The sequence below is a fragment of the Lactuca saligna genome, chromosome 6, assembly GCF_052625555.1.
Source record: "Lactuca saligna cultivar CGN05327 chromosome 6, ASM5262555v1, whole genome shotgun sequence".
NCBI lineage: Eukaryota > Viridiplantae > Streptophyta > Magnoliopsida > Asterales > Asteraceae > Lactuca > Lactuca saligna.
This window is the reverse complement of record NC_136422.1, coordinates 12,866,173-13,010,351: the sequence shown is the minus strand read 5'-3', so window position 1 is coordinate 13,010,351 and position 144,179 is coordinate 12,866,173. Positions and strand designations below refer to the sequence as shown.

The window sequence follows — 144,179 nt, the reverse complement described above, 5'->3', positions numbered from 1 at the left end:
ATGGTTCCAACTTCATGGATTGGATTAGGAACATCAGGATGGTTACTCGTTACGAGGACAAGGAATATGTCCTCGATAAGGAGTTAAAAGAACTTGATGAGTCTACTGCTACTCCTGAGGAGATCGCTGAATTCAGGACTCATGAGAGAGATGCTACTAAGGTGGCATGTATCATGATGGCCACGATGACAGCCGAGCTCCAAAAGTCGTATGAAGATTTCTACCCTTTTGAGATGCACCAAGACCTGATGGAAAGGTACCATCAGAGTGCTCGTCAGGAGCGGTATGAAATAATCTCCTCCATAATAACTACCCGCATGAAGGATGGTGAATCCGTCACGGGCCACATGCAAAAGATGCAAAGGTATGTGGACCGTTTGCTGAAGCTGAATGTTAACATCCCTGAGGAGTTGGCAATTGACATCATTTTGCACTCCTTGCCTTCTTGTTATGATCATTTTCGAATGACATATCATATGAACAAGGAGGAAGTTACCCTCAGCAAGCTTCGGCAAGTCTTGGCGCCAACTCGCCGAGTTCCTTCACAAACTCCAAAAAATATTTAAATGAACAAGAATATACTTGGGAATCCGGATGTTACATCTGATATCACCTTTTTCTCCCGAATCCTACATTGTCAGTATGCCAACTTTCCTTTCACTTATCTCAGGTTACCATTGGGGGCGAATATGTCTCTTATAAAACATTGGAAGCCAATGGTTGACACAGATTCCAATCCTGTTTCTCATCATGGAAAGCCAAACCCTTATCTTTTGGAGGTCGAATCATCCTCATAAAATCGGTGCTTAGAAGTCTTCTAGTATTTATTTTTCCCTATTTAAAGCCCCTCTCAAGATCATTGAAGAATTAGAAGAAGGTTTTTATGGGGTGTTGGTTCCCCAAACTCGAAAATTTATTGGATTAATATATCCATTCTTGGCAAATGTCTTTGAAGATTAAAAGAAGATCCAACATCACTATGGGCTAAGTTAATTCTGGCACTACATAAATCTAAGTGGTTTTGGAAATTCTTCCCGGTTCGATTGGAATTCACTGGTGTCTGGAAAAACATTGTAAGTATTACGAAAGACTTTGTTGTGTGTAACATTCACTTCCATGAGTTTCTCAAAAAAGAATTGGGTCGGGGCATCATGACGTCTTTCTGGTTCGAGGATTGTCAGGGAGTGGCTTCTTTAAATATATCTTTCCAGATTTGTTCAAACTGGAATCAAGAAAGCATTGTACAATTCCTGATAGATATAGAAAATTTGGTGACACAATTGAATGGATGTGGGATTGGAAGAGATCACCAACATCGGATATGGAGAAAATTGAACCATCATGTTGCACGTTTAATTCTGATAACTCAGGTTTACTTCTGATAACTCCTTGAGTGATAAGTGGATTTGGTTGACTGATAACTCAGGTTTATTCTCGATCTACTCCTTTCGGCAGGCCTGGGAATCATATACATGTGCGGACTTACCATACAAGCATTTCTAGAACAACTTGGTCCCTATAAAAATTAAATTTTGGGTTGGTGTGTGGCGCTTTATCGCTTAACTTACAAGGTTGAGATAGCTAAATGTAGGATTGTTGTACCTTCCATACTTTGTGCTCTCTTTGATAGTGCGGAGGAAACAGGTACCCATTTATTTTTGTAATGTTGTTGGGTAAAAGAAATTTGAGCTTTATTGGAGATTTGGTGTGAATTAAGGGTCTCTGAGAGTAACTCTCTGGATCAACTTTTATTTATATCACATGCTTATTTACAATCTTCGTTACAAAAGAAAATCACTATTGACATAAATATGACCACTTTACGGTTCATCTGGAAGGCAAGAAATGGAATAATCTTCAAATCGATGATATCATCACCGATTCAGGTTGTAGCTGAAATAAAAGCAAATGCTTTTCTTTGGATAAAAAATAGAGGGAGATGATTCTCTCTAATCTGGAAAAATGGTGTTTTTTCTTATTCATGATTCACTAATTGGTTGGGTGGGTAGGGGTTGGGAAGCTTGGCATCATTTGGCATTATGTTTACTGCAAGTGTGGGTTTGGGGTGTGTATAATTCATTAGGTAGATATAATATAGGTTTTTCCTGCAGTTTAATCATTTCTTTGTGGTGCGTTCTTTCATGTTCATTGGGTTTGGGTGGGATGGGTTTACACTTGATATTGGCGTGTGTTTTCTTTGCTCAATGGATACCTTTACTTGATCACATTGGAATATTTTGCTTTGATTGTATGGATACCGTTCTGGTGGTTTATTTTTTTTTCAAATAGCTAAATTTTATAAGAAAGAAAGAGAACCATTAACAAAACATTACATCAGAATTGACAAAATAGGATTTAATATCCAAGAAACACGACTGATACTAATTTTTCTATTACGAAAAACAAACCAATTGTAGGAATAATCAACCAAAATATCGATTAACAAATTCCATCTCGCACTTTGATCGCCAAAAATAACACCATTCCTGAAGTTCCATAGAAGCCACCACATAGTCATGACAATAGCTTCCAATCCGCTTCTCTTAATCAAGGAAAGGTTAAGAGAATCAATCCAAATGATAGTGTCTTCAATCTAAATAAACGACGGCCAAGAAATGTCGCGTCATTTGTCAAGAAACTTCCAAAGATCAACTGCCACGTTACAATGTATAAACAAGTGGTTGTTGTCTTCCATATCAGCACTGCATATGGAACAAATCATTAAGGGGACATCTAACCCTTTCACGACCAAATTTACACGAGTTAGAAGTCTATTTAACCGACATCGCCAATAGAAGATGTTAAATTTACGAGGGATATACTTATTCCACCTTGTACTACATACTCCATCAGGGAGAGTAGAATCATCAATAACTCTACGTGCTTCGACAACTATGAAAACCTCAATGCCACCCGAGTCCCAAATCCACCTATCGCTTAAACCCGAGAAAGAGTACTCAAGAATAGTAGAGTGTAATTGTTGCAAGTGAGCGAAAGTCGTACCCCCTTCAATAGGCATGATCCAATTCCAAATCCAATTTTGCCCATTCCACCTCTCCAAAATGTTGCAATCTTTATTCGACTCCAACAAAAATAGTCTAGGAAACCGGATCATCAATAGACATTGACCAATCCAATGATCCTTCCAAAACAAAGTAAAAGCTCCCTCCCCAACTCTCCTTTTAAAAGAATTCCTCTGAATTACTCCCGAGTCATGCAACTGATTTATAGTGCCCACTATTTTATGCCAAACCCCTCTTTGTAAACCCGAAACATTACTCCAACCGAGACCACCATCTATACCATGAATCGATTTCAACACATTAACCCATAGAGCTCCATTATAAGTCAAAAACCTCCACTTCCACTTAAGAATTAGGGCTTTATTAAACACATCTAAAGAACCAATATCTAAACCTCTTTTTTGTTTACTAGCCAAGATCGTGTCCCACTTTACCCAATGTAACTTTCAGTCTCCTTTCTCAACACCCCAAAATAACCCGCTCTAACTTTCTCCAGAAAATTATTCACGACTCTAGTCATGCGAAACAAGGACACTTAAAAAATACCCAAGGATCCTAAAACTGACTTCAAAAGCAAAGAATGACCACCAATATAAAGTAAACGAAGTTGCCATGAAGCAAGTTTCTTTTTGAACTTGTCAATGACAACCTTCCAACTCGAAAATCTAGACATAATGTCACCAACCGGAAGACCTAGATAAGTGAAAGGAAACTTTGCACTCTTACATCCTGTAATCGCAACAAATTGATCGACCTCCAAATGAGAAACACTAACTCCAAACAAGTTAGATTTATGGAGATTAATGTGAAGCCCAGAAACCATATAAAAGCAATGAAGGATAGCCACCAAATTAATAATATTATATCTAAACCACTCTCCAAAGAAAATCGCATCATCGGCATAGAACAAATGTGACATAAGAATTCTCGCTTCACCAACTTGAATACCGTGAAAGAAACCTTCATCTACATGTACCAATACTACATTCCGTGTCCTCATCAACACTACATTATGTGTACCAATAATAAAAAATCACTATTGTTAACAGTAATTGTGGCTTTCTCCTTAATCTCAGTAAAAGTATTTGTACGGATTCAAACTCTTCCTGTACCAATACTACATTTTGTGTCCTCATCAACAAATAAAACCCAACCCCAAGAACTTGCTACTTTCTGGAACGCTTTATGGGACCAAGCCACAAGTGGTAAACCTTGAATTTCAATCCATACCAATCGATCATGAATGACAAAGGAATCATCAACTTGTTTGAAAGCTTTGAAAATCCTCTTGAAAGGTTTATGTTCTTGAAACTTTTGGCATCTTTTCCTTGAAGGGAATTCAATACAAACCCAGAACCCACTAATATAATTAATTTCAATCCCTTGATGAACTTCCTCCTTACAAATTACATGAGATTCGCAATGGATACAACCTCTCTAACTTCTGCTAAGACCACACAACTTGAATCTGGAATCTTAACCAGCTCCTCATCAGATAACATAATGCATTTTTTCACACCATTATAGACATCCCGTTTTGATTTAAGATGTTTACCAGACACAATATTTGCATAAGACAATCTAGGGATGAGAAATTGGGCCGAAAACCCGAACCGAACCGAGAACCGAACCGAATTAGACCCGAATAAGCAATTCGATTCGGTTTTCGGGTATCTATATAAGGCTTATTCGGTTTTCTGGTTATTCGGTCCGGGTTACCCGAATAAGGGGTTATTCGGTCCAAAAAACCGAACCGAATATGAAGAGTCTTTTTTTCCCTTGCGGCCTTGCGTGATTCGATTTAGTGTTTAATTTGTTTCTTTAAAAAGTTTGTTATGAAATCATAAGCTACAAAAGTCATAAAAAATACAATATTTATTCGGGTTATTCCGGTTATTCGACTCCTTAATCATCTTGTACATGTTATTTGGGTTATATACTTATAGATAGATTTTTGGGTGTTTTGGATGTTTAATATTTAGTGTTTAATTTGTTTCTTTAAAAGATTTGTTATGAAATCATAAGCTACAAAAATAATGCAAAATATTCGGGTTATTCGACTACAAAATCATTTTGTACATATTATTCGGGTTATTTAGGTTATATACTTATGAAATCATAAGCTTCAAAAGTAATACAAAATATTCGGGTTATTCGGGTTATTCGACTACAAGTGTTATTTGGGTTATTCGACTACAAAATATCCGGGTTATTCGGGTTATTCGACTCTTTAATCATCTTGCACATGTTATTTGGGTTATTCGGGCCGGAACCGAACCGAACCGAATAATACCCGAACCGAACCGAACCCGTATTGCTTATTTGGTTCGGTTTTCGGTTCATACAATTTGCTTTATTTGGTTTTCGGTTTATTCGGTTCGGTTCGGTTCGGTCCGGTTCCGACCCGAATAACATCCCTAAGACAATCCCTCCTTTGACTTGCTACCCCATGTATCCATCTTATTCATAGGAATTGAATTTGGTTTACTTACCTGCACAGGTTTCCCGAATTCTTTCTTTCCAAAACATGCTATAGAAGCAAAGATGTGATAATTCCCCAAACAGACCTCACACAAGTGATTTGCCAATTCCTGAACATCTGAAACTTTCAAGAAACGAACAAATCCAAACCGGCGCCCCAATTTTGATAATTCCGAGCAATGTAGATATTAGCAACAACCCCAAATTCAGCACACAACTTACGTAAATCCTGAATTTCCATAGAAGGAGGGAAATTGGTAATGTAATAGGACACATCAATGTGATCAACTGAATTTCGAGCAAGGCGTCGTTTGTTTTCCTCGATTTTGATCAAGATTAACTTATTTCCCAAATCTCCAGTCCCATTTAGCTTCAACCATTGCAAACGACGACAAAATATATTGCGAGAACGTTAAAGTATAAATAAAAAAATAGCTGCGATGTCGGTGTGTGATCCTGCCGAAAGAACTCCGAAATCGCCGGACGTAAGAACGTAGGGTTTTTACAAACAATGTAAATGGCTGGTCGATTATGCCCCTTATTGGAATCATGGAAGCTGATGGTGTGGTTCGTTGAATGTTTCTAATTGCTCAACCCAAATATTTTTGGATCTCTGATATTTGTGTCGGAGATTGCATAGTGAAGAACTAATGTTTGATGCTATATCTTTCCTCGTTTCTCTCTATGGATCATGCATTTGCTGCAGTAATGAGGTGGAATGTAATTACCCTTCATGGCTAACCGATGTTGATGATTGAGTCTTTGAAGTATTGGACTATCGAATTTTGCTGGTTTTCCCTCGCCTTTCGTTTACATTTGCTCTTATGTTATGTAAAACACATCTTCTCCATTCTTGCTTTAGTTTAGTTTCTGCAATTTTGTTTGTGTTTTTTTTCTGTTCCTTTTGTTTCTGTTTTCCTGTACTATTTGGTTGTCAGCTCCCTGCTGGTCACTCTGTAATAAATTTCGTTGTTCAAAAAAAAATTATTATGGCTATATAATTTCAAATACTTTGGATTGATACACTCCTAAATCATTTGATAAAGATTATATTATTCTTGAGATTTATATACTATTGAATCCTCTTCCAATCCCGATAGGTAAATTTTTATGTTTATATCTCAAAATATTGCTTTCAAGAGAGTAAACTATACGATTTGTCCCTCGCGCAAGTGTCAAATTGCACGTTGAGTCCTTATCTTCAAAATTTTGCTCTGAAAGTCCCTTGTTTGTTTAAATTTTGCACGCTTCATCCCTAATATCGTTGTCCAGACATACAAAGATGATTTTGCCATTATCTTTATCTTTTTTATTTATTTATTTTTATTTACTAGTTATATTTAATTAATTAAATATTTATTTGTGTATTTAAAGTAATGGACTAGTATCATAAACCCTCTTTATCTCTTTCTCTCTCTCTCTCTCTCTCTCTCTCTCTCTTCATCTAAACACCAATCAATTAGAAACCGAAGTTGTCCTCTTAGTCGCCGGAGACGGTGAATCTCGTTTTTCCGACTTAATGAGAAAAGGGAGATCAGTGAGGAAGGAGCATCATGAATCTCATTTTTCTAGCTTAGGGGTTGCAATTTCGGACAATTGATACAGTAGAGGAAGAGATGCATTTGGAGACCTCCACTCTCCAGCTAGCCAGTGAAGGAGGAGATGCATCTGGAGACCAGCACACCACTGACCACCATCTTCAACCACCTACCACCACCTCCAACCGTGGAATTCCTGAATTCAGGTCAAAGACTATGAACGGTCAAGTTCACAGTAAATCTCTTTGTAATATGATTCATTGAGTTTTAGTGCATCTTATGAACAGATGAGCTCATTTTAACTATTATAAGATACCAGATGACATCTTACTTCCAAATGTGTAAGCTGACAAACGAATCAAACAACTCAAACTGCAACCATAGTTAATGTGTTTGAAAAACTAAAATTTCATATTAAGCAGTTGTGATAAATACAAACACTCTAGTATCGTAGTACGTGTTTCCCTAATTCCAAAAATATGAAGAATATCCAAAACAGAGTTCGTATGCAACAGATACGACCGTTTTAAGAATCCAAAATCAGTATAATACTGATTTGCTTAAAACCACTAAAATTGTTTCTATCTGTTGAGGGACTTGCACACCTCAAATGGAATATTCGAAAGCATTTTTGGACTCAGGTCATAGTCTATTATTTAATTTCGTACAAGAAATATTTTTGACAGAAATATTTGAAAAAGTCGAAAAAACGGACGTTTTGGATCCAATTAAACGCGAACATTTAAACACGATTTCACGGAGTTCTACAACTCGAAAAATTAATCCGTCTGAATTTTTGGAATCCTTGTAGCCAATACTAGTATTCTTCATTTTTCAGAAAAAATATTCGATATCAAGATCAATGGCACACAAATCGAGATAATTAGAAAATAATTATAAATGTACGAAATAATTAGTTCTTAAATGGTTGGAGACCTATACATATGTTTGTATACATAAGCTATTCATGAAATAGGGATGAGCAAAAGGACTGAACCGGATAGAACCGGACCCGACCCGGGAACCAGCTTCGGCCAAAACAAGAACCAATCCGGCCTGACGGTTCTACCAGTTCACGGTTCTACCGGTTCTTGTCGTGTTTTTAAATGTTGGAACCGGTCCTCAAAAAATAGCATCATACGGTTCCGGTTTTTGCCGGCTCTACCAGTTCCGGTTATATCAGTTCCGGTTCCTACCGGTCCCCGATTCCAAAAATCCACAAATATAACGTCGCGGTCCCGGCCTGGCCGGTTCCATCGGGTTCCGGTTTCGGTGCCGATTCCGGTTCCAGTTCTGGTCAGTTCCCCAGTCAATATACTCATCCCTACATGAATTCCAAAGAATAATAGCAATCATATATAATAAATCTTGGAGTCAAAATTATTTATAAACACACATATTTTTATATATACATCAAAGTTATATAAATTAAAAACATCAATGAATAGGTATATAAAATGTGACTCTTAAGGTTATTAATACATATGCACATGTGTGAAATGTTTAAATATGTATCTAAATACAAGAATGGTCAACTCCTACACTATATAATATCATCTATACATGAACTAGTGCAATATACTAATACATACACAAATACATGTATAATATACATCTTATTATCCAAATATGTATACTTGTATGTATAACTAGTATAATACCTCCACACACACCTAAATGCACAAATAATTGGGATATTACATTGTTTCTAAATCCAAACAAATACATAAATAATTAAACCAATGCGTCAGACAAATACATGAATCATGAATGATAAAATCAATACATTGTTTGCAAAGTTAAAATCAAATACACCTCCTACATTGACATTGACAGCCAAAACAAAATAAAACTTATACACTTTACCAATCAATTGTACGACTTTGGAGTGTTCATCTAACTAAAAGAAAGCCTACAAGTTTTCCTAAACACTGTTCAATTATCCTACTGCATCGTACCAACACCAAATATGGGTTTGCTTGCTGCCATTCCCTTCCATTGATCGTTCAAGCAAAAGGAGAACAACACTCCAACACCTTTTGATCACCATCATTTCCAGCTGAAGCCAAACACCCCCCCTGAAGATTTGTTGCTATAGTTCATTCTTTTTTTATTTTCAGTCAAGAACACACCACTGAAGTGGGTGTTGTTCTTGTGCGAACACAAGAGACCAGCAACTCCTTTCACTTCTACCTTTTTCTTCGTTCCGTGTCTAGAACCACCGGAAGTGATGGCAGCTTCCGGCAAGACCACAAGGCAGCAGCCTTTCGTGGTTGCCTCTCTACCTGTGAAACATCAAACTCAAACAACCCTATCGATCACTGTCAAACATTTAAAAAAAAAAAAAAAGATGAAGCAAGAATGTTACTGGAGACCTTTTCCCTTATTCCCGTCGAGCAAAACCCACTGAAGCTCCCACCTGATTTCCTTGTTCTAACCGAACCCTATCCTGGCCTCCTTCCCATCGCAACCTCTTAGCCACACCGAATCCCATGCCTTCGCACCTCACAACCAGACAGAAGCACCACCGATCGATAATCCCTGACTCCCTTTCGGTCCTCCTCCCCTCGCTTTCTTTCTCTACTGTTCCCATCGACCACAGACCTCCGAAGGTCTCGTCTTCGATGCTACTGCTGCTTTCGACGCCCAGACTTCGCACCTCGCAGCCGAACGAGAGGAAGCACGAGCTCGCTGCTTCGTTCCTTCGTCGCTTCGGTCTAATCGACCCCGAAGACGCAACCTCAGCCTGCAATCGATCGGAATCCATCGGGCCTCGCAGCCTCCATCGTGTTCCTTCGTGACTACCTTGACCGTTCATATTCCCTTTCAAATGGCCGATTAGATCAAAGACGGGAGCATTAAAGCCTTAATTTCTTTTAAATTATTTTAAAAATGATAACATTAACCCCCATTTAACCAAAACATTAGAAATCAGTCCCAAAGCCCCCAAATATTAAACCCATTTGTTCAAATCAGCCCCTGAATATCTCGTTGATAGAATATCAATGATGAAAAGACATACAAAAACGGACGTCGGATGACAAAATTATGAATTTTGACGAACTTTTCCTGTCCCGACATGTTAAAAATATAACTTTAAAAATAAAGTCAAAATTAGTCGACGGAGTCTAAACGAAAGCTTTAGAGTACGTCTCCACCTACACATGGATATAAAGAATGTCAAAAACGGACCTCGTATGCAAAATTTATGGATTTTAGAAGTCGGAAGGGAGCTGGTGCGAAATGGGTGACATGTTCGAATCTTAGCCCTTGCTTACTCCCTATGGTCCTTGCCTCGGATGCTGATAGATGGCCTTCTTACGCCAAGCGTAACACTTTGGACGCCCTGCGTACCGAGTACGACCAATCTACACTAAAGGTACGCCCAGCGGTCTCCCAATGTGCGGTTCCGAAGCAGCCACGACCCCCCGTCTGAAGTATGACATGTGCCCCCTTACGCGCAGCGTACCACCGAGGGTACATCCAGCGTAACCGCATCTTCTGTAACGCCCGTAGATCCGGGCTAATCAATTTAGAGGCAATAGGGTTCGAAAAACGACTTTTCGACAAAAGATTATTTAGAATAAATAATCTTAACCATGTTGTAGAATATGTCTCAAGGTTTTCGTACATATAAAGAACGCCGAAATCCGAGTTATAACGAAGAAGTTAGGACCTGTTGAAGTTCCGCGACGGAACCGGCACGATACCGGGAAGCGTAAATAGTGAATTTACGATAGAGCGAGATTTAACCTTAGCGATCTAAATGAAAGTCGTAGAATATGTTAAACTAAGAACATCGATAAAAAGAACACCCAAATCTGACGTCGTGTGAAGAAGTTATGATTTTTCGAAGTTTCGGATTAGCAGTGTATAGTTCGAAATTTGAATATTAGATCGAACGGTTTTTAGCCGACACAACCTAAACGAGAATCAAAGATCTCGTTAATAGTAGCGTAACGAGAAAAAGATGGGCAAAAACGGATGTTGGATGAAGAAGTTATGAGGATTTAACTGACGAATCCTGTCCCGGCCTGTTAATAATATAAAATTTAAAATCGAGTCAAAAGTAGCCGACGGAGTCTACACGAAAGTTGTAGAGTACGTTCCCACCTTCGCGTGGATATAAAGAACGTCGAAAACGGAGCTCATACGCGAAAGTTACAAATTTTTAAAGTTGAAGCATGAAATTGCGAGATTTGATGAAGAATCAATGACGTGGCACAATCTAGACCCTCCATCGCTGGCTCGGTACCCGCTTCGGATGAGTGATACGCCACCCTCGCTATTACGCCCCACGTACGAAGAAGTTACGCCCCGCGTAACTTCGGTCTGATCCATCCGACGATGCGAGACATCTGGCTTCAGCTGGCAACCTTATCCAAGGTGTACGCCCAACGTAACCTCGGTACGCCTAGCTTAACCGAGGCTGCTGGCGCCTATAAAAGGGGTCCGAACTCCTCCGAATTTCACACACCATTTCCTTTCTCTCTCTAGGGTTTCTAAACCCACTAAGCCCTAGTTAAACCCCTTAGCCCCCGAGGGAAGCCCCGAGGCTCCCGGAGTCCCGAGAAAAAGTGTCTTTCAGTTTCGAAACGCTGCTCCAAATAAAGTTCCGGTTTTCGATAAAATTCGTTGTAAGTGAGCTACGCTTACACAATTTTTAATATAGCTTTCGAATACTTATAGGAATGTTATTAGGTCCTTAAAATAATTATTTGGGCTATTATTATGAGTTATATTTAGTGTTATTTAACGCTTATATAATAATAATAATAATAATAATAATAATAATAATAATAATAATCAGACTATTAATTTGCCGCACTTATCGTTAGACTAAACCCTAGTGGTATTGATACTTGGTTTTATCAAAGAAAAATTGTTTTGAGAGTATCGAAGCGCTGTTCGAGTACTAAGTCACCACCTTTCTAGTGAATGCATAGTCCTTTTCATCTTACACATAGATATAAAGTATTTTAAGATAGATTACGTGCTGTGTGTGCATATTGTCTGAATACTTGCTGTCTATGTTGGGTGAAAGATTTTTATACATGTTTTAAATTATTTAAACCTTATATGTATTTTATATCTACAAAATGTGTTGGGTAAAACATGGGTAGATGAAATAGTTGTTTTGTGATAACACGATGGGAGACATCAATGTTATCAGTGATCCAGTCATCTAGTGGAGTATAGATGTTGACCATGGGCGATACCAGACGGTCCGGTGGAACGCTAGTAAGCTTGTAACCCCTAGGTGTTTTTGAACTAGGTGCTCATTAGGTATTTTGAACTGCGTGTGTTCACTACCTATCTTTGAATTGAGTGTGTTCACTAGGTATTTTGAACTAAGTGTGTTCACTAGTTACTTTTGAACTAAGTGTTTACCAAATGTTTTGGACTACGTGTTCACCAGTTGTAATCTATAAGCTTTGGTAACGATGGACTTCGTGTCGATCCCTTAAGATAATCCTTAGTAATGAACGAACGAGAAATAGTTGATTCTTAGGGTAGATCCTTAAGAGTAAAGAAGATAATGGGGATGGGTAATTAGGTTTAATTGCTTGATTGTTTAAACATAATAATTATATTATTGTGGGTTGAAAACACTATGTACTCACCAGGTTTCCCAACCTGACCCACTCAGTTTAATTATATCACAGGTGTTGATATGAAGTCACATTACACTGAGAGATTAAAGAGATGTAGATCACTAGTGTAAATAAATGTAAGTTCTGTTTATGCTTATGTTTATGTATTAACAATGACATCCCAAATGTTTTAAAATGAATAAAATACATTTCTTCGAAAACGTTTTAATAACGTATTTATCGTGTTTTTCTGGGAATAAATTTCGTAACATTTTTATGAAAAGAAGTACTCTGACTTTTATAAAGCATAAACAAAATCGGTCTTTTCTGGCCGTGAAAATGGGGATGTCACAGTTGGTATCAGAGCATTAGTTTAAGCGAACTAGGAATATGGATTTATTTCTAGACTTAAACTTAGAATGCTAAGCGATGATGGTGAGGTGTGAGCACTAGCTTATTTTAGGAATTATTCCTAAATTGCTTTTATGTGGTAAATGATTTGTCATGCTATAGTTTGATCGGATCTATGGTCTGTTGCTGACCGGATCTAGAAACCTTATGTGTTAAGGAATCTAAACGTACGAATACGATATTAGAACTAGCATATAAACGTTTCAGAGTGATAAGGATGACTTAAACGTCAATCCTAAATAAAGATCTAGATTCACCTTATTCGGTGTATAGATCAAGATGGCAAGGACCCATAACGGAAACGTGAATGCAAATGAGAATAGGAACCAACCCCCAGTGGTTCAGCAAATACCTATTGTAGAAGAAGTTGCACCTGAGCCAGTCACCATGGCTGGAGTTCAAGCCATGATTCGGGCTATGTTAGCTGAACAAAGGGAAGAAATGAGGCAGATGTTGAATAGGGATTAACCTACTATGCCCATTGAGCAACCCGAACTGATTCCTGAACAATCAGAGGAAGGGAACTACAGTCGCCAAGTGAATCAAGTGGAGACTCAAGGTGAACGAAGGGATGGCCCGGAGAGGAGAAACAACAAGGATGGGCGATTGTACAAGAATTTCTTGGGTGCGAAACCACCAAGTCTCTCAGGAAGCCCAAAGCCTGTTGAGATTATGGATTGGATCTCTGAGATGGAAATGGTGTTTGAGAGCTGCGACTGTAGCGAGAAACAGAAGACCGTCTTCGCTGTAAGACAACTGAAAACTGGAGTCTTGAGCTGGTGGAAGCTATTGGCAGATACGATGCCAAGAGGAGAAGCCTTAAGGATGCCATGGGAAGAGTTCTTGGAACAGTTGAAAATGCACTACTGCTCGGAGACAGATCTGATAGACCTAAACAACGAGTTTCAGAACCTGAAGAAAGGGAAGATGAGTGTCGATGAGTACGTCACCGCATTCACCGAGAGGATGAAGCTATTTCCATACTTGGTTCCTACTGAACTCTCCAAGATTGATAGGCTTGCTAACGGATTACGCACTGACTTTGGCCCAATGGTCAAAATTGCAACTACCTTGAAAACAGCTGTTAGGGCAGCTAAGAATGTAGAGGCCCAGATAAGAGAAAAGGATCTAGAAAAAGATAAGGCAGGAGAGAAGTGGAAGTTTGAAGGATCTTCAAGGTCTAACAAGGAGAGAAAATTCTCAAAGCCTGGAGGAGGAGGTGAAGCAAGATGGTGTGATAAATGCAAGAAGAAACACTTTGGAAAATGCGGTGAAGAGGTGACATGTTTCAAGTGTGGAAAGTCTGGGCATTACACCAATGAGTGTACATCCAACAAGAGGTTGTGTTATGAATGTAAAGAAGGGGGGGCATCTTTCAAAGAATTGCCCAAAGAAGAATGAAGCAGCAAGGCCAAACACGCCACCAAGGCCAAGGGCATTCCACATGATCCTCAACGAAGCAGAAAACCATGCGAGGAAACAAGGATGAGGACTTCATATCTGAAGATCAAGTTATGTAGTACCCATAGTATCTTATGATGTAGCCTATTAGAGACATAGTCTAGGGTGAACTGGAACACATATGTAATAGTTTCAAGAAATAATAAAAACCTTCATTTTGCTATCTGATGTGTTAAACTATTATGTGATTTTCTTGTATGATGACTTGGAAAACTGCGAGACAATACTTGGGATGAGTATGAGTAGGTGTGAAAGGTAGTAGATGAATATACTACCGAAAGCACAGGACTCACGCTTGGATCAGGGAAAGTCACAAGGTTACCAAGAAGCTTGTAATTGATTTTGTTTTATTCAAGTATGTTGTTACCATTGTTTCGGTAATGACTAAGAAATTTGTTGTTATCCCGACCCTAGTGGTCACATCACATTGAGTCCAACTACGATGAGTAGGTTACGTGGTTCAGAGAACCAAGTTTGATGTAGCGTCCGACTTAAACCAAACGATTAAAATCAAAGCGATCAACAGAAGTATCGCGCTCGTTATTAAAAAAAAGTTGGTAGCTAGAAATGCTACATGTTAAAATGTGATTATATCACATTAGACCATGAAGGAAGGCATATTCCATTCCAGAATTTGACTCTAAGAGACCTGAGTCTAAGCATTGTTACATACGATAATAGGTCATTAGGATATGACACATCATTCCATTGTAGTAATAAAGAGAACTTATCTTAAGTTTGTATCAACTGAGGATTGACGTTGTGACTTGAAGGTCATAATTTGGAGTCTAATGTGAGATAGAGGGCGGATGCAGGATCGAGCACCGCATGTAGTCAAGGAGTCTAAGAGTTATATACACGTTCTAAGAAACATCGAAGTTATGACTTAGGATGAATAGATAACGAATGGAGTCATGATGTGAGCACTGTTTCGTTGATGATTCCGGGACGTAATCATCCTAAGGGGGAGATAATTGTAACGCTCGTAGATCCGGGCTAATCAATTTAGAGGTAATAGGGGTCGAAAATGACTTTTTGACAAAAGATTATTTAAAAATAAATAATCTTAACTAAGTTGTAGAATATGTCTCAAGGTTTCCGTACATATAAAGAACGCCGAAATCCAAGTTATAACGAAGAAGTTATGACCTGTTGAAGTTCCGCGACGAAACCGACACGATACCGGGAAGCGTAAATAGTGAATTTACGATAGAGCGAGATTTAGCCTTAGAGATCAAAACAAAAGTCGTAGAATATGTTACAATAAGAACATCGATAAAAAGAACGCACAAATCTGACTTAGTATGAAGACGTTATGATTTTTCGAAATTTCGGATTAGCAGTGTACAGTCCGAAATTCGAATGTTAGATCGAGCTGTTTTTAGCCGACACAACCTAAACTAGAATCAAATATCTCGTTAATAGTAGCGTAAAGAGAAAAAGATGGGCAAAAACGGGCGTCGGATGAAGATGTTATGAGGATTTAACGGACCAATCCTGTCCCGGCCTGTTAATAATATAAAATTTAAAATCGAGTCAAAATTAGCCAACGGAATCTAAACAAAAGGTGTAGAGTACGTTCCCGCCTTTGTGTGGATATAAAGAACATCGAAAATAGAGCTCGTACGCGAAAGTTACAAATTTTTAAAGGTGAAGCATGAAATTGCGAGACCTGATGAAGAATCGATGACGTGGCACAATCTAGACCCTCCATCACTGGCTCGGTACCCGCTTCGGATAAGTGACATGCCACCCTTGCTATTATGCCCCGCATACGAAGAAGTTACGCCCTGCGTAACTTTGGTCTGATCCATCCGACGATGCGAGACAGCTGGCTTCGACTGGCAACCTTATCCAAGGTGTACGCCCAGCATAACCTCGGTACGCCCCGCATAACCGAGGCTGCAGGCACCTATAAAAGGGGTCCGAACTCCTCCGAATTTCACACACCATTTCCTTTCTCTCTCTAGATTTCTTTCTCTCTCTAGGGTTCCTAAACCCCCCCTAAGCCATACTTAAACCACTTAGCTCCCGATGGAAGCCCCGAGGCTCCTGGAGTCCCGAGAAAAAGTGTCTTTCGGTTTCGAAATGCTGCTCCAAATAAAGTTCCGGTTTTCAATACAATTCGTTGTAAGTGAGCTACGCTTACGCAATTTTTAATATAGCTTTCGAATACTTATAGGAATGTTATTAGGTCCTTAAAATAATTATTTGGGCTATTATTATGAGTTATATTTAGTGTTATTTAACGCTTATATAATAATAATAATAATAGTCTGACTATTAATTTGTCGCAGTTATCGTTAGATTAAACCCTAGTGGTATTGATACTAGGTTTTATCAAAGGAAATTGTTTTGAGAGTATCGAAGCGTTGTTCGAGTACTAAGTCACCACCTTTCAAGTGAGTGCATAGTCCTTTTCATCTTATACATATATATGAAGTATTTTAATATAGATTACGTGTTGTGTGTGCATATTGTCTGAATACTTGTTATCTATGCTGGGTGAAAGATTTTTATACATGTTTTAAAAATTATTTAAACTGTATATGTATTTTATATCTACAAAATGTTTTGGGTAAAACATGGGTAGATGAAATAGCTGTTTTGTGATAACACGATGGGAGACATCAATGTTGTCAGTGATCCAGTCATCTAGTGGAGTATATATGATGACCATGGGCGATACTAGACGGTCCGGTGGAACGCTAGTAAACTCGTAACCCATAGGTGTTTTTGAACTAGATGCTCATTAGGTATTTTGAACTGAGTGTGTTCACTACCTATCTTTGAACTGAGTGTGTTCACTAGGTATTTTGAACTAAGTGTGTTCACTAGTTACTTTTGAACTAAGTGTTTACCAGATGTTTTGGACTACGTGTTCACCAGTTGTAATCTATAAGCTTTGGTAACGATGGACTTCGTGTCGATCCCTTAAGATAATCCTTAGGAATGAATGAACGATAAATAGTTGATTCTTAGGGTAGATCCTTAAGAGTAAAGAAGATAATGGGGATGGGTAATTGGGTTTAATTGCTTGATTGTTTAAACATAATAATTATATTATTGTGGATTGAAAACCCTATGTACTCACCAGGTTTCCCAAACTGACCCACTCAGTTTATTTATATCACAGGTATTGATATAAAGCATAAACAAAATCGGTCTTTTCTGGCTGTGAAATGGGGATGTCACAACTTCAAGCCTATAAATACCTCGCGCTATAAGAAAGCCCCTCTCTTCTCTCTCTAACCCTCCCAAAACACCCCAAAGCCCTAGGAAACTTCCCTAGCGTTATAAGAAAGCCCATGAGCTAGAAGGCTCCAAGAAAAAGAGCTTTTCGGCTCGGAATGTTCTGCCCTCGCAGAGCCTGGTTTCTAGCGAACCTCCCGGTAAGTGAGATATGCTTATCCTACTTTAAGTATAGCTTATGTTTTAGTTCAATATCATTATTATGAACTTATAAACAATATATATATATATATATATATATATATATATAATATAATATAATATAATATAATATAATATAATATAATATAATATAATATAATATAATATAAAGTGTTATTATAATATTTTTTAACCGCTGAAAGACACTCACTTTCGTATTTCTGAAAGACCCAAACTTTCATACTTGACAATATAGTTACTCCAAAACATGCTACTTGCATATTCATAAAAACAATATTTTACATTGATAAAGTGCTTACAAACGACTAGATACAAACCGACTATTACAATGTGAAATATATTACACAACTACCCAAAATACTATACTTTTATACATACATGATCCTAAATACAAAATTAATATTACAACTATTCTAAACCTTCCAACAGTATATGACTATACTGGTTACTTATCTCCTACGAATTTGTTAAACATTGAGAGGGTAAGTGGTGATGCTTAGTGAGTTCAATAATAGATACTATATAACGTTATGCCATATATATACTTTAATATGGCAGAAGCAAAGAGGAACAAGGCACACCAAAGACATACATGAATCATGTGACAAGCTTTCGATATCAATCAATGATTTGATTCAAAGATATACAATCAATGAGACATAACAATTTCCATACTTGATATACATCAATAAAGCTTTAGCCCAAATGGCACAGAAGACATACAATTTCTAATTAACATTTTGGTAGATTTCAGGCTTATAGCCCTGTCAAACCTTCTGCCAATACCATAGAATAGAAGTCATTCTCTTACGGAGACATGTTCTACATGGTCAGAGGCTACATACCAATACCATCATGAATCTAAGTCCCTTTACTGATCACATGGTCAAAGGTATAACTTAGCTATCATAAATAGCGGAAATAATAACACTGAAAAGCACATAGCACATATAATATATAACATACAATTGTTCATATATATTGAAACTCACCTTGAAATAACCGGGGTTAAAATAGTAATTTGTGCAGCACTTCGTTGCTACAAATAGCTTTCTTCAATAAAAACCGGGAGATATATTGAAAATCGGGATTTGCGAAGGTTGACCTTCAAACCGAAAAGATAAATTTCTCAGGCTTCTCGGTCACTTCAGAGCGTATTTTGGGTGTTGAAAATAATACTGGGGCTTCGGGGGAAGTCAAAATAGTGAAAATATGAAATTAGGGGTGAAAATGGCAAAATCCCAAAATTACCCGAGTAATCTCGCAACCCTCCCTTTTATTGGGTGCGAGCTTCGGATCCGAGGGCTGAGAAGCGAACACGTGGCAGCAGATGTGAAGGGAAAGTGGCTTGTGCGAGGCTTGGACACGACGCTGAACACGCGTCGCAATCTCACTGGACCGTGCTTCGGACGGAAGGAGCAGGCAACACGCATCGCTCCTCGGATGTGCCATGACTTGGATGATGCAGCTGCTTCGGATACGCGGCCAGCTCGGAATGAGGGTGACGTGGGTGGTCCGGATGAAGCTTATCCATGCAAATTTCTAGGAAATTGTGCCAAAATCTTCCGAAATCCATAACTTCCGTATACGCGTAGGAAAAATTATGCTCTACAACTTTCGTTTAGACTTCGTCGGCTAATTTTGACTTTAAATTTAATATTATTATTTTTAACAAACCGGGATAGGAAAATCCGTTAAAAATTCATAAATTTTTCATCCGACGTCTGTTTTTGTCAGAATTTTTACCGTTGTACTACCATTGACGAGACCTTCAATTCTCGTTTAGGTTGTGTCAGCTAAATATCGTTCGATCTTTATTTCAAGTTTTTAGCTGTCTACTGCTATTCCGAAATTTAAAAAAATCATAACTTCCTCATACGAAGTCAGATTTAAAAGTTTTTTATATGAAAGCTTATTATTTAGTTCTACAAATTTTATTTAGATCTATAAGGCTAAAAAGCAGTTTATCAAAAACTCACTTTTTACGCGACATAGTGTTTACCGGTTTTATCGCAGATCTTCGATTGGTCATAACTTCTTCGTTATAACTCGGATTTCGACGAGGTTTTCGCGTAAATGTTTCTAATGAGATTCTTTACAACATTAAATAATAAAATTTTACTTATTTCAAATTTTATATTTTTGCTAAATTTCACTATTTGGCTTTTAATTGGAATTTTATAAGACTTCCAATATTTTATGAGTGATTCTAAACATAGTTTTACTTCATTTCTAGTAAAAACTATCTGTTAGAACTCAACGCTCAATATCATATAATATTTCATAATATTATTCACTTTTAATAATTACATAACACGATTTCAAAACGTGTGTGTTACAATCGTTGGTGGTACGGGGAATCTGGTTTACAATCGTTGGTGGTACGGGGAATCTGGTTTAAAGGGTTGCATAGGGTTGTTGGATATCAGAAGTGCTATAATGTCAAAATAGTCATGTCCTACGATGTTTTATGTCTGGCCCCTATCTGTACATTGTGGTTGAAATATATTGTTTAACACTTAATAACGCTTGGTTCGTCGAAGGAAAAGACGATTATTAGAAGTAAAGCGTTGTTTGAATTTCGATTCGTCACTTTAACATGTGAGTACATAGTTACTTTCATCTTACACATAGATATGAAGTGTTTAATACATAATACGTGCTATGTCTGCATATTTGTGTTCCCGATATCTATGTTGGATGAACGATTTATACATGTTTTAAATGATTTAAACTGTATATGTATTTTATATCTACGAATATGTTGGGTAGATAAATAATGAGGAATGAAAAATTTTATAGATGAATATTGGCAGCTGCGCTGTCACACCCCAAAACCAAGAACGGCGGAAATGTTCCGGGGGTGGAGGACGTCATGTACAGTATCACGACAGTGTAAAGTAGTAAATTAGAAACAACATCATCCATTACATTATAAGTAAAGTTTTAATACATGTGTGTTCTTTCATTGTAATAAGATACCAAAAATATACAATCAAAATAAAAGACGAGACATGTCTGTGCTCCGTCTTCTTAAAACCTGGTCATCGTACTTGTCTACTGGTGATCTGAGAATACAAGTTATTTTGAAAGAGAGTATCAGCTTTAAAGCTGGTGAATTCATAAGTATTTAAGTGTCATTGTCTTGCTTTGAAAAATTGTTATGAATGTCATGTAAAACCTTTAAGTAAGACAGTTGATATAAGTATGAAAAACCCTAAGAAATCCATTATTTCCTACTAGTATGAAATGTAGTCTTCTACCAAGACCTGAATGTTTTGTTATGACAATGTTGTCTTCTACCAAAACCCAAATGTTTTGTTATGACAATGTAGTCTTCTACCAAGACCCGAATGTTTTGTTATGACAATGTAGTCTTCTACCAAGACCCGAATGTTTTGTTATGATAATGTAGTCTTCTACCAAGACCCGAATGTTTTGTTATGATAATGTAGTCTTCTACCAAGACCCGAATGTTTTGTAAGTAATGTGATAGTTTTTCCTTCTTTTTGACTACTACAAACAGTAATTGGTCTAACTCATCGTTTATGTGAATATATCACAAAATAAAGTAAATAGGAAAAATATAACCATGTAAGTGTTATCCCTGGATACCAGGACTAACACGCCATCACAGTAAGCGATATGTATAACCTAATGAACATCCGAAGATTGTCCAATTGTCCTCTGTAGCAGCAGTAGGTTGGAGGAAGGGTTAGTCCCGTAGCCGACTCTTAATATAAGTGGTAGCCTAATGATCATCCGAAGATTTTCATCTCATCCTCTGTTGCAACATCAGGATGGAGGAATGGTTAGTTCCGATATCAATCTATCTATTATAAGTGATAACCTTAGACATCCGTGGATGTTCATCACCCAGTGGTGCTAACAGCTAGGTTCCGGAATGGTTAGTCCCGTCTAGACATCCCGTCGAACAGGGATAGGCAGGAAAATTTACACAGAAGGTACGAATAAATCTTCCTCATAACTCTAGATACAAGTATCTAGGTAAGTGAATACAGGATAATGTATCTATGTAACAATACTCATGTATGGTATTCATGTAAGCGTATTCAGATAAATGTATCTATGAAAATGTACTTATGTATCATGTAATCCTAGATAAATGTACTCATGTATCATGTAATCCTAGATAAATGTACTCATGTATCATATAATCCTAGATAAATGTACTCATATATTATGTAATGTACTGGTATAGACTCATGAATGAACTGATTCTTGTGTGATTCCTTGTAATAGGAATATTGTTTTGTATCTTCTAACTATCCCTATGATAATTAACTGAAAGGCAATTGTTTGTTCAAGAAGGTAAACGTAATGGTTTTTCAAGGTATCTAAGAGTTTTGAATAATAATTAAGAGTGACTTGATGTCATGTTAATAAACATTTCAAAACTAATACTTTTGTTATCAAGGTATTTTAAGATGGAAAACCATTTCATGCATCACATTTTGTACTATGTGAAATCTGCTGGATGAGAACACAATTATAAAATACATATGAGTGATTTAATAACATGTTGTTTTCTACTTGTGTTCCCCCCCCCCCCCCCCACCCCCATTAAAGCATTTAAAAACATTTAAAATATTCATTTAGGGGTATGAACTCACCTGTCGATGGTGGTTTGGATGAACTGGACGGTGTAGGATTGTTAGGTGTCAAGTGAGGACTTGTACACACACTACGATCCTAATGAACATATAATCACACATATATGCACTCAATTAGTCTTAAATTACTAATTGATAGTGTTAAGACATCTTAGAACATAATAAACACTTTATATAAGTGTTATAAGCCCTAAGGATTGCATCTAAGCTATTGTGGGACAAGGCACTTGGGTTTAGGGTTCCAAAGGACCCTATACTTGAGTTTACTCTCCAAATAACCTCACACATGGAGTTTACGGTTGTAAACTCTTGAGTTTACAGCCGTAAACTCCAAGGCTTAATGTCTTTGGTTGTTTTAAGGTGTTAAATAATCCCTAGAAGCATTCCAACTTTGTGGGTTAATTCTTGGAAGGGGTTAGGACACTAACAACCTCCTTTGAGGAGTTTACGGCCCAAAGGCCAAATCCTTTTGAGTTTCCTGCCGTAAACTCTTATGGAAGGGTGTTTTTGATGCTTTCAAGTCTCATACACATGTTGCATAGCTTCTATACTTTTACCTAAAGCAAATGAAGGCCTTAGGCACACTTTGGTGCCCTAGTTTGATGTTCACAGCCCAAGCACAATCTTAGGGCCATAAACTCTCAAAAGAGGGTTTTTGGATGTGTTAAGGTCCCTAATTTATGTAGGAGTAAACCTAGGTAATTGTCTAAATCTTTAGGAGTGTTAAAAACACTCTTTGGTCCATGTTTTTGGAGTTCACGGTCCAAGATATTCTTGGGCCGTGAACACCTAAACTTTGGTGTTTCTTTGATGTTTTCTTGTCTTAATTAAACCTCTACACAAGCCTAAGTTCGTTACACATCACGGGGGAAAGGCTAGGCATCGTTTCGGGAGTTTACCGCCCAAGAACACCTTGGGGAGTAAACTCCTAAATCTAGTTGTTTAGCTATGTAATCTATGTTATGAACACATTATAAGCTATATAACACACTAGAGAGAGGTACTCATGATTTGGGATGAAAACCCGAAGATCTGTGAGAGAGAAAATGGCTTTTCTCTAGTTGTAAAATTGAATAATGAATGAAATTGGTGCAGAATTCTATTTATAGTCCTGAGATTTTTGGCAGAAAATATTTTATTCCCGAAATGATCTCTAACATAATAGAGTGTTGGAATAACAGTGTTGCACAAAACCCTAGTGCATCCACTCTCCTGATATTTCCTGAAGTGTAAACCCTGAATTACTCAAACTTATACGGAAAAGTCTGAAAGTTTACTGTGACTGATATAACTTCTATTGAAGTGATATTGTTTGTACATAATGGAAATTTCAGGTTGTCACATGCGCCACAACCTGTAGATGTTTTTGAACTACGATCCTCGCAGCTGGGCCTAAAGGGTAATATTGGCAGCTGCGCCTAATTGAGAACATCATAATTCTGGTAGTTATGCCTAAATGATAATATCAACAACTGTGCCTGTGACACCCAATTTTTTTTTTTTTTTTTTTTTGCAAAAATTTTAAACTTTTAAAACCCCTCTTAAATTAAATTAAAACAACTGAAAGAGTCATAACATAATCCATCAACTTAATAATCATATAAAATAAGTGCGGAAGTAATAATAATAATAAGGTCCCAACAAAATAACTAGTAGCGATGTCCCGATGCTCCATGTTAAGCCTTAGCCTCTTTAATCTTAACACCTGAAAAGTTATAAGGAAAAACGTAAGCACGAAGCTTAGTGAATTCAAACACAGACATTGTACTAACATTCATATTTACTAGCCCTAATCCATTTTCCAGTTATAATTATATGATAAAGGCAAAGAACAAATCAATGTCTATATTACGAGAAGGACTTGTAGGTTTGAACCGCACCGGGAAGATCCCGTATCATTTGGCCCTAATCACCGCACCTCACGAAGAGTATTACGTTGGTGATCTTACCTACCCACCGCACCGGTAAATCCGTATCCTTTGGTGGTGTCCCCATATCCATAATTAGTTACATACAGTGCACATGTACGAATTAAAACAATACTTATATAGCATGCTTTTATAATAAATTCAAATAATCACACACGAGCTAACTAGCAAACACAATCATCAATACAACGGTGTGAGAGAACTCACCTTGAGTGAGTATTAAGGATGGATAACAATCAAATAATGCTACCAAGCTTGAGCAAACTTCAAAACCTCACCTAAGAAGGACTAAAGGTCAGAAAGGAGAAGTAATGAAGCTATGAGTTGAGAAAAGAGTGATCACAGCAAGGTCTCTAAAACAGACCTGCTGTTCAAAACGGATTTACTCCAAAATCTAAAACAGAAACATAGCTTTAACTAAATTTTATAGGAAACTATGATTGCTTAGGATTCCACAAATATAAAGAACTCATTCTAACTCCAAAAGATGAATTAAATATGAGTTTTACAAAATGGTGTATCACTTCTGTCTCCAACAATACAGTCAAGTGATGTTGGCCAATTCTACCCAACTTGTGAGTAGAATTCGTCCAAAACAAAATTAAGAGAATTAAAGGACATACAAGTGAAAGTCTCAGAGTTGGAATTGAATGAAAATCATCTCTCAAACTCCAGATATAAAATTCACATTGTGGACAATCACAGCACTAGCAAAAGCTGGTGACTGCCCACTGACCTGGAGTGTGGATCCATTCTAACCAATTTATAATTGTAAATAACACCCCATATTATCTAGATCTTAAATTCATAATATAAGGAACATATAGAAACTTGGAATCACTCTGGATCCTTTTCCAAGCCTTAGAAATGATGAAAACAAAATGACATATCAGAACAGACCCGGATCAGACCTAACAGCAAAGATGCTATTATTCCACATAGATAAAGCCCTTATCAGTGAGGTTGTCCTGCTTAAGAAAGTTAGCCAACTCAATTTGTGAACTTTTGGAACTGGTTTGGGGTCCGTTTGAGTTCTAGAGCTTCAGATGTGATTTTTACAAAATGACTACAGATCTGATGGAAAACAGAATCGTAGCCACCCGCGATTCCTTTTTGGCTTATCCATCCTTCTCCTTTTGAAACACATTTTAAGATGTGTTCATCATCCCAATTCAGTCCCCATGATAATGGTGGTACTAAAAAGGGTTAGGGATCATTAGGATTTCATTTAGCCACAAGGATGTAATAATAATCAACATGAAAATAAACATAAGCACATAAAATCATCATTCTCCCTTTTAGGGTTTCCATGATCTTTTGCCACATGTAATCCCCTAGATCCATCATCCACCATATATGGGGTGAAGATAGGATATTGAGATGATGTATAACACACAATTACAAATCAAATAAGAAGGAGAAGAAGTGAAGATGAAATCATAAAACTAGAACAAGGTTATGAATCAAGTTGTAAGAAAGGATAAGGAGGTTCATACCAATACGAATCAAGGCTGGAAATGAACAAGAATTAAGCTCCAAACAGCCCCTTGGCTGCTCTTGATCCCAAAGAGAGAGAGGTACGATTTTTGAGAGAGAGGGAGGGTTTAGAGTGTTTTCCTTGTGTGTGTTCCAAATGATTCAATTTACATATTAAGTACTATTTACTAGATGGACTTTACAAATAGGCCCATAGTCCATGGACTTCAATAAAAGGAGTTTACAAGATGATAAAAAAAGTCCAATAACATAAACATTAGGCATTGGTTAAATAAATTAACCCAAGGTTACAAGGATAATTAAATTAAAATAACCAAATGTACCGAGAAAAACCGGGGCGTTACAGTGCCTGATAGAGAACATCATAATTCTGGTAACTGCGCCTAGATGATAATTCTGACGTGAGACGCAAACCCATAGAATTTAAAGTAGGAGATTGTTTTCTACTAGAGGTCACATTATGGAAAGGTGTTACTTGATTTGGAAGATGGGGTAATCTAAACCCCCATTACATTGGACCTTGTGTAATCCCAGAAAGGATTGGCCTCATGGCTTACAAACTCAATTTACCTTACGAACTCAACAAAGTTCACAATACCTTCCACTAGTTTTAAGAAGTGTCTCTCTAATGAGAACCTTGTGTTTCATCTCGATAAGATCCAGGTCAACACTAAACGTTACTTCATGAATGAAGTGAAGAAGATCACGGATCGAGAAATCAAAAGCCTCAAACAAAGCCGCATACCTATAGTAAATCCCGATGGAATTCTTGTATAGAACCGAAGTTTACTTGGGAACATGAGGACCAAATTAAACAAAAGTATCCGGAACTATTCAACAGTGCTCCCTCTACTAGTAGAACAAAATGATAGTGGAACAAAATAATGTAGAACTAAATAATTCCGGGACGAAATTCTCTTAACGGAGAGGTAATGTGACATCCCAATTCCGTCTGATTTTTTGGAATCCTTGTAACGAATTCCATTATTCTTCATTTTTCAGAAAAAATATTTGATATCAAGATCAATGTCACACAAATCGAGAAAGTTAGAAAATAATTATAAAAATATGAAAGAATTAGTTCTTAAATGGTTGGAGACATATACATATGTTTGTATACATAAGCAATTCATGAATTCCAAAAAATAATAGCAATCATATATAATAAATCTTGGAGTCAAAATTATTTCCAAACACACATATCTTCTACTATAATAATTGAAGGTTTTTTTGCCACATATCCTCTTCTCCTTCATTTGGACACTTGGCATTTTCTAAAATTTTAAATTTTCTATTTTCTACTTGTCGTTTTATTTTATTTTTTATTTTATTAAATTAAAATTCCACATTTAATGTGTAAGGTAATATATATGTAAAGTATTTATTAGAAAGAGTTTATATATATATATATATATATATATATATATATATATAATGTATTTAAAACATTAAACTTTAAATAATTTTAATAATTCAATTTTTTTCATTTTTCTTATAAATTCAAACTTTTCAAATTGTTAAAGTTTCATATATATATTTTTAATTAAACTCATGTAATACATAGATCTCACACCTAATTTTATATATATACATCAAAGTTATATAAATTAAAAACATTACTGAATAGGTATATCAATTATATAAAAGGTTATTAATAGATATACACATGTCTTAAATGTTTAAATATATATCTAAATACAAGAATGGTCAGCTCCTACACTTTATATAATACCATCTATACATAAACTAGTGCAATATATTAATACATACAAAAAAATATATTAATACATACAAAAATACATGTATAATATGCACCTTATTATCCAAATATGTATACTTGTGTGTATAACTAGTATAATACATCCACACACACCAATGCACAAATAATTGGGGTATTACATTGTTTCTAAATCCAAACAAATACATAAATAATTAAACCAATGCGTTTGCAAAGTTAAAATCAAATACACCTCCTAAATTGACAGCCAAAACAAAATGAAACTCATTCACTTTACCAATCAATTGTACAACGTTGGAGTGTTCATCTAACTAAAGCCTACAAGTTTTCCCGTTCAATTATCCTACTGCATCGTACCAACACCAAATATGGGTTTGCTTGCTGCCATTCCCTTCCATTGATCATTCAAGCAAAAGGAGAACAACACTCAAACACCTTTTGATCACCATCATTTCCAGCTGAAGCCAAACACCCCGTGCAGATTTTGTTGCTATTCTTCATTCTTTTTTTTTATTTTCAGTCAAGAACACACCACTGAAGTGGGTGTTTTTCGTGGTTGCCTCTCTCCCTGTGAAACATCAAACCCAAACAACCCTATCGATCACTGTCAAACATTAAGAAAAAGAGAGAGAGAGAGAGAGAGAGAGAGAGAGAGAGAGAGAGAGAGAGCAAGAAAGTTATCGGAGACCTTTCGCCTTATTCCCGTCGAGAAAAACCCACCTAAGTTCCCCCCTGATTTCCTTGTTCGAACCGAACCCTATCCTGGCCTCCTGCCCATCGCAACTTCTTAGCCACACCGAATCCCATGCCTTCGCACCTCACAGCCGGACCGAAACACCACCGATCGACAATCCCTGACTCCCTTTCGGACCTCCTCCCCTCGCTTTCTTTCTCTACTGTTCCCATCGACCACAGACCTCCGAAGGCCTCGTCTTCGATGCTACTGCTGCTTGCGACGACCGGACTTTGCACCTCGCAGCCGAACGAGAGGGAGCACGAGCTCGCTGCTTCGTTCCTTCGTCGTTTCGGTCTCATCGACACCGGAAACGCAACCTCAGCCTGCAATCGATCGGAATCCATCGGACCTCACAGCCTCCATCGTGTTCCTGCCTGACTACCTTGACTCCTTGACCGTTCATATTCCCTTTCAAATGGCCCGATTAGATCAAAGACGGGGACATAAAAGCCCTAATCCCTTTTAAGTTCTTTTAGAAATGACAACATTAACCCCCATTTGACCAAAACATTAGAAATCAGTCCCAAACCCCCCAAATTTTAAACCCATTTGTTCAAATCAGCCCCTCATTGTGATAATAATAATAATAATAATAATAATAAAAACAACCATTGTTGTATTATTTTGACCAAATCAGCCCTTCGATAGTTTGGTTTATTTAAACATCCCCTTTCGTTAAAAAAAATACTACAAAATGGTCCCATTGGTTATTTTAACTCAATAAATGTTGTTTTGCGGTTTCTCACATCAAGTTTCTCAAAAGAAATCAAATTTGAACAACTCGAACTCACGCTCCAAGGGTGAGTCATTACGGCCACTTTTTAATATTTCTAATTATTTCGAGTGGGGATACATGTGTCTATATACTTTGTTTATACAAACTACTTATCCTTTTATGTGAAATACAATAATCATAGTTTATAAAAATGTTATTTAACAAGGAAACATTTCATTACAAATAAAATGGTATAAACTTTTCGTATACAAATTATGATTATTTTATCGTGAAATAACAAACAACAAATGCTACATAATACAAAAGTATATGATTTTTATGTGACATTGTATATTATAACAAGCACGTTATAAAACTTGGTAGTATTTCAACGATTCAAGCTATTACTATTCATGTATATTTATATGTTTAAATACATAAAGTCTATACATATACACATGTGTCATTACTGTGAAACATACATATTTATAAAAGCGAGTACATTACACTTTTACATACATACCAAGCATACTCGGATTTTATAATACAATGAAATTCTTTATGCCTAGTGACTTAATCACAATTAGGTTAGGTTTAGAGCCATTCACATGCTTTGGTTAAGTGATTTTTAGTGAGACTATATTCATTAGTTGGGTATAAACATTTAGCATACACACACTATTATAATTGTTAATCTTGGGAGCGAGATATATATGTATAAATCTATATGGAGTTGACATCCTCACCTACAATTGCTAGCTAAAACCTCGACGGATCAATTAAAACGGGTGATAAGTGTCTACAATCATTACTACAACGTCCAATGAAGCGTTGTAGGGGGTACATTCAGTTACATAGCTCGGTTATAAGACTCACTATAAACATTACATTAACTAGAATCTCTCTCTCTCTCTCTCTCTCTCACTCACTCACTGCAAACCATAGGCGTGGTTGCTTTCAAAACTATTTTAAGTATAGAATTACTAATGAAACAGTGTAGTTTTGTTTTCAAGGACATTCAAAGATTCTTTACAAACATAATTGTAAAGTACAGATTTACGTATACAAAGATACATTCTGGATTTCAAAGACTCTTTGCAAACATAGTTTTTAACTATTGTTATACATACAAAGAAAATATTTTTTAGACTTTTAAAAGTATTATTGTTGTTAGTAAAAAACCTGTAAATCTACTATAATAAATTATAAATGAAAGTTTTTTTGCCACATGCATCTTCTCCTTCATTTGGACACATAGCATTTTCTAAAATTTTTAAATTTTCTATTTTTTACTTGTGATTTTATTGTATTTTTTATTTTATTAAATTAAAATTCCACATTTAATGTGTAAGGTAATATATATATATATATATATATATATATATATATATATATATGTGTAAAGTATTTATTAGAAAGAGTTTATATATGTAATGTATTTAAAACATTAAAGTTTAAATAATTTTAATAATTCTTTTTTTTTTCATCTCTACTCCTAATAAAAACCTCTCCTACAATCAACTTGGCATTCTTTTAGACTAACAATCCGCCACGTGGAATTATGTGAATCAATTAACACAAAACTTTCCCGCCCATTCACTGAATCCATAAAACCAGCAACTGTTATACATCAATCCCAATTTGTAAGATACTTTATATACATTAATTAATCATTCGAATCCCATAAAATCAGGAACAATCGTCGCTCCTTACTCCATATATTGTCTTTCTTCGTTTTTATATCTCTACTTCATCTTCTACACTCTCTCTTTCACCAGACAAACCCTAGATGACCACTGCCACCATTAAGTCGTCGCTTGCCATCACCTTCGTCACTCCATCAAGTGCTTCCAGAACCCTCGAAACCGTCTGATCTATCAGCTACTTCTAGAATTCCGCTCAAACCAAAAACATATATTAATTCACATTTTTCATATCTTCCATAACCAAAAGTCTATGGCCAAATTTAAAACCCAAGTCCCTCAAATTCTCGCCAAACTTCAAAACTAAATCCTCTAGATCTTGATTAAACTGCCACACACTCTTTTAAACCCTTACAATTTGGAAAACCCAACTGCCTCCCGTTAAGTTTTTGAAGCTAAAGCATTCCAGAATCACCATAAGCATCGATTTTGAAGGTACATCGACTTTGAAGGTAAAATTCTGGATATGCATATTAATAGCTCCGACAGTTTCATTACTTTTATCTTCTTTTAGTGATCCGATTTAAGTTTAAACATTACCAAATTTCGATTGCACAACACAATTAATTCTTTCTGTTCTGTCTACTCTTGAATTAACCGTTCTTATCATTGTTCAGATCGAAACAACTATGCTTCTATTTCAGATTGATCGCATCAATCTGATACCAGTTGTTATAGATTACAATTTTACTCTGCATATTTAACATGATAGTGGATTGAAGTTAAATTGAATGTCCTTTGTTTTGTTTTTCTATTATGTTTTAGTATCCAAAATTAAACTAATATGCTTTTAAATTTTGCAGCTTTCATATTTTGGCCAGGATGAAATGGATGCATCATCCTCTGGTACTTGAAGATGGTTTTATTGGTGACAGCATCCTTTGTTACTTGAAGTTTACTAGAAATATACCTTATTTTTTTGTGATTTATGTCTCTTATGATTAAATCTCAATTAACATGAAAAATGTTCGATGCCATCATATTACTTTGAATATTATTTTTCTAGGATTCATGTTTCATTTACTCTTGAATACAAATCTTTTTTGTTTATTAGTTTGAATATCTTGATGGCCTTTTATAGGAGAGAAATATAGAGTTGAATCAAGCTCTCATGAAAATAGAACATGGTGGCATGTTTGATTGTTTCCTTCAAGTAAGCTCAACTACCCTCTCTTCACTCTAGGTGTAAGACTTTAATGAAGGTAACAAAAAACTGATGAGAATTTTTTCAATTAATTGAAACTATTTTGTTACATCTCTTGAAAATATCAAGTTCAAGATTCGTCTACTATTTGTTTGTTGAAATGCTTGAGAGAAAAAAATCAGTATGCTTTTAGATTGTATTATGGATGTTTCTTTTGGGGTGTTTTAAAATTCATTAAATAAGATAGTTAAAGAGTTTTTTTTTTGGAGGTTTCGTTGGTTAGTTGAAATTTAATAATCTTTTTAGATGAATCTTTATTGAATTCAAATTCCATTGTTGGTTGCCTTAGATATATTGTGATCCTTCAAGTTCAAGTAGAAAAGATGAGTAGGGTAATATGACATGGATATATGTTAGATAACATGGCATGGTTATTCAATGGATTTTTTTGATTAGTACTAAATTGGTAATATGGCATTAAATTTAATTTCAAAATTTAGATTCTTTTTTTTATTTTATTTTTGATGACATACAGTGAGGAAATCAGTGGGTCTGACAAGAGGACAAATCTTGGATTTCATGTTTTGCAGACTACATGGGAATTGATTTTTCTGTGAAGTTGATGATTTCAACCTCTGTTGTTTGAGTAGCCAAGTTCCTTATCATTATAATGATCCTAAATGTTGAATCCTCTCATGGTAAACCTTTTATTTTTTTGATAGGTTCATTCAAAATATTCACCAATTTAGTCTTTAAAATAAGTGAAAAGGTTTAAATTTTCTTGGTGTCCTTAATATATACATTCTTAAATTTTATTGTTGAAAGTTTGAAATTGTATTAATTTAGTATGGAACAGAAGTGATATGGAGTTATCTTATCCTACTGGACATCAAGAAAAAAGATTAGGTTGTTGGTGGTTAGTACTATTATTTTGATATCATATTTTCATCAATTCTAGCTTTGGTTTGCCAATTGTTTTGTAATTTTATTTGTTTCAACCTTATTTACATTTTATCCAATTTGTTGCTCTATACCCATTTGTTGCCCCTATATCAATAGCAAAATAAACTTACCAGTATCTTTGAAAATTAATAATTTTTTTTTTTTTGCAAATATTTGATTATTCGCCTATTTAAGTAGAATGTTATACGACTGTAAAATTTCACATGTACACATACTTAGATTCCGGGTAATGCAAGTAGACTGCTATAAAATACGATGCAAGTGGTGACACTTATATATATATATATATATATATATATATATATATATATATATATATATATATAGCGTTTTTAGTGGTTTTTTTTTCATGTTATGGTCAATTAAATTGAAAAAAAAATAGTGATATGAAACTCTTGAAATAGAATGTATGGTTTTTTAAGATTTTTTTAGTCAAAATGACCATTTTGACCTTTTTGTTCAATTTGGTCATTTTACCATTTTTTTCTTTTTCATAATTTGGCCAACTTTAACTTGAAAAAAGCAATACTCTGATATGAAACTCTTAAAACAGGAAGTTTAATTTTTTTTTTCTCAAAATTGTCATTTTGAACATTTTGGTCAATTTGGTGATTTGACCATTTTTTTCCTTTTTCGAAATTTCAACCGCATATTTGGTTTAATTTGGTCAATTAGGTCTTTTTGAAGAATTATGCATGTTTTGAAGCACAAACCGTTTATGATAATTTCATTAAACAAGGACCAGTTATGCATTATATTTTATACAAGGACCATTGTTGTACATTTATTTAATTAGGGACCATTCGTACAACTATTTTGTTTAGCACAGGGACCATTCCTATAATTTTTAAACAGGGACTATTAACTTTTATTTAACAATGTACTTTTTATAATAAAAAGTATAATGTTATATTAGACATAAAAATGAAAGTATGTTGCTATTTAGTACATTTAGCCCAAGGTTCAGCTAAATGCACTAAATAGTAGTTTACTTTCATTTTTATGTCCAATTTAGCATCATATTTATTATTATATAAAGTACACTGCTAATTACAAATTCTAATGTTTTGGTCATTTGTAGCACTTATAACGAAACACAAAAGAACTTTGAAATTATATGAAAAATTGGTAACAAAAAGTAGAAGTTTTTTGGTGAAAATGATCATTTTTTGTGTTTTTGGTCCATTTGGGTTTTTCACCATTTTTATTCCTTTTTATCATTTCTCGATGAATTAAAATTGAATAAAGAACATGTCATAATGATATGAAACTCTTAAAGCATAAAGTATACTTTTTTAGAAATGATAATTTTGACCTTTTTGGTCAATTTGTTCATTTTGTTCTTTTTGGTTATTTGGACCACTTAAAACTGAATTAAAATAAACCTTACACGGTTATGAAACACTTAAAGCAGAAAATTATAAATTTTTAGTCATAATGATATTTTTGGTCAATTTGGTCATTCTTACTATTTTTTTTCTTAATTATACCCACTTAAAATGAAAAATAAAATAATATACTATGTATTTGGATTACCTTACATTTTGGATTGTTAGTAAAACATTAGGTTATTTTCCTGTACGATTGTGGCTATTGTCATGTGTCTACCAAAATTTTATGGTTATAACTTGGTTCCATCATAAAATGCCGATTTACAAACTATTTTTTTCTTTCATTTTTTTCTTATATACATTTTCTTTGTCTATTCTTTTATAGCAAATCGTTTATTATTATTATTTATGTTAGTTTAAGTTGTCAACCCATATAACTATAATAAATAGCAATCTACTTTGTCTTGGACTAATGCTAGATACAAGTAATCATTTTAATCAATTCTTATTTATTTTTTTACATAATATGAATAAATTTATAACATTGACTATCTTTACAATTAAAACCAATGACCATTTTTGGCAATTGTATAAACGTGGACCATTTTTGTAATTTATTTATAGTTAAAACTTGGTATTGTTTCTATAATTCCAGTATAATTATAACCATTGACTATTTATGTAATACATATAAATATAGACCATTTTATATATGTTTCTTCACATCAACTTATTTTCAATCTATTGGATTTTATATTTCATTGTATAACATTGTGATTTTTAATTGATATTTTGAAAACCATTTTACATGTTATTTAAAAAGAAAGATGATACATTTCAGACAAAACATGAAACTATATATAAAAATAATAGTTTTCCAAATGTATGATTAATGATTACGATTTTAAATCTTTATATTGCTTTACCTAGTTAACCGTGTAGCACACGGGTTATAACCTAGTTTCTTATAAATTCAAACTTTTCAAATTGTTAAAATTTCATATATTTTTTTTTATTAAACTCACGTAATACATAGATCTCACACCTAGTTTTATATATACATCAAAGTTATATAAATTAAAAACATTATTGAATAGGTATATCAATTATATAAAAGGTTATTAATAGATATACACATGTCTTAAATGTTTAAATATATATATCTAAATACAAGAATGGCCAGCTCCTACACTTTATATAATACCATCTATACATAAACTAGTGCAATATATTAATACATACAAATATACATGTATAATATGCACCTTATTAATTATCCAAATATGTATACTTGTGTGTATAACTAGTATAATACATCCACACACACCAATGCACAAATAATTGGGGTATTACATTGTTTCTAAATCCAAACAAATACATAAATAATTAAACCAATGCGTCACCCAAATACATGAATCATCAATGATAAAATCAATACATTGTTTGCAAAGTTAAAATCAAATACACCTCCTAAATTGACAGCCAAAACAAAATGAAACTCATTCACTTTACCAATCAATTGTACAACGTTGGAGTGTTCATCTAACTAAAGCCTACAAGTTTTCTTGTTCAATTATCCTACTGCATCGTACCAACACCAAATATGGGTTTGCTTGCTGCCATTCCCTTCCATTGATCGTTCAAGCAAAAGGAGAACAACACTCCAACACCTTTTGATCACCATCATTTCCAGCTGAAGCCAAACACCCCGTGCAGATTTTGTTGCTATTCTTCATTCTTTTTTTATTTTCAGTCAAGAACACACCACTGAAGTGGGTGTTTTTCGAGGTTGCCTCTCTCCCTGTGAAACATCAAACCCAAACAACCCTATCGATCACTGTCAAACATTAAGAAAGAGAGAGAGAGAGAGAGAGAGAGAGAGAGCAAGAAAGTTACCGGAGACCTTTCGCCTTATTCCCGTCGAGAAAAACCCACCTAAGTTCCCCCCTGATTTCCTTGTTCGAACTGAACCCTATCCTGGCCTCCTGCCCATCGCAACTTCTTAGCCACACCGAATCCCATGCCTTCGCACCTCACAGCCGGACCGAAACACCACCGATCGACAATCCCTGACTCTTTTTCGGACCTCCTCCCCTCGCTTTCTTTCTCTACTGTTCCCATCGACCACAGACCTCCGAAGGCCTCGTCTTCGATGCTACTGCTGCTTGCGACGACCGGACTTTGCACCTCGTAGCCGAACGAGAGGGAGCACGAGCTCGCTGCTTCGTTCCTTCGCCGTTTCGGTCTCATCGACACCGGAAACACAACCTCAGTCTGCAATCGATCGGAATCCATCGGACCTCACACCCTCCATCGTGTTCCTGCCTGACTACCGTGACTCCTTGACCGTTCATATTCCCTTTAAAATGGCCCGATTAGATCAAAGACGGGGGCATAAAAGCCCTAGGAGTGTTTGACTTGTCTTTTCCAGAGGAAAAGAACTTTTTGGAAAAGTTACAAAAAATCAGATTTTTCTAACTTTTTCAAAAAGTCATTTTTCCTTCTATCTAAAATCCAAAAGTCACTTTTAAAATATATTTACCAAACATCTTTTGTCATTTATCTTTTTCAAAAAGGACTTTTGCCCTTTCAAAAGACAAGCCAAACACCCCCCTAATCCCTTTTAAGTTCTTTTAGAAATGACAACATTAACCCCCATTTGACCAAAACATTAGAAATCAGTCCCAAACCCCCCAAATATTAAACCCATTTGTTCAAATCAGCCCCTCATTGTGATAATAATAATAATAATAATAATAATAATAATAATAATAATAAAAACAACCATTGTTGTATTATTTTGACCAAATCAGCCCTTCGATAGTTTGGTTTATTTAAAACATCCCCTTTGGTTAAAAAAAAATACTACAAAATGGTCCCATTGGTTATTTTAACTCAATAAATGTTGTTTTGCGGTTTCTCACATCAAGCTTCTCAAAAGAAATCGAATTTGAACAACTCGAACTCACGCTCCAAGGGTGAGTGATTACGGCCACTTTTTAATATTTCTAATTATTTCGAGGGGAGATACATGTGTCTATATACTTTGTTTGTACAAACTACTTATCCTTTCATGTGAAATACAATAATCATAGTTTATAAAAATGTTATTTAACAAGGAAACATTTCATTAGAAATAAAATGGCATAAACTTTTCGTATACAAATTATGATTATTTTATCGTGAAATAACAAACAACAAATGCTACATAATACAAAAGTATATGATTTTTATGTGACATTGTATATTATAACAAGTACGTTATAAAACTTGGTGGTATTTCAACGATTCAAGCTATTACTATTCATGTATATTTATATGTTTAAATACATAAAGTTTATACATATACACATGTTCATTACTGTGAAACATACATATTTATAAAAGCGAGTACATTACACTTTTACATACATACCAAGCATACTCGGATTTTATAATACAATGAAATTCTTTATGCCTAGTAACTTAATCACAATTAAGTTAGGTTTAGAGCCATTCACATGCTTTGGTTAAGGGATTTTTAGTGAGACTATATTCATTAGTTGGCTATAAACATTTAGCATACACACACTATTATAATTGTTAATCTTGGGAGCGAGATATATATGTATAAATCTATATGGGGTTGACATCCTCACCTACAATTGCTAGCTAAAACCTCGACGGATCAATTAAAACGGGTGATAAGTGTCTACAATCATTACTACAACGTCTAATGAAGCGTTGTATGGGGTACATTTAGTTACATAGCTCGGTTATAAGACTCACTATAAACATTACGTTAACTAGAATCTCTCTCTCTCTCTCTCTCTCTCTCACTCACTCACTGCAAACCATAGGCGTGGTTGCTTTCAAAACTATTTTAAGTATAGAATTACTAATGAAACAGTATAATTTTGTTTTCAAGGACATTCAAAGATTCTTTACAAACATAATTGTAAAGTACAGATTTACGTATACAAAGATACATTCTGGATTTCAAAGACTCTTTGCAAACATAGTTTTTAACTATTGTTATACATACAAAGAAAATATTTTTTAGACTTTTAAAAGTATTATTGTTGTTAGTAGAAAACCTGTAAATCTACTATAATAAATGAAGGTTTTTTTGTCACATGTCATCTTCTCCTTCATTTGGACACTTAGCATTTTCTAAAAATTTTAAATTTTCTATTTTTACTTGTCATTTTATTGTATTTTTTATTTTATTAAATTAAAATTCCACATTTAATTTGTAAGGTAATATATATGTAAAGTATTTATTAGAAAGAGTTTATATATGTAATGTATTTAAAACATTAAAGTTTAAATAATTTTAATAATTCATTTTTTTTCATTTTTCTTATAAATTCAAACTTTTCAAATTGTTAAAATTTCATATTTTCTTTTATTAAACTCATTTAATACATAGATCTCACACCGAGTTTTTATATATACATCAAAATTGTATAAATTAAAAGCATTATTGAATAGGTATATCAATTATATAAAAGGTTATTAATAGATATACACATGTCTTAAATGTTTAAATATATATCTAAATACAAGAATGGTCAGCTCCTACACTTTATATAATACCATCTATACATAAACCAGTGCAATATATTAATACATACAAAAATACATGTATAATATGCACCTTATTATCCAAATATGTATACTTGTGTGTATAACTAGTATAATACATCCACACACACACCAATGCACAAATAATTGGGGTGTTACATTGTTTCTAAATCCAAGCAAATACATAAATAATTAAACCAATGCGTCACCCAAATACATGAATCATGAATGATAAAATCAATACATTGTTTGCAAAGTTAAAATCAAATACACCTCCTAAATTGACAGCCAAAACAAAATGAAACTCATTCACTTTACCAATCAATTGTACAACGTTGGAGTGTTCATCTAACTAAAGCCTACAAGTTTTCCTGTTCAATTATCATTCTGCATCGTACCAACACCAAATATGGGTTTGCTTGCTGCCTGTAACAGCTGGATTTCCAGGTATCCTTTATGTTTATGATTTTGGTGTTCTTAGAGGGGACTCGGCGAGTTGGAGCTCAGACTTGCCGAGTAGGGTCGCGGATCTGGGCGCGGGATCGCGCCTGGACTCGGCGAGTCCGTGCTGTGTAATGAAACCCTAATTTCTCAGGTTTGGGACCTATTTAAAGGGCCTTATGGCCGTCATTTGTGCTCACCAGTCCCTTGAGTGAAACCCTAATCGAGTGTGAGCGTTTGGAGCAAAGTAGGAGGCCATTATTGATCTTGGAGGTGTCATTTTGGCAAGGAAAGAGAGAACTAGCTAAGGGAAAGCAAGTGGAGCCACTTCTGAGAGTTTGGAGTCCAGAGCATCACTATTGTGGTAATAATTTCGAGTTATCTTCTTCCTTGTTGATGTTATTTTGATTTAGGGTTTGTTGAACCCTCTTGTGGCAAGATCTAGTGCCCCCTTAGTCCCTTATGTGGTTTAAACCACAGATCTGGACCCTTGGAGGTCCAGAGTGTCCCTTTGCCCAAGCTTTTTGGGAATCAATGGAGGTTTTGGATTGGAATCCTTATGCCTTAGGTCAAAATTCTATTTATGAGCCATGGGGTGTGTTATGGACACCAAGCTGGGAGCTTTACGTGATGAATCAGTCTAGGGAGGCCATATCTATAGATTGTGGAAGCAGATCTGACCTTAGAAGCAAGTTGGAGTGGTTGCATGGCATGGACTCGCCGAGTCCCATGAACAGACTCGGCGACTAGTTTGAATATTGCCTTGGGTTCGCCCAGTGAGTGGTCCAATCTAGTCATAGGTTGACTCAGTGAGTCAGGGTGAGTTAGAGAGGGACGACAGGTGGACTGAGTCGAACTGGGACTCGCCGAGTTGTTCTTGAGACTCGGTGAGTTGAGTCGGGGTGGCCCCACGATTCTTCCAGATGGAACTCGTCGAGTCAGGGGGAGTACTCGACGTGTAGAACTGGAATTCTAGAGAGTTGGTGAAAACGTCTAGACTCGCCGAGTCGCCATAGCGCACTCACCGAGTCCTGTCAAAGTTGACCATTGACCATTGACTGTTGACTCGAGTTGACCTGTGTTGACTTCTTAGGGATAGTCAACCGTAGAAATATAAAGTGTTAATCAGAGGCATGTGATGATATAGGAGGATTAGAGCTAGGGGGATCGAGCACGATGGATTTCCAGGATTCGTGAGATACCGAGATACGCGAGGTGAGTCTTCTCACTATACCTTACCTTGAGTAGCTAACCAGGGTTATGTGATAGAGTATTTGTATGCTATGTATGTTATGTGTTGTACTGCATTATTTCTATGTGATTTATGTGGTGCATGTTTATCAGAGTTAGAACCTGAGGGTTCACAGAGTTTGGGTGCACGGACCCACAGAGTTATAGCCTCGAGTGGCTAATATGTGTTATATGTGGTATTTTGGGGAACTCACTAAGCTTTGTGCTTACAGTGTTTGATGTCATTGTTTCATGTACTAGTGACGACCGCGGGAAGGCGCCGGCTTGATCCGTACACACACACATGGAGTTTATACATATGTGATATTGGGATGTTGTATTGACTTGAGTTGGATAATTAATATGGTTGTTTTATGAATATTAAATGAATTATGTTTTACGCAAAATTTGAAAATTTTGTTTTGAAATTCATGGTGTTACAATTTGGTATCAGAGCCTTGGTTTGAGGGATTCGAGTACACCTTCAGGAGTATTTGAACTCAAACTGAGGATTTGGAAAAATAATTTCAAAAGAAAACTTAACTTTTCTAAGAGTAAAAGATTTTCTTGAAAAAGAAACTAATTCAAGGAATAAACGTGTGTACGATCAGTCAGCGCCCGAACGGTGATTTCCCAAAATACCTTTATATTATGTAATATTGATATTGTTATGATGTATCTGCATGCTAGAGTAGGCTAGGTATTACTATTAGGACTAGAGTGGCCTAATATGTGATGCCTTAGTCTAGGGAGAGGTGAGCTGCTATGAGATGCTTGAGAGTGAGTAGGTAGCAGCGAAGGGCTTATGAGAGATCTATTAGAGAGTGGTCTACGCATGATAGAGTACTTGGGATTTGGGATCCGAAGAGGAAGATTTGGGGTGTGTACTGAGACGGTGTTGACAGTAGTATTGGGCCCGTACTACTGAAATCACCGGGGCGGTGCACGGTCCAAATAAGAATCTTTGGAATACCAAGAATCAAGGAGGGATGGATTGTCGAGTGTGAGTATGCTCGAGTGAATTCTAATTTATCATATGTTGTATTTCAGAGGGTGATCATGGTGAGGACACGTCATATGCCGGAGGGTATCGGAGCTAGTGATGAGGAGATTCGACAGATCATTCATGAGGAGGTGGCTGCGGTCATCAGAGCTGAGATACCAGAGATGTTCGGGTCTATTAAGACCGCACTGATTGAGACATTTGATGAGCGTTTTGCTGCTCTTTCTGTTGCAGCGGCTACCGCAGCGATCGCTGCAGCGAGACCCTAGGGAGGTGATGCGTCGCTGTTTCGGGAGTTCAGCAACACCAAACCACTAGAGTTTGATGGGACACAGGATCCGGTGGCAGCTATGAGGTGGATATCTGATATGGAGGGGTGCTTCTTCACTTGCTCATCTCCTGAGCATCTGAAGGTTCGGTTCGCGCTGAACCAGCTTCGCTTGGGAGCGAAGGACTGGTGGAAGTTTGTGACGGCGCATTTTACGCCTGCTGAGCTTTCGGCGATGACCTGGGAGAGGTTCACTACCATGTTCCGGGATGAGTACGTTCCCCAGGTGGAGAGGGAGCGTTTGGCACAGGAGTTTCTGACCCTCAAGCAAGGTACTGAGTCAGTTACAGTGATCACGAGGATGTTCCATGAAAGGGCGATGTTCTGCCCTGAGCACGTGTCCACTGAGCAGGCACGTATGAGCCGCTACTTGAGCATTTTGAGACGGGATATTCGGGAGTTCGCTGCAAACTCCTCGTATCGGACATTTGCTGAGCTTCAGGCAAATGCCCGGAAGAGGGAGATTGAGCTTGAGACACAGGCCAGGGAGGAGGCGGAGTCTCAGGGGAGGGATCGGCGGCCGGCACAGTCTCAGCCAGCAGCCAAGCGGGCCAAGCCTGCTGATCGCAAACCCGGGAGCCAGAAGGGCCGCACTTGCGGGAAGTGCGGCAAGGGTCATGACGGAGTATGTCGAGCGGGATCTTGCTACAAATGTGGCAAGGAGGGGCATATGGCCAAGGACTACCCCAAGGGGTTTGCAGTGTGTTTTCACTGCAACCAGACCGGACACCGGAAGGCGGAGTGTCCGCTGTTGCGCGGAGCATCTCAGGGATCTGCTCCTGCCGCCATCAGAGCTACAGAGAGTCGGCCCGTGAAGGCCGAGGCGCCGAGAGCTCGAGGGAGAGCCTTTCAGATGACTGCGGAGGAGGTCCGCGCTGCACCCGATGTTGTGGCTGGTACGTTTCCTTATATGTGTTTATTTTGATGTTGAGATATTATGCTTATATTATGTTATGCGTAGGTACCTTCCTTGTGAACTCTGTGCCTGCTTTAGTGTTATTTGACTCGGGTGCAAGTCGTTCTTTTGTATCTTTGGCCTTTAGTCAGCATATCAGTGTTAGTCGTGAGGCATTGAGTCGGCCTCTGAGGGTTTCCATAGCTGCTGATAGAGTGATTTGTGCCACGGAGGTCCTCCGGGGATGTGTGTTAGAGATTTTTGGGGTTGAGTTTCCGATTGATTTGGTTCGTATTGTGATGGGTGATGTCTGTGTCATTGTGGGCATGGACTGGTTGAGCCGATTCGACGCGGTTATCGACTGTGAGCGTCAGTTGGTGACCATACGAGATCCTAGTGGGGGAGTTCTTTCAGTGTACGGCGAGGGTACACGTTCTGGATCAGCCTTTTGTTCGGCCACTAGGGCGAGGCAGTGTTTACAACAGGGCTGTAAGGGTTTTGTGGCATATGTGATGGATACGCGGGTGATCTCCGGGGGACCGAGTTCAGTGGAGGAGGTTCCGGTGGTGCGTGAGTTTCCAGATGTTTTTCCCGAGGAGTTACCGGGTGTGCCTCCCGTGAGGCAAGTAGAGTTCAGTATTGATTTGGTTCCGGGGGCCGCGCCTATCGCTAAGGTGCCTTATCGTCTTGCACCTCCAGAGATGTAAGATTTATCCTCGCAGCTTCAGGAGCTGCTGGGGAAGGGGTTTATTCGGCCGAGTAGCTCGCTGTGGGGAGCGCCCATTCTGTTTGTGAAGAAGAAGGACGGCTCACATCGAATGTGTATTGATTACCGAGAATTGAACAAGTTGACGGTTAAGAACCGTTACCCGTTGTTGAGGATCGACGATTTATTCGATCAGTTACAGGGAGCATCTTGGTTCTCCAAGATTGATTTGAGGTCGGGCTATCATCAGGTGAGAGTGCGGGATGAGGACGTCCAGAAGACAGCGTTCAGGACGCGATATGGGCATTATGAGTTTGTGGTGATGCCTTTTGGGCTCACCAATGCCACGGCTGTGTTCATGGATCTCATGAACAGGGTATGCAGGCCGATGTTGGATCGGTCAGTGATTGTATTCATCAATGATATTCTGGTATATTCGAGATCTAGAGAGCAACATGAGGAGCATTTGAGGGAAGTCCTTGGGGTTTTGAGATCGGAGAAACTTTATGCAAAGTTTTCCAAGTGCAATTTCTGGTTGCGGGAGGTCCAGTTTCTGGGACATCTTGTTAATCAGGAAGGGATATTGGTCGATCTGGCCAAGGTTGAGGCGGTGATGAGTTGGGAGGTGCCGAAGTCACCCTCTGAGATCAGGAGCTTCCTTGGGTTGGCAGGGTACTATCGGAGATTTGTCAAGGATTTCTCCAAGATCGCGGTGCCACTCACCAGATTGACCCGTAAGGGTGTTGCATTTTCATGGGGTCCCGAGCAGCAGACCTCCTTTGAGAAGCTTCGCCAAAGGTTGTGCGAAGCCCCGATATTAGCTCTTCCGGAAAGGATGGAAGATTTTGTAGTATTTTGTGATGCATCGATTTTAGGGATGGGAGCGGTAGTGATGCAGAAAGGACATGTGATAGCATATGCATCGAGTAGTTGAAGCCTCATGAGATGAGATATCCCACACATGATCTAGAATTGGGGGCAGTGGTGTTCGCCCTCAAGATTTGGCGTCACTACTTGTATGGGGTTCATTGTACGATATACACGGACCATAAGAGTTTGAAGTACTTGATGGATCAGCCTAACCTAAATATGCGGCAGAGGAGGTGGTTGGATGTGGTCAAGGATTATGATTGTGAGATCCTGTACCACCCGGGCAAGGCTAATGTGGTAGCTGATGCGTTGAGCCGCAGGGCAGAGAGTACTCCACTGAGAAATGTATGTTTGAGATTGACCGTGATAGCTCCAGTTCTGGATGCCATTCGTGGGGCACAGGCCGAGGCTGTGCAACCGGAGATACAGAAGAGGGAACGGGTCGTTGGTTTGGTTTCAGAGTTCGTTTCAGATAGTCGAGGGCTTATGACTTTTCAGGGCCGGATTTGGGTACCGTTTGTGGGCGGTACTGATGGGTTTTATCCATAAGAACTTTCCTATGTGCGCATGCAAAACCCTAATGCTTGGATCTAGGCTTTCTAATTAAACATGCTTTGAATCCAAGACTTCTAATGGCTAATTAGGTTAAATAACAACATTGAAACAGATCTAGAATCATACCTTTGAGTTCCTTGTTGATCTTGTTGTCTTGGAGCTTCTAGAGTCACAAATGTCACTCCTCTAATGGCTTACAAACACCAATAGCAAGCAAGATGATTTAGGAGAGAGGAGAGGGGAGGAACTCGGCCAGAGTATCTCTACTTTAGATGGTGTGTTGAATTCCCTCACCCCTAGGGTCTATTTATACTTGTAGACTCCTTAAGGGTTACAACCTAAACCCTAATTGGATAATCTTCTCTTAAGGCTATCCAAATCCATTCCATAGATAATCCTTTGGACGATTTTAGCTATTCTATATCTCATAGAATTCGTCCAAAGCATATCCCAATGGATTTATAGTCTAAAGTTTAACTATCAAACAATTGACAGTTTATACCCTCTTATTTAATTAATCTCTTTAAGTCACCAAATTAATTTCAATTAATCTATGACTTATATTAATCAAATAGCCATATATTATTCCTTATAATATTTACTCTCTTTTAACAAATCATCCATCAAGTTGCTATGGTGAAGGCAACCCAAAAGGACCATGCACAACCGGATCAAATACTTGCCTAATATAGTTGCAGCCTTAGACACTATTCCAACAGTCTCCCACTTGGATAAGTCTAGTAACTATACAAGTACAATTCAGTTTGCAATCGTAGCTCTCAAAGACGCTGTCAACTCTGATCTAATCAATCTTGTCCTTTAGATAAGGGATCGTACAGTCCTCTGTTAGATATCATGCTGACAATCCTATGGAATGGTTAGTCTAGCATTTAGATTTCTCGATCTTCGATTTATTTGACATAGAACTTAATCGAACACATCAATTCAATTCTGACCGGGCTTGGCACATAAGTCAAATCAAATCATCGAGTGGCCAAGATATCTCTTCTATCCTCTTAGGATAAAATTTACAGATAAACTTCGACTTATATGCATTTACTTATTCATTAACCAACTATACACAACAATGCGTTTTATAACATCAAGTTACTGATGCGTTTTCGCATTATCAATACACAATCAATTAACAAATAATAAACCATATATCTAGGTTTTAAGACCATATGATATTATCGTCTTGCGATCACCTTTTATATCGTATTCCATAAGGTGATTCCAGCAAGCGCGGGTTTATTCCAATGCTCAAAACCAGTTCATAAGCACTCATGAACGTTGCAGCAACCCTTGCCATGTCTAACACCATTTAGACATTCTACACACCAATTCATGACAATCTTCATTCATATCTACTCCCAACATATGAACGATTGTGGACCATTTGAATAATTCGATTATTCCTAATAAACTCAATTATTCTGGAAGTCAAAACATGCAAAGTGAAACAATAGTTAAACAATTAACATGTGACAGTAACTTTACTCATAAATAAAACTCCTTTATTTAATCATCAAATGTTAATTACATTTATCTATTATACGTTTCTAACACTATCTAATCTATACTAATATCATCCTTCAGCCCAATACTCCTAGCATGCTGCAAGTGCTTAACCCTACTCAGTCCCTTCATAAGCGGATCTGTTGGGTTATCTTCTGATGGTATCCTCTTCACTACGAGTTGTCCTTCTTCTACACGATGTCTAATGAAGTGATATTTTCTGTCGATATGTCGAGATTTACCATGATCCCTCGGTTCCTTGGTCAAGGCAACCGCACCTTCGTTATCACAGAAAATCTCCATGGGCTCCTTTATGGCCGGCACAACTCCAAGATCACCAATGAAGTTCTTTAGCCATATTGCCTCCTTCGACGCTTCGCTCGCTGCAATGTACTCTGATTCGCACGTTGAATCAGCTACGGTTTCCTGCTTGGAACTTTTCCATGTTACTGCTCCTCCATGTAGGGTAAAGACCCAGCCCGACTGCGAACGGTAGTTGTCCCTGTCGGTCTGAAAGCTGGCGTCACTATACCCTCGCACCTTCAAGTCATCACTCCCTCCAAGGACTAAGAACCATTCTTTCGTCCTCCGAAGGTACTTAAGGATGTTCTTCACCGCAATCCAATGTGCTTTGCCAGGGTTCCCTTGATATCTGCTAACCATGCTCAAAGCGAAGGCTACATCAAGGCGAGTACAAGTCATAGCGTACATGATTGAGCCAACTGCGGAAGCGTATGGTACTCGGCTCATTTCTGCTATCTCAGCTTCGGTACTCGGACTTTGAGTCTTACTCAACTTGGCATTTCCTTGTATCGGTAATTCTCCCTTCTTTGAGTTTTCCATACTAAAACGTTTTACTACCTTTTCTAAGTAAGTATTCTGACTAAGTCCAATTAGTCTCTTACTTCTTTCTCTTACTATCCTTATTCCCAAAATGTAAGAAGCCTCTCCGAGGTCCTTCATAGCGAAACACTTCCCGAGCCAGGACTTAACTTCCTGCAGAGTCGGGATGTCATTCCCTATGAGTAATATGTCATCGACATATAGAACGAGAAAGCTTACTATACTCCCACTGGCTTTGACATATATACAAGATTCGTCTTCGCCTCGTACAAATCCAAACTCTTTGACTTTCTCATCGAAGCAAAGATTCCATCTACGAGACGCTTGCTTAAGTCCATAAATGGACTTCTCAAGCTTACACACTCTATTCGGATGCTTCGGATCCACAAACCCCTCTGGCTGAGCCATGTAAACATCCTCAGCCAACTTTCCGTTAAGGAAAGCGGTCTTGACATCCATTTTCCAAATCTCATAATCATCAAAAGCGGCAATTGCTAGCATCACTCTAATAGATTTAATCTTCGCAACTGGTGAGAAGGTCTCATCATAGTCAACTCCGGGAGTTTGAGTAAAGCCCTTCGCGACCAATCGCGCCTTATATATGTGTACGTTCCCATCCACGTCGGTCTTCTTTTTGAAGATCCATTTGCACCCAACGGTCTTACGTTCGGGCACATAATCAACCAAATTCCAAACTTGGTTATCGTGCATGGATTGGATCTCGCTATCCATTGCCTCTTTCCATTTCGCAGACTCCGGGCCTGCCATGGCTTCCTTATAGCTATTAGGTTCATCAAGATTTACTAGTGTACCATCACTAATATACGTGTACCCTTCGGTAGTAATATGAAAACCATAAAACTAGGGTTGAACTCTAACTCTATCGGAACATCTGAGAGGTAAGGATTCGTCAATCGGTTCAACCGAAGTTTCCTCCTCGGGTTGAATGCCAGCGGTAGAGGTTCCTTCATCTATCGACTCTTGAATCTCTTCAAGTTCGATTTGCCTCCCACTGTCTCCTTGGCTTATGAGTTCTCGCTCTCGGAAAACTCCTCTCCTCGCAACAAAGAAAACATTGTCTTTCGGTCTATAGAAGAGATATCCAAAGGATGTTTGCGGGTAGCCGATGAAAATACATCGCTCACTTCGAGGTTCAAGCTTGTCGTGAGTATCTCGTCTTACGAAAACCTCGCAACCCCAAACCTTTATATGTGCCAACGAGGGAGCTTTCCCTGTCCACATCTCGTGAGGTGTTTTGGCAACCTTCTTAGTAGGGACTCGGTTAAGGATATGGGCGGCAGTCTCTAAGGCATACCCCCAAAAGAAGATAGGTAGTGAAGCACGACTCATCATAGAGCGAACCATATCCAATAAGGTTCGATTACGCCTTTCTGCCACACCATTCAACTGCGGTGTCCTAGGAGGCGTCAATTGCGAAACTATTCCACACTCCTTGAGATAATCGTGGAATTCAAGACTTAGGTACTCTCCTCCTCGATCGGATCGAAGCATCTTGATTTTCCTGCCCAATTGATTCTCCACTTCATTCTTGAACTCTTTGAACTTTTCAAAGGTGTCTGACTTTTGCTTGATTAAATAGATATACCCATATCTACTATAGTCATCGGTAAAAGTCACATAGAAGCGGTTCCCATCCTTCGTGGTTGATCTAAAGGGTCCACATACATCGGTATGTATTAGGTCCAATATCCCCTCACCCCTTTCACAAGTACTCGTGAAGGGTGACTTAGTCATCTTTCCAAGTAAACAAGACTCACATGTGTCTTTTAGCTATTCTATATCTCATAGAATTCGTCCAAAGCCTAATTGGATAATCTTCTCTTAAGGCTATCCAAATCCATTCCATAGATAAGCCTTTGGACGATTTTAGCTATTCTATATCTCATAGAATTCGTCCAAAGCATATCCCAATGGATTTATAGTCTAAAGTTTAACTATCAAACAATTGACAGTTTATACCCTCTTATTTAATTAATCTCTTTAAGTCACCAAATTAATTTCAATTAATCTATGACTTATATTAATCAAATAGCCATATATTATTCCTTATAATATTTACTCTCTTTTAATAAATCATCCATCAAGTTGCTATGGTGAAGGCAACCCAAAAGGACCATGCACAACCGGATCAAATACTTGCCTAATATAGTTGTAGCCTTAGACACTATTCCAACAGGTACGCGTACTACTTTGATGGAGGAAGCACATAGATCAAAATTTTTTATCCATCCCGGGGTTATGAAAATGTATTTGGATTTGAGGAAAGAGTATTGGTGGCCCTGTATGAAGAGGGACGTCGCATGGTTTGTCGAGAGGTGTTTGACCTGCCGAAGGGTTAAGGCCGAGCACCAGAGATCGCATGGCAAGTTGCAGCCATTGGAGGTTCCCCAGTGGAAGTGGGAACAAATCACTATGGATTTCATCACCAAATTGCCGAGGACTGCCAGAGGAGTTGATGCAATTTGGGTGATTGTGGATAGGTTGACGAAGAGCGCTCACTTCCTTGCCATCAGTGAGAGTTCTTCGGCGGAGAAGTTGGCGGAGGTTTATGTGAGAGAAGTGGTATCTCGGCATGGGGTGCCGATCGCGATTGTTTCGGACCGTGATGTGCGTTTCACTTCCAGATTTTGGAAGAAATTTCATGAGGAATTGGGTACTAAACTGCATTTTAGTACTGCATATCATCCCCAGACAGACGGTCAGAGTGAGCGGACGATTCAGATGCTTCAAGACATGCTTCGAGCATGTGTGTTGGATTTCGAGGGTAGCTGGGATGCGTATTTACCCTTGGCAAAGTTTTCCTACAATAACAGTCATCATTCGAGCATCGGTATGCCGCCCTTTGAGCTGTTGTATGGTAGGAGGTGTCGGACCCCCATTTGTTGGGGTGAGGTTGGGCAGAGGGTGATGGGCAGTACAGAGATCGTGATTCAGACGACAGAGCAGATACAGCAGGTCAAACAGAGGTTATTGACCGCCCAGAGCCGACAGAAGAGTTATGCAGACAGATGCCGGTCCGAGCTTGAGTTTCAGGTCGGCGACTTCGTTCTCCTGAAGGTTTCTCCTTGGAAAGGAGTGATTCGGTTCAGGAAGAGGGGCAAGTTGGGGCCCCGGTTCATAGGACCATTTCGTGTGATTGCAAGGGTAGGCCGGGTAGCCTATCGGTTGGAGCTGCCAGTAGAGTTGGGGCAGATCCACGACACTTTTCATGTGTCGCAGTTGAGGAAGTGTATAGCTGATGAATCGGCAGTGGTTCCATTAGAGGATATTCAGGTGGATGCAAGCCTGAATTATGCCGAGAGACCAGTGGCCATCAGAGATCGGAAGATCAAGGTTCTGAGGAATAAGGAGGTACCTCTGGTGTTGGTTCAATGGCAACACCGGAGGGGATCAGAGATGACCTGGGAGCCAGAGCGTATGATGCAGGAGCAGCATCCGGAGCTATTTCCAGAGCGAGACTTCAGGGGCGAAGTCTAGTTCTAGTGGGGAAGAGTTGTAACAGCCGGATTTCCAGGTATCCTTTATGTTTATGATTTTGGTGTTCTGAGAGGGGACTCGGCGAGTTGGAGCTCAGACTCGCCGAGTAAGGTCGCGGATCTGGTCGTGGGATCACGCCTGGACTCGGCGAGTCCAGGATATGGACTCGGCGAGTCCGCGCTGTGTAATGAAACCCTAATTTCTCGGGTTTGGGACCTATTTAAAGGGCCTTATGGTCGTCATTTGTGCTCACCATTCCCTTGAGTGAAACCCTAATCGAGTGTGAGCGTTTGGAGCAAAGTAGGAGGCCATTATTGATCTTGGAGGTGTCATTTTTCCAAGGAAAGAGAGAACTAGCTAAGGGTAAGCAAGTGGAGCCACTTCTTAGAGTTTGGAGTCCAGAGCATCACTATTGTGGTAATAATTTCGAGTTATCTTCTTCCTTGTTGATGTTATTTTGATTTAGGGTTTGTTGAACCCTCTTGTGGCAAGATCTAGTGCCCCCTTGGTCCCTTATGTGGTTTAAACCATAGATCTGGACCCTTGGAGGTCCAGAGTGTCCCTTTGCCCAAGCTTTTTGGGAATCAATAGAGGTTTTGGATTGGAATCCTTATGCCTTAGGTCAAAATTCTATTGATGAGCCATGGGGTGTGTTATGGACACCAAGCTAGGAGCTTTACGTGATGAATCAGTCTAGGGAGGCCAGATCTATAGATTGTGGAAGCATATCTGACCTTAGAAGCAAGTTGGAGTGGTTGCATGGCATGGACTCGCCGAGTCCGATGAACAGACTCGGCGAGTAGTTTGAAGATTTCCTTGGGTTCGCCCAGTGAGTGGTCCAATCGAGTCATAGGTTGACTCAGTGAGTCAGGGTGAGTAAGAGAGGGACGACAGGTGGACTGAGTCGAACTGGGACTCGCCGAGTTGTTCTTGAGACTCGGCGAGTTGAGTCGGGGTGGCCCCGCGATTCTTCCAGATGGAACTCGTCGAGTCAGGGGGAGTACTCGACGTGTAGAACGGGAATTCTAGAGAGTTGGTGAAAACGTCTAGACTCGCCGAGTCGCCATAGCGCACTCGCCGAGTCCGGTCAAAGTTGACCATTGACCATTGACCGTTAACCCGAGTTGACCTGTGTTGACTTCTTAGGGATAGTCAACCGTAGAAATATAAAGTGTTAATCTGAGGCATGTGATGATATAGGAGGATTAGAGCTAGGGGGATCGAGCACGAGGGATTTCCATGATTCGTGAGATACCGAGATACGCGAGGTGAGTCTTCTCACTATACTTTACCTTGAGTAGGTAACCAAAGTTATGTGATAGAGTATTTGTATGCTATGTATGTTATATGTTGTACTGCATTATTTCTATGTGATTTATGTGGTGCATGTTTATCAGAGTTAGAACCTGAGGGTTCACAGAGTTTGGGTGCACGGAACCACAGAGTTATAGCCTCGAGTGGCTAATATGTGTTATATGTGGTATTTTGGGGAACTCACTAAGCTTTGTGCTTACAGTGTTTGATGTCATTGTTTCAGGTACTAGTGACGATCGCGGGAAGGCGCCGGCTTGATCCGTACACACACACACATGGAGTTTATACATATGTGATCTTAGGATGTTGTATTGACTTGAGTTGGATAATTAATATGGTTGTTTTATGAATATTAAATGAATTATGTTTTACGCAAAATTTGAAAATTTTGTTTTGAAATTCACGGTGTTACTCTGCCATTCCCTTCCATTGATCGTTCAAGCAAAAGGAGAACAACACTCCAACACCTTTTGATCACCATCATTTCCAGCTGAAGCCAAACACCCCGTGCAGATTTTGTTGCTATTCTTCATTCTTTTTTTATTTTCAGTCAAGAACACACCACTGAAGTGGGTGTTTTTCTTGTGAGAACAAAAGAGACCAGCAACTCCTTTCACTTCCACCTTCTTCTTCGTTCCCTGTCAACAACCACCGCAAGTGGTGGCAGCTTCCGGCAAGACCACAAGGCAGCAGCCTTTCGTGGTTGCCTCTATCCCTGTGAAACATCAAACCCAAACAACCCTATCGATCACTGTCAAACATTAAAGAAAAAAGAGAGAGAGAGAGAGAGAGAGACACAGAGAGAGAGAGAGAGTGTGTGTGTGAGAGAGAGAGAGAGAGATGAAGCAAGAAAGTTACCGGAGACCTTTCCCCTTATTCCCGTCAAGAAAAACCCACCTAAGTTCCCCACTGATTTACTTATTCGAACCGAACCCTATCCTGGCCTCCTGCCCTTCGCAACTTCTTAGCCACACCGAATCCCATGCCTCCGCACCTCACAGCCGGACTGAAACACCACCGATCGATAATCCCTGATTCCCTTTCGGACCTCCTCCCCTCGTTTTCTTTCTCTACTGTTCCCATCGACCACAGACCTTCGAAGGTCTCATCTTCGATGCTACTGCTGCTTGCGACGAACAGACTTTGCACCTCGCAGCCGAACGAGAGGGAGCACGAGCTCGCTGCTTCATTCCTTCGTCGTTTCGGTCTCATCGACACCGGAAACGCAACCTCAACCTGCAATCGATCGGAATCTATCGGACCTCACAGCCTCCATTGTGTTCCTGCGTGACTACCTTGACTCCTTGACCGTTCATATTCCCTTTCAAATGGCCGATTAGATCAAAGACGGGGGCATAAAGGCCCTAATCCTTTTTAAGTTCTTTTAGAAATGACAACATTAGCCCCCATTTGACCAAAACATTAGAAATCAGTCCCAAACCCCCCAAATATTAAACCAATTTGTTCAAATCAGCCCCTCATTGTGATAATAATAATAATAATAATAATAATAATAATAATAATAATAATAATAATAATAACAACCATTCTTGTATTATTTTGACCAAATCAGCCCTTCGATAGTTTGGTTTATTTAAACATACCCTTTGGTTAAAAAAATACTACAAAATGGTCCCATTGGTTATTTTAACTCAATAAATTTTGTTTTGCGGTTTCTCACATCAAGTTTCTCAAAAGAAATCGAATTTGAACAACTCGAACTCACGCTCCAAGGGTGAGTGATTACGGCCACTTTTTAATATTTCTAATTATTTCGAGGGGGGATACATGTGTCTATATACTTTGTTTATACAAACTACTTATCCTTTTATGTGAAATACAATAATCATAGTTTATAAAAATGTTATTTAACAAGGAAACATTTCATTACAAATAAAATGGTATAAACTTTTCGTATACAAATTATTATTATTTTATCGTGAAATAACAAACAACAAATGCTACATAATACAAAAGTATATGATTTTTATGTGACATTGTATATTATAACAAGCACGTTATAAAACTTGGTAGTATTTCAACAATTCAAGCTATTACTATTCATGTATATTTATATGTTTAAATACATATAGTTTATACATATACACATGTTCATTACTTTGAAACATACATATTTATAAAAGCGAGTACATTACACTTTTACATACATACCAAGCATACTCGGATTTTATAATACAATGAAATTCTTTATGCCTAGTGACTTAATCACAATTAAGTTAGGTTTAGAGCCATTCACATGCTTTGGTTAAGGGATTTTTAGTGAGACTATATTCATTAGTTGGGTATAAACATTTAGCATACACACACTATTATAATTGTTAATCTTGGGAGCGAGATATATATGTATAAATCTATACGGGGTTGACATCCTCACCTACAATTGCTAGCTAAAACCTCGACAGATTAATTAAAACGGGTGATAAGTGTCTACAATCATTACTACAACATCCAATGAAGCATTGTAGGGGGTACATTCAGTTACATAACTCGGTTATAAGACTCACTATAAACATTACATTAACTAGAATCTCTCTCTCTCTCTCTCTCTCTCTCTCTCTCTCACTCACTCACTACAAACCATAGGCGTGGTTGCTTTCAAAACTATTTTAAGTATAGAATTACTAATGAAACAGTATAGTTTTGTTTTCAAGGACATTCAAAGATTCTTTACAAACACAATTGTAAAGTACATATTTACGTATACAAAGATACATTCTGGATTTCAAAGACTCTGTGCAAACATAGTTTTTAACTATTGTTATACATACAAAGAAAATATTTTTTATACTTTTAAAAGTATTATTGTTGTTAGTAGAAAACCTGTAAATCTCACTAACATTGTGTTGACACTCAAAATTACGTGTATTCTCCGGAAATCACTAAAAATACATTTGTAACGACTCAAAAATCACAACAATTTTAAAGTTTTCCAAAACAACCCAAAATCATAAAATGTTTACAAAATCATTGTTTCCAAAGTGTTTATCAATATCAAGGTATCCCAAAATCATAAGGCCATAGCTTAGTGATTTCTCCTAAAGTACCACCACATAAACATAACAAAGAACATCATGCATACAGAGCCTTCAACATGACTGGACCACCTCACTGGGACTTCATCCTATCTGTACTGCTCTCCGGGCCTTCGGCCTGGACTGGTCAGCCTCGTAGGCCTTTAGTCTATCTGGATCGCCCTGTGTATCTTGGCCTTCAGCACAAAGCATTACCGCCTCAACCCGGTACACCATCACATATCAACATATACCATAACAATCAATAGGTAGCATATATAGGTGGTCATATAGATCTAACAGGTCACTACAACATAGCAACATCCTATATACCAGGATACAGATCTAACAGATCACTATGGCATAACAGCATACGATAAAACCATGATATCAATCCAGTGGGTTGGTCTTGGTGCCTTTGACCCATAAGTATAGTGAGGAAAACTCACCTATCAATCCGAACACAATCTTAATGAATCTTTACTCTGACAACCAGCACTACTCGACTCCTAGTGGTCAAAACATTTCTTAATCTAAATTAATATCAATTTCCCCATAATACCCTTGAGTCTAACTTGGTCAAGTCCATGGTTTGTTGTTCTTTCCATGACCTCTAATGGTTATGTCGTGGCCCAATAAGTCTTAAATAGACAAGGATCACCATCCTCACATTATGACATCCAGGGTATCATGTCGTGAGAACGTCCCTGAACAGAATTTCTTAATGAAGTTCTTATTCCTTTTTGCCAAACAACCAAATCTTAACTAGGGTATTAGCCACTCCAAAGCATCATAAAAAATTGTGGCTTTTTGGACACGCATTTCCAATGCATATCCCAATCACTACTTATGTAAAAATGAGAAAAGGGTACCAAACCTTCATGCAAGAGTCATAAAACTCCACCAAAATCTAGATCTAGAACTTATAATACTCAAGAGGCACTGGAGATCCATAAAGTTGCTAACTTTAAGGATTCTAACCACTATTTTATCATGGGAATGAAGGCTTTAAGCATAAAAACCTAGATCTAAGATTATATACTCATAAAGCAATGAAGTTGAACCTTAAAAAGGCTCCAAAACGTTATAGGATGCTTGATGGTAAGACTTGAATGTAAAAATAATAGGCTAGATGCTCTTCCTCTTCTTCTCCTTGGCTAAAATCAACCAAAAATGAGCTCAAGATCAAATATGAGTGCTAGGATTCTAAAAGGAATTGCAAGGAGGTGATGGAGGCTGAGAGTGGGCTAACCCTAACCATCACTTCATTTAAATAAGGGACAAAACCCCAAAATTAAGGTTTCATCCTGGACTAACCTCACGCCGTGAGTCATTGCACGCTCACGTCGTGAGGCCCAAAAATGATGCGCGGCTGCACCAACTTCATCACGACATGACACCTAAGGGCTCACGTGTAACAACCATCAATTGAGGTATTGATTGTATTTATTCAATTCATTGTTTATCTTTAGGCCATTTGGGATAAAGGATTTTTGGTATAGACTTAAGCTTTTGGGCCAAATGTTGGGCTGCCCATAAGACGTATGCAGAGCGTAGTCTTAGTATACGCGGGGTGTAAATGCATGAGTTGGAGTCGGGAGGCGCGCACATGTACGCGCAGCGTACCAGGTTTACATGCAACGTACGTGGCAGGAGCCAAAACCCTAATCTTTAGGGTTTAAGACATATAAATATCTCATTATAAGCCTCACCTCTGGCCTCCTTACCAGCCTCCACCCTCAGAGAAACCCTAAATCGCCCCATACTCCATTATTGTGTGTGTTTAACCTTGTGGGCTTGTTTTGGTAAAGGGAAGCTTGGAATAAGAAAAAGGAAAAGTTGGAGAAGAAGCCTCTAAGTACCTTGAGCTCAAGGATCTGGACTAAGCTCATCATTTGGCATCTAGATGAGGTATAAAGATCTTAACATTCTTCCTTAAAGTTTATATCTAGAGTTTTGGGAGATTTGGACCTCTTTTAGTCCAAAGATTAGATGTTGTTCATACAACTTTGAATTTGAGTTTAGGGTTGCCACCCTTGAGATTCAATGAGTCCCTTTAGCTGTAAAGTTGCAAGCTTTGAGGCCATTATGAGACCATGCATGAGATCTAGCTATCTTTATGGAGTTAGTTGAAATTATTCCATGTTTGAGAACATATGGTGAGTTGCAAGTCACCAAGTGACCAACCTTATGGCTTAGAACGATGAAAGGGACTTGGATTTGTAGTTGTAGCTTCTAGGTTTGAGTATTAAGTGCTTAATGTGGATTGAGCTTAACAGGGTAGTACGTTGACGCGTACCAGCCAGTACGCGTAGCGTACAAGCCATGAAGCAGGTACGCACTGCGTATAGATGGGTACGCCCCGCGTAATCAGCGAATTTGGGCTTTTGCATTTTGGGCCTTGGTTTGGGCCAATTATTGGACTTGCCAGCCGTTGGGCCTCAGTAAGGCCATCAGAACTTAAATTTTGGACCAAGGGCATGTTTGGGCTTATGTGGGCCCATATGAGGATTTAGGCCCAATTTAGAAAATTGGGCCATTAGTGGGCCTTAAGTGGGCCAATGGTGAACTTAGAAGGATTAGTTGGAGTTAGGCCTTGGAGGTAGTCCAAAGTATGAGAAAGTGTAATTTGGTCAATTTACCCTTTGTGGCATTCCCAGTGTTCTCACTATGTTTTATTGAATAGAGTCGGCCCGGGAGTCGTGGGAGCAGCAAGCAGAGATTACTCATATGCGAGTTCAGCACCCAGTTTGAGAGGTGAGTCCTCTTCCAGTAGGAACAGGTCTAAGGCCACAATGTCGGCCCGTTTAAGTAGTTGTAGTATGTCGGGGTAAGCCCGATACAGTTTATATGTTTTTTGACTTTGGTCCGATGTCGGGGCGGTCTCGAGAAGTAGTTATGTATGCTTGATGTCTTTGTGATTCATGCATGTTTATGTGTTATGTGTTATGTGTTCTGGGCTTCGTTCCGATGTCGGGGTAAGCCCGATGCAGTTTATGTGATTATGTTATGTGTTTATGATATATGTTATGCTGTGTATGTTCCAGGGTAAGCCCGATGTCGGGGTGAGCCTGATGCCCGATGTGGTCGGATGTCGAGGTGAGCCCGATGTCGGATAGGAGTCTGATGTTGGGTAAGCCGATGTTGGGATTCATCCCGATGCAGTTGGGAAGAGTCCCAGAGTTATGTTATTTGTTATATGAGTTTTGTATGGTATGTGGTAGTTTGGGGAAGCTCACTAAGCTTCGTGCTTACAGTTTCAGTTTTGGTTTCAGGTACTTCTGCTAGCAAAGGGAAGGGCTCAAGTTGATGACATGTCACACACCACAACTGATTAGCCTGGGAGTTTACTCTGATATGTGTTATGAGACTGCCATATGTTTATCATATTTTATGATTTTTTCGAGATACATGTTTTATGGTTTTACACTATGGCAATGATATCTATGTTTGATAAATGATTTTAAAAACGAATTTTTTTTGGTGTGTATTTCGGGATGTTTCATCACGTCGTGATTAGGGTTAAATCTTGAATTTTTAAACTTTAGTAATTCCCTCACCTAGACTGAATGTTACAAAATTCAAGATAGATTGGATTACAGGTGACCTAGTTTACTTGCTTTTGTATTATATGCCTAATTTGTTAACGCAATTCATGTACTATTATTATATGTAAAAACCTTGTATTCAAATGTCAAGATGGAACACGACTGCTATTTTTTTTGTCGTACTTGTGTTATATATTCAGTTTACATGTGATCCATGAACTTAGTCGCACAGCCCAACGTGTTCCGCCGACTCACTTACTAGTGTCTATGTCTACTGATATTCTCACTCTCACCCCTCATCAACCGAAAATCTAAAATATAGAAAAACCCAAAAATTCCAAAAAAAAAACCCAATATATCTCAACAATATGTAATTCTCTGTAAATCAATAACCAAACACTAATTACCATGGTTGTATAGTTGAAACTATAGAAGTCAGAAGCACAAGACCATCGTCAATGGAGAGAGAGAGAGAGAGAGAGAAAAGGAGAGAGATGGGATGGTGGTCATTAGATGTAATTAAATATGTTGAAAATCATCAATCAAATCACCCACTGAGATAGATTTGATCAAGAGGATCAGGTGCTTCATCGCCAGCGAGGTTGGGGCTTGGATTTCTAGACATAAAGAGAAACGTGAATGAGGCGTTCTTCAACAAATTTTTGGTGATTGTTCTAGCTTTTCTGATGATGATTCCAATCTTCTAGTTTTCTGTTCTTCAACGTATGTGGAGAGAGAGAAAGAGAAGGAGAGATACATATATATATATAGAGAGAGAGAGAGAGAAAGAGAGTTAGAGAAAAAAAGAGAGGGGGAGGGAGAAGAAGGGTTGAGGATGATGGTGTGCAGGTGGAATAAAAGAAGAATTATCAAGGATTAAATAAGTAGACGGGATTAAGGTAGACTATACAGGAAAATTGTTTGTGGTGGTAGGCCCCACTTTTGTTTTTCTATTAAAATTCTAATAATAAACAAATAAAAAATATATCAAAAAAGATAAAAATAGTAAAATAGTCATTTTATCTCAAATACATCCCATTGAAAAAAAAACATTATAAGATTGATACGAGTTAATTTTTGAAAATAAAAATTCGACGCATAATTTGACACTGGACGACTCGTATAATTTACTCTTTTCATGAATACCTTTTGTAACTTTACAAATATATGATCTTTCAAATCATATTTGAAGTATTTGAAGGAATAGTTCTCTAACAATAATAATAAATTTTATTCTATATTTATTTTACGGATGGATATAAAAAAAACAAAATGACACAACCATGTCATTATGATGTTTTTTTGAACATTTTAAATAATTCATTGTCTTTTAACAAATTTTATATTTCAAAATGTTTTTTTAGCATTAAAAATAGGAGAAAAAACAAAATAAGCAAATTTCATTTACCATTTTTCAAACAAAAATCAAAAAGTTTATCAAATAGACATCACTTTTGCAGATGTCATCTCACATTGATCAAATTGCTACAACAGATATGAAATCAAAAAAGACATTATCTTTAGAAAAAAATCTAAAAAAATTCAAAATCATGAACCTCTTTACCAATAGCATGTTTTATTGCAATAAGAAAAACATTTTTTTGTGTTATTAAATTTCAAAAACTATTTCCACATCAAAAAGAAAGATTTAAGACCATCTCCAACCCATCTTCATTTTTTCCCCTAAAAATGAAGTAAAAAAATAGGACAAATATTGTTTCATCTCCAACCCTACTTCATTTTTTACTCCATTTTTACCTCCAAAAAATATATTACTAGTATATTCCATTATTCCAACTTACATAGATTTTCAAACATACTCCTTTACTAATTTAGTTTTAACATATATATATATATATAATCTATATTTTTTTCATTACCTTAATATTAAATAAAAAAATTATATTTTTAATAAACTTATAAATAAATATTATACATGCATTTATAAAAAATATTACACATACACACTTTTAAATAAATATTATACATACATTTATATAAATATTAGACATACACATTTTTAATTATAAGTTTTTATAAAATACTGTAGCACCTGGTTCCAAGTACGTACTCCTTGCAATTTACATTTTTTAAATAATGCATTTTTGCCCTGGACTCGGCGAGTTGATGGGCCAACACGCCGAGTAGGAGTGGGATAAGACGCGGGAAATGAACTTTGGACTCGGCGACTTGGTCCCCGGACTCGGCTAGTAGACCCTGTTTGGGCAAAAACCCTAATTTGGGTGTTTGCACCCTATTTAAACGCTCTAACTTGGCCTCATTTGTCCCTACCACTTCCAGAGAGCTTTAGAGCGAAACCCTAGCCCCCATATTGTTCTTGAGAGTGTTTTTGGCTTTGTGAAGAAGGTTTGGATCTTAGAAGAAGAAGGAAGAGATTGAAGTGTGCAAGAAGGGGAGGTAGATCCGGAATCTACACTGTGAGAAGCTTCCATTCAGGTAGAAAAGTTCTTACCTTGATCACTAGTTCATTAGATCCCCTTTTTGTCCCAAATTAGTGGTTTTCAAGCCCTAAAACCTCAAGGTTTATGTGTTTATGCTCTATGTTCTGAAAGGACTCCAGATTCGGACCTTATGGGCGTATTAGAAGTATAAAGTGTCTGTGGTTGAAGTGATTGAGGTCCCCATTGAGTGTATGACCTCATTAAGAGCTTGGTTTAGCCTTTTTGAGCTTATAGGGTCATACATGCACGTAAAGTTTGTAACTTTACATGATAGGCATGCCCAAGGAACATGGATCTATGGTTTGGAAGCGTTGCATGTCTCAGATTTGGTCTGTATAGGGACTCAGCGAGTCCCAAAGTGGAACTCGGCGAGTTCTATGAAGGTGGCCTCAGACTCGGCGAGTTGGATGAACAACTCGGCGAGTCATATGAATATCGCCTAGAACTCGACGAGTTGTTCTTCAAACTCGGCGAGTTGTTCTTAAACTCGGCGATTCGGATCGCGAGTCGGTTCTATAGTCCCATGTAGTGAGTTAAGGGTGACTTAGTGAGTGGGAAGATGGACTTGGCGTGTAGGACCAGGTTAGTAGGAAAATGACTCGACGAGTCTGTGTCATGAATCGGCGAGTCCCGTCAACTGGAAGCTGACTTTGACCAAGGAATTGACCTTTGACCAGGGGTAGGTCAGTCATTTGACCTGAGGGTATTTATGAGTGGCTAATCTATGTTTATGGATTGTAGCCGAAGGATTTCCGGTGCAGCAGTCAGACGTCCGACAGTCCGACTTTTGGTAGCTACATTTCGAGGTGGGTTTCCTACTAGTATGAACGGGTCTAAGGCACCAAGGCCGACCCGTATAGACGATATGATAGTATCGGAGTGTGGGCAGAGACCGTATCTCATAGTTGAGTTTGATGATGATATATGCTAGTGTGGTAGAATTATTTATACTTGTTGTCTGTGTGATACTTGTATGTTATGGTTTAGTAGCGGAGTGTGGGCGAGGCTCGTATCTCCCAGACAGTGGAGTGTGGGCAAGTCTCGTATATCCTAGATAGTGGAGTGTGGGCAAGGCCCATATCTCCATGAGTGTGGGCGAGGCTCGTATCTATTAGCTGTTCATTATATGATTGTATGGTATGTGGTATTATGGGGGAACTCACTAAGCTTCATGCTTACAGTTTAGAGTTTTGGTTTTAGCAACCTCTTTAGCGAAGGGGAAGGAGCTGGCACGGTAGCAGCACATCATACACACCCCTTGTTTTCCGCATTATGAGATTGTTCTGGGATTTGTACTCTGACACTATGGTTGATTTCATGTATTGGTTTTCAGACACGTAACCTGATTTAAGAAACAATATGATCGAATGTTGTTTATTTTCAAATGTTTTGCAAGGTGTTTAATTAAAAATGAAATTTTCGGACTAAAAAAAATTGGTTGTTACAAGTTGGTATCAGAGCCCTGGTTTTAGGGATTCGGACACAGCCTCGGGATGTCTGAACTCAAATCAAGGGATTAAAGGATTTCAAAAAAATTCTAAAGGATTAAGTAAAGAGTTTTACGAAAGAACGAAGTGTGTGATGTGGGCGACCGGCCGAGCTCAAGTAAGTATTCCCTAAAATACCCATACAAATTTATGTTATGTTTAACGGTTTCAGTAGAACAACATGCTAGAATAGGACTAACGATCTAGGAGTGATGTCTTACGTGTCTGCTTTATGTGCTTCATCTTATGAGAATTACATGCTAGTATTGAGTAGACAGTAGTAGGATAGCATGTATAGGTTATACCTGACAATATGAGTTTAGCATTGTATGCTAGACCCGTTTCTCTCTATGAGGATCGGGTAGGGTGGAGTCGGAGGTTTCCCTAGGGCAAGCCTAAGAAGAGTATAGCAGTGACCAACAGTAGTGAAAGGGATCTGGTGGAGTCGAGGCAGTCCTTGAAAAAGGTATGGATAGATGTGGAAGTTAGTATGGGCCCGTACTACTGAAAGTAGAGGATCCGTACCCGAAATAAGGAAGGCTGAGACAAGACCAGGGAACTTGAAATAGATGTGATTCCTTTAGAAGTATCAGTATCACTAATGGTTGTCGTGTCTATTGCAGAATGGTGGTAATACGTCAGAGGCCAGTTGATGGCAGTTCTGCAGAGGGATCATGTTCGGGATCAGGTTCCGAGCCAGTAGATGAGAGGCTACGCGAGTTCATCGCGTCAGAGATCACCAGAGGCATCCTTGAGTCAACCCCCATCATTTTCGGGTCAATCAAGGGAGGGATAGTCGAGCTGATGGAGGACCGCCTCAGGGCGTTCAGGAGTGACATGACATCTGGCCAGTCAGGATCTCGCACACTGTCCTTCAAGGACTTTAGGGGCAGTAGTGAGCCGGATTTCCATGGGGCGAAGGACCCCATTGCTGCCAGATGATGGATTGCGGACATTGAGTCCGCACAGCTGACTAGCTTCTGCCCCGAGGGGTCGAAGGCGAGATACGCAGCAGGGTGTTTGAGAGATATAACTAGAGATTGGTAGGAGTCCGTCGGTGACTCGTTGGGAGCCTCGGCTGTTGAGGCTATGACCTGGTCGGACTTTGTGACCAGGTTCAGGGTAGAGTTTACGCCGGCTGTCGAGCTACAACAGCTGGCCAGGGAGTTCTTAGACATGAGACAGACTACAGAGACTGTGGTGGACATCACCGCCAAGTTCCGGGAGAGGGCATTGCTGATGCCTGAGTATGCTGGATATGAGGATATGAGGAGGACTCGCTACCATGACATGCTCCGCGCTGACATCCGAGAGCATGATAGCTTTTCAGCTTGCCCTACCCTGGAGTAGATGATTGCCAGGGCAAGGGATAGGGAGATTGATCTGGAGCATATCTAGAAGAGGAAGGTAGAGGCGGGGCAGGTGGTTGGGGCTTCAGGGATGAAGCCCAAGGGATCAAATGGTAGGCTAAAAGGCCAAGGAGGACCAGGCCGCTGCGGGAAATGTGGAAGGTCGCACGAGGGAGCATGTAGATTGGGATCGTCGGGCTGCTACAAGTACAGCAAGACGAGACACTTTAGAAGGGATTGTACTGCCCCTGCCTCGGTTGTTCAGACATCTGAGTTGTTGTGTTTCCATTGCAACCAGAGGGGCCACAAGAGGGCCAATTTCCCTCAGTTGACAGCAGCATCAACGCCTGTGAAGGCGCCGACTCCAGCGACTATGAGGATCACAGATGGCCGACAGGGCAAGGCAGAGGCTCTAGTGGTGAGGAGCCGGGCCTTTCAGTTGACTACTGAGGAGGCACGCGCCGTACCCGATGTGGTGACTGGTATGATTCTTTATTTATGATTTTACATTATGCTGCTGTAATGTTGATATGTTATGTGTATGTGCTCTGCTTAGGATCGTTCCATGTGAACGGTATTCCAGTTCATGTGTTGTTCGATTCAGGGGCTACCCGATCATTTGTTTCCCTTGTGCTTAGCAAGAAGTTTCCTGAGTCTTCGGGCAGGTTGGATTGCCCTTTAGAGGTGGAGATTGTCGACGATCGATCGGTTCGAGCATCAGAGGTTTTTCGGGATTGTGTATTGAGAATGTTTGAAGAGCGGTATCTGGTTGACCTGGTTCCCATTCCGTTGCAGGGAAACAAGGTCATTATTGGTACGGATTGGCTGAGCCTCAATAGAGCAATGATAGATTGCACACAACAACTAGTGCGAGTCAGAGCCCCAAGTGGGGGAGAGTTGGTGATTCAGGGTGAGAGACCACAGCGAGGGCCAGCCTATTGTTCGGCGGCGAGGGCAAGGCGCTACCTCCAGCAGGGTTGCGCAGGTTATGTCGCGTACGTTATGGATGCCCGGGAGGCGGGTAGAGCGATGGTGGACGAGTTGCCTGTAGTACGAGAGTTCGTGGATGTATTCCCCGAGGAGTTGCCTGGGATACCTCCGGAGCATCAGGTGGAGTTCAGGATTGACCTAGTCCCTGGTGCGGCTCCAATAGCCAAGGCACCCTATCAGTTGGCTCCTCCCGAGATGCAGGAGTTGTCTACATAGTTGCAAGAGCTACTAGATAAGGGATTTATCAGGCCGAGCAGTTCACCCTGGGGAGCCTCGATTTTGTTTGTGAAGAAGAAGGACGGGTCGCATTGGATGTGCATAGACTATAGGGAGCTGAACAAGGTAACGGTGAAGAACGGTTACCCACTCCCGAGGATTGAAGATCTCTTTGACCAGTTACAGGGAGCATCTTGGTTCTCCAAGATCGATTTGCGTTCAGGTTACCATCAGATGAGGGTCAGAGAGGGGGATGTGCAGAAGACCGCATTTCGGATGCGCTATGGCCATTATAAGTTCATGGTGGTGCCGTTTGGGCTCACCAATGCTCTTGCCACGTTCATGGACCTCATGAACCACGTATGCAGATCGATGTTGGATCGGTCTGTGATAGTTTTCATTGATGATATCTTGGTTTACTCCAAGACGCAGGAGGAGCACGAGGAGCACCTGCGGGAGGTGCTGGAGACTTTGAGGGGGGAGAGCTTGTATGCCAAGTTCTCCAAGTGTGAGTTTTAGTTGTGCGAGGTGCAGTTTCTGGGGCACCTAGTCAACCAGGATGGGATTTCAGTAGATCCGACCAAGGTGGAGACCGTGATGAGATGGGAGGTTCTGAAGTCTCCATCCGAGATTCGGAGTTTCCTAGGATTAGCAGGCTATTATCGGATATTCATCCAAGATTTCTTCAAGATAGTCGTACCATTAACCAGTCTAACAAAGAAGGTCGTGGTCTTTAGTTGGGGGCATGAACAGCAGGCAGCGTTCGAGACACTGAGACAGAGATTATGCGAGGCACCAATCTTATCCCTACCAGAGGGCATAGAGGATTTTGTTGTGTACTGCGATGCATCCATCTCAGGTTTGGGCGCGGTATTGATGCAGAGAGGGCATGTCATCGCCTACGCATCGAGGCAGCTGAAGCCTCATGAGGCGAATTACCCAACACATGACTTGGAGTTGGGGGCGGTTGTGTCCGCCCTCAAGATTTAGCGTCATTACCTCTATGGGGTTCACTGTACCATTTACACCGACCATAAGAGTTTGAGGTACCTCATGGATCAGCCGAACCTAAACATGAGGCAACGGCGGAGGTTGGATGTGGTAAAGGATTACGATTGAGAGATCCTTTATCACCCAGGGAAGGCCAATGTGATGGCCGACGCACTTAGCCGTAAGGCAGCACCGATCCGAGATATCTATCTACGGATGACAGTAGTGACTCCGCTATTGGAGCGGATTCGGGAGGATCAGTAGGAGGATATGAAGGAGGAACATCGGAAGTGTGAGCGGATTGTGGCGCAGGTTTCCTCCTTCGACTATGATAGCTGAGGGTTATTAACTCTTCACCGTAGGGTGTGGGTCCCTTATCTGGGTGGCATGCATCAGGTTCTGATGGAGGAGGTGCATAAATCCTGGTTCTCCATTCATCCCGGGCGACGAAGATGTATAGGGATCTTCGTCTGGAGTATTGGTGTCCCTGCATGAAGCGAGATGTGGCATGGTTCGTTGAGCGGTGCTTGACCTGCAGGAAGGTCAAGGCTGAGCATCAGAGACCGCACGGCAACATGCAGCCGTTGGAAATCCCGTTGTGGAAGTGGCAAGATATTACGATGGATTTTATCACAAAGCTTCCCAGGACCGCGCGAGGAGTGGATTCTATATGGGTCATCGTAGATCGATTGACCAAGAGCGCCCATTTTATCCCAATTCAGGAGAGCATCTCGGCCGAGAAGTTGGCCGACATCTATATCAGGGAGATAGTGGCGTGGCACGGGGTGCCAGTATCAGTGATTTCAGACAGAGATGTGCGTTTCACTTCCAGGTTTTGGAAGAAGTTTCATGATGAGTTGGGCACTCGTCTGCATTTTAGCACTGCCTTCCACCCACAAACGGATGGTCAGAGTGAGCGGACCATCCAGACTCTTGAGGATATGTTGCGGGCATGCATGCTAGATTTCGGTGGTAATTGGGATACCTATCTTCCTTTAGCTGAGTTCTTATACAACAACAACTACCACGCGAGTATTGACCGGTATCCCTTCAAGATGTTGTACGGACGGAGATGCAGGACCCCGATATGTTGGGGAGAGGTTGACCAGAGGGTCATGGGGAGCACAGAAGTGGTGCCCCAGACGACAGAGAAGATTCAGCAGGTCTGAAGCAGGCTTCAGACTGCTCAGAGTCGGCAAAAAATTTATGCCGACAAGCGTCGTTCAGACTTGGAATTCCAAGTCCGGGATATGGTTCTTCTGAAGGTGTCGCCATGGAAAGGCATCATCCGATTCAGAAAGCGAGGAAAGTTAGGCCCAAGGTACATCGGGCCATTCAGGGTTGCAGCCCGGGTGGGCACGGTGGCGTATAGGTTGGACCTGCCAGCCGAACTCAGCCAAATCCACAACACTTTCCACGTCTCTCAGTTGCGGAAGTGTTTGGTGGACGACTCGGCAGTGGTGCCTTTGGAGGATATTCAGGTCGACGATAGCCTGAATTACATCGAGCGACCTGTGGCAATCCTCGACAGAAAGTCGAAGGATATGAGGAACAAAAGGGTGGAACTCGTGAAGCTGCAATGGCAGCACCGGAAGGGATCGGAGTGGACTTGGGAGCCGGTGGAAGAGATGATGGAGCACTACCCCGAGCTGTTTCAGGATCGAGCAGCAGACTTCGAGGACGAAGTCTATGATAAGTGGGGGAGATTTGTAGCACCTGGTTCCCGGTACGTACTCCTTCAAATTTACATTTTTTAAATAATGCATTTTTTCCCTGGACTCGACGAGTTAATGGGCCAACTCGCCGAGTAGGAGTGGGATAAGACGCGGGAAATGAACTTTGGACTCGGCGAGTCGGTCCCAAGACTGGCGGACTCGGCAAGTAGACCCTATTTGGGCAAAAACCCTAATTCAGGTGTTTGCATCCTATTTAAACACTCTAACTTGGCCTCCTTTGTCCCTAACACTTCCAGAGAGCTTTAGAGCGAAACCCTAGCCCCCATATTGTTCTTGAGAGTGTTTTTGGCTTTGTGAAGAAGGCTTGGAGCTTAGAAGAAGAAGGAAGAAATTGAAGTGTGCAATGAGGGGAGGTAGATCCGGAATCTACAATGTGAGAAGCTTCCATTCAGGTAGAAAAGTTCTTACCTTGATCACTAGTTCATTAGATCCCCTTTTTGTCCCAAATTAGTGGGTTTCAAGCCCTATAACCTCAAGCTCCATGTGTTTATGCTCTATGTTCTTAAAGGACTCCATATTCGGACCTTATGGGCGTATTAGAAGTACAAATTGTCTGTGGTTGAAGTGATTGAGGTCCCCATTGAGTGCATGACCTTATTAAGAGCTTGGTTTTGCCTTTTTGAGTTTATAGGGTCATGAATGCACGTAAAATGATGGCGTGCATAGGGCAGCACAACAGAGTTGCATCCAAGCCCTAGAACTGAGCACACCAGCTAGACCCAGCCCAGCAGGCTCAGCGCCCGCTGGCGCCCCTGGGAGCGGAACGCCTAGGCGAAAGGCTCGCGCCCGCCAAGTGACGCTCTTCACTCCAAGACAAAAGTACGGCCAGGAGACAAACAGTGGGATCAGAGCATTACCGTCAGAGCCAATGAGAGCGCTCTGGCAGTTGAAGGGGCATGACCCTCCAATCAGCTCCTCTGATCTTGTCTCCCCCCCCAAAAAAAAACCGATCCTATCTGGTACGGACCAGACAGGGGCGCTAGGTATAAAAGGACGCATTCTCATACTAGTGAGGCAAGCTCCCCAACCAATCTAGAGAGAAAACACAAACACTAAAGCCATCCTAAATTGACCGTCGGAGCGTTCTCCAGGGAATTCCTCCCGGGAAGCGGCTGATGGCTCTTGTTCTTTGTGATCTTGCAGTTACAACCAAGCAACCAAGAAGGTCCCATCCCAGAGTCAGAAGCGAGGTCTCATCAAGAGCAAGGTTCCATCATTTGGTGCCATCCTTTTGTGAGATGAAGAACACAAACAAAAGCATGAAATCAAGCATCAATGGCGTCCAACGGTAGTGAGGGACGACCAGTTAGTCCCATACAACCATGGCGATGTTGGACGAAACGCCACCACCTACAGCGACCAATATGCCAGTTTTGGGCGAACGAAGTTCTACAGCAGCCGCCGGAAATATTTCGCAACCATTGTCTTCTCAGCAAAGAGTGACTCCGGTGGAGCTACTTTCGCCCACACAGCTTCAGACGCCACCGTTCTTTGCGCCGCCGCCGCAACAGATGCGGACAGTCCACTCAACTGCACCTCCATCGAGCCATATTTTCAACCTTTCACTGTCGTTTGTAACACCTACATCGTTCCAGACGACTAGTGGACAGAATTCCGCAACGCTATTACCACCATTGGCGCAAACCATGATGAACCACTCACCACCCGTCTACCCAATGGTCGAACAACAGCTTACAACAACCGATAATGATCAACCCTATTACATCCATGCACCCTTTCTCCACTAGCCATCCCCTCCAGTTACCATTCCAACCATACCCCTTTTATGGACCAAGTCCAAGCTACCTTACGCCCCTACAGCATGGAATGAGTTTGCAATACCAGCAAGGGACGTCAACTGCTCCAAACCAGGATGGTTTTTCCCGGAGTGTAACATCTCCGTTCATTAAAGAGCTGCTGGATTACGAAATACCAAACACTGTGAGGCTCCCGACGCTTAAAACGTACAATGGAACCACCGACCCAGATAGCCACATTGATACGTATGAATGGAAGATGACGTCGTTAAAACTTAACGAGAAGTTTTGGTGTACATACTTTCCGACGACGCTCGATGGCAATGCCAGCACATGGTTCAAAACGCTACAACCGGGCAGCATTTCAAACTTCGCTCAACTCAAATACCTCTTCCTCACCAACTTCATGCAGCTACGTAAGTACAAAGGTGAGTCTCATTCAATTATAGGCTGCAAACAAATGGAGGGGGAGACTGTTCTAGAATACTTTACAAGGTTCATAAACGCTATGATGGATGTACCGGGGCATGACAAAGGGCTCATCGTTGGTGCTTTCACATGGGGACTCCTGCCTGGGCCCCTCTCCCAAAAACTCATGGGAAAGAAGCCTATAACACGAGCTGAGTTGAAAGAAAGAGTGGAGCGGTACCTACGGCAGGAAGAGGGTGAGGCAGCCAAGCAGGCCTACTTGAAGGCTATGGCGACTAGACATCACCACCCGACCCACGCGGACTTCCGGGGAGGAGGAAGACACTATGGCCAAGCAAGAAGACCATCACCACGTTTCCGAACATTTATTAAAGACGACAGACGGGGTTGCCGCCCAGAAGTATATGCAGTGTCTGAGAAACAGCAGCCAGCCAATTCGTCTAAGAGTCGGTACTGTGAGTACCACAAAAGCAAAACACATGATACAGCTAGCTGTTCGGTGCAAAAGAAGGAGATGGAGGAGAAACAACTTAAGGGAGACCTGGTGGAAGTGGCGCAAAGCCTACGTGCCAAATTCGATGCTGAGAACGCCAAGGGTCCATCCCGCGAAGGAGTTCAGCCCAAGGAGATATTCATGATACGCAGAAAAAGAAGCAGGGAGGATCAGCGAGGAGAGCAAATCATTGTTAAACCGTCAGCACGCGCGCTCACGTTCTCCATAGAGGATCCTCGGCCAGAAGGTTGGAAGGGCGACAACCCCCTGATAATACAGGCATCCATCAAAAACGTGACTATCCATAGGGTCTATGTCGACACCGGGAGCTCAGCAGACATCATCTATGAGCATTGCTTCCGGCTTCTCCCGGATCGCTGGAAAGACAATTTGTGACCTACGACGGGTAGGCTGGTGGGATTCACCGGCCACAGCCTGTGGCCATTGGGCACGATCCACCTCCCCTTAACAATCACTAGCCACGACAAGTAGCGGAAGAAGACCGCCCTGATAGACTTTGTGGTCATTCGACACTCGGCGGAACACAACATCATCTTGGGGAGGACCGCCCTCTTAAAGCTAGGAGTCGTACCTTCAACCATGCATGGGATCATGAATTTCGACACACCAAAGGGCGAAGCCACGATCTTGGCCACCCCGCCCAGAGAATTGAGGTGCTATACGGTTATGAAGCCAGCAGAAATAACCAAAGGGCCCAAGAGGCCCAGGGGCAATCCGGCAAAAGGGAAGGGGGTAATCAATGAGGGATATCCCGATCAGCCGATCGATGTTGGAACCGACCTCCCAAGCCACACAAGAAGAGCACTAGTCGACCTGCTCAAACGCTACAAACATGTATTTGCTTGGACGCCCATGGATATGGTGGGGGTAAAAAGGAAGGTCATCGAACATAAGTTGATGATCAAACTAGGGGTAAAAGAGGTTAAGCAGAAGAAAAGGGTATAAGGAGGAGACCGTAACATGGCGATCAATGCAGAAGTGTCTAAGCTGACGGGGGCCGGAATAGTAAGGGAGGTGATGTTCCCAACATGGATTGCAAACCCAGTTATAGTCCGTAAGCAGGACGGGTCGTGGCGCATGTGCATCGACTTTTCTGATCTAAACAAGGCATGCCCTAAGGATTGCTACCCACTCCCGAAAATCGATCAGAAGGTAGAGTCGCTACATGGATACAAGCTAAAATGCTTCTTGGACGCATACAAAGGGTATCACCAGATATTGATGAGCAAAGAAGACGAAGAGAAAACAGCCTTCTATACAGACCATGGCACGTTCTGCTACACCAAGATGCCTTTCGGGTTAAAGAACGCAGGGGCGACATACCAACGGCTAGTCGACTCGATATTCGCCAAGCAAATTGGAAGGAATATTGAGGTATATGTAGATGATATGGTGATCAAGAGCCCAAATGAAGAAAAGATGCTGCAAGACATCGAAAAGACTTTTAAAACATTATAGGTAACCAAGATGAAACTAAACCTAGCCAAATGCACGTTTGGAGTGGAAGAGGGGCAATTCTTGGGTTACTATGTTACTAGACAAGGCGTCCAGCCCAGCCCGACCAAGGTCAACGAGTTCATCGAGACGCCAACCCCAAACTCTCTTAGAGATGCACAAGGTCTAAACGGGAAGCTCACAGCTCTAAGTAGGTTCATCTCAAAATCTGCCGACAAGGCTATGCCACTGTTCCACATCTTAAAGGGATACATCGAGAAAAACAATTTCCAATGGACGAACGAAGCTGAGAAGGCGCTCCAGAGAATCAAGGAAGCACTGCACAAGTTGCCGACTCTGGCAACCCCCATCTCGGGAGAAACATTACAAGTGTATCTACCGACGTCAGGTGAAGCGATATCATCGGTATTGGCTGTGGAGAGGGAAGGAGAGAAGAGACCGATATACTTTGTTAGCAGAGCGCTGCAAGGACCAGAACTCAACTATCTCACGCTGGAAAAATTGGTGCTGGCACTCATCTACGCTGCTAGATGATTAAGGCGATACTTCCAGGCACATCAAATCGAGGTACTCACAAGCTACCCCATTAAACAGATCTTGCTTAAGCCGGAGACATCGGGTCGGCTGGCCAAGTGGGCAATTGAACTGGGAGAGCACGACATAAACTACCGCCCAAGAACAAGTATCAAAGGGCAGGCGTTGGCTGATTTCTTACTAGAAATTCCTGACAGAAGGAATCCGGTGAAAGAAAAGGTGTGGGTAGTTGAAGAGGCCCCTACCGGCGATGGTTCATGGACCCTGTACACGGACAGAGCGACTAGAAGGGAAGGCTCAGGGGTGGGTCTGATCCTGACTAGTACAGAAGGAGAAGAGGTAACCTACGCCCTCCGTTTCGACTTCCATACATCAAACAACGAGGCGGAGTATGAGGCATTGCTTGCAGGATTGCGACTCGCCAAACAGATGGGTGCGAAAGCTGTAACAGCGCTAACGAACTCAAGGGTAGCAGCGAACCAAGTCAATGGGAGTTTTGAGGTAAGAGACCAAAGAATGGGAAGGTATGTAAAGATGGTAAAGCAACTCGTAGGGTTGTTCGGCCAATTTACAATCAAGCAGATACCCAGAAGTGAGAATAAGAGGGCAGACGCTTTGAGCAAGCTAGCGTCCACTTGTTTCGACCACCTATCAAAGAAAGTTTTAGTGGAGGTGATCGGGGAGAGAAGCATTGATGAACAGCAGGTGAACATCCTGACCCCCATCGGGCCGACATGGATGACGCCGTTCTGGGAATACCTCAAGAGAGGGGTGTTGCCGGACGACCATGACGAAGCCAGAAAAATACGTATAAAGGCACCCTCATACGCAATGGTGAACGGGGAGTTGTACAAGAAGGGGTTCACGTCTCCATGGCTAAAATGTGTAGATCAAGCCAAGGGGAGAGAGATATTCCAAGAAGCACACTCAGGGCAGGTGGGCGCACACGAAGGAGCGAGGGCTTTGACTAGAAAGGTGCTACGAATGGGGGTATACTGGCCAACGATACATCAAGACGTAGTAGAAGTAACAAAGAAATGTGGAGAGTGTCAGTCTTACGCCCCAGTCCAGGCGGAACCCCCGGCGCCGCTAAGCAACATATCCAGCCCGTGGCCTTTCTACCAGTGGGGCATAGACATAGTGGGTCCATTCCCAGAAGCACCAGGGAAGCTGAAGTATATGGTGGTAGGCGTGGATTACTTCACAAAGTGGATTGAAGTTGAACCATTGGCATGCATATCTGGGAGGCACATGATAAAATTTGTGTGGAAGAACATCATGACAAGATTTGGAACACCTAAGGTTCTCATCAGCGACAATGGTTTTCAATTCGCTGAGAACCCGTTCAGAGAATGGTGCACTGCCAAAGGGATAAGCCAACGCTTCACATCGGTGGCACACCCTCAAGCGAGCGATCAAACGGAGGTGTCCAACCGAACCATTGTCAATGGGATCAAAAAGAGGTTGGGCAAAGCAAAAAGGAATTAGGCAGAGGAGATACCAATGGTGCTATGGTCATACAGGACCACACCATGGAAAAGCACAAGGGAAACCCCTTTCAGCTTGACATATGGGATTGAAGCCATGCTCCCCATGGAAGTGGCAGTGAATACGCTAAGGGTGGCCAACCAAGATGAGGAAAGCAACGTACAAGGCCTCAGGATAAACTTAGATATCCTAGAGGAGAAACGCGAAGAGTCGGGAGTACGCCAAGCTGCGTATAAACATGCAACAGAAAGGTATTACAACCAAAGGGTAAAGGAGAAGGCCTTCAAAGTGGGCGAGTATGTTTTGAGGAAAAATGAGGCCAGTCGGGCACAGCCCCAGGGAAAGCTGGGCCCAACGTGGGAAGGCCCATACAGGGTCACAGAGGAAAATAGGAATGGGGCATATACGTTAGAAACGATGGAAGGAAGGCCCATTCCAAGAACATGGAATGCTAGGAACCTAAAGAAATATTTTTTCCAAGGAAGAGGAAAGATGTAACTCTAGTTAGTTGATATCCCATTGAGTATATTGCACCTTAGAAGTACTTAGAGTACATTTATCCATGCTAAGTGACATGAGAATTGATACTCAGTGTATTCCTATGTTTAAAGACATGAGTTTAGTACTCGACATATATAAAATTTCATGCATAAGTGATATGAGCTTAATACTCAGTGTATTTAAAAAACCCGCGGTTAAATAGTAATGCAATTGCTGATTTCTCATAATTAGTGTAATAATCTCCAACGATTGAATGATGAGTGCTAAGCGCACTCAATGTGAACACTTAGCGTGTCAATAATAACAAACAAGGCAAAATATTTGGCACATCTTGAGCAATACGCAATAAACGAATAAGCCAAGCACAAAACACAAAAGGAGATAATAGATAATGCTTAGTGCATATCAAACACATACATATAAAAGAAAAAACATTGTTCTGGGCAACTCAACCATTGCAAAGCAAAACACATAGACTAAACAAAACAAGGAAATATTATGGCCTCGAACCATCACCAACAGACTTATCACCAACCACATCCCCCTCCATAACATCATCCGTACTCACTTTCCCAGCCAACCCGTCAGAAACTTCCCTATCATCTGCCACCTCATCAACATTGCCACCTCCAACACCTGCTCGACCATCACCACTAGCACCACAATCTTTACCATTCCCTCCCACACCAATGTCATTCACAAGCACCATTTCATGACTCGCAGCATCCTCAGGAGTGCCCTCTGAACCAAAAGAACACAACTCTCGCAAACCATCAATAACCATCTCTCCCAGACCCAACAGACCTGTGTGATCCATACTAGCAAAGGATAAGAGAGCATCACTTACGCTAACCACAGGCCCGACAAACAGCGAACTAGCACCCGCCTCCCCACTTTCACCACCACTTAAAGTTTTCTGGATAGATTCAACCCCGGCCACATATGTGGCATGGCGGATAAGACTGATAGCATTGGTAAAGTCAGGATGCTCTATCAGCTCATCAACGATACGCACAACACCAATTTGCAGCAGCCAATCCAAATCTCGACGAACAGCGCACACATCTGCTTGCAGCGACGACACAAGCTTGTCACGGTCAACGACGTAACGCTCGAGACTTTCAACCTGGATCATTAAACCGTCATTCATTTGAGTGAGAGAATCAACCTTGGCCTCTAATGCAGCCCTAGCCTCATTAAGAACATTCCTCTCTGATGCCAGCAATTCACATTTCTTTTTAGTTGAGCAAAGATCTTCGCCAAGCTCACCCAGGCGATGCTCAAGGCTTGCCACACGCGACCCGCAGGTGGCATGAGTGGCCTCCATCTCACCAAGGATATGGATGCGCCAGGAACCTGCAACAAGATAGAACATCGCTTGCACCGCAGCATAAGCCATGTTGTGAGAAAGGGTAGGGTACCCATCGCATCCATATCCCCCACTGCAATTGGAGGGAAGGCATGGCGTGAGAACTCCAAGGCATTGGCACGAACAGAAAGACGAGAATCGTTGAGAAGATCCCAAGATGGCACAAAAACCACCGACCCAGAAGCACCATCACCGGGGCCACCATCTGTTGAAACTGTAACTAGCCCGGGGGGGCTGAAGCCTTTTGGGGAAGAAAGCTTGGAGGGGAAAAATGGAACATTTGGAGAAGGGATTGAAGAAAAATCTGAAAGACCGGGCTGTTCAGTCGCCATATCGACTCCCTCAGACTGTTGCACGTCATCATCGAGAATCACAACCACGCCAGCGGAGGTGGAGTTCACTGGCGTGGAACTCATCGAGCTCAGCAAGTGAGAAAAGTTGCGCCTAGTATGCACCCTCTTGGGGGCGGGAGGAGCGCCAGTCACCGGCTCACCCATCGCCTGCATAGCCTTCCGTTTCGCCTGCATCCGCCGAACGTTAGCAATAATACCCTCTTTGCTGTCCTCACAGTCCTCCGGGGAAGAGGAAGGAACACCGCCCTTTGGCATAACAAAGGAAATTGGGCGGGCAAACAATGGATCTCCCCCAGGCGCCGACGAGCCCGTTGGAGGGACAAAAGGAGTAGGGGTGTTGAGATGATCTGCCCGATGAGGAGGGGGAAGACGCTCGAACAGATCCACCTCACGAAACTCCAGTTTGCCTCGATAGCATTTACGCAGTACCTCATCCATGGATAAGGAAGACTCAACACCTAAAGAAAAGTATAATGAAATGCAAGTCACATGGAGGCGGTTAAGAGAAACACCAAAAGTAAAGTAAAGAGAGAAACAGGGCGAATGCGACACTCACCATCAACGACGGAGTAGAACACCGCCATCTTTCCACGCCGCCTCCAGGAAGGGCTCATCCCTACCCCGGACAGGATCGCTTCGGAGTAATCTTCAGCGGTTACTTGCACACTTTTCAGGTAATCGGCGACTTCTTGATTGTGAGGAAAGAGCTTGGGGACAGTATCGGCGAAAGCATTAGCACGGTAATGACCACTCCCAACCAATTCCTAATTCACCTACAACCACTTCTCTTGCCAATTCTTGGGGGTACGTCCATCAAGAACTAGGGCATGCCCCCCTCGCCGGGCCAAAAAAGTACACTTATCACCGGTAAGGCAGAACCGGAAAAAGAACTTGAAAACGAAATAGTCGGGAACATACCCATTGGCTCTACAGATCATCTCGAAGGCAACCACTTTGTTGACAGCATTAGGGGTCAACATCTGAAGACTACATCCATCCTTCTGAAGAACCTCCTCTTGGAAATCTGTCAAAGGAAATTGTACAGCAGAGATACTAGAGCCAGCAGGGGGAGAAGAGATACTAGAGCCAGTAGAGGGAAATTCCACATCTTCTAAGGAGGATAAGCCATACATGACCTCCAATATTCAATACTTGACAGAAGCAGGGACGATCCCAGGAAGATTAGCCATTAGAGGGAAAGAAGAATGAACACGAAGAGAAAAGAAGAATAGAGGAAGCAAAAGAAACTGTGCAAAGACCCTCTTAAAGAAGAAGAAGAGGCAGGACATTTACATGATTATTGTGATGATGTAACTGCCAACAATCAAACGCAGTCACGTCACCATTAAAAACGGAGCGGCGGGTAAAGAAAAACGAGCACGCGTCATTCAGTTAAGTCCAGAACGCCGTAACTAGCGCTGCAACGCTACGGCTACTAGACTGGGGGACTTGGTGGCGTACCTAAGGCAGTACAGTAGAGTTGCATCCAAGCCCTAGAACCGGGCACACCAGCCAGACCCAGCCCAACAGGCTCAGCGCCCGTTGGCGCCCCCGGGAGCGGAATGCCCAGGCGAAAGGCTCGCACCCGCCAAGTGACGCTCTTCGCTCCAAGACAAAAGTACGACCAGGAGACAAACAGTGGGATCAGAGCATTATCGTTAGAGCCAATGAGAGTGCTCTGGCATTTGAAGGCGCATGACCCTCCAATCAGCTCCTCTGATCCTGTCTCCCAAAAAAAAAGCGATCCTGTCTGGTACGGACCAGACATGGGCGCTAGGTATAAAAGGATGCATTCTCATACTAGCGAGGTAAGCTCCCCCAACCAATCTAGAGAGAAAACACAAATCCTAAATCCATCCTAACTTGACCGTCAAAGCGTTCTCCCGGGAACTCTTCCCGGGAAGCGGCTGACGGCCCTTGTTCTTTGTGATCTTGCAATTACAACCAAGCAACCAAGAAGGTCCCATCCCAGAGTCAGAAGCGAGGTCTCATCAACAGCAAGGTTCCATCATAAAGTTTGTAACTTTACGTGATAGGCATGCCCAAGGAACATGGATATATGGTTTGGAAGTGTTCCATGTCTCGATTTTGGTCTGTATGGGAAATGGGTCATAGGGACTCGGCGAGTCCCAAAGTGGAACTCGGCGAGTTTTATGAAGGTGGCCTCAGACTCGGCGAGTTGGATGAACAACTCGGTGAGTCATATGAATATTGCCTGGAACTCGACGAGTTGTTCTTCAAACTCGGCGAGTTGTTCTTGGACTCGGTGAGTCGGATCGCAAGTCGGTTCTATAGTCCCAATTAGTGAGTTAAGGGTGACTCAGTGAGTGGGAAGAGGGACTTGGCGTGTAGGACCAGGTTAGTAGGAGAAGGACTCGACGAGTCTGTGCCATGACTCGGCGAGTCCAATCAACTGGAAGTTGACTTTGACCAAGGAGTTGACCTTGGACCAGGGGTGGGTCAGTCATTTGACCTGAGAGTATTTATGAGTGGCTAATCTATGTTTATGGATTGTAGCCGAAGGATTTCCGGTGCAGCAGTCAGATGTTCGACAGTCAGACTTTTGGTAGCTACTTTTCGAGGTGAGCTTCCTACCAGTAGGAACAGGTATAAGGCACCAAGGCCGGCCCTTATAGACGATATGATAGTATTGAAGTGTGGGCAGAGCCCGTATCTCATAGTTGAGTTTGATGATGATATATGCTAGTGTGGTAGAACTGTTTATACTTGTTGTCTGTGTGATACTTGTATGTTATGGTTTAGTAGCGGAGTGTGGGCGAAGCCCGTATCTCCCAGACATCGGAGTGTGGGCGAGTCCCGTATCTCCTAGACAATGGAGTGTGGGCGAGGCCCGTATCTCCTAGATAGCGGAGTGTGGGCGAGGCCTGTATCTCCTAGTTAGCGGAGTGTAGGCGAGGCCCGTATCTCCATGAGTGTGGGCGAGGCCCGTATCTCTTAGCTATTCATTATATGATTGTATGGTATGTGGTATTATAGGGGAACTCACTAAGCTTCATGCTTACAGTTTAGAGTTTTGGTTTTAAGTAACTCTTCAGCGAAGGGGAAGGAGCTGACACGGTAGCGGCACATCATACACACCCCTTGTTTTCCGCATTATGAGATTGTTCTGGGATTTGTACTCTGACACTATGGTTGATTTCATGTATTGGTTTTCAGACACGTAACCTGATTTAAGAAACAATATGATCGAATGTTGTTTATTTTTAAATGTTTTGCAAGGTGTTCAATTAAAAATGAAATTTTTGGACTAAAAAAAAATAAAAAATAAATAAAATTTGGGTTGTTACAAATACGTTATAGTTCTTTAAAATTTCAATATGTATTTAAATTTTTATATGAATTTGATGAACAAAAAACAAACTTTATATTTATAATTAATTAATATAATTTCATATATAACAGAATATTATAAGTATTAAATATTATATTTAAATTATAATTAGTGGGTAAAATGAATTAGAAATGTATAAATATATAAACAGAGGGACTAAAACCGACAATGTAAAGTTCATCCCCATTTTGGGAGAAATGAATAATATAACACCATATATTTGTGTAATACTATTCATATCTCCCAAAATGGGGGATTGTTGGAAAAGAATGGGAGAAGAAATAGGGGAAAAAATCATGAATGAGAGTGGGTTAGAGATGCTCTAAACACCAAAAAGAATTTTTAAAAAATTGGTTTTCCCTCGTATTCAGATACACCTGTGATTTTGCATATGGCTTTTGTGTTTTTTTTATGTTTTTAATTTAAACAATGTTTTTTATGATTTGAATTTGCTGTAGTAATTCACCATAAAATTGGCTATCTTGATCATTTGACTAAATGGTCGTTTGATAGTTGCTAACTGGGTTAGAGCTGACTGGGTTAGAAGTTTTGACTGAGTTAACTTCTGACTGAAACTTATTGTTTGATTTTGCATCTGACTGACTATGCAAAATGACTATTTTACCCTAAAATATCATTTTTATAATAATTTCTTTATGATTTACCATTTAATTTATAACATTTATATATAATAATTCCTTTATCATAAAAAAATAGTAACATCATTAAAAGTCAAATCATCACTGATGAATACTATACTGTTTACAATAAACATGACTATTAGCATTAATATCACTCCAACAAGAATCCACCTAAAAAAATGGTTATTAGTTAATAGCATTGTCCTTTAAAGTTTCAAGACTTGACAAGATTTTTAAAAACTAAAAGTAGTCATCTACATTCTTCCACTGTCACCAAGTTACACACATACACACGATATGTGGATCAAAAAGAAAAAAAAAACGATTGAAAAAAATGATTGAAAGCAAACCAAGCAACCAAACAATCTTCTTTATGTTGTGTTTCCATTACATTCCACAAATTAGCTATGCAGGTTGCAACCACAATCCCAGAAGGATCTATCGGTTCCTTTTGGCACCTGTAATGTTGACTCTAGCAAATTGACCAAAATAATCTTCTTGTTAGAACCAATTGATCATAAAACTATAGGCTCAATAGATTAAAGCATCAAATCATGGATCATAGAAACAAACTTGACTGTTATATGCCTATAGAGCAAATCCAACAATCCAAGACCATACTTTTTTATCAACAGCAAATTGCAAACCTTTCCCTTGAAATGATGTTAATATGGTGCTAATTACTTCCTGGTTTGAACATGATCTTTATTTAAAACCAAGACCATACTTTTTTTAGCTAGTTCTATTGTACAATGTTGCAATCTATTTGCTTACTGTATGATCACAACCTGAATACGAAACATAAACATCACTGGTTCAAGTTCATCAAACACATTGCCTAAAGGAAAAAGCAATCGATAAACACTTAAAGAAACTACACTCGAAACTAGCATATATGAAATAATAGTATAATTACCTATGTACCCTTTGTAATGATTAACATGTATCAAGATATATAGCTATAGAGATGATCACACAACGAAAAAAGAAATCATAAACCCATGAAACAACTTCATCAACAAGAAAAACCCATCAAATAATTGATTCAAATTAGCATAATTAAAAACAAAATATATTGAACTTTTTGTTTTCACCTAAACCCAACAAAACATTGATGGTGTAGTTCAGCAATGGAACAATTAGTATTGAATTAGCATAATCCGATCGGTATTCCAGTTCAAAAACCATCGAGAGCCTCGCGACAAATCAACAACTCTATGATGGGGAAACTTTAGTTTTTCCAGATCAGTTATTTGAATTAGGTTTCTGCCCTTCAAATGCATGTAGAGATGTAAATTTTTTCGGAATTTGATATTGAAAATATCGATGATAAGGGAAGAAGCAAGTGAATGGAGATGACTGTGAGGGGACAAAAGATGTGCGAGGGGGATGGGTAGAAGTGACAAGGGCATAGTGGAAACACGATGTAACACCCAAAGTCTGGAAGGCCAAGAAAGGAAAGAAAACCCTAATTTTAAGGGGCGACTCGGCGAGTCCGAGCGGGATCCGGGTCGAGGAGTAAGTAACCGACTCGGCGAGTCGGCCAAGGGGACTCGGCGAGTCTGGTCCGTGTGAGGAAAACCCTAAATTCGGGACTTGGAGCCTATTTAAGCACCTCATTCTCTTCCCTAGGGTTCCTTTACTGCCTCTCTAACCCAGAACACCAAACCCTAGCCGCCCTATCCATTGTTTGAGCCAATTGTTGCCTTGAAGAGTGCATTAAAGCTTGGAGAAGGAAGAAGGATCTTGGAGGTGCAAGAAGGGGCTATAGATCTGGGATTGGGAAGATATTTCTGAGCATCTGGAGGTAATAAACTAGTTCTTGGACTCTTTTACACCTAGATCTATGTGTGGGTGTTGGGGATTTTTAGCCATAATGGTATCCATTTGAGTTAGAAGCCAGATCTGAAGTTGCTACTTCGGATCTAAGCATATTATGGTCTTGAGAAGCATAAAGTATCTGCCCTTGAGTTGATTATGGAGCCTCTTTGCCTTAAACCCTATTTTATGGTGTATTTTGCCTAGATCTCCTTCTCTACACGTAAAGTTTGAAACTTTACGTGAGGAATAGGCTTGGGAAGGGTAGATCTACAGTTTGGAGTCCATGCATGACTCAAAAGTCCTCTGCATGTAAGGAGATCTGAATGGACTCGGCGAGTAGCATGGAGATTAGGAGCAACTCGACGAGTGGGATGAACAGCTCGTCGAGTCAGATGAAGATTGCCTTGTACTCGGCGAGTCTGCTCTTGGAATCGGCGAGTCAGGTCGCGAAACCCCAAACCCTTCGAATTGAGACTCGAATCAGTGAGTCGAGTGGAGACTCGGTGAGTTGGATAGGTCAGGACTCGGAAATCGGTAGACTCGGCGAGTCATGGACTGACTCGGCGAGTCGAGACGCGAAAGGAAGGACTCAGAACATATGAACTCGGTGAGTTAGTAGGGTGACTCGACGAGTAGGGTTGACTTTGACCAGGACTTTGACTTTGACCAGAGTTGACTTGGTTGTCTCTCGGGGGTCAGCTAGACTCAGTGTTGCTTTGATATTGGTAGTTCGGGGAGCAGGAGTTCAGAGAGTTACCGGACAGCAACTAGTGAGATCATCAGCAAGTTCAGTCAGTGCAGGTGAGTTTCCCTTTGTGTGAATGGGTCTAAGGCCACAATGCCGGCCCATGTAGTTATGAGTAGAAGGCCCGGTGGTTAGCCCTAGGCACCGTATGCTAGTATGATATTTAGGACGAGTTCCATTAATAGCGGGCGGGTGCCCAAGGATTTGTTTATATGATAGTTTATACTTGTTGTTTGTGTGATGCATGTATGTGCCTGGTAGGGAGGTGAGTGTGGGCGAGGTCCCGTATCTCACCAATAGCAGAGTGTGGATGGTGTTCCACATCTCATTAGTAGCAGAACAGGGGCGAGGCCCAAGTTAGGGAAGGAGTGAGAGTGGGCTAGGCCCGTATCTCACTACCAGTAGGAGCGTGGACGGGGTTCCATGACTCATCAGTAGCAGGACAAGGGCGAGGCCCAAGATAGGCGAGGCCTTAGGACAGGATCAGTCGTATGAGTTTAGCTTATGTGTTATGATATGTTTATGTGTTATTATTTGTTGGCGGACGAGGCCCTGTGACAGGCGAGGCCTAAGTGAAACAGATTTGTATTCGAGCGGGGCTCGAAGTCAGGCGGGGCCTGGAGCGGCGGCGCAGTTATAGCGGGCGAGGCCCGAGGCAGGGGGCGAGACCCAGGATAGCGGGCGTGGCCCAGTATGTGCAATATGTGGTTATGCATGGTATGTGGTAGGGTGGGGAACTTACTAAGCTTCGTGCTTACGGTTTTCAGTTTTGGTTTCAAGTACTTCCGGTAGCGGAGGGAAGAGCTCGGGGTGATCGCATGGCACACACCATTGATTAGACAGCCTGAGAATGTTTTACTCTGATAACGAACGTGTGTTTTTGAAATTAATACTCTGTTTATGTTTTGGGATTGATGATTTTGCTTTGAGTAATGTTTTATTAAAAGAAATTTTGGTCTTGAATTTTGGATCGTTACACACGACCTCTATTTATCAGGGACTTGAGCTAGTAGATACAGACCAGATCAGATCAAATCAACATATATCAAACAAATAGACTGGATCGGGTAAGATATTTTTGTCTGACCGGACCGATCATACCATAATCAAAGAGGCCCTAAATAAGATTAAGATGGATGGTCTTTTTTTCTTAAAAAAGTTCATTATCAAATTATGACATTAACTCAAAACGTGCCCCGCTAAATTTGAATTTTCTGAACATTTTATTACTTCTCATATCATTTTTTTAACTCATTTTTTTAAAACATTTTAAATGTTTCTTTACTCAATTTTAAAATTAACCATTTTATAAAACAAATCAATCAAATGTAACCTCATCTTCACATCTTTTCCTCCCTTAATTTGTTTTTAAGAGAATAGTCTTTTCTTTTCTTCCTTTCTCTCTAAATCAATAACTGTAGAACGGTGTTCGTTGCCCGAAAGTACATGAACCTTGAGCGTTGAGAGCCAAAAGGGAAGTGTAGAAGTACAATTGGCGGGGTTTCTCTTCTGTTGGTTGTTTAGCTGCACTAAGCTGACAACAATGGCGGAGTTAATAGTTATACGTAACCAGCTTTTCGCCAAACCCTTATCTTTTTCACCATCATGTAAACTAATGCCTATGATACTCAATCGCCAACCCTTCAAATTCAGTTATAATCCTCAATCTCTTTCTCAAAGTTTTGGCAGATTCAACCGCCCCCTTCTCATTCATCCGATTCCTCGATCTCGTCCGTTGTGCAAGATGCAAGACTCCGGTAATTCTTTGTTGCGTAAAAATGTTCTGCTTAGGTTTACATATATCTGATTGATGCTTATAGCTTAAATTCAGCTGTTTAATTGTTTAGTTATAGAGTGAGATGATGAACACCCAATCCCCAAGAATTGAGGCGAAGTATTCTGGTTGATTAGCTTTGTTTATTGAGGAGTTTTATCAAACACCTTGTCTGCACCTATAGTTAATAGATTCATTGTCCACCTAAACTTAAATGTAGGTAGCAATATATCTCCACTGAGATCGAAATCCATACCAATTTTGAAGTAACAAATCATAAAATTGACGCCTATAGTTAAGCTGTAGCACTTTTGTGGAATGAAACAAGACTTATTAAACTGATGCATTACAACTTTAGATATGATATCGCAGCTGGAGGTTGGAAAATATAGCGACAAGAGGAAGCCAGAGAAGCGAGTGAATGGGATATTCTGGATTTTACTACTTAATATTGGAATCTATGTAGCAGATCACATATTTCAGGTTCAAACTGAATCAACTTATTATAATGTTGTCTCATACATATACTTGGCATCTAAACTATAGAGGATTAACTCAAAAAAACTTATATTTTGAACCAGGTTCGTGAGATTAAAGCTTTGTATTTATACCACAATTTTCCTGTTTGGTACCAGTTTGTGACTGCAACTTTCTGTCATGCTGATTGGTAAGGCCTAAACCTAAACTATTGATGTGGTTTAAGTTTAATCCAAGAAGTTTACTTAAATTTAATATGTTATACTACAGGAATCATCTGTCTAGCAACCTTTTCTTTTTATATATATTTGGTAAGGGAAAGATTTCTTTAGTGTTTCCTTATTGTATATTTTAAGGTTTTATAGCTTGAATCTTTTTGTCAAATAGGAAAGCTTGTTGAAGAAGAAGAAGGAAATTTTGGAGTGTGGCTTTCTTATATCTTAACGGGTGCTGGAGCAAATCTTGTTTCTTGGCTTATACTTCCAAGAAATGCGGTTTCTGTTGGTGCCTCTGGTGCAGTGTTTGGTCTTTTTGCAATTAGTGTTCTTGTTAAGGTACATGTTTTTTTTTTTTCTTTAAAACCAGGCACTTTATTAAAACTAATAATTAAATATTTTTACTTATTGCAGCTCTCGTTTGACTGGAGGAAGATTCTTGAAGTACTTATCCTTGGTCAATTTGTTATTGAAAGGGTATGTATATGTTTAAAAATCTTTAAGAAAGTGAAAGTACTTTTTGGGAAACGGAAAGAAAAAGTAAATTGGGCAAATTTCTAAAAGGTTAGGACTCAGGTTGTGTTTGGCGTACTAGCTGAAAAACTAGCTTTAGCCTGATAAGCTAGCTGATAAAGTAATAACATTTGGTAAAAAGTAGATGGAAAATGTAGAATGACATAAAAAGACATTTGACAGGTGATGGAAGCAGCTCAAGCTTCAACAAGTTTTGCAAGCAGTAATAGTGGTATGCAGAATGTAAATCATATTGCTCATCTTTCTGGTGCTCTTGTGGGTGCGACTTTGGTGTGGCTTCTCAGCAGAGTTCCTTCTCAATCTGTGGAGCATCATAATAAAAAATGATTATGCCATTCATAATAAATTAATACCCATTCCATTTCAACCATTTCTGCTGTTTTTGTTAATCGTTTGTGTTACATATTAAACCAATCACTTGCTGCTGTTTCAATGCATAGCACATCCCATATTTTGGGTTATGGTTACACCAGCCAACAGACTGACTTTATCAATTATCATCCATCTGTATCTTAAAAAATTGGCAAAAAAAAGGTTATCTTAAAAAAGGTCTGTTGATAGGTGACTCTTGAGTTGTTCATGCTACCATCAGGCATCCGTGGTGGATCTGGATCCGGATCCAGACCAAAAATCAATGGGGATCCATTATTATATAATTAACAGCAAGGATTAGAGTGGATTGCATTAGAGAGAAATCCTTTTACAGATCTATAATGTTAGCGTGTAATTTTAGTATCTGATATTTATTTTTTTATGTAGGTGATTTTTGATTTGATTTCGATCATGAACACTTATGGAGTTAAATTTATTTAGGATTTTCAGTTGAAGTTTAAAGAAATTTCTTGGTTCGAATATCACATATTTCAACTTTAAAGTGCCATGCATAGTACTAAGAAAATTAGTATATGATTACTCAAACATCAAACCTGATTTGTGTAGGCTATAAGAAATAGTCTACTGATTTCTTTCTCAAAAAGTATGACACGTAAGCTTCACAACAACCTCGGTATATATTTACTAACCTTGGGAAATATTCACCCTCTACATCATCTATATACACTTTTTCTATTTTAAATACACAATTTTAATAAAAACACAACCTTTTTCTAAAAAAAATTATTTTCATTCAAACAAATAAAAATTAAATTACTAAAACTGAAAATAAAAAATTACATTAAAAACCTAGAAAAAAACTAAAAAACATTACAATTAAAATTAAAAATGTAAAAAAAAACATTAAACAATGTATTCGAAAATATATTGAATAAAATCTAAATAATAAAAAATAAAATGTAAGCGAATATATATATATATATATATATATATATATATATATATATATATATATATATATATATAATAAAATTATAAAAGTAAGGGTAAAATGTAAGGATGTGTAGTGTAATTTCTTTAAATCATAGGGATGTATATTGTTAAATTTTTAAAGATTTGACTGAAAGTAAAAATCTGACCAAGCCATAGGGACCAAAACCGGAACTTACTCTAATGTGATTGTAATTTCGGGTCGGTTATCGTAAAAGAAAAAGGGAAATGATGGGTTCATGCATATAAATCAAATCACAATCTCACGGCTGCCTAAATTGAATCTCAGCCAACGTAATTAGCAGAGGTTTCAAATTTCTGATTCCAAACCCCGTATAGATTCACACAATCCAAAACAATATCAACATTATCATGGCGAGAAGAAAGGCTCGTTTCCGTCTGTCTGTTTCCTCAACATAATTCGATTATCAATTGAAGAAAACTTGTATCTATCATCGAATATTCTCTTAAACTATTATTCTTATTCATACATTATTGCAATTTCAATTCAATTTACCATATAAACAACCAATCCCACCACCTTCAACAAGAAAGTTTAATGAAATGTTGAAGATTTGGCGATGGTATACAAATTGTTTAGCTGTTCATCCGGTGAAAACACAGGTTATCAGCTCCGGTTTAATTTGGGGACTTGGTGATCTCGCCGCTCAGGCTGTTACACGCGCCACCGCTGTTAAGAAAAAAAACCTCTTCCTTTCCGTAAGTTTCCCCTCATCATTTTTCTCCAATTCTAACAATGCCCTATTTCCCTTCATGTTTCTGCTGTTCTTCGTCTTCTTGTTCCTGTTCTTTGCGATTATTTCTTTTATTTGCGAAGATAATCTTTTGTTTGTTGGATGGTTTTAAATTTCATCTCATCCAATACCTATCTATCTTTGTCACCATTTATCTGTTTTTATTGGATGACTTTTCATTTGATTAACATGTATGATAATATATCCTTTACTCAACAGGATGAAGATAATATACATATCAATTGGAGACGAGTTGTTACCACAAGCATTTTTGGTATGGCATTTGTTGGCCCAATTGGTCACTTCTGGTTAGTTTTTTCTTATTTTGCATCTTTTTCAACCAATTTACCCTTACATTCCACTAAACAAATGTCACAATATTCATCAATTTGAACGCGAGAGAAGTTAACATCTTAACACATTAAGCCAGATTTTTTTTTAGCTTAACCCGGTAAGTCATTCGGTCCAGAATAAGTTAGAAACAAACATAAATGCATAATTATCTAGATTAAGTTTTTAACACATCAAGCCTCGTTATGGAAAGTGGGTATTTGTTGCTGTGTTATACTGTGTTGTGTTTGGGTCGCATTGAACTGATATTATGAGATTTCTTTTGTAGGTACGAAGGCTTAGATCGTTTTCTAAAGTGCAGATTCAGTTACCCACCAAAATCGATGCGATTTGTTGCCATGAAAGTAGCCCTAGATGGGATCATATTCGGTCCGGTTGATTTATTTGTATTTTTTACTTACATGGGTTTTGCATCTGGTAAAAATGTAAATCAAGTGAAAGAAGAAGTGAAACGCGATTTTTTACCAGCCTTAATTGTAGAAGGCGGGATATGGCCCATTGTTCAAGTGGGCAATTTCCGGTTTATACCCGTGAGATATCAACTTTTATATGTCAATCTTTTCTGCTTGTTGGATAGCTGTTTCCTTTCATGGCTTGAACAACAACAAGATGCTGCTTGGAAACAATGGTTCAAGACTTTTTCTTTTAAAGAACAAAAAAGTCGAGATGGATGAAAGTTTTTTTCCTTTCCCGAGTTGACTCACTACTGATTCTTATCCCACCTTCGTGACTCGGTAGTCTTGACTGATTTTGTATGTTAAGGCTTGTGTTTGAAGACATGATAAGGATGTTATTTTCTGATTTTTTTTGTATGATTGATTGTATATATATAGTTCATTCTTCTAATATCTTTCTCATTTTTCTTGAATTTAAGAAATGTCAATGTTCATAGTTCATACAAACTATGTGGTAGAAAGTAAAAGATTATGAACCTCAAAGATATAACAACATACATTTGGCTTCAATGTGAATAGCTTCTACATATCATAGCAATGTACTATTTCCTTCATCAACAAACATTATCCAAATCTTTAATCAAAAAATTAACTTTTTCATATAATCCACCTCTACGATAACCAGCAACCAATAACTCAGAAGTGGATCTTGCAAGTTTATGTGAATCCTTTATAAACTCCAAAAACACCTCTAATCTATCATAAGCATCCCCACGAAAATAACAACACACCACCATTTCCACATCTTTATGTGACCTAAAAGACACTCCTTCTTTCAACATCCTCCCAATACAATACTCCAAATCATCCAATCTATCCAATTTAGCATAAACCCTAATCAAACCGTTGTGAAATTGAGAAACAACATCAAAATCGAGATTCGTATTCCTAATTTTCTCTAGCACCCACTCCAATTCTTTCACTAATTCTAACTCACAATAAAACCCCACAAGCTTATCAGCCATACACATGTTAATCTCCCATTTATGATCCAATATACTCTGCATAAACCCTCTGATTTTAACCAAATCTTTTTGTTCACATAACCCAACAAGCATATTATGTAGTATTGATGTGTTAGGCTTGAATTCTGCTACTAACATGTCTCTGTAAAATCTATCAGCATCTTCGAATCTTTTTAACTTTATGCAACCTAAAATGATAGCCTCATAAGTATCTAAATCAGCTGAAAACCCAGAGGCCATTTTGGCTTCATACCATGCCACCATAGCCTTACTGTTTCCCATGTTTGCAAATCCCGAAATGAACAAATTGTATGTGTGAGAAGTAGGTTGTTTATAGTCCTCTGAGTTTTGCATTAGCTGAAATATGCTAAGTGCAGTGATGACATTACCTGAAGATAAGTGAGCAGAAATTAGGGCGTTGAGAATGATGGAAGTTGGCTTTAGACCTTGATTCTCCATTAAAGTGAAAACACGCATTGCTGTTTGTGTGTTTTGGATCTTCCCACAGAGATGGATTAATTCCAAGTAAATATCATGGTTTTTCTCGTTTTCTTTTTGCAACTTCTGTAATCCCCATTCAAGAACCTGCCTAAGTAAATAATAGGTTTTGGATTAGCAACAAGTAGTTTGATTTTAACTTTCACAATCTGAAGCATACTTAACTTCTAATTAATTACAACTTCAGACAATATAACGAGACGATTAGGGTTAGGAAAAGAATTCTTACGAGCTGAGCTTTGTGAGGGGAGGAAGAATGAATAGAGGTCAGGAGCGAATCCCATGAAAGGTCGAGGTTTTCGATGCCTGATATTCCCACCATTTCTGAATCAAGGTTTGTCTTGATTCGAGAAACTGGCTGCTGAATCAATACATTGGATGCAATTGTTCGTGAGGATTGATACAGGATCGTCTGGTACAGCCGTTTGGCAGATGATAAACCAGTCACTCGCACTCCCACCATTTGTGAAGCTTTTTTGCGGCTTTTGGTTGATGTGATGGACCTATTTGCAAACCTTTCCAGTGATATAAATTCTATAATTCCTATTAGCAAGGCACTTTATTTTAGATATTTAAAATATTATTTTTCAGAAAGTGATGGTACATATAGCTAGTTTTCTTAGATACTTCTTTTTTTTTTTTTCAAGAAAAAATAGCAAAATATAAGCCCTTTTCAACCATATAGACACACGTTTTATAATAGGTCCATCGTGATATATGGCCATTGTGTAATGGGGTTTTGGTTGAAACATGGTATCGTTTTCTCAATTATCACCTCAGTGGGAAATAGATGGACTATTGCGAGGCCATACTATGACATTGCGAAAACCTTATCGTTAATTGTCGTACTCTCGAAAGGCCCATAATATGAAATGGTTGTGGACTTGTGGTACAGCCAAATGGGCCCATTGCAAAAACTTATGTGAAATATCATAAATTTTCTTTATTTAGTGTTTAGTTTTAATCCAATAGCCAAACATACTTCAAACAACTTTTTTTCAATAAAAAAAATATGTTCATCTGATATTTTTTTCGTAGTTCTTTGTTTTGGAAGGTACGGCGAAACTCAATATATCATGCCAAAGGTTTGGAACTACAATTTATATCAGCCCTCGTATATGATACATTTATGGGTTCTTAAATGTGTCAATGAAGATAAATTTTAAAGATAGCTTTAAGGTAAGTTTATCATTCTAACATCCCGAGTTACATTATGAATTTATGATATATAGATAAATGACAAGAGTGATGTCAAGCATTTGTAAATCGTTCTTTGTGATGATACTTCATAATTGTGTACATATGTATTGTGTATATTGTCCACATATACGTAGATCTACTACAATGAATTCTTCTGATGTTGAAGAAAACTAATCTATTAGGAGAGGGTCCTGTGGAAACTAATTTAGTAGAAGAAAGTCCGGTGGAAATCTATCACATGCAGAAAGCAACAATCAATGAGTTTTTTAATATCTTTAAGTATATAAAACACCATTAAAACCCATTGAACATGTTCTCCACAAAATCATAAGTGTGTTGCTATTGACAACATTACAACATGTGTTATTGATGATGTTGGTCGAAACATCCTTCTCCACCTTCTTAAACAATGTGGTTCTTGTTGGTGTCGATTGGTTGGGGCGTTTGTCTATTACGTGTTGTACACCAAACAACCTTCTAATAAGGCGGTAGGACCTCATGTACTCCACAAATATGATGACAGTTTTGTCTTTTTCATAAATAAGTTTGGGAATGAATACGTCACATGTATTTCTATAAGAACATTAGAATGAGCTTTTCCTATAAACAGGTGGATAACAATTTAACTTTTAGAAACAAACTACGAGCTCTTTGAGATGTGATTTTAATGATCACATTACTAGCTAGGGGTTGTAAAGTAAATGTCAGTTTTTGTTATCCCGTGTTTAATATAAACTTGTAAAACCTTATGCTTAACCACCAATTTAACAAAAAAGTATACACCTCCATCATTTCCAAGAGAAATCAATTCGTAAGCTAAAACCTCATTTGGTTTTGTGAACTGAAAATATATCAGAATTTCTTTTAAATAACCTAGTTCATGCATTATTGCATCTACTTCAATAACAGATAAAAAAGTAAATGTCATAGAAATCAATCATAGTCATTTTACTCATCATGCACTTCCTTCCCGGTGACATGTCTAAAATCCTCCACAATGAAGTTCTATGCCAAAAAGATTGTCACTAATAGCTACACAAAAATAGAGTACAATTAGTCTACCAAAAAAGGAGCTACTTAACAAATCATACATATTTAACAAATAAACAAATAACAAAAACAAAAATGGGTTCAAACATTGTCAAAGACATCAAACATACCATAATAGCATTCACTTTGTCCTCTATCCATTAATCTCGTATTTTCCAAACTGTCAACACCATTTTTTAGCTTCGACCAAAGTTTGCACTACTGATTTGATCAAGATGATAATCCATACTAGTATTTGTGATGGTTGTAAGTGAAGAAGAAGATGAACACTTGAAGCTTGGGGGGATAAGTTAACATAAGAATGATCGTAATCTAAATTATCACGTGAAAGTGGCAGTAATAAAAAAAGATATGAAAAAAAAATAACAACAATTTTGCCGTTTTGTGTGAGGCATGTGGGTTGAATTAGCATCTCAAAACAAATGGAACATCTCCCTAACAAAACAAATACTTAAACATCAAATAATTAGTAGAAAAAATGGGTGTTAGTGCAATTTTCATACAACCATAGGGATTATTTCTTCAATTTACTCTAAAAAAAACCGTATATCAATTTTATTTTATTTTATTTATTTATATATTTATTTTTAATGTTTTTCTCGTATTTACGGGTGGGAGTGTATTTATAGAGGGATGATCTTGAATTTTTGTTATCGCTTTTTTACAAAAGAACGAAAACTCCAAACACCAAACAATATTCCCTTCGCTAGGTTTTGGTTGAAAAGCATCGAAGACAATGGCCGGAGCCTCAAACCTAACCAAGCTCATCAAGCCAACCAAACGCCTTCAAGCCACCGATATTCAGGCAGCCGCCGGTTGGGGCGTCGTTGCTCTCACGGGCGCTATTTGGGTGGTTCAGGTCGTTCTTCCTCCTAATATTTCGATTTTCATTTCTTCGATTTATTGATCGATTGATTAACTCAATTTATCATCATAAAATTAGGATCTCGTTGAATTATATATATTTTTTTCAATCAGTTCTTTAATCTCTTTTTTAATCGCGATAAAATTCTGCTTTTGTAGAGATGGTATACCATCGATTTATCTCGTTTACGCTTGGTGCAATTGTTTGTTTTTCTCGTAAATCAGAGTCTCGAATTATCGTTAGGGAAGGGATTAGATCTGGATCTTGGTTCTGTTTCAAAGGACATTGACCTTTATGGTCAAACTATATACCTGGCTATACCTAGATGACCATTAATGTAAAATAATCCATCACATTCCCTTCGAAATTGAAGGCCATAGTTACGCAGACAAGTCGATATGTTAAAATACGGGATAACACCATATGCGTGAAATCATCATCTTTGTTGTTGAATAAACTCAAAACTATTGAAGTTTCAAGATTTATCATAGTCTGAAGCTGTAAAACCGTCCTTTATTGCCATCTCTTGCAATTTTTTGAAAGGAACTATTGGTTAGATCTTGATTCATAACCTAATAGCTCCCGCTTTCATGGCTAGTTTATGGGTGTTTTCCTTGAGACTAGATTTCATCGAGTGTGAGGGTATTGTTTTGCTTAAATGCTCAAAATTTCTCTTGTATATTCATAGAGAAAAAACATATGTTTTAACAAGTGTGTTGTGTTGAATTTTTGCAGCCATTTGATTGGGTGAGGAAGACATTCTTTGAGAAACCAGAGCCAGAAAATTGAATAGAGGTGTGGGATCCATCTCTAATTCTAATGGCTCAACTCTTGTTTTTGCCATTTGTTTCCTTTCTGCTGATGAGAAAGCTGTAGGCAGGTTTTTGATTTGAATAATGTGAAACTCCAAATATGATTTTGTTAAAAAAAGATTTACAATTGTTTTTGTGGTCATCTTGCTAGCTAACTGTCACTATTGACCGTGTTCATTTGCAACTTGTTGTATTGGATTTCGCTTGCATTTGTGACACTGAGACTGATTGAGTTGTTGAGTTTGTTAATGGGACAAAATTTGCAACTTCTTGTCCCACCTAGAAAAGCGAGCTGAGACATTTGTTCTATATACAAAAGACGTGAATGCCCTTATCAAAATAACATTGGAAAGTTGGAAAGTTTGCCTGATCCAATGTTGTGAAGTTAGGTCTAGTGCAAATGGAACACAACTAATAACTCGAGATCAAAGCCTAAACTATTTGCATAAATTTCAAGAAATAAAAATGTTAGCTTTTGGAAAAGTCACAGTTTGAATTAGAAAAAAGCTTGACTTGACTCTTGAGTCGTTTCACGTGTTTTAAGTATATAATATAAGGAGTGTTGATTCTATAAGATTTTTATAAATTTTAAGAAATAATAATGTTAGTTTTGAAAGTTGTTTATTAACTTCAAGAATTGATCTCATTTGAAAAAAATAAAAACCAAATTTACATGAAGTCAAGCTGTTTTTCTTTTGTTACCTATTTTAAACATGAATTAAATGTGACCCAGTCTAAAATTCGGATATTTTGTTTTGAAAACCCTTAATTAGATATAACCATGTTTTTTTTAATAAAGTTAGTGGTATATAAAAATGCATTTTATGTTTATAAAAAAACAAAAATACATTTATGAAAATGAATATGTAAAAAAAAGTATTTTTTTTCAAAAAATATTTTCTATAAATGAAAGTTAATAAAAGAAAATCATGCATAAAAACATGCATCTAAAAAAATTATTGGAAAAAGTAATTTAATAAAAAAGATAATTTATACAAAAATTTTTGTAAAAAATTAAAGTTGTAAAAAAATATATATAAAAACTTGTAGAAAAAATAAAATAAAATAAAATAGAAAAAGAAAGAAAAGAATCGAACTTCCGATCTCAAAAAGGTAAATGGTAAAAAGGTAAAAAGTAAAGAAAGTGTTGTATATCCGGAACAAACATCTTTTTTTGTAATACAAACACAAATGGTTAAGTTATTAAGGCTATATTTGGCGTACCAGCTGAAAAGCTAACTGTTAAATAAAAAGCTAGCTTATAAAAAATGACGTTTAGTAAAAGTAGCTGAAATATATAAAATGATATGTAAGAGTATGTGTTTCTATAATTAATTAATGGGTGCATTTGGAAATTTTTTAAAAAAAACTCCTAAAAAGCTAGTTTAAGTAGCTTTTTAAAAATCTAGTTTATAAGCTAGCTTATAAGCTACCTTTTGGCTTACCAAACATGACAATATAAAAAAGCTCGAAAAATAAGTTAGTTGTGGCGCGCCAAACACAGCCTAAAACGGTTAATGTTCATATGTTGTTAGAACATCTCAAATGGTTACGCTTTCAAAAGGTTATTACTTTTCATATCATATCAGTTTTATAATAATTTTTGTATATTAAAAAACTATTGTTATAAATTATCTATGTTTAACATTTTCAAAAGTATTTTAAGAAATTAAGGAATTTATCTTTATCTTTCTTATCATATGTTATACAAATGACCTCCGTATATTTTTTTATTTTGAATCTGTCATATTTGTAAAAAAAATAGTTAATTATTATTATTTTATTGAATAAAAGAATGATAAATTATAATTTTTTTATGTCACAACAGTACCTTCCTTTATCTCATTTTCTTTAATAAAATTTTATAAATATTTGATTTTCATTACCATTTTTATTTATCAATATAATTTTTGTTTTCTTTTTACCCGTAATTTCCACGAATTGTAACCTAGAACATAAATAATTTCAATCTTTATCTAATTATTTCCGACATGACCATCAATGATCAAGGTCATAACTCATATGGGCTTTTTTGCTTCATATTTTATTGAGTTTCCAACAATGGCATGTGGACGTCTCACATTAAAGTGCTTAAAATCTATTAAAAAAAAGGTAACAACAAGTTAATAAGTCCGTTGTAAAAATTAGGGTGTGTACGGTACGGTTTGGTTCGGATATTCAAAACGGAACCATAACCATTACAATTGATTAATGCATTTAAATAGCTGTTGGATATTACTTAATATTGATTTTGGTTAAGAGTTTTACTTGGATAATGGTTTGGTTAATGGTTAGTGTTAGCTAATCATAATGGTCCAAAATGAATAGAAATAAAAACGATGTTGTAAAAAGTGAAAAACAAAAAATACAATTGCTATAACAAGCGAAAAATCAGAATGTAGTTGCTATAAAAATACAAAAAACTGAAAGCTTGTTACTTTTTGTTAAATATTATAATGGTAATTTGATAATTTCTATATTTTTAGCATCTCTTTGTCATTTCCTAGGTGTTCCCCGCGAAAATATTATTTCTCAGTGGAAAATGACATTTTCGCTTGTGTTCCCTTCAATTTTCCACATTATATTACAACAAAGAATCATTACTTTTAAAGTAAAATTAAACAAAACTATGAACTTGGATCAATACCAAGTATGAACTTTGAACCCAAATCTATTTTTGTGATTGGGCTTGAGATTTTAGCGTTGGAATTAGGTTTGAGAGCATTTTGAAGTTGCATTTTTTAAGTTAAAATATGAAAATCAAGGTTTTATACGTTAAAAAAAATACAGGACCTTCAATTTCACAAAAGTCATTTTGGTAAAAGTAGCTGTTAGCTGGAAGCGGGTAGCGTGTAGCTGGTAGCTGGTAGCGGAAAGCTGTAGCTTTTATTTGTTATATGAATGTTTGGCAAAAGTAACTGGAAGCTTTTGAAATATATAAAATTACATAAAAGGACAATTTATTAAAAATAAAAAAAATATATATATATATATATTTTTAAGGGTAATTATGGAAATTGATTTCAAAAGCTCCGGAGCGTTTTGTTAAAAGTTACATGAAGTAGCTTTTAGAATCGGAGCGTTTTGTTAAAACTAAAAGCTAAACGCTTGTACTGCCAAACGAAGCTTTTTGTTTAAACTAGAGTGTTTTGTCAAAAGCTAAAAGCTAGAAGCTTCCAAAAGCTCCGTACCAACGTATAAATTGATGGCTATTTCCGAAAAATATTATAGGGTATTTCTAATTAAATTTTCTGGAGAATGCATAGAATAATTTTATCAAAATTGTCTATTTCTTTAATAATTTAATAATTGTCGTTATTAAGTGAAAGTAGACACGGCGGCGGAGAAACACACAAAATCGAGTAGCACTACCTCACAGCTTCTTCCTCTACCAGTCGTCGCGGCCCTTCTCTACACTACTCCCTCATCTTCATCTAATCGAGCGTTAACCTCTTTCAAGAACTCAAAATCACCACCTCATCAAGGTTAATTTAATCTTCCACTGTCGATATTTCTCAATACACTTTGATCGGTTCTAGTAAATATGGATTATGTATTAGATTGCTCGACTGTTTACATATGAATACGATTTCTTGATCAACGTACTCAAATGTCATCGCAAGAGTTCCTGTTTTATTTTTTCTGCTCCATTAGAGCACTATTTGTTCTAATAATTGTCCACCGTCATGTCACCTGTTAAATATCAGGGTATCTATGTCAATTGTCAAGGCGAAGGCTTCCTTCGATAGTGTTTAGTAATTTTATATCAGTCGAAATTGGGAATTTCAGCTTTTGAAAATTGTAAATAAGTTCATTTCAATATTCAGTTTGTAAAATTGATTTCAAATCCATGAAGCAGATATAGAAAATGACGACATCTAAAGATGCTTTTATGGTGTTTTACTTTCATTAAAATTCAACTATGATATGATTATTGTAACCTACTTTTGAATTGTTCTAGTAGTTCTAGATTCATCTATATCCTCAAAGCTAAGTTTGTGTTGTATTGATATTATGTTTTGTGATCTAGGATCCATGGGCAGCGTGAATGAAGGAAAGCTTAGGTTCTGTATAGACAGAGGAGGCACATTCACTGATGTCTATGCTGAAATACCTGGTCAACCTGAAGGCAAAGCAATGAAGTTGTTGTCTGTTGATCCATCTAACTATGAAGATGCTCCAGTTGAAGGAATCAGGAGGATTTTGGAAGAATTTACAGGGAATAAAATCCCCAGGACTTCAAAAGTCCCTACCTACAACATTGAGTGGATTCGTATGGGAACTACTGTTGCAACAAATGCACTTTTGGAGAGAAAAGGAGAAAGAATTGCATTGTGTGTGACCAAAGGATTTAGAGATCTACTCCAAATTGGTAACCAGGCTCGCCCAAATATCTTTGATCTTACTGTTTCAAAACCTTCTAATCTATATGAAGAGGTTGTAGAAGTTGATGAAAGAATCCAGCTTGTTCTTGAGGATGAAAAAGAGTCTGGATCGAATGTAGTTACAGGTATTTCAGGTGAGCAGGTTAGAATTGTGAAGCCTGTTGATGAAGCAACTTTGAGGCCTTTACTTAATGGTCTTTTAGATAAGGGAATCAATTGTTTAGCAGTTGTCTTGATGCATTCTTACACATACCCACATCATGAACTTGCTGTGAACAAATTAGCTGTAAGCATGGGATTCAAACATGTTTCTTTATCTTCTTCTTTGACTCCAATGGTTCGAGCTGTTCCTAGAGGTTTAACAGCTAGTGTAGATGCATATCTGACTCCAGTTATCAAAGAGTATTTATCAGGCTTCATTTCTAAATTCGATGATGATTTAGGAAAAGTGAATGTTCTGTTTATGCAATCAGATGGTGGTCTTGCACCGGAAAGTCGATTCTCCGGCCACAAAGCGGTTTTATCCGGTCCAGCTGGCGGTGTTGTTGGCTACTCTCAGACACTTTTTGGGCTTGAGACGAAAAAGCCCCTCATTGGATTTGACATGGGTGGGACCTCTACTGATGTGAGCAGATATGCAGGAAGCTATGAACAAGTTCTTGAAACACAGATAGCTGGAGCTATAATCCAAGCACCACAGCTCGACATCAACACTGTGGCGGCTGGCGGTGGTTCTAAGTTGAAGTTTCAGTTTGGAGCTTTCCGGGTCGGCCCAGAATCCGTGGGTGCACATCCGGGCCCTGTTTGTTATAGAAAAGGAGGTGAGCTGTCAGTTACAGATGCTAATCTTGTTTTAGGCTATGTAATCCCCGATTACTTCCCATCAATCTTTGGTCCTAATGAAGATCAGCCTTTAGATATCAACAAAACCAGAGAAGAATTCGAAAAACTTGCAAAGAAAATTAATCTTTATAGAAAAAGTCAAGATCCATTATCGAAAGAGATGACAGTTGAAGAGGTCGCACAAGGGTTTATAAATGTTGCTAATGAGACAATGTGTCGCCCAATTCGACAACTAACAGAAATGAAAGGACATGAAACGAAAAATCATGCTCTTGCTTGTTTCGGAGGAGCGGGCCCACAACATGCGTGTGCCATTGCACGTTCTTTAGGTATGAATGAAGTTTTAGTACATAAATTCTGTGGGATTTTGAGTGCATATGGAATGGGATTAGCAGATGTTATTGAAGAAGCACAAGAGCCGTATTCTGCAGCTTATAGTCATGATTCTGTTCTAGAAGCTTCACGTAGAGAAACTTTGTTGCTACAACAGGTGAAACAGAAGCTTAAAGATCAAGGATTTGGAGAAAGTAGTATCACAACAGAATCTTACTTAAATTTGAGGTATGAAGGGACTGATACTGCTATAATGGTGAAAGGGAAGTCAGGAAGTGATTATGCTGTTGAATTTGTCAAACTATTCCAGCAGGAATACGGATTCAAACTTGAAAACAGAAACATTCTGATATGTGATGTTAGGGTTCGTGGGATTGGAGTGACAAACATTTTAAAGCCACGAGCACAAGAAAATTCCATCACTACCCCTAAATCTCAAGGTGAATACAAGGTCTATTTCGGAAATAAATGGCATAATACACCTCTGTTCAAGCTTGAAACTTTAGGATCTGGCCATGTCATTCCGGGTCCCGCGATTATCATGAATGGAAACAGCACTGTGATAGTTGAACCCAACTGCAAATCCATAATCACCAAATATGGAAACATAAAGATTGAGCTAGAGTCAATTTCGGTCAATGTCAAAGTATCTGAAAAAGTTGTTGATGTCGTCCAGCTTTCTATCTTTAACCATAGATTCATGGGTATAGCTGAACAGATGGGGCGTACGTTACAAAGAACTTCAATTTCAACAAATATAAAAGAAAGATTAGATTTTTCATGTGCCCTTTTTGACCCTGATGGAGGTTTAGTCGCTAATGCCCCTCATGTCCCTGTTCATTTAGGAGCCATGTCAAGCACTGTTCAATGGCAGTTAAAATATTGGGGAGAAAACTTACACCAAGGAGATGTTCTTGTTACAAATCATCCGTGTTCTGGTGGGAGTCATTTACCTGATATTACGGTTATAACCCCGGTTTTTGAGGAAAAAAAGTTGGTTTTCTTCGTTGCTAGTCGAGGGCATCACGCGGAAATCGGCGGAATCACTCCCGGAAGTATGCCGCCTTTTTCAAAATCTATACACGAGGAAGGAGCTGCTATAAAAGCATTTAAACTAGTCGAAAAGGGAATCTTTCAAGAAGAAGGAATCACAAAGCTTCTTCAATTCCCGAGTTCGGAGGAATCATCGGGTTACAAGATTCCAGGGACTAGAAGGATTCAAGATAATTTATCAGATCTTCACGCACAAGTAGCTGCAAATCAAAGAGGAATTGTTCTCATCAAAGAGCTTATCGATCACTACGGATTAAAAACAGTTCAAGCTTACATGGTTTACGTTCAATTAAACGCGGAAGAAGCCGTAAGAGAAATGCTAAAGTCAATTCCGGGGAAACTCCAATTCCATTCCAATGATTCCAATTCCACCGATTCAATCGTAATCCAAGAAGAAGATTACATGGACGACGGTTCTACAATCCGATTAAAACTCACCATCGATACGAAAAAAGGCAAAGCTTTTTTCGATTTTTCCGGAACTACCCCTGAAGTGTACGGGAACTGGAACTCTCCGGAAGCCGTGACAAAAGCTGCGGTTATTTACTGTCTTAGGTGTTTGGTAGACATCGATATTCCATTAAACCAAGGATGTTTGGCTCCTGTGACAATCTTTATACCTTCCGGATCCTTTCTCTCTCCTAGTGATAAAGCTGCTGTTGTTGGAGGCAATGTTTTGACATCACAGAGGATTACAGATGTCGTTCTCATGGCGTTTCAAGCTTGCGCGTGTTCACAAGGCTGCATGAATAATTTGACTTTTGGTGATGACACTTTTGGGTATTATGAAACGATTGCGGGTGGAAGTGGGGCGGGGCCCACGTGGGAGGGGACGAGTGGGGTCCAGTGTCATATGACGAATACGAGGATGACGGATCCGGAGATATTCGAGCAGAGGTATCCGGTTGTTTTGCATAGGTTTGGGTTGAGAGAGGGGAGTGGTGGTGGTGGGGTGTGGAGAGGCGGTGATGGGGTGGTTAGGGAGATTGAGTTCAGGCGGGGGGTGGTGGTGAGTGTGCTGTCTGAGAGGCGGGTGCATGCGCCCAGGGGATTGAAGGGCGGGATGGATGGGGCGCGTGGGGTTAATTATCTTGTGAAGAAAGATAAACGGGTGGTGAATCTTGGAGGTAAAAATACGGTTGAGGTTGAAGCTGGTGAAATTCTTCAGATTTTTACTCCTGGTGGAGGTGGATGGGGTTCTGTTTGATTTCATATTATGCTTATTATGAAGGAGAAGATAAAAATTCAAATTTGGTAATAAAGTTATGGCATTGTAGTTTTTTAAATGGATTCCCCCTTTCTTTAATGTTATTATGAACTTTTGATAGTCATTAAAATGACTATATGCTGTGAAGTCAAATGCATCAAGATGACCATACTTTCATCTTCTATCACAAAATGATTATCAATTTCGATAAAAATACTTCATAAATGTGTATTGAAGCATTTTCTAACAAAAGCGATTCCGTAAGGTAGTGTTCCTACTGGAGAGGAAAATTGTTGACATCAAAGATCTTTTATAATGATTGGTAGTTCGGTACGAACATCATGCATTTCGTAAATTACTACAAGGTCTCGACCACTGTATGCTATTTTGTTGGCATTCATTTGCACCATTACAATTTTTATAAACTATCCGCATTTCTTGATTTCCACTATATTTTAATTCAGATATCTTCTTAAATTGGTTACTTGCCTTTGTTTGCATATTTAATAAAAAACAAACAATGCTAGAACTGACGGGATAAAAGATTAAGCAAAAACCATGAATCGTAGATTACCGTGCGAGATAGTATCTTGGAAAATTTATGCATAATAAGACAATTTAAGCGTATGAGAATATGATAGAAGTATATTGTTTTCTAGAAATTTTTAATGATGTTAATCATATAATTATGTTAAAAAAAACAACAGAAAAATAAAACTTATAAAACATGTAAACAATGTTCATAAATTTTATGTCGATTCATGAATGCCTACCGATTTACAAAGTTAGAGATGTATACATATTAATTAAAGAAAAAACAATTAATCCAAGTTTTTTTTTTTCACAATAGTTCACTAAAGTATCAATTTATCTATCAAGTAGATTTTTTTTAAGGAAAAAAAGATGCAATCGGTAACACATGTGGCATGGTACGTGGCACTTTGGTCCTCCAAAACCTGTTTTTGCAAAAAAAAAAATCACACAAAAAAGTTCTTAGGTTTTCATAAATCTTTGAGTTCTCAAATAATCATAACTAACTAATATATATATATATATATATATATATATATATATATATATATATATATATATATATATATATATAGGAATGATCATTAGAGAACTCATATATTCCCGAAAACCTGAGAACCAAATAATAGCCGTTAGATCAAATTAATAGAAGATCAAGATGATTTATAGCATTTTTGTAAATAATTGAAAAAATAACACACGAGGGTATGATATTAAATTTAGTTGAAGGGCATTTATGGTACTTAGATCATTTTCATCAAATCAATCGATGACATATTTCTCCCAAATTCTTTGATCGTCTCTTCATCTCTCTCTCTCTCTCTCTCTCACACACACACACACACACACACAATTTTGTCGTTGATTGTTCCCTAATCCAGAACCATCGTCTCCTCCATCAACTGTCTCCCCTATTCATTGAATCGAGTAAGGTTAAGACTCTGGATGCTTTGAATCTGAATTCTGAACCACAAAATGCGGTGGCGTTTCTGTTTTGGTTGTCTCATCATCAACAAGCACACTCTGAGGTGAACGTTAGGCTACCGGATGACGCACCGTCTAAAGCTTCCAAGAGCTAGGATATAAACAAATCTGTTTTATACTTACATTGACATTTAGAAGCTTGAATCCAGTTGAATGATGGTGGTGGTTTGGATAACGATCGGATCAATGGTGTTTTGGGCGCTTCTCTACATCTGTCGTATTGGCGTATTGGCGACACCGTTCGTCCTATCCACGCCATCTCCGATAAGTTCCTTCTCATGTGAAATTTCTCTGTTGCTCATCTCTCTAATTTAGCATTTCATTTTCAATACAGTGAATGAATTGATTGCTAAATATACCTAATTTCTCTTCGTTTTCAATTTTTCTTATTGATACTAGTTGTCGTGATTAGGTTTAAAGAACATATTGTTTATGAGGCATCGCAAACACTAATGGAAAAACTTACTCTGGAGTCCGTGAAGGTTGCTATGGTGAGTAGTTTTTCTTTTGTCAATTTGTGTAATATTTTCTCGTTTTCGATTTCCAGCCAATTTTACAACTATCAGTAAACATTTTTCTGCTATTTCAACATTATCTTTTGCTATGTGAATTCCATTCCATCCTATAATCATTGGAATCCGAACATTAGATTAAAAAAAGGTGATTTGTTTAAGTTTGTTTTCCCTGCATTGAAAGAAGCATTTCAACTGGATTTTCATATTCGGTGCTTAAAGTTTCAGGATTCCAGTACGCAATCATTTGTATTTTAAATTTAAAAGTTAGGGTTCTTGACATTTAGGATTTAGGCTTGTGCTTTGGGTTTCGTGAATATAATGTGTTTTTTTAGGTTTTAGGACTCCGGGGTTGTAAAACTGCTTATACTGTTTGTTTGAGGCGATGAACCAGAGAAGGTAATGTCGGGAACAACGGCTGTGAAGCAACGACAACAACAAATGACGGGGAGTTTCAAGAAGTTGGTAAAAGAGAAGAAGAGATAGGGTTGTTTTTGGAAATGAGAAAACGAGAAAAAGAGCGAAACAATCTTCTTCAGAACTCAAAAGAGTTCGATTCATCACTTGGTAAATCACTATTTTCATTTTTTTTTCTTTTAAAAAACTTTAGTTATCGTTACTTTCCAATTATACTTGTCAATTTCACAAAAATATTTGTGTTTTCTTCCCTATATATGAAGTATTGTTTATAATAAAAGTATAATACTGAAATGAATGAGGATTAAGTTTTTGATTATCAAATTGTCTAACTACAATTATTCTTTTGACTAATTACCCTGTACAAGGATTGGAAAGATTCCATTTTAAGTTGAAATAAATTAAACTGTATTATATTGATTTCCCAGGATCAATTGAAGTATGTTCACCAATGTTTGGTATGCCTGCAGCAACACCAGCCAGAAAGATTGGTGCTGATGAATTTCTCAACTCTGAAAATGATAAAAATGATTATGATTGGTAATAATTTGTATTACATGACATAAATTTAGATGATATCATTGTGTTATTGTTCCCTGAAAATTGTTTCTTTTTCAGGCTTTTAACACTCTCTGGTACCCCCTTTATTTCCTTCACTGGAATCGGAATCACAAAAACCATTCATGTGTTAAATTAGAACTCTTAAATCTCGTCCCAGTGCACTCAAATCTCATGTAAGACTAGTTCTTGAATCTTGATTCTATAAACATTTTAAAGTATCAAACTTATGAATTAGTAATCTCATTTTCTTAATAGCTATCAAATACCCACCCTCACTTTGAGACAAATGGTAGGAATAACAAGACACTATCTTGTTATGAGGCTATCAAATAAGGCTGATAACCATCGACTTCACTGATTAATTTTCTCACATTTTCCATGAAGAGTTATTTGTCAAATTGTAATCTTTTTAAGGCAGCAGGAAATTGATTATCGAATATGTTGTACACTTTTTCACCACCGGGTCGTTTGTATGTAAAACATACAACTTTACCAAATACTACAATACCAGTAAATTACATTGCTTTTTACTTTGTAAAGTTTTTCCTCCAAAAATCTAATTTACTCTCTCCAAAATAAAATTAAATTCAGAAATAGAGTAAATTAATTTTTTGGTCCTTGAGTATAGTTATTATTATTATTATTATTATTATTATTATCATTTTTAGACCTTAAGAGTTTTGGTCCCTGTTCCAAGTAAAATAACTCAACTTTTTGGACCAAAATTGCAAAAAAGAAGAAGAAGAAGAAGATATACTCAGGGACATTCACACTTTAGTTAGAAATGGTAAAATTGGGCTGAAAAAACTTGATTTGTTTAAGTTGTTGAGGCATGATTCCAACTTTAGTTAGAAATGGTAAAATTGGTGCATGAAGTATGAGTTGAAGGTGCATAGTTTCTAAATTAAATCCTCTCTTTTACTTGTTAGAATCGACATTCACACAAGCACACACACACAAATTCACATAATTCAATTATAGCGAACAAAAACATAAATCATTCATTATTGTGATATAATAGGCTATAACCTTTTGTATTTTCTCATCTCTCCTTTTTCAGAGGTTGAATTCATAAGATTATAATATTGGGCCACTTCTACTTGCCTCTGTATGCTTGTTTTCCTTTGCTTCATGTGTCACCATGAATCCAAGAACACCAATTCAGCATCTCTTCATAACGATTGCCATATGAAGTTCAACACTAGTTCCATATCATTGTTTACAACAGTGTGCTATCTATCTTTTGCTGCAAAATCATCTTCCAGTGAGTTCATTGACTAATTTACCCCTCGTGAATCCATTTTTTCAAAACTTGTACATCAATCTTTGCATCTGGTAGAATGGAACATGGCATTGACTTTGTTATGGATTGTATGTCATGGGGTATCAGTTGTGAAATTCATTCAACAAGTTCTCAACACATTTCCAGCATCTTCTTCTTCTTCTTCTTTGCTTTCTTTTTTCATCATTTTACAATTTCAGTAACTAAAGCAATTGTTTCTATTTTAGGTGAAGCACTTTTGGTTACAGCTGGATTTGTTGTTTATTTTGGAGATATGTTTGCATGTACAATAGCAAGGATGAGTTCTATTGCATATCGGGTGGAAATAAGTGATATAAACACTATTATACAGGTATGCTTGTTAAAAACATTTATTTAATTATATACTTTTCAAAATCACCAATAAATCAAACTTTACATTTTATTCTTAATTTCAGGGAATGCTTCTTGGCATTCTTATAATTCCAATGTTATTCAAACCATCTTAAAAAAATGAGAAATTTACATATAAATCACATGTAATTCACAAGTGAATCACATATGAATTACAAGTGAATCACATATAAATCACATGTAATTCACATATAAATCACATGTAATTCACAAGTGAATCACATATGAAATATGAATTACATGTGATTCACATATAAATCACATACCATTCACATATAAATCATATGTAATTAACATATAAATAATATGTAATTCACATATGAATCACATGTAATTTCACAAGTGAAATCACATATAAATCACATTTCGTTCACATATAAATCATATGGAATTCACATATAAATCATATGTAATATAAATCATATGTAATTCACATATAAATCACATCTAATTCACAATTGAATCACATATGAATTACATGTGATTCACATATAAATCACATGTAATTCATATATGAATCACATATAATTCACAAGTGAATCACATATAAAATATGAATTACATGCGATTCTTATATAAATCACATGTAATTCACATATGAATCACATGTAATTCCACAAGTGAATCAAATATGAATTACATGCGATTCACATATAAATCACATGTGATTCACATATAAATTGCATGTGATTCACATATAAATCACATGTGATTTATATATAAATCACTTGTAATTCACATATGAATCACATATGATTCATATGTAACTCACGAGTAAATCACATATGAATTACGTCTATATGCACACATGTATTTTATGTGAGTGTTCTTCGTTTTTATTTTTTTTGTGAACTTCTGAAACATCCCAAAATACAACTCAATTTTTTTTATATATAATAAAATCATATGCTGAACGTCATATCATAAATCCATAAGTCAAATATCTCAACCCATAATAAAATGTCGTGATACAATTGTATCAAATCAAACTAAGTATCAAAACAATCTCCCAGGACAAAAACTGAAGTTGTGGTGTGTGTGATGCCATCAACCCGAGCTCTTCCCTTTGCTTGCGGAAGTACATGAAACCAAAACTGAAACTGTAAGCACGAAGCTTAGTGAGCTCCCCCAAATTACCACATACCATACAAACATAAAACAACTACTGGGCCTTGCCCACTGCATCGGACCGAAGTCCGGAAACTGCATCAGACCGAAGTCCGGAACTAACCAGGGCCTTGCCCTCTGCATCGGACCGAAGTCCAGAACTACTGAGGCCTTGCCTCCTGCATCAGACCGAAATCCGAAACTAACTGCATCGGACCGAAGTCCGGAACTGACTGCATCGGACAGAAGTCCAGAACTACTAAACATAGTGTAACGTCATAAAATTTCCAACCAAAAATTTTCGTTTTTACAACCATCAAATCATGAGTAAAAGGTTTAATTTCCAAAGTAACAATGTAGTCACAACCGATTACATAACAAAAGATAAAATAGTTTTCCCCGAGTGTGTGTACGGTCACGCTGGCGCCTTCCCACGGTCCTCACTCGTACCTGAAACACATAATACAACAACTGTAAGCATAAAGCTTAGTGAGTTCCCAAAATACAACATACACACATACGCCTTTCCAGGCCTTGACCTTCCGGTCCATGTGTCTCAGGGGACTTCCGTCCCGACTGGGTAAACCTTCCGGTCCTACCCACGTCAACCCTTATAGTCCGTATGACTACGCCTTCCGGCCCATATCAAACATATCATACAGGACACATATAGCAAATAACTTAACACACATAAGACATATATTTCATATCATATTTGACCTTCCGGTCACACAGTCAAAACCCTTCCGGGTACAGTATAGTGAGAAGACTCACCTCGTATGCCTCGCTAAGTCGCTAATCGCGAATCCTGGAATCACTCGGGCTCGAACCCTCGAGCTGCAATCCTCCTATGATATTATAAATCTATAATTATTACTTGTACCACTAAGGTGGACCATCCATATCAAGTCAACACAGGTTGACTTGGTCAGCAGTCTTTAGACAATTTGGACCAGACTCGGCGAGTGCACAATGGCGACTCGGCGAGTCCACGCGTTTTTACCAACTCTCAAGAATTTTTCCTTTGACTCATCGAGTACTCCCCCGACTTGACGAGTTCCACCTGGGCCTAAATCACAGGGCCACCGCGACTCAACTCGCCGAGTCGAAGGTCAACTCGACGAGTCCCAACCTGACTCGGTCCACCTGTCAACACCTTTCCAACTCTCTGCGACTCACTGAGTGGCCCACAACTCGGTCCGGACTACACACAAGATGGTCTCAAGGACAATCTTCAAGCGACTCATTGAGTCTGTTCTTCAGACTCGGCGAGTCCATGCCATGCACCAGCTAAAACTGGCTTTTGCAGTCAGATCCGTTCCACATATACATAGATCTGGCCTTCCCAAGCTTATTTGTCACGTAAAGTCTCAGTCTTGGTTGCCATGCAATGCATACAAGGCTCATTTTGAAGAAACAACCACTTATTTGGAAAGTTTAGCTTCTAACTCAAAAGAATGGACATAAAGCTTGACATGAGGGGTCTCCTGGACCTGCTTAAGTCCAGATCTAGGTTCCATGTCTCCATGGGACCTCTCATACTTCTTATTCAAGCCAAGAAATGCAAGGAGAAACCCTAGATTTGGCCCATCAACACAAAACACGAAGATTGGCTCAGAAAATTACCTCAAGAAGACCCCCTTGATGAAATAGCAACAGATCTAAGCTCCCCAACACCTCAAGCTTGCTCCTCTCCCTCCTTTCCTTGCAATATCACACAAAATGATGAACAAAAGGCCTTCAAACACACTCACAAGGGCTTACAGACGTACGGAGGCTCTTAGGGTTCAAGGTGGCCGCATATGAGGGCCATAAGGTCCTTTAAATAGGGCTTAGGTCCGGGAAATTAGGGTTTCATCAAACAGCGCGGACTCGCCGAGTCCATCCATTGGACTCGCCGAGTCCGGATGCGAACCCCCGCTCAAAAACGCGACCCGACTCGGCGAGTTCGACTTCCAACTCGCCGAGTCCCCTCACAGAATGATAAAATATGTGAAATGGAGATACCTGGGGATTCGGGCTGTTACACATAGCATAACATAAACATATCAACTAACACAACAACACATAGCACGCAAACCTGGCTGAGCCACGAAGGCGTCAAACATACTAACTACTACATCAGACCGAGGTCCGGAAACTACTACTAGCTAAACGGGCCGGCATTGTGGCCTTAGACCCGTTCCTACTGGAAGGAAACTCACCTCGTGAACTGGCTACTGAGTGTATGGCTCTGGAAGCTATCTGCTGCTGCTCCGGCATCTTCCCGACTCTATGAACTCTGACTTTGGCCTTGAATCTTTGCTCTACACTTCCTCTTTTTGATCCTTTCTTCTTCTTCTTCTTCTTCAATCTAGAGACGGGTCGTTACAATTCTCCCCCACTTGACTCATACTTCGTCCTCGAAGTCTGCTACGGCTAAATCTGCAAATAACTCCGGGTAGCGCTCTCTTATTTCATCCTCAGCCTCCCACGTCCACTCAGACCCCTTCCGGTGCTACCACTGCACCTTCACTAGCTGAATTACCTTGTTCCTCAAGGTCTTTGTCTTCCGGTCCAGAATCGCGACCAGCTTCTCAATATAATTCAGGCTGCTATCAACCTGAATATGCTCTCCTGGATCGGTATGAAATGAGCACTCTTCGTCAACCGATCCACTACTACCCAAATCGAATCTACCCCACGTGCGGTCCTGGGAAGCTTGGTGATAAAATCCATGGTGATGTCCTCCCATTTCCACACGGGAATGTCTAACGGCTGCATCTTGCCGTGAGGCCTCTGGTGTTCTGCCTTGACCTTCCTGCAGGTCAGGAACCTCTCTACATACCAAGCGACATCCCGCTTCATGCAGGGCCACCAGTAATTGGGTCGAAGATCTCTATACATCTTCGTCGCCCCTGGGTGGATAGAAAATCGAGACTTATGAGCCTCGTCCATCAACACCTGCCGTATCCGCCCCCATACGGTACCCACACTCTCCCATGAAGGGTCTACAACCCCCGACTATCATAATCAAATGAAGCTACTCGGCCCATTATCCTCTCACACTTCTTCCTCTCCTCCTTGAGGCCCTCAACCTGAGCCTCCCTGATCTGTTCCAACAACGGAGGAATCACTGTCATCCTCAGACATAAGTCTCTGATAGGGGCTGCTGTCACCTTGCGGCTTAGGGCGTCGGCCACTACGTTGGCCTTCCCTGGATGGTAAAGGATTTCACAATCATAATCCTTCAGCACATCCAACCACCTCCTCTGTCTCATGTTTAGACTCGGCTGATCCATAAGGTACCTCAAACTCTTGTGATCCGTGTAGATGGTACAACGGACCCCATAAAGGTAATGTCTCCAAATCTTGAGGGCAAACACCACCGTCCCCAGCTCTAAATCGTGGGTAGGATAGTTAGCCTCGTGAGGCTTTAACTGTCTCGAGGCGTAAGCTATCACATGCCCTCGCTACATCAATACTGCTCCCATACCTGTGATTGAGGCATCACAGTAGACTACAAAATCCTCTATTCCCTCTAGCAGGGTAAAGATCGGAGCCTCGCACAATCTCTGTCTGAGGGTCTCAAACGCCGCCTGCTGCTCAGGCCCCCCAACGAAACACCACCGACTTCTTGGTCAGTCGGGTGAGCGGTACTTCTATCTTGGAGAAATCCTGAATGAATCTTCTGTAATACCCCGCCAAACCTAGGAAGCTCCGAATCTCGGATGGAGACTTCGGGACCTCCCACTGCATCATGCCCTCTATCTTGGCCGGATCTACCAAAATACCCTTCTGGTTGACGAGGTGACCAAGGAACTGCACCTCACGCAACCAGAACTCACACTTGGAGAACTTTGCGAAAAGTATCTCCCTCCTCAAAACTTCTAGCACCTCTCTCAGGTGCTCCTCGTGCTGCTCCTGAGTCTTGGAATATACCAAGATATCATCTATGAATACTATCACAGACTGATCCAGCATCGGTCTGCATACGCGATTCATGAGATCCATGAACGCGGCTGGAGCATTAGTGAGCCCAAAAGGCATCACTACGAACTCGAAATGACCATAGCGAGTCCTGAAAGCAGTCTTCTGCACATCTTCGCCTCTGACCCGCATCTGGTGATATCCGGAGCGTAAATCGATCTTGGAGAACCAAGATGCCCCCTGAAGCTGATCAAACAAATCGTCTATCCTCGGGAGGGGGTAACGGTTCTTCACCGTTACCTTATTCAACTCCCGGTAGTCTATACACATACGGTGCGACCCATCCTTCTTCTTCACAAACAGGATCGGTGCTCCCCAAGGTGAACTACTCGGCCGAATAAAACCCTTGTCTAGCAGCTCCTGCAGGTGCGTAGACAACTCCTGCATCTCAGGGGGAGCTAGCCGGTACGGTGCCTTAACTATCGGAGCCACACCAGGAATTAGGTCGATCCCAAACTCGACCTGCCTCTCCGGAGGTATTCCCGGTAAATCCTCCGGAAATACATCCGGGAAGTCTCGCACCACTGGAACATCGTCAACTGTCATCTTGCCCTTCTCCCAGGCATCCAAGACATAAGCTACATAACCAACGCAACCTTGCTGAAAATAGCGCCTCGCTCTCGTGGCTGAACAAAGAACTGGTCCGCGTTGTGGCCTCTCGCCCTGAATCACTAACTCTCCCCCACTGGGAGTACGAACCCTCACTAGCTGCAGGTCGCAATCAATCACCGCCCCATTTGGACTCAACCAATCCATGCCCACTATAACCTTATTCCCTCATAGGGGAATAAGGACCAAGTCCACCGGAAACTGCTCGTTGATCAACTGAAGAGAACATCCTCTATGCACTCTGGCGACCCTCACGGTCCTATCATCTGCTATCTTGACCTCTAGTGGATAATCCAGCTCCCCTGGAGCTTTACTAAATCTCTTGCTAAGCGCTAGCGATACAAACGATCAGGTAGCGCCCGAATCAAATAATATTGTAGCAGGAATGCCGTTCACAGAGAACGACCCTATACAAAACATATAACCATAAGCAATAATCAATAATAATATAGGGATGAAGGGGAAAAAATACATACCCATCACCACATCAGGAGTTGCTCGTGCCTCCTCTGCTGTCATCTGAAAAGCTTTACTCTTTGCCACTGGCGCCTCGGCTCGGCCCTGCCGGCCATCTGTAATCCTCAAAGTAGCAGGGGCAGGTGCAACCATCTTCCCTGCTGCAACTAAACTCGGACACTGGGACTTTTTATGTCCCCTCTGATTGCAGTGAAAGCAAATCAGATCTGATGCTACAATGGGGGTAGTAGGGGCCGTACAATCCCTGCTCAAATGCCCAGTCCGACCGTACTTGTAGCAGCCGGAACTCCCTGCCTTGCACACCCCATCGTGCAATCTCCCACACTTGCCACATCGACCGTGGCTCTGCTGACTCCTGGATCTGTGATCTGAAACCTTGGGCTTTTTGCCCGAACTACCTGTACCCGAAACCGCCTCCGGTTTCCTCTTCTTCTCCATCTCAAGGTCAATCTCCCTCTCCCGAACCCTAGCAATCATGTCATCCAACGTTTTACAGCTGGACCAGCTCACAAACTGGCGGATATCGCTCCACAACATCTCATGATAACGGGCCTTCTTCATTTCCTCATCAGCCGCATAATGAGGAATGAGAAGAGCCCTCTCCCTGAATTTGGCGGTGATCTCCGCCACGGTCTCTGTAGTCTGGGTGAGGTCCTGAAACTCTCTGGCTAACTGTTGCACCTCAATAACCGATGCAAACTCCGCCCTGAACCTGGTAGAGAAATCAGCCCAGGTCATGGCATCTAGCGCTGCATCATCTCCAATGGTATGGAGAGAGAAACTCCCTGGTCTGCTCATCCAAAGGCCCGGCCTTCGGGCCTGATCCTGATCCCCCTCTGGCACCTGAACTGCCAACTGCTGGTCTAGGGCGTAATTCCACCATTCTGAAACACAACATAATAAATGTCAGGAACACCGATATATCTCGAGGGATCATTGATACCAATACTAGCTTCCTGGTTTTGTCTCAGCCTTCCTTTATTCGAGTACGGATCCTCTGCTTTCAGTAGTACGGGCCCATACTACCTTCCACATCTATCCGTACTTTCCTCAAGAACTGCCTTGACTCCACCAAGTCACTTCTACTACTACTGATCTCTGCTACTCTCATCCTAGGCTTGCCCTAGGGAAATCTCTAACTCCACTCAAACCAATCCTCAGCTGCTGAAGGCCTCCTTGTAATGCTAATTAGCCGTCACCTGAATACCATCACATGTGATGAGGCTCAGATAATCCTTCAAGTAAAAGACTCGTCCCTACAACGGTTAGACTCAAACAAGAGTTGCGCAATAGGGCCAGATCCAACACTCTGAGATTATTCAACCCTGATCACATGTGACGTGACGTATTCACCTAATGACTAACTCCCATCACCAAGAGTTCTACAAAGCACAAAGCAAGCAACATTCGGACACAGGAAACTACTCAAGCAAATCTATTCTCATAACGAGAAACTATACTCGCATACAATGCTAAGCTCATACTATCAGGCATAACCTAAATAGGTTATCCTACTATTGTCTGCTGAATACTAGCATGCAAATCTTGTAAAGTTGAAACACATATGGTAGGCACATAAGGCATCCTCCTAGATCCTTAGTCCTATTCTAACATGCTGTTCTACTGAAACTAAAACTGACAATCATAACATAACTTGTATGGGTAATTTGGGAGTACTTACTTGAGCTCGGCTGATCGCATGCACCACACCCTTATCTCGTTTTAAAAAAAATCCTTTCTTTCTAAATGCTTTTCAAAATCTCTTCTGAGAATATATATATTTTTAGTTTTAAAATCTTTTTATCTTTCCCTTAGTTTGAGTTCAGATACACCCGGAAGTGTATCCGAATCCCTCAAACCAAGGCTCTGATACCAACTTGAAACATCCCAAAATACAACTCAATTTTTTTTATATATAATAAAATCATATGTTGAACGTCATATCACAAATCCATAAGTCAAATATCTCAACCCATAATAAAATGTCGTGATACAATTATATCAAATCAAACTAAGTATCAAAACAATCTCCCGGGACAAAAACTGAAGCTGTGGTGTGTGCGATGCCATCAACCCGAGCTCTTCCCTTTGCTTGCGAAAGTACCTGAAACCAAAACTGAAACTGTAAGCATGAAGCTTAGTGAGCTCCCCCAAATTACCACATACCATACAAACATAAAACAACTACTGGGCCTTGCCCACTGCATCGGACCGAAGTCCGGAAACTGCATCGGACCGAAGTCCGGAACTAACCAGGGCCTTGCCCTCTGCATCGGACCGAAGTCCGGAACTACTGAGGCCTTGCCTCCTGCATCAGACCGAAATCCGAAACTAACTGCATCGGACCGAAGTCCGGAACTGACTGCATCGGACAGAAGTCCGGAACTACTTAACATAGCATAGCATAAACATATCAACTAACACAACAACACATAGCACGCAAACCTGTCTGAGCCACGAAGGCGTCAAACATACTAACTACTGCATCAGACCGAGGTTCGGAAACTACTGCTAGCTAAACGGGCCGGCATTGTGGCCTTAGACCCGTTCCTACTGGAAGGAAACTCACCTCGTGAACTGGCTGCTGAGTGTATGGCTCTGGAAGCTATCAGCTACTGCTCTGGTATCTCCCCGGCTCTATGAACTCTGACTTTGGCCTTGAATCTTTGCTCTACACTTCCTCTTTATGATCCTTTCTTCTTCTTCTTCTTCTTCTTCTTCAATCCAGAAACGGGTCATTACAACTTCACATTTGAATCATAAAAAGATACAATCACATGTGAATATCACACTATATAATCGCATGCAAATCTCACATAATATATACATATGCATTTTTGTGATTGTTCTTCCATTAATCTTTTTTTTTTTTAATTTTCTTGTAGATTTGAAAGAATTTGTGGAAAATTTTGAAGATGTAAAAAGTGATAAATTGAAATTTTTTTTTGGAAATCTTGATATAAAGAAATGATAACCATGTGAATCTTTATAGCTTTTTTTAATTTTTATATTTATTTTTGTATCAAATAAAATATTTGTAATATTATTTTTTATGGATTCATTATTAAAAACAAGATTTTTTATAATTTACTTACGAATATTATAGTATAATAAATATGTATATATGTATTTGAAAAAATATACATATATGCAACTAAAACGTTGATTTTTTTTTGTTTGTTTAAAAAATTAGGGTTTTTTTTTTAATATTCTAGTTTTTTTTTTTTTTAAATTGGAGTTTTTTATAAATGCAGTTTTTTTTGAAAAAAAAAATTAGTTTTTTTTTTTTTAAATTAGAGTTATTTTGAAAAAAAAAGGTTGTAGTTTTTTTGATTTTTTTTTATTAAAATTGCAATTTTTTAAAAGAATTGTAGTTTTTTTTTAAAAAAATTGCAGTTTTTTAAAAATTAATTTCCTTCCAATTTTTTTTTTAATTCATGTTTTCTGAAAAAAAATAATAAAAAAACTCCATTTAAAAATAAATCAAAATTTATTTAAAAAAATAAATCCAAAATTTGATTTATTATGTTAATTTTGTCCAATAACACAAAAAAATAAACATTACATGAAATCGGTAAGATTACGATCATGCCCTTAATGATATAATTTTGATCTAGAGCTCCATCTTTAGTTCTCAGGTTCTCGGGAAACTATGAGTTCTCAACCGATCTCATCCATATATATATATATATATATATATATATATATATAAAGAGAGAGAGAAAGAGAGAGAGAGGTTTTATATATAACTAATAACTAAATAACATTGCCAAACCATATAACCACCCTTATAACTCTAGGATTATCATATCAATATATTAGATTAAAAGGTTGCATAATAAAAGTATACATCTTTGTCTAAAGAATCAAATACATCATCGATATAATTAGTAGTCTGCATTCTCATTCTCAACCCTACTTCTTCACTCCTTCATTCTCAAACTAGAATTCCACCCTTTTACTCTTTTTCGGAGCCTGCATCCATGGCAACTGTCTCTTTAGATAATGGATCACATCAATTGAATATCATTTAAGCCATTGAAGGAACTCAACCATTAAATATCGTAATAACAATCATGTCGATTGCATAAGTCCAATTTCGAGTTTGATTTGGAAAAAAAAAATATGATGACAATTGATTTTTGTTGTTATGCGTTTGTTCTTACAGAAATAACAATAATGATGGATATGGCATGATGATGGTTGTATGGGATGGTTTTTGTTGGTTGTTAATTATGAAAAAGATGGCGATGGTGTATATGTAACGTAACAAGCGATTTTATACATGTTCATAGATGAGCATATGATTTTTTATATACTTTAGTGAGTTCTTATTTAGAAATTGATGAATCTAGAGGTGCAATTGAAGTTGATGGTGGAATGTGGACTTAAAACAAAATCATATATGAACCCACATGAACTTATGTTCATATATGAACAAATATTCATCAACGAACATATGTTCATATATGGTGTACATGTTATATAAACATTGGTATCAAGTTGTATCCTCTTGATCCTTTATACAACATTTTAACCCTTTTTATAACCTTTTTTAATGTAATGCTCACACTTTTCGTTAGACATATCGGGGATAGACCCTCATTTTCGTTGTCGAATTAATATAAATTGTATTATAAATTAATGAATAAATGATACTTTTTCTTACATGATTATGTGTTTACGAAGTGTTTGTTGTATATATATAATATTGTGTTTATGTTATACAGAAAAATATTATAACGATATAATATTTGTGTAAAAATACGGTTAAAAACGAAATGAAAATTTAAAAATAACAAATAAAAATAAAAGAATATTTAGGATAAATGATCTAAATGAAACTCGTAGTATTCGTTAATACAAAATTATCGATATAAAGAACGCCTAGGCGGTGACTTCATATGAGTTTTCAAAGTTTCGGTACAACACATTAAAACAATATGCGACACAGAAAGCAACATGAAAACCGGTTGATTGTTAGCCAAAACAATATAAACAAGAGTTGAAGTAATCGTATTTCGAAACCGCCGATATAGAGAAAGTCGAGAATGGAATTCGTATGAAGAAGTTATGAATTTTGCATGGTGTTTTACAGTGTAATCTTCATATATTGTAAAATTCAGAATGAGATGAGAATTAGTTGACGAAGTCTAAAGGAAAGTTGTAGTACTCGTCGATAAGAACGCATGGAGATAAAGAACATCGAAAACGTAGCTCGTATGTGAAAGTAATGAATTTTAAAAGATTAAAAATTTTACCTATGAAAGCGATGACGTGGCACCACCCGGAGGGTGCCACGTGGCCTTGTCGGATGAGTGCCTCCTCCAGAAAATCAAATGATGTGGATCACTGGAATGACGACATGTGGTAGCAGATGGGAGGAGCATCGTCGACAAGGAGTGGTACGCCCTCTGTACTGGCCTATAAATATATTCGATTTTTTTTTGGCCATTTTCACTCCAATTTCTCTCTAAAACTCTCTCAAATTTCCTGAAACCCTGAGGCCTAACTTGTAACATCCCGATGTTGAAGTATTTTCAATTTTAAACCTATTTATGAAAGAATATTGCATTTTTGATCCTTGGGTTTAAGGAAGGTTGCTAGAATGGCGCATAGTGGCAATATGGTAATTTTGACCAGGATTGGATTAGTACGCAGGGCGTACGTTGTGTATGCTAAGCGTACTAAGGCGCGCCCCGATACGCTAGGCGTACACCTCGTACGCGAGGCATACATGGTGAAAGTGCAAACCATAATTCTTAGGGTTTGGTCAATATATAAAAATCATTATCTCTCATTTCTCATCCCTCACCAGCCCCCCTTTGTGAAAATCGACCCTCTATCAAACCCTAAGTGAGAAAGTGTATTTTTAGCTTATTTGTGTGCCTTTTTGGTGTTCTTAAAGAATGATAAGTTGGTGCAAGAACCTTGAAGATTGGAAACAACTTAGATATTGGATTCCACACTTGCTAGCAACATCTTGGAGGTAAAAACTTCACAACTTGATCATTCTATCTTGTAGATCTAGCCATTTCTTCCTTTAGGGCAATTTTAGTCCCAAATATGGTGATTCTTGAGCATGGCATGTTCTTGATAAGATAAGTCGTCCTTTCAGACCTTATGGGGGGTCTTAAGTCATAAAAATGTGGGCTTGATGGTTAGTTTTACTCCATGCATGCTATAGAAGGTCTTAATGCATTAAGATGTTGAGATTTGGTGTTTTAAGCGCTCAATGGACATGCAAAGTCATAAAGTTGGAAACTTTATGACTCATGGTGGTGTTTTAGCCTTGGATCTGCATTTAGACGTGTTAAGTTGAAGAAATTAGTGCTTAATAGGCTAAGAGGAGGATTGTTGCATACATTGGGTGTACCGCAGGGTACGCTGCGCGTACGTAGATCTGGCCCCGATGCCTCGGACATGCTTGTATGTCCCGCTTACCTCCAGAGTACGCTCTGCGTACGAAGCCTGAGTCAACTCGACGGAGTTGACTTGGTTAAATTTGACCAAATTTCACCAAGGGTATTATGGGAAAATGTTATTCATTTAGAATGAAAATCGTTTGACATTTAATATTTGGGTTGAGCCGGTATTTGAGAGCAGAGTATTGACTAGATATTCGTCAGACTGTTAGGTGAGTCTGGTGGTTGTCGAGGCCAACAAAATTAATAACCCTAAATCTTTTACACTAAAATAGTGTATAGTGGTAAAGGGGTCGAATCCGCGAAGATTTGTTCAATTTTATAACTTTATGAAAATCTTTTTGTAGAAATACTTGTAAAATGACAATAGAAATAAAAATAAGAGGTTTGGTCTTTTGAAATACTTGAAAAAAACGGATTTTTATTGAATTTTTTTGACCAGGCAATCCACATATTATCCGGTCATGTTTCGGGTTTCCCAAAAAATTCATGGGTTGACCTGTGGCCTTTTATATTATTAGTTAAAAAAAATATTACTACATTTATTAAAAAAAATAAAGGGCTTGGTTGAGACTCATGTGCCTGCTTTTGTATTGTAATCAATCGATCAACTACTGCCTCTTACAGGCTTTCATCGCCTCATCTGCCATTGCCCTAAAATCACAAAATACCCCAAATCGCAAGTCGCAACTCTAAATTCGTTGGTCGCCGGCTCTCGACAGCGACCGTCGACCGACCACGGCTTCTCCTTCGTCTTGTTCAGTGGCTGTTCTTGGCTTCCTGCTGATCGATTAAGAATATAAGGTACCTTGTACTATTTTTTTCGAGCATTTCACAAATCACCATTACAGCTTACACGTGTATGTGTAATATGTGTCATTATGTCTGTTGAATCTGTGTATGTGTTCAATTTGTTCACTGTGTGTGTGTTCAATAAATAAGTCAGCTGGGGATCTAAACAACATTATATGGGTTAAATTTTCCATAATCATAAACTAATTTCTTTTCTCATAAGTAATTCTGCATATATAACTTAATTAGAAATCATGCTACAGAACGTTATGTTGAATAGTTGATTTGGTGATATCATATGACAATTGTAATAGCTGTTTGGTTACTGTGTGTAATCAGTAATCTGTATAACTGTGTGCTCACAATGTTAAATATGTTATGTTAGCAGGGCAGGGCCATAGGTATTTCACACCCCGGGCAAAGAGACTTGATAATGCCCCTATATTTGTACTAAAACCATATACAACATAGGTTTATTAAACGAAAATGCAACATATTTTTTTAGTTGAAAAAATCTGTAACTATGCAAATAAAGAAGTTGCAAACATTACCTAAAATGATGTCTTCATGAGGTTCTTTGAAGCAAAAACATCAATTTTTATAGCGTAGGGAGAAACTGGATTGCTTGTAGTCTTGCACTTCTTGATCTTCATAGGGAGAAAAAGAGTCAAGGTCTCTTTTCCCAAATCATCCATATCATTCCTTTGTTACAACAACCAAATGTATCGTTTTTTCTCAACTAAATTGTTTATTCGTTACCCTTGTGAGCTTATTTAGGGCTTATTTGGTTGTTTTCATATGCTATTTTTCTGATCCATATCTACCGTAGAGTATCAATACATGTGTGGCTGTGTAATTGGTTAGGTTTTCTTCTTTAGCTATAGATACTAAAAGATATTTATTTGGTTATGCAATTGGCTTACATTTAATTTGGAGGGATGTATTTTCATGTGGTTTCAATCCTATACTAGAGGATACAAAGCTTACTAAAATGTTATGGTATGTGTTACTTGAACATGTAGATTTGATTGATCCTTGGAAATTATCCAAACAATTATCTTTAGACATGTGACTTTCCCTTTTTCTAGTAGAATGCAAATCAAAATTTCATTATCCATCCAAACAGAAAGAAAAATCTAGAATAGGAATAGGAAAGTAAAATACACACAAATTTCAATATCCTACTTGTTACCCCCAAAATCAAATTTAAATTCTTGTATGGAACTGTTAGCTTACATTTCACCAATTTTAGTCCATATTTTTCCATTGCACCTGTGTTTACCAACGTTTTGATTCCAGAATGATGATGTATTGTGCTTTTATATTGCATTATTAGTTTCCAATAAAAGCCTTTACTTGCATTTCACTCCAGGAATTTGTTGATGGCATTTTATAGGGCATCAAGGACCTGAATGAATGCTAATGTATCTGTAGTTTGTATTAATTATAGATCTTGCATCCAAATTCAACTGGACATCGAAGGAAACATTTCACTACAAGTTTACAGGTCTCAAGGTCATGAAAACACCAACATTCCCTTGACAAGAAGAATACAGAAAAATGGAGTCACAAATTCCCTTTGAGAAAGAGGCTTCCACTTCCACACAACAACATGATGATGTATTCATTAAAGATGTAATCACTTCTGAAACAAACCATGTTGCTTCTAGTCAGCCAGGTATACTAAGGGTCTGGATAAAGGGAATACTTATATTTTTCTTATCTTATCAAGCTGCCTTTGTTATTTTATTTGTATACGCATTTTATTTAATAATTTTTAATATAGTGAAAAAAGCAACACGACAATGGGCAGCTTGGACACGTCAGGAAGAGGAAAGCTTCTTTACTGCACTACGCCAAGTTGGCAAGGCAAGCAACAAGTTTTCTCTTCTCCATTATTGTGATATATATCATTTGATTTATTTTAAAAAGGAAGTAATTTTTACCAATATTTGTTGCAGAATTTTGAGAAGATAACTTCTCGTGTCCAAAGTAAAAACAAGGATCAAGTTAGACATTATTACTATCGTCTTGTAAGACGTATGAACAAGTTACTGGGACCCGAACTTTCTCTTGATGCCAAAAACTCTAAGGATACTAATGCTGCTATGCTTCGATGGTATACAACTATATAACAATATAACAATATTCATGATTCATCTCTTATTAATTATAAAAGATAAAACATCTTTGTTTTGCTTTTACAGGTGGTCGTTACTTGAAAAACATAGCTGTAAAGCCTCAAAACTTCACTTAAAGCCTCGAAGATTCAAGATGTTCTTGGAGACATTGGTTAGTTACTTCTCTATACTCATGTTATTTATTTATATATCATGTTTAATTTTGCATTTTATGAACTTGGAAACCTTTTTTTTTTTTTTTTTCTATGAAGGAGCACCAACTACTGAAAGACAGAAAGAAGAATATAAGAAAACGATCTACAACAACACAAGGGGGAAATGGTTCACATCCTGTTAAACCACCAAGACAACGCCGTAGATCAGGTATTTTAATCTTCTCATCAAGGGTATTTTAGTCATTCATTAATGTTTTGTTTCTACTTTCTAATTCTATTAAAGGTACTGCTCCCACCACCACCACCACAGATGCGTATAAGAAATGGGAGAAGGCTGCAATAGCTGGTGTTTCTTTAGTTGCTGATGCTGCTGAACATTTGGAAAGGACAGCCTTGGATAAATTAGCTGATACTGTACAGGATTTACAGGGTGGTGAGTTGACCCCGTTGACCAAATAATAAACTTACACTTTTGTTTCTTTAATTTTTAATACTTAATCTTGGCTTTCAGGAGAGAAAGGTTTGGATTCTATTCCTAAAACCAAAAGTATCATCCCCCCTGTGCCAATTTTTCATCAAAACATCTTGTCTTCAATGAAACTTAAACTTCAACTCTTCCCTGTTGATGAAACTACACGGAGAGCCTTGGAAATGGTAAGAAACAATAATAAATTATGTGCTTTTATCTTTATCTGTATAATAAATGAATATTTTTATTTTATTTTATTTGTTAGGACAATCACAACCCGCATTTGGAGCTGACTTTAAGTACACGAAAGAAAATATCATCGGTTTTGGAACATATGACACGTAAATGGGGTAGCTCTACTGTAGCAGCATCTGGAGAATTAAAACTGGTGCCTTATGATGTTCAAACATCAAATCTTTCCAATTCTCAGAAATGGAATCAGGATTCCCTTTTAACTGCTGGAGATGTATACGCCCTAATCGGAAGCCCTCCCGTTTTCCGTTTAAGGTTTCTCTCTCTCTTAAAATTTTCATTTCTTTTTAACAACAATTTCTACAACATTCTAAGAAAAATCATTGATGATGGTTTTTGTGTTTTTTAAGGTATGGTTGGTTTGGTAAGGGTGAAGAAAGTAACAATGTTAACAATGGTATTGGTGGAAGTGTGGGAATGGGATTGTCTACATTGGACTGGGTTGATAGTCTTACTAACATAAGTGTAGGTGATCTGCTCTCTGAGGTATCTCATAATGCAGTGGGTCCCACTCCATGTCATCAGCAGATTTCGTACAGCTGTGATTCTTTTGATGCTGCGATTGCTGCCCACATTAACAAAAGTCATGATGCCAAAAATAATGGATTCCATTCCACCACCATTCAATCTTCAATATATGATGCCGAGGAAACATGTGATGCCTTTTCCTTCCCTAACAATAATACTCAGAAACCACACATGATGATTCCATCAGCCTCTCCCAATCAGGTAAACTAAAACTCATCATCATTTTCTTTTCACCACTCACCACTTCTTTTTTTTTTTTTTTAATTATATTTTTTTTTATGTATGTTCATAGAAATCACCTGAACCAGAGGAGCCGAAAGAATGTGAGTTTGATGAAAATCATATTCCTCCCCCAAAGGATCTCACCTCACTTACTGATATGTATTGGGTATGTATTGTATTGTCTTAAATGTTAGTTATATTTTAGTCAGAAATAATGGATTATAATTAATTGCAGCCGGAGTCTTTAGGAGCATTAGATTTGGATGTAGCATCGTGTAGATATCATGACACTGGTGATGTTATTTTAAGTGATAGTCTTGGACTTGGAGGATTGAATTGTAGCCTTGATGCTTTTCAAAGCTGTTCTTTTTTTGGGCTCGAGAAGAAAGATACCACCACATTAACAACTCTAGGACCTCCTGCTTCTTCCTCACATGGGGAGGTTTGACTTCTTCTGTTGACCTTTTACTGTTAATATAATATCCCATCATCTCACTTTTAACCTTTTGCTTACTAAAAAAAACCCAACACAAGTTTTTCAATCATACGAGACTTTGTTAATGTTGTACAAAAGTAACTCTTAATTCCAGGGGTTTCATGCTCTACATATTTGACCCAAGCATCTTTCATAATTTGTCAAGTTGTATTTACACATAGAGTTTTTTTTTTTCCGGATCATAGAATGTCTTCTTTCTTATCAAAAATGATGTTATTTTGGTTGTAATGTAATGCACTCAGTTCAAACTTGTTGAATATCTCAATCCAATCCGACATGTTTAAGTAAATGAGTTGAGATTTTCCAAACAAACCCCAACTTTTTTTTTTCAAATTCAACATGTTTAATAAACGGGTTGAATATAGGTTAATCTATTTAAATTTCCAAAAAACACTAAAAATCCAAAAAGTCAGTTCAAAACTTAAAAACTCGAATAATCATTTATGTTTGACAATAGTACAACTGTAATACAAACACAATTTAAGTGTTCGCAAAACATTATAAATGTTTAATTATTAATTTCTTTGTAGCTCAACTATCATTTTCAGCTTTGATCATATTACACCCTTTTTATTGGGTTTGAGATTGACTGAGTTTCAATTACCTAATATGATTTTGTGATTATTATGTTCAAGGTTATTTATAAGATGGAAGAGAATCTATAATAGCGATTAGGACTATGTGAGACAGTGAGAGTAACAAAGTAGATGACCAACTAACATTTTTTGTTTTTATTTTCAAAGCTTTTAATTATAAAAATAGTGATTACATAGTAATACTAAATAAATATAAATTAAAAACATTATGAGTTTTAAAGTGCTTACGAATTGAAATCATATTGAACCTAAATCTACCTATTTAGTTAAATTGAAGTTGATCCATTCATTTAAACAAATTAAACGGATTAAAAATCTATTTTTGATAATTTGATTCGATTAAGTAAGACATGTGTTATGTTTGTCTCTTTCACCCGCATAATATAAATAGAGTCTTATGTTTCTGTTTTCGTTTCTTTTTACCCAAACTAAAGCAGTACAAAAATTTCACCTCTAAGATTTCACTTCAGTGAATCACGGATTCCTTCGACATATCTACATCTATAGAATCAACAAACATGTCGTACTACCATGCACCAAAAGATGATTCGTAAAGTTTCCCCTTCTTCTTTGACCTCATAATCGTCATTTCCCAACCTCCTCTCATCATATTCATCATTATTTTTCTTTACCTTATGTGTGCTCTGATTTCGCCCGCATCTTATATCTACTCTAGCTTCACTCCCCTCTCATTTTAGACTTTCTTGTACGACCTATGTCAGAAATGGATACAAGGCTTGATGTGAATCCATTAATGTAAGATTTAGATCCACAATTATTCTAGCTTCAATGGCGAATATTTAAGTTATTGTCGATAAAAAGTTTGTAGTTGGACTTTGGGTTGGGTCGATGGGTCCGTTTTTAGGTGTGCACTGGTTTCCTCGTCCCTTCTATTAGCGATACGTTTCTAGCCTTAATTGGTCTGGTCGTGCCTTCGATTTTGTTACTTTGAAGAAATTAGAGCGCTCAGAGCATGCCTACACTTTGTATGCGGGACGTCGCCTAGCTACCTTGATCGTTTGGCTATCTTGGGGTCGTTCATCGGTATGTGTGTGGGACGAAAACGCCTTGTTTCCTTAAATGTTTGGCTTATATAGGTCTGTGAGTGGGACGCGCCTTGTTCCCTAAATCGTTAGACTTGGCTTGGTTTGTTCATTGATATGTGTGTGGGAAGAAGCCTTGTTCCCTTGGTTGTTCATGGGTCGGTGTATGGGATGATGGCTTGTTCCCTTGATGGTTTTTCTTACATGGGGGCGTTCACTGATCTGTGTGTGGGACGACGCCTAGTTCCCTTGACTGTTTGGTTTCCCATGACAAAACCTTGCCAACCTCGCATGCGTTGGTTGTCAAGTACCCATGTTCCCTTGAACATTTGGCTTGCACGAGGGTCGTTCACTGGTTTGTGTATGAGACGTCAACTAGTTCCCATGATTGCTTGGCTTGCCATTACCAAGCCTTGCCAACTTTGCATACCCTGGTCGTCAAGTACCCATTTTCCCTTGAACATTTGGCTTGCATGGAGTTCATTAATTGGTTTGTGCTCGGACGACGCCTAGTTCCTTTGACCGCATGGCCAAGCCTTGCCAACCTCGTTTGCCTTGGTCACCAAATACCCTTGTCGAGCACCAATGGGTGGTGGTCCCTATGGTACCCCTATATACATATTGCACTAAGAGCTTGGTGACATGAATATGAGTTAATTTCCATGAGGATGTATAACACTCAAAACTAAGCCACCGCATTGGGTTGTAGTTTCCCATAGCCTATTATTTTACTAAGTGTAAGGAGACAATCTCTTGTCAATATACATATAAATGAAATTAAGTGGCTTGTTTAAAAGAGGGGGGGGGGGGGGGGTTGAAGAATTTGAGTGATGCAGAGTCGATCTTGGCAGCAAGGCCACACAGAGTGGCCTTGCTGCCAAGATCCACTCTGTGACTTACAATAGCTCATCGCGTGTTTAAGTTGTCTACAAATGATTTTACCATCTGCTTGATGAGAAATACTTCATAGCAGCCTACACGACTTATTTGTCTATGCATGGCCAACAACATGTGTCTTTGAGGGTCAAAGCCCTGCTGTTGGTCGACAATCATGTGGTGTGCACACACTTCACTTCTATCATGAATGTTGACTTAAAGGCCCAACTCATGTTCCCCATAGGTGGATGAACAATCTAACACTTGGTGAAATCTGCATCACCAAGTGCACGTTCCGTATTAGGGATTCTATTTGATTTGATTGTGATGTTGCAGTAATAAAATCACAACATTTGTAGTTAAATGATTTCCTTTGATGTTATTATGAACTTTTAATAGATCGATAATTTGACATCCAAAGAAACATATTTTATAAATTTACATGTCATTCATATACGATATCAACATTTTTTTTGTCAATTTTCTCATAATTGCTAGTTTTTATTAATCTCAATTTATACTTTTTGTTTCACTAATTTCAACCCAAAGAGTGTCATGTTACAATGGTTATATATCATTGGTGGTCTTCCTTTGTAAATTATACTATATATTAAACCAAAAGTTCTTAGGTCGGACGCAGTGGGTGCGGGAAAGGGGTGAGGGAAGCTTCCCTCATTCCTACACACCACTCCATGGGTGAGGGAAAGGTGAGGGAAAAAATGTGTGGGAAAGAGATGGAAGAGGAGTGCCACACTCTCTCCCTTCATGCTATTGGTTAGTTTTTTTTTTTATTTTTAAATATTTATAAAATTATATACCTACTAAAAAAATATAAAATATATATTAAAATTTATGGTTTTTAATTCCCTACAAAATGAGTATAGTATATGTATGAAATATATTTTTTAAAAAAAAAAAGTGAGGAAAAGGTTTCCCTTCCATTCCTTGGCTTTTAGGTGAAGGAAAGAAAAGTGAAGGAAAAGAGAGTTTAACCCACAAAAAGTGAGGGAAGCTTTCCTCCCACACCATCCAGTCTTAGCAATAGTGGACTTCACAATTTTGCCACGGTATTTTCTTTTTTACACTTTTGTCACAGCATATACTTTTGCTTTTTACACTTTGCCATCATACTTACACTTTTGCCACAATATATACTTTTCTTTTTTATATTTTTGGCTTTTACAATTTGTCATAATAGTTTTTTATATTGGTAGGTTTGATATCTATATAAAAAATAAATTACAAAAAATTATCCATATAATTTATAGAAAAGGTCATGTTATGTTTGGATTTTTGACTTTGACCACAATACTTTTATATGTTGGCAGGTTTAACCCCTATGTAGAAAATCTATTACAAAAGTTGTCTATGTAATTTACATAAAAGGTCCGTGGTCAGTGCATAATAGAAATTATGTATGTAATCGGGATAAAAGGCAATTTCTAATTTCTTATTATTTACATAAGTAGATTACTGATATGCTTTCCCGTGAAGCGGGTTAAAGGGTAATTTTTAATTTCTTATTATTTCCAATTATTAGGAATTAAGAAAGAGATTATATATTATTTAATTTATATCTATTAAAATGTAAATATATAATTTATCAGGAATATTATTACCTACACAAATATACCACACCACAATGGCTCTTGCAAATCCATTTGAAAGGTCACTAATTACATCTTTCAAAACTTGAAGGAAGTGCGAACATAGTAATGATTAGCATAAATTAAAAGAAACTTTTCAACGTTTCTTTCTTTAATTAAATTAAAACAAATTTTTAATATTATCAAATAATTACTTATTATTAATAATTAGAATGTTTTACAAAAGTTGTTATTGACATGGCAGTGGGATATTTTTGAAAGATGATTGTTATTGCGATGATGTAGAACTAATTGCAAACGCTGATGTGACACAATCGAAAGATAGTAAGATTGCACTGATATGGATGAGCTAATACTACTTTGTATAAGAGGGAGGTATAATGATTATATGTTGAAGTCAAATGCATCAAGATGACCATACTTTTGTCTTCTATTACAAAATGACAATCACCTTCGTTAAAAATGTCTTGTAAATTCGCAACGAAATATTTTCTAACAAAAACTTGTCCGTAAGGTATTGACAAGATGTTATATCTATAAATTCCCTTTATTTCAACTCAACTACCATATTTATTTATGACTTGTGAAAGACAAGATCAACTAATTTATGAGAGATCGACCCAACTACAACCATTATAAATTTCATGAATTGTGCATTATTACTTTAACAATCATATATCTAAATTTCTTCCTTTTCTGTCATATTTTCATTTTAGTACTTTTAATTTAGATAGTTCCACCAGAAGGAGGAAAATTGTTGACATCAAAGATCCTCTATAACCTTCGGTACGAGCATCATGCACTTCTGCTATTTATAGGCATTCTTTAATTAAATTAAAACAAATTTTTAATATTATCAAATAATTACTTATTATTAATAATTAGAATGTTTTACAAAAGTTGTTATTGACATGGCAGTGGGATATTTTTGAAAGATGATTGTTATTGCGATGATGTAGAACTAATTGCAAACGCTGATGTGACACAATCGAAAGATAGTAAGATTGCACTGATATGGATGAGCTAATACTACTTTGTATAAGAGGGAGGTATAATGATTATATGTTGAAGTCAAATGCATCAAGATGACCATACTTTTGTCTTCTATTACAAAATGACAATCACCTTCGTTAAAAATGTCTTGTAAATTCGCAACAAAATATTTTCTAACAAAAACTTGTCCGTAAGGTATTGACAAGATGTTATATCTATAAATTCCCTTTATTTCAACTCAACTACCATATTTATTTATGGCTTGTGAAAGACAAGATCAACTAATTTATGAGAGATCGACCCAACTACAACCATTATAAATTTCATGAATTGTGCATTATTACTTTAACAATCATATATCTAAATTTCTTCCTTTTCTGTCATATTTTCATTTTAGTACTTTTAATTTAGATAGTTCCACCAGAAGGAGGAAAATTGTTGACATCAAAGATCCTCTATAACCTTCGGTACGAGCATCATGCACTTCTGCTATTTATAGGCATTCTTTAATTAAATTAAAACAAATTTTTAATATTATCAAATAATTACTTATTATTAATAATTAGAATGTTTTACAAAAGTTGTTATTGACATGGCAGTGGGATATTTTTGAAAGATGATTGTTATTGCGATGATGTAGAACTAATTGCAAACGCTGATGTGACACAATCGAAAGATAGTAAGATTGCACTGATATGGATGAGCTAATACTACTTTGTATAAGAGGGAGGTATAATGATTATATGTTGAAGTCAAATGCATCAAGATGACCATACTTTTGTCTTCTATTACAAAATGACAATCACCTTCGTTAAAAATGTCTTGTAAATTCGCAACGAAATATTTTCTAACAAAAACTTGTCCGTAAGGTATTGACAAGATGTTATATCTATAAATTCCCTTTATTTCAACTCAACTACCATATTTATTTATGGCTTGTGAAAGACAAGATCAACTAATTTATGAGAGATCGACCCAACTACAACCATTATAAATTTCATGAATTGTGCATTATTACTTTAACAATCATATATCTAAATTTCTTCCTTTTCTGTCATATTTTCATTTTAGTACTTTTAATTTAGATAGTTCCACCAGAAGGAGGAAAATTGTTGACATCAAAGATCCTCTATAACCTTCGGTACGAGCATCATGCACTTCTGCTATTTATAGGCATTCTTTAATTAAATTAAAACAAATTTTTAATATTATCAAATAATTACTTATTATTAATAATTAGAATGTTTTACAAAAGTTGTTATTGACATGGCAGTGGGATATTTTTGAAAGATGATTGTTATTGCGATGATGTAGAACTAATTGCAAACGCTGATGTGACACAATCGAAAGATAGTAAGATTGCACTGATATGGATGAGCTAATACTACTTTGTATAAGAGGGAGGTATAATGATTATATGTTGAAGTCAAATGCATCAAGATGACCATACTTTTGTCTTCTATTACAAAATGACAATCACCTTCGTTAAAAATGTCTTGTAAATTCGCAACGAAATATTTTCTAACAAAAACTTGTCCGTAAGGTATTGACAAGATGTTATATCTATAAATTCCCTTTATTTCAACTCAACTACCATATTTATTTATGGCTTGTGAAAGACAAGATCAACTAATTTATGAGAGATCGACCCAACTACAACCATTATAAATTTCATGAATTGTGCATTATTACTTTAACAATCATATATCTAAATTTCTTCCTTTTCTGTCATATTTTCATTTTAGTACTTTTAATTTAGATAGTTCCACCAGAAGGAGGAAAATTGTTGACATCAAAGATCCTCTATAACCTTCGGTACGAGCATCATGCACTTCTGCTATTTATAGGCATTCTTTAATTAAATTAAAACAAATTTTTAATATTATCAAATAATTACTTATTATTAATAATTAGAATGTTTTACAAAAGTTGTTATTGACATGGCAGTGGGATATTTTTGAAAGATGATTGTTATTGCGATGATGTAGAACTAATTGCAAACGCTGATGTGACACAATCGAAAGATAGTAAGATTGCACTGATATGGATGAGCTAATACTACTTTGTATAAGAGGGAGGTATAATGATTATATGTTGAAGTCAAATGCATCAAGATGACCATACTTTTGTCTTCTATTACAAAATGACAATCACCTTCGTTAAAAATGTCTTGTAAATTCGCAACGAAATATTTTCTAACAAAAACTTGTCCGTAAGGTATTGACAAGATGTTATATCTATAAATTCCCTTTATTTCAACTCAACTACCATATTTATTTATGGCTTGTGAAAGACAAGATCAACTAATTTATGAGAGATCGACCCAACTACAACCATTATAAATTTCATGAATTGTGCATTATTACTTTAACAATCATATATCTAAATTTCTTCCTTTTCTGTCATATTTTCATTTTAGTACTTTTAATTTAGATAGTTCCACCAGAAGGAGGAAAATTGTTGACATCAAAGATCCTCTATAACCTTCGGTACGAGCATCATGCACTTCTGCTATTTATAGGCATTCTTTAATTAAATTAAAACAAATTTTTAATATTATCAAATAATTACTTATTATTAATAATTAGAATGTTTTACAAAAGTTGTTATTGACATGGCAGTGGGATATTTTTGAAAGATGATTGTTATTGCGATGATGTAGAACTAATTGCAAACGCTGATGTGACACAATCGAAAGATAGTAAGATTGCACTGATATGGATGAGCTAATACTACTTTGTATAAGAGGGAGGTATAATGATTATATGTTGAAGTCAAATGCATCAAGATGACCATACTTTTGTCTTCTATTACAAAATGACAATCACCTTCGTTAAAAATGTCTTGTAAATTCGCAACGAAATATTTTCTAACAAAAACTTGTCCGTAAGGTATTGACAAGATGTTATATCTATAAATTCCCTTTATTTCAACTCAACTACCATATTTATTTATGGCTTGTGAAAGACAAGATCAACTAATTTATGAGAGATCGACCCAACTACAACCATTATAAATTTCATGAATTGTGCATTATTACTTTAACAATCATATATCTAAATTTCTTCCTTTTCTGTCATATTTTCATTTTAGTACTTTTAATTTAGATAGTTCCACCAGAAGGAGGAAAATTGTTGACATCAAAGATCCTCTATAACCTTCGGTACGAGCATCATGCACTTCTGCTATTTATAGGCATTCTTTAATTAAATTAAAACAAATTTTTAATATTATCAAATAATTACTTATTATTAATAATTAGAATGTTTTACAAAAGTTGTTATTGACATGGCAGTGGGATATTTTTGAAAGATGATTGTTATTGCGATGATGTAGAACTAATTGCAAACGCTGATGTGACACAATCGAAAGATAGTAAGATTGCACTGATATGGATGAGCTAATACTACTTTGTATAAGAGGGAGGTATAATGATTATATGTTGAAGTCAAATGCATCAAGATGACCATACTTTTGTCTTCTATTACAAAATGACAATCACCTTCGTTAAAAATGTCTTGTAAATTCGCAACGAAATATTTTCTAACAAAAACTTGTCCGTAAGGTATTGACAAGATGTTATATCTATAAATTCCCTTTATTTCAACTCAACTACCATATTTATTTATGGCTTGTGAAAGACAAGATCAACTAATTTATGAGAGATCGACCCAACTACAACCATTATAAATTTCATGAATTGTGCATTATTACTTTAACAATCATATATCTAAATTTCTTCCTTTTCTGTCATATTTTCATTTTAGTACTTTTAATTTAGATAGTTCCACCAGAAGGAGGAAAATTGTTGACATCAAAGATCCTCTATAACCTTCGGTACGAGCATCATGCACTTCTGCTATTTATAGGCATTCTTTAATTAAATTAAAACAAATTTTTAATATTATCAAATAATTACTTATTATTAATAATTAGAATGTTTTACAAAAGTTGTTATTGACATGGCAGTGGGATATTTTTGAAAGATGATTGTTATTGCGATGATGTAGAACTAATTGCAAACGCTGATGTGACACAATCGAAAGATAGTAAGATTGCACTGATATGGATGAGCTAATACTACTTTGTATAAGAGGGAGGTATAATGATTATATGTTGAAGTCAAATGCATCAAGATGACCATACTTTTGTCTTCTATTACAAAATGACAATCACCTTCGTTAAAAATGTCTTGTAAATTCGCAACGAAATATTTTCTAACAAAAACTTGTCCGTAAGGTATTGACAAGATGTTATATCTATAAATTCCCTTTATTTCAACTCAACTACCATATTTATTTATGGCTTGTGAAAGACAAGATCAACTAATTTATGAGAGATCGACCCAACTACAACCATTATAAATTTCATGAATTGTGCATTATTACTTTAACAATCATATATCTAAATTTCTTCCTTTTCTGTCATATTTTCATTTTAGTACTTTTAATTTAGATAGTTCCACCAGAAGGAGGAAAATTGTTGACATCAAAGATCCTCTATAACCTTCGGTACGAGCATCATGCACTTCTGCTATTTATAGGCATTCTTTAATTAAATTAAAACAAATTTTTAATATTATCAAATAATTACTTATTATTAATAATTAGAATGTTTTACAAAAGTTGTTATTGACATGGCAGTGGGATATTTTTGAAAGATGATTGTTATTGCGATGATGTAGAACTAATTGCAAACGCTGATGTGACACAATCGAAAGATAGTAAGATTGCACTGATATGGATGAGCTAATACTACTTTGTATAAGAGGGAGGTATAATGATTATATGTTGAAGTCAAATGCATCAAGATGACCATACTTTTGTCTTCTATTACAAAATGACAATCACCTTCGTTAAAAATGTCTTGTAAATTCGCAACGAAATATTTTCTAACAAAAACTTGTCCGTAAGGTATTGACAAGATGTTATATCTATAAATTCCCTTTATTTCAACTCAACTACCATATTTATTTATGGCTTGTGAAAGACAAGATCAACTAATTTATGAGAGATCGACCCAACTACAACCATTATAAATTTCATGAATTGTGCATTATTACTTTAACAATCATATATCTAAATTTCTTCCTTTTCTGTCATATTTTCATTTTAGTACTTTTAATTTAGATAGTTCCACCAGAAGGAGGAAAATTGTTGACATCAAAGATCCTCTATAACCTTCGGTACGAGCATCATGCACTTCTGCTATTTATAGGCATTCTTTTGCACCGTTATAGTTTTCATTAATTATTCAGATTTCTCCATTTTCTCAATATTACATTAAGATATCTTCGTAAGTTGGTTATTTGACTTTGTTTGCACATTCAATAAAAAACAAACAAGATTAAAATTGACAATAAAAGATTAAATGAAAATCCGTGAAGCATGTATTAACAAGGTTCTAAATTACGTAAGATGTGACTTAGCGGTAATGTCAAGTTTCAAGCTTTTTCGAGCCTTGGCGAGTCATAATGTTTGTAAGGCGTGACTTAAAGCGGCAATTTTCTATATAATTAATATTTTTATATGTATTTTCAACTATTATTCATTTTTATACAAATATATGAGTTAAGTCGGCGTTTTGGCAAAGTTTGGCGGCAGGTGCAAGCCTTGGAGTCGTGACGCGGAGCCATGACTAGCTTTTTAGAACCTTGTGTATTAGTAATATTAATCATATAATTATGCAAAAAGAGAAAAAAAAAGCAGAAAAATAAAACATGTAACAATATTTCATGAACTTTTAACAAAATTTTGGGTTGTACTCAGCATTAGAGGCTTCCTCATATGCTTTTGTTGCCTCACGGACCCAATCATGAGTGTTACAAGACTACATCTTACGAAATAGCGGCATATGTGGTATGAATTCAGATTATGTTTGTGCTTTGACGTGTCTTCATGATACGATTTCGGGCTTTGACTTCAGCGGTTTTACTAATAAGGACATCGCCCTTCCAAAAGCCCAACATTCATTGGCGAGTGTCCTTTTTAGTAAATTTGTCCAATACATGGAAGTTCACTTCGACATGACGATTAGGCAGAAAGCTATTTTTGAGTGTTTAAGGGGCCCACATGCTCAGGATTTTCTTATGGCTATTCCTATTGACGGTCTTGGCCAGCATATGTCGCCAGTGGAGTATCGTGCCATCCTCAAGTATCGCCTTATGATCCCTTTATTTCCGGCTGACGAGACTTGCCCTGTTTGTCGTAAGGCGTGTTTAGACTCGTTTGGGGAGCATGCAGTTCATTGTAAAGAGCTCCTGAGTTTCAAGTACCGACACGATCTGGTTAGGGATGTTCTTTTTGACATATTTAGACGCGCTGGGGTTTCTGCCAAGAAAGAGGCACCTGTGAACTTTCTGACTGACCCATTGGAAGGAAGATCAACACTTAGACCAACTGATGTTTTAGTATTTGGATGGGCTGGAGGAAAACATGCATGTATGGATCTAACAGGGGTTTCCCCTCTTGTGGGTTTGGGGAGTGGAGGTTTCACGATAGAGCAAGCTGCTTTAAAAGCTGCATCAAGCAAAGTGGCGAAACATGAGAAAGCGTGCATAGAAAATCAACACACGTTTATACCCTTTGCATTTGACACTTTCGGTTTCATTGCGCAAGAAACTGTGGAGCTACTCAATAGAGTCCAACGGGTTATGCATTGTTATGTTATGACTCCAAGATCTATAAATGTTTTTAAAAGAAATAGTTTTATCATCCAAAAAGAGATTGCGACACAGTTTGTTGCTCGTTTACCCGCTATGTCTATGTAAATATTTCTTGATTAATATTAAAAAAAAAAAAAAAAAAATCGTGAATGCCTATCAATTACCAAGTTAAAGATGTATACATATTAAATAAAATAAAATAAACCATTTTTTTAATTCTATATTCATTCAGTTGGGTTTTAACCTAAGATATAAAATATGAATTTGTGCTTAAAAGATATTTAATGTCCCATGGCTTTCTTGATAGATAAACGAAAAATTCGAGAAAGAATCAACAATGGCATTCCTCACTCATTTCCCTGTTGCTCCGATTCATCATCACTCGTCTTCTCTCTTCACCAGATTCTTCCTTACTCCTAAACCCAAAACCCTCTTAATTTTCGCTACACTTTCTCCGTCTCACTTCTCTTCAACATCCACAATAATACCCTCTTCTTCTTCTTCTTCTTCTTCTTCTTCTTCTTCTTCTTCTTCTCTCGAAACCTTTCAAGAAATTTCACTTCCAGAAGAAACCCCCTTACAGATTGCCCAAGAGAAGCTTTTTATTCCTCCAGACACCGAAATATCTTCCGAAAAATCTCCCAGAATCTTGAGAGGTTCCAACATTGTCCTCAGCAAATATGCTAGAGATGCTCAGATAGTTTCAGCCGAATTCGTGAAGAGCAGTGTTGAAACTGATGCGTGTCCGTCTGATGGGTCGCCGGAGTTTGCCCTCGTTGGGCGTTCGAATGTTGGGAAATCATCTTTGCTTAATTCTATTGTTAAGAGGAAAAAGCTCGCGCTTACTTCAAAGAAGCCAGGTGAGCATACCATGTGTTTGATTTTATGTCTCTGAGAGTGAGAAAACAAGCAAAATACAATTTATACCCGAATGAAACATCAATCGTTGTTTTTTTATGAATATACTATTACTAGTTTGTTGTCTTCCTCCTCCAGCCGGATCAACTTCAGTTATTAGGGTCTGATCCATTGCCCCTTCTGATACCTTCATGGCCATTTCCACTAACTTAAACACTAAGAAGAAGAACTGCATCTTGTTTTCATGTGTTGTTCATTTGTTTTTCAGGGAAAACACAATGCATCAACCACTTTCGAATTAATGACAGTTGGTACTTGGTGGATTTGCCTGGATACGGGTAAGAGTTTTCTGAGTAACATCTGAAAATATGATCACTTTTTGTTGTGTTTCAACTTATCAATGATGATAAAGTACATGAAACTGAAACGGAAACTGATTATGGTTTTGACAGATATGCATCTGCACCACATGAACTTAAACAAGATTGGAACAAGTTCACAAAAGACTATTTTTTAAACCGGTCAACACTGGTGTCAGTCTTCCTTCTCATCGATGCCAGCATTCCTGCCAAAAAGATTGACCTAGAATATGCAAGTTGGCTGGGTCAGAATCAGGTACATCATTAAAACATGTCATAAGATAAATATTAATCACTCATCGTTCTTCTTATTAACACAACACGCTTTTGTTAACTTGTTTAAGGTGCCAATGACAATAGTATTTACAAAATGTGACAAGAGGAAAAAGAAAAAGAATGGTGGAAAGCATCCGGAAGAAAACGTGCAAGATTTTCAAGAGTTGATTAGCAAATACTTTGATTCAGTGCCACCTTGGATTATGACCAGCAGTCTTACAAATCAAGGTCGGGATGAGATTTTGTTGCACATGTCTCAGCTTAGAAACTACTGGCTCAATCATTAGATTACATGTTTTTTTTTTTTTTTTTTTTTTTTTTTTAATTATTTACTTGTTGTTTTGGTTTACAAATATAGACTTTAATGATATTATCCATTTGCATTATTCAAGTTTGTCCAAGTAAATACAATATCCAGGGTAAGCAATTCCCACAACAATCCAAAGAAATCGTATAGCAAAACATATTAATTTTCGTAGCTTAACAAGAGCTTCATTCCAATCAAAACACAATGTCCCAAAACACCATTTGATTTGTTTAGAAAAACAAACTAATGTAACTTAACAAAAATGCAATCCCGTTTTTGTTTCCCATTAAACCAAAAATTCATAATTTCTATCTATAACTATAGTGTTAAATGTTTGTTATTGCAATAATATTTTTATTTCTTAATTGTTACTACAATAAACTTGTTTTATTTTTTTTAATAAAATATGTACCACAAATTTTTACAATGCAACAACATATCGAAAGAATCTTGTTGAAACGGGATAAAGGAGGTAGATGTTGATACTTGATAGTCAAGCCTCCAATGAGCAATTTGCTTCACAACTGATTACCAAAATTTTAATTGTAAATTAGGCATTGTTGGTCAACTTATATTTTAGGGATAATCAGGAAAATGGCAATCTAAAATACAAGTTTATTTCCTTATAATCAACTATTCAATCATTTGCAAAATTGATCAACATGCCCAAAATGAGTATTTTCCGCACTTGTTTGGCTCTTAGTCTTTAGTAGAAACTAAATGATTCAAACGTCTTAATGATTTATTGCTGTTTAGTAAGATTGTTGATCTTTTGAACGAGAAAAATAAATAAATTACTTTAACTTTAAAACAAAAACGACTTTAAAGAACACAAGATTGTAACTGAATTCTCAAAAATCTTTCAAAACACGAAGATTCACCAAAAACACAGGATCATAAGCGATTAACTCAGTGATAGGAAAAGGTTAAAGTAGTTTTTTTTGTTGATTTGCCACGTAGGAAAAAAATTCCACACAGTCGCTGATTAAGGAGTTCATACTCTAAGTTATAATACAAACAACCAAACATCAGAATGAGATCAAACACACGTAAAAATTTAACCAAACCATAGGCATAACAAGTTTGAATCAAATAGAAAGTAGCTGCTTTCTTTTCCATATCAAAAGTAAAAATCTCATAAGCAAACAAACATCATCAAAATCCAAAACTTGTTGTTCAGATACTAAAATACATGAAAATCTTCATTTGAATCTAAGCACTGGCAACAGCTCCCTTGCTCCTTGGGGTTGCTTGAGTCCCTGTTTAACCAACATCATTCATAAAAACAAAATCAATATCCAAAAACAGATCAAATTACAAATCTTTATGGCATAAAAACAAGTTTTTACCTTCTCTAAAGTTGCTCTTGAACCTACGTGGAACATTACGAAGGTACCTCATCCTTCCAGTTCCTGTTGTCTTCCTTCTGATTGCCTTCACACTCCAGTTGTCTGTATCCAATAAGACATGTGCAAATCAATCAAGACTTCTAATTTTTCAAGATTAGACTCCAATTTGATTTATCAAATAACAGTTTTATCATGTTTTTCAAACTATATAAGGTTGATATGGATCAAACTATGATAACGGGTGTGTCTTATTTACTTCACACCAAGATAAATAAGCCAGTATAAAGGAAGAAACGGAATAAGAGAGAACAATCATATCAAAACTAGGGATTGATTTGCATCACTGTGCAATGGATTTTTGTTTGGCGATGCAATCAAGAGTTTAGGGAGCGAGCAATCAAAAAAACTAATACGATTTGTGCAAGTTATAATGGAGAAATATCTACTTGCTAATTTTGTGACTACAATTTAGCATCAACTAGAACCAACTAGAAAACGAAAAAAAGTCGAAATCAAGATAAAGGCAATAGCAGTGATGCTTCTATGTTGATCATACGAGTTCAAATAAACAACAGATGAAAATCGAAACGCAAACCGATTTCATTAACAAAGTTTTAAACAAAATTTATAGTTGATCCGCGGATTGATGAGAATACATGTTCTTAAAATCCAAAGAAACAATAACTGTAGATCGAAGAAAGCATACATACATTGAAAGGTTCAATAGACTAGGTTCGATAGACTTACATTTTCTGACGCGGGCAGCAGGATAGGCACACGCAGAGCAGCGGCTCTTTTGAAGGTGAAAGCTGCGGCGGCCGCACCTCACACACAATGTGTGTGTCTTGTTCCTCCTCTTTCCGAAACTCCCGGTTCCCTTACCCTTCAATTAGTAATTCCAAAACAAAAACCACGAAAATCAGTACTGAAAATCGAACGATTTCAAATTAGATGTAATGAGAAGATCTGTAAAGAAATGAGGGTTCTACCATGTCTCGAAATGAAGATGACCAAAACCCTAGCGGTAGCTGATCTCACAAATAAGAAAAGAAGACGACTGAAAACGTTTATGGCTCTTATACGATGCGGTGGAACTAGTCTAGGGTTTCCTTGTCATGGTTTAAAAGGCCAGTAAGATTTTTGGGCTGCTTCTTGTTTGTTCATGTTTACATTGGGCTATTTTATTATTCTCATGTCACTCAAATTTTTTTTTAAACTATGATATGTTGCATTAAAAAAAAAAAAAATAGATTTGGTTTTGAAAATCCAAACCAATTTTGAAACTGGATTGGATCAAATTGGATTAGAATCTGGTTTTCAAACTTATAAAAAAATTAACAAAACAAAATAAATGGATAATGACAATTAACAAAACAAAATAAATGGATAATGACTTGAAACGTAATATATTTTTCGATCTGTATATATTTGATCACTGAGTTTTTTTTTTCGTTTATATTTACTCGTTCAACTTGTTAAAATGTATACGTTCGGTCCTTATGACCGATTACTCCAGGTAAGCCGTGAAAAATGATCTAACAGAGTAATATATTTATCATTTTGTAGACATTTAGTCCTTAATATTGTTGTATATATTTAGTCTTTAATATTTTTATGTTTAATATTTTTTATGTTTCAAAATAAGTAATATTTTTATGTTTAATATTTTTTATGTTTCAAAATAAGTATTTTTGGTTTTGCACTCATTAAGTACTTATAAAAGATTTCTTTAGTTTTTTCTCACGACATCTTACGTGAGACAATAATTGACGAAGTGTTTACGGTTGTTGATGTTTATGTCTATCGCGATCTCGAAAAATGCATTACCTTTTTAAGTCATTATCCCTAAATTAAAAAAATTGCAAACAATATTTTAGTAGTTGCTCGTAGAACTGTATAGATAGAATTGCACAAACCGTTTTTCCCCTAAACTGGTTCGGTTCAAGTCAAAAAAGTTAACACCAACTAAAGGCTAAACTGATTCTTCAATAACAATATACGAACCTTTGCAAACCGGTTTGGTTCGGACAAAACCGGTTAAAAACCGCCGCATTGGCCTATTCTTCGTTTGGCTTATGTTTTTGGTTAGTATGGATGATAGATCCGCTAGATTAATTTTTGTTTTGGTTATTTACTTCAAAATTGTCTATTTATAATTTAAAAACGAAAAGAAAAGAAACAGTAGGCATATATGCATTGGACTATCCTGAACTTTAGTTGTTTCGTAATTCCACAATATAGTACCTTTCGTCATTGTTTGATTATGTCTGAGCCCAAATTTCTCGGACGGGCATCCCTTGTTCATATGAGTTTCAATGTTTAATTATCTTCTTTTTTAAAAAAAGCACCACATTTCTTGCATCACGTTTTATTTGATCCGCTCAACATTATACATAAATCATAGTTACACCAAATCTTCAGGTTTCTAATTGTTTCGTTGGGCATTCAAGATTTTTTTAGGGGGTTTAAGTGGTATTTTTCAACTTTGAGTTTTTATAAAAGTATTTTTTAGGCATCCGGGATAGTACAAAAGTTGAAAATTGTATTGAGAAACCTCTAAAACGTTGGTCTAGAGAAACCTCTAAAATATTGTATAACAACAAATAAATGAAATAATGTATGAAAACAATATATTTCCACTATACGAAAATCAGTTTTTTTTATAAGTTTGGAAATTGGTTTCTAAACCGATTTTTTTAATTGGTTTCACCTAAACTGTTTTCAAGTGTAACTTTCTCAAACCGGTCCAAACCGACATATAGGTTTCATACATATCCGGTTTCACCTAAACCAGTTTCATTTTTTAGATCCGTTTCGTTTGCAAACCTATTTCTGTAACATCCCAACTCTCAAGTATACATTTAAATGTCTACTATATTCATACTGATAGGGTAACTTGATGAGTTGGAGGCCTCAACTCGTCGAGTAGAGATTGAGATTGGTCGCGTGATTTTAGAACTAACTCGACAAGTTGGTGGACTCAACTTGACGAGTTGGAGTTGAGTGAGAAAACCCTAATTTTTAGGGTTTGCACCCTGTTTAAAGGACCTTAAGTACTTTACTCCGCCTACCTCATCACCTTATCACCCAGAGACAAACCCAAATCGAGTTACTTTCATCTTGAGAGTATGTTAAGGATAAGAGTGTGTGTTCTGATGCATTCCTTGAAGAGTGAAGAGCTTGGAACAAGAAGGAGTCTATAGATCTGGCATCTATTCAGTTGTAGCAACCATTTAAAGGTAAAAAGCCATTACCTTGATCACTTGTTTATTAGATCTCTCCATTAGAGAGTTTATGGCTATTTTTAGCTTCTTCTTGAGTCATTATTGGTTTTGAGCATGCTTTAAGGTTAACACTTCAGATATGGACACTATTAGGCCCTTTAGGCCTAAAGACTCAAGCTTTATCAAGCTTTGGCCAATCTTCATGCCTTAAACTCCTTGTTGAGCCTTGATTTGGCAAAGTTAGCCCCTAAATGTCATGCACGGACGTAAAGCTTGCAGCTTTACATGGTATCTCAACCCTAGAAGGCTAGATCTAAAGTTTGGGGCCTTAGTCTTGCTTAAAAGCGTCTGAATGAGAGGAGCTGATGGAACTCGACGAATTGGTTAGGGTTTTCCCCCGATGTTTTGGACACTGTGCAAACTCGACGAGTTGGTGAGATAACTCGGCAAGTTGACTCGAATTTTCCCGATTTTTTTAGAACAGAAGGAACTCGACAAGTCGCATAGATGCACACGACAAGTTGAGTCAACATGAACTGTTGACTTGAGTGTTGACTTTCGTTGACTTTTTAGGGTTTGGTCAAATTGTAGACTTCGGCGACCATGGAAGGGTAAAATGGTCTTTTACCTTTTTTTGAGAATTAGTAGAGGAGTTAGCTTAACATCTTTGGTAGTTGTTAATGCAAACTGTTAATTAGAGATGATTGTAATATGTGTAGGTGGAGTCTAGACTGACAGTTGAGTACGAGACATACTTGCTTACTTACGAGGTGAGTATTCTCATTATACTTACCTGAGTGGTAATTATTGTGTGACCGGAGAGTCTTATCTGTGTTACTGACCGAAGGGTCTTATGTGCTTATACTGAGATATGTGATATTATGCATTATGTCATTGTGATTTATGATGTATATTATTTTGTGCTTTTATAAAGATAGGACCAGAGGGTCCAAACCGAGATGTGAGACCGGAGGGTCCTCATTGAGATATAGGATCGGAGGGTCCAACCCGAGCCGTTAGACCGGAGGGTCCTTAACGAGATATAGTCATGAGAGGCTAATTATTTGTGTATGGTATTTTAGGGAACTCACTAATCTATGTGCTTACAGTGTTGTGTGAAATGTGTTTAAGGTACATCTCAGGATCGTGGGAAGGCGGCAACATGATTGTACACACCAACTTGTTGATTTATGTTTTGAGGATTCTGGGATATGTGACAAACAGTTTTGTGGTTGTGTTTTGATACATTTATAATTTGAGTATGAGATGTTTTTTGTGGGTTTAAAAACGAAAAAAAAAATATTTGAAAATTTAGAGTGTTACAATTTCAAATCAAGAACCGACCGTTTTTCCCACCTTTTTACTTACATGGTGGCCTCTTATCATTATATCTTCTTTAAGGAAGTCATGGTCGATTCGAGTTACATTTTATTACTTATGGTTCAAACGAGTAAACAAAAATAGATAAAAAGAAACATGTAAAACAAGTTGAAAGTCATCGAATTTGATTTTAACACTTACAACATTTGAAATTAGTTTTTCATTAAAAATATCTATTTTTTATAATAATTTTATTTCTATAAGGGTTAATGTTGCAGAATGGTCATTGATAACTCTCAATTTACTTATTAAGTCACTCATCTTTTAGTTATGATCAATAGGGCAATAAAGTTCTTTTATATGTTTCATTAGGGTGAAAGGAGTTGTTCCCGCCAAACTTGTTAAAGTTGTTGAAGTCGTCGGACCCATGGTAGACATATTTG

At 38.0% G+C, this 144,179-nt stretch overlaps 9 protein-coding genes and 5 long non-coding RNA genes across 27 annotated transcripts; 10 read left to right on the top strand and 4 right to left on the bottom strand.

The window, feature by feature from the left end:
- Positions 1 to 27,974: 27,974 nt before the first annotated feature.
- LOC145001590 (uncharacterized) lies at positions 27,975 to 28,870 on the bottom strand. The gene is made up of 2 exons (XR_013661651.1): positions 28,408 to 28,870; positions 27,975 to 28,287 (listed from the first exon to the last, which is right to left on the bottom strand). It is a non-coding gene; the product is annotated as an uncharacterized LOC145001590 (long non-coding RNA).
- A 6,892-nt stretch (positions 28,871 to 35,762) lies between these two features.
- On the bottom strand, positions 35,763 to 36,707 carry LOC145001543 (uncharacterized). The gene is made up of 2 exons (XR_013661635.1): positions 36,208 to 36,707; positions 35,763 to 36,112 (listed from the first exon to the last, which is right to left on the bottom strand). It is a non-coding gene; the product is annotated as an uncharacterized LOC145001543 (long non-coding RNA).
- Positions 36,708 to 69,715: 33,008 nt separating this feature from the next.
- LOC145002308 (uncharacterized) lies at positions 69,716 to 70,963 on the top strand. The gene has a single exon (XM_078961605.1). It carries the CDS (start codon positions 69,716 to 69,718, stop codon positions 70,961 to 70,963), a length of 1,248 nt encoding a protein of 415 aa, XP_078817731.1.
- Positions 70,964 to 74,080: 3,117 nt separating this feature from the next.
- LOC145002307 (uncharacterized) lies at positions 74,081 to 74,563 on the top strand. Its single transcript, XM_078961604.1, has one exon. The coding sequence runs from the start codon at positions 74,081 to 74,083 to the stop codon at positions 74,561 to 74,563; it is 483 nt and encodes a 160-aa protein (XP_078817730.1).
- A 9,649-nt stretch (positions 74,564 to 84,212) lies between these two features.
- On the top strand, positions 84,213 to 86,324 carry LOC145003222 (Rhomboid-related intramembrane serine protease family protein). Its single transcript, XM_078962348.1, has 7 exons — positions 84,213 to 84,604; positions 84,980 to 85,104; positions 85,203 to 85,288; positions 85,369 to 85,409; positions 85,486 to 85,652; positions 85,728 to 85,790; positions 86,010 to 86,324. The coding sequence occupies exons 1-7, from the start codon at positions 84,391 to 84,393 to the stop codon at positions 86,172 to 86,174; spliced, it is 861 nt and encodes a 286-aa protein (XP_078818474.1). The 5' UTR covers positions 84,213 to 84,390; the 3' UTR covers positions 86,175 to 86,324.
- Positions 86,325 to 87,404: 1,080 nt separating this feature from the next.
- On the top strand, positions 87,405 to 89,122 carry LOC145002059 (uncharacterized). The gene is made up of 3 exons (XM_078961364.1): positions 87,405 to 87,890; positions 88,145 to 88,233; positions 88,545 to 89,122. The coding sequence occupies exons 1-3, from the start codon at positions 87,735 to 87,737 to the stop codon at positions 88,948 to 88,950; spliced, it is 651 nt and encodes a 216-aa protein (XP_078817490.1). The 5' UTR covers positions 87,405 to 87,734; the 3' UTR covers positions 88,951 to 89,122.
- On the bottom strand, positions 89,000 to 90,734 carry LOC145002058 (uncharacterized). The gene is made up of 3 exons (XM_078961363.1): positions 90,424 to 90,734; positions 90,086 to 90,281; positions 89,000 to 89,884 (listed from the first exon to the last, which is right to left on the bottom strand). Exons 1-3 carry the CDS (start codon positions 90,655 to 90,657, stop codon positions 89,286 to 89,288), a joined length of 1,029 nt encoding a protein of 342 aa, XP_078817489.1. The 5' UTR covers positions 90,658 to 90,734; the 3' UTR covers positions 89,000 to 89,285.
- A 2,362-nt stretch (positions 90,735 to 93,096) lies between these two features.
- LOC144999616 (uncharacterized) lies at positions 93,097 to 94,263 on the top strand. Its single transcript, XR_013660931.1, has 2 exons — positions 93,097 to 93,303; positions 94,045 to 94,263. It is a non-coding gene; the product is annotated as an uncharacterized LOC144999616 (long non-coding RNA).
- A 3,185-nt stretch (positions 94,264 to 97,448) lies between these two features.
- OXP1 (oxoprolinase 1) lies at positions 97,449 to 102,021 on the top strand. Its single transcript, XM_078958948.1, has 2 exons — positions 97,449 to 97,606; positions 98,152 to 102,021. Exon 2 carries the CDS (start codon positions 98,157 to 98,159, stop codon positions 101,940 to 101,942), a length of 3,786 nt encoding a protein of 1,261 aa, XP_078815074.1. The 5' UTR covers positions 97,449 to 97,606; positions 98,152 to 98,156; the 3' UTR covers positions 101,943 to 102,021.
- A 1,300-nt stretch (positions 102,022 to 103,321) lies between these two features.
- Positions 103,322 to 105,484, top strand: LOC145002175 (uncharacterized). Of its 2 annotated transcripts, none has more exons than XR_013661837.1 (4): positions 103,322 to 103,948; positions 104,364 to 104,536; positions 104,815 to 104,926; positions 105,005 to 105,484. It is a non-coding gene; the product is annotated as an uncharacterized LOC145002175 (long non-coding RNA). The 2 variants fall into 2 exon arrangements; XR_013661836.1 differs by having other exon boundaries at positions 104,305 to 104,536.
- A 14,301-nt stretch (positions 105,485 to 119,785) lies between these two features.
- Positions 119,786 to 124,553, top strand: TKI1 (TSL-kinase interacting protein 1). 4 transcript variants are annotated; one of them, XM_078960851.1, is made up of 12 exons: positions 119,786 to 120,013; positions 121,452 to 121,679; positions 121,788 to 121,870; positions 121,963 to 122,120; positions 122,209 to 122,293; positions 122,394 to 122,505; positions 122,608 to 122,730; positions 122,809 to 122,951; positions 123,032 to 123,273; positions 123,369 to 123,747; positions 123,839 to 123,934; positions 124,004 to 124,553. In XM_078960851.1, the coding sequence occupies exons 2-12, from the start codon at positions 121,562 to 121,564 to the stop codon at positions 124,214 to 124,216; spliced, it is 1,752 nt and encodes a 583-aa protein (XP_078816977.1). In that variant the 5' UTR covers positions 119,786 to 120,013; positions 121,452 to 121,561; the 3' UTR covers positions 124,217 to 124,553. The 4 variants fall into 4 exon arrangements, with proteins under 4 accessions (XP_078816977.1, XP_078816973.1, XP_078816976.1 ...); XM_078960847.1 differs by having other exon boundaries at positions 119,787 to 120,013; positions 122,581 to 122,730; XM_078960850.1 differs by having other exon boundaries at positions 119,787 to 120,013; positions 121,436 to 121,679; positions 122,581 to 122,730.
- A 2,764-nt stretch (positions 124,554 to 127,317) lies between these two features.
- Positions 127,318 to 134,591, top strand: LOC145002201 (uncharacterized). Of its 10 annotated transcripts, none has more exons than XR_013661853.1 (12): positions 127,318 to 127,553; positions 127,736 to 127,846; positions 128,631 to 128,761; positions 129,103 to 129,172; positions 129,305 to 129,846; positions 129,979 to 130,520; positions 130,653 to 131,194; positions 131,327 to 131,868; positions 132,001 to 132,542; positions 132,675 to 133,216; positions 133,349 to 133,890; positions 134,023 to 134,591. It is a non-coding gene; the product is annotated as an uncharacterized LOC145002201 (long non-coding RNA). The 10 variants fall into 10 exon arrangements; XR_013661846.1 differs by having other exon boundaries at positions 128,631 to 129,172; positions 129,305 to 129,435; positions 129,777 to 129,846; XR_013661852.1 differs by having other exon boundaries at positions 128,631 to 129,172; positions 129,979 to 130,109; positions 130,451 to 130,520.
- A 1,734-nt stretch (positions 134,592 to 136,325) lies between these two features.
- Positions 136,326 to 137,927, top strand: LOC144999662 (P-loop containing nucleoside triphosphate hydrolases superfamily protein). Its single transcript, XM_078958787.1, has 4 exons — positions 136,326 to 136,903; positions 137,170 to 137,239; positions 137,354 to 137,516; positions 137,605 to 137,927. Exons 1-4 carry the CDS (start codon positions 136,381 to 136,383, stop codon positions 137,821 to 137,823), a joined length of 975 nt encoding a protein of 324 aa, XP_078814913.1. The 5' UTR covers positions 136,326 to 136,380; the 3' UTR covers positions 137,824 to 137,927.
- A 998-nt stretch (positions 137,928 to 138,925) lies between these two features.
- LOC145002243 (large ribosomal subunit protein eL37z) lies at positions 138,926 to 140,296 on the bottom strand. Its single transcript, XM_078961546.1, has 4 exons — positions 140,182 to 140,296; positions 139,940 to 140,075; positions 139,193 to 139,294; positions 138,926 to 139,102 (listed from the first exon to the last, which is right to left on the bottom strand). Exons 1-4 carry the CDS (start codon positions 140,182 to 140,184, stop codon positions 139,056 to 139,058), a joined length of 288 nt encoding a protein of 95 aa, XP_078817672.1. The 5' UTR covers positions 140,185 to 140,296; the 3' UTR covers positions 138,926 to 139,055.
- Between the last annotated feature and the right edge of the window lie 3,883 nt (positions 140,297 to 144,179).

Bases quoted from the DNA above. Each gene is read 5' to 3' on its own strand.
- LOC145002058 (XM_078961363.1), bottom strand. From the start codon at position 90,657: ATGGTGGGAGTGCGAGTGACTGGTTTATCATCTGCCAAACGGCTGTAC. The intron at 90,282-90,423 runs GTAAGAATTCTT...TTACTTAGGCAG, and splicing joins CCCCTCACAAAGCTCAGCTC to GTTCTTGAATGGGGATTACA. The intron at 89,885-90,085 runs GTAATGTCATCA...CTATCATTTTAG, and splicing joins TTCTGCTCACTTATCTTCAG to GTTGCATAAAGTTAAAAAGA.
- LOC144999662 (XM_078958787.1), top strand. From the start codon at position 136,381: ATGGCATTCCTCACTCATTTCCCTGTTGCTCCGATTCATCATCACTCG. The intron at 136,904-137,169 runs GTGAGCATACCA...TTTGTTTTTCAG, and splicing joins GCTTACTTCAAAGAAGCCAG to GGAAAACACAATGCATCAAC. The intron at 137,517-137,604 runs GTACATCATTAA...AACTTGTTTAAG, and splicing joins GTTGGCTGGGTCAGAATCAG to GTGCCAATGACAATAGTATT.
- LOC145003222 (XM_078962348.1), top strand. From the start codon at position 84,391: ATGGCGGAGTTAATAGTTATACGTAACCAGCTTTTCGCCAAACCCTTA. The intron at 84,605-84,979 runs GTAATTCTTTGT...TTACAACTTTAG, and splicing joins GTGCAAGATGCAAGACTCCG to ATATGATATCGCAGCTGGAG. The intron at 85,653-85,727 runs GTACATGTTTTT...TACTTATTGCAG, and splicing joins CAATTAGTGTTCTTGTTAAG to CTCTCGTTTGACTGGAGGAA.
- OXP1 (XM_078958948.1), top strand. From the start codon at position 98,157: ATGGGCAGCGTGAATGAAGGAAAGCTTAGGTTCTGTATAGACAGAGGA.
- LOC145002308 (XM_078961605.1), top strand. From the start codon at position 69,716: ATGAGTTTGCAATACCAGCAAGGGACGTCAACTGCTCCAAACCAGGAT.
- LOC145002243 (XM_078961546.1), bottom strand. The intron at 139,295-139,939 runs GTAAGTCTATCG...TATTGGATACAG, and splicing joins TGCTGCCCGCGTCAGAAAAT to ACAACTGGAGTGTGAAGGCA. The intron at 139,103-139,192 runs GTAAAAACTTGT...TTGGTTAAACAG, and splicing joins CAAGAGCAACTTTAGAGAAG to GGACTCAAGCAACCCCAAGG.
- LOC145002059 (XM_078961364.1), top strand. From the start codon at position 87,735: ATGTTGAAGATTTGGCGATGGTATACAAATTGTTTAGCTGTTCATCCG. The intron at 87,891-88,144 runs GTAAGTTTCCCC...TTTACTCAACAG, and splicing joins AAAAAAACCTCTTCCTTTCC to GATGAAGATAATATACATAT. The intron at 88,234-88,544 runs GTTAGTTTTTTC...TTTCTTTTGTAG, and splicing joins GGCCCAATTGGTCACTTCTG to GTACGAAGGCTTAGATCGTT.
- LOC145002307 (XM_078961604.1), top strand. From the start codon at position 74,081: ATGGTGCTATGGTCATACAGGACCACACCATGGAAAAGCACAAGGGAA.
- TKI1 (XM_078960847.1), top strand. From the start codon at position 121,562: ATGGAGTCACAAATTCCCTTTGAGAAAGAGGCTTCCACTTCCACACAA. The intron at 121,680-121,787 runs GTATACTAAGGG...TTTTTAATATAG, and splicing joins TGTTGCTTCTAGTCAGCCAG to TGAAAAAAGCAACACGACAA. The intron at 121,871-121,962 runs GCAAGCAACAAG...TATTTGTTGCAG, and splicing joins CACTACGCCAAGTTGGCAAG to AATTTTGAGAAGATAACTTC.